The 121,896-nt window shown below is 32.9% G+C and overlaps 8 protein-coding genes across 10 annotated transcripts; 3 read left to right on the top strand and 5 right to left on the bottom strand.

Moving 5' to 3' along the window:
* Nucleotides 1–734: 734 nt before the first annotated feature.
* LOC123701790 lies at nucleotides 735–6,158 on the bottom strand. Its single transcript, XM_045649349.1, has 4 exons — nucleotides 5,957–6,158; nucleotides 3,821–3,975; nucleotides 1,496–1,644; nucleotides 735–866 (listed from the first exon to the last, which is right to left on the bottom strand). The coding sequence occupies exons 1-4, from the start codon at nucleotides 6,046–6,048 to the stop codon at nucleotides 789–791; spliced, it is 474 nt and encodes a 157-aa protein (XP_045505305.1). The 5' UTR covers nucleotides 6,049–6,158; the 3' UTR covers nucleotides 735–788.
* Nucleotides 6,159–16,929: 10,771 nt separating this feature from the next.
* LOC123701741 (isoleucine--tRNA ligase, mitochondrial) lies at nucleotides 16,930–29,411 on the bottom strand. 2 transcript variants are annotated; one of them, XR_006752775.1, is made up of 13 exons: nucleotides 29,163–29,411; nucleotides 28,955–29,077; nucleotides 28,408–28,775; nucleotides 27,567–27,680; nucleotides 26,827–27,026; nucleotides 24,985–25,151; nucleotides 24,058–24,291; nucleotides 22,958–23,124; nucleotides 22,518–22,656; nucleotides 20,407–20,561; nucleotides 19,501–19,635; nucleotides 17,643–18,562; nucleotides 16,930–17,469 (listed from the first exon to the last, which is right to left on the bottom strand). XR_006752775.1 is itself a non-coding variant. In XM_045649252.1 (12 exons), the coding sequence occupies exons 1-12, from the start codon at nucleotides 29,355–29,357 to the stop codon at nucleotides 17,701–17,703; spliced, it is 2,859 nt and encodes a 952-aa protein (XP_045505208.1). In that variant the 5' UTR covers nucleotides 29,358–29,411; the 3' UTR covers nucleotides 17,604–17,700. The 2 variants fall into 2 exon arrangements, 1 of the variants encoding a protein (XP_045505208.1); XM_045649252.1 differs by lacking the exon at nucleotides 16,930–17,469 and having other exon boundaries at nucleotides 17,604–18,562.
* Nucleotides 29,412–30,721: 1,310 nt separating this feature from the next.
* On the top strand, nucleotides 30,722–40,961 carry LOC123702021 (protein LTV1 homolog). Its single transcript, XM_045649667.1, has 11 exons — nucleotides 30,722–30,797; nucleotides 30,879–31,034; nucleotides 31,109–31,228; nucleotides 31,495–31,651; nucleotides 32,697–32,810; nucleotides 33,064–33,176; nucleotides 33,630–33,761; nucleotides 39,206–39,363; nucleotides 39,785–39,932; nucleotides 40,230–40,417; nucleotides 40,783–40,961. Exons 1-11 carry the CDS (start codon nucleotides 30,795–30,797, stop codon nucleotides 40,958–40,960), a joined length of 1,467 nt encoding a protein of 488 aa, XP_045505623.1. The 5' UTR covers nucleotides 30,722–30,794; the 3' UTR covers nucleotide 40,961.
* Nucleotides 40,962–44,595: 3,634 nt separating this feature from the next.
* LOC123701963 (vacuolar protein sorting-associated protein 35) lies at nucleotides 44,596–57,440 on the bottom strand. Its single transcript, XM_045649598.1, has 19 exons — nucleotides 57,425–57,440; nucleotides 57,055–57,167; nucleotides 56,837–56,917; nucleotides 56,571–56,691; nucleotides 55,575–55,768; nucleotides 54,690–54,818; nucleotides 54,295–54,380; nucleotides 53,490–53,682; nucleotides 52,339–52,467; nucleotides 51,917–52,021; nucleotides 51,344–51,492; nucleotides 50,795–51,014; nucleotides 49,898–50,004; nucleotides 49,326–49,494; nucleotides 48,352–48,449; nucleotides 47,739–47,917; nucleotides 47,307–47,440; nucleotides 45,772–45,945; nucleotides 44,596–44,961 (listed from the first exon to the last, which is right to left on the bottom strand). The coding sequence occupies exons 1-19, from the start codon at nucleotides 57,438–57,440 to the stop codon at nucleotides 44,803–44,805; spliced, it is 2,556 nt and encodes an 851-aa protein (XP_045505554.1). The 3' UTR covers nucleotides 44,596–44,802.
* Nucleotides 57,441–57,612: 172 nt separating this feature from the next.
* LOC123701916 (trafficking protein particle complex subunit 12) lies at nucleotides 57,613–74,256 on the top strand. Of its 2 annotated transcripts, none has more exons than XM_045649533.1 (11): nucleotides 57,613–57,804; nucleotides 57,893–58,137; nucleotides 58,702–58,782; nucleotides 59,048–59,128; nucleotides 59,502–59,682; nucleotides 69,944–70,101; nucleotides 71,049–71,192; nucleotides 71,483–71,626; nucleotides 72,127–72,293; nucleotides 73,222–73,345; nucleotides 73,879–74,256. In XM_045649533.1, exons 1-11 carry the CDS (start codon nucleotides 57,675–57,677, stop codon nucleotides 74,125–74,127), a joined length of 1,704 nt encoding a protein of 567 aa, XP_045505489.1. In that variant the 5' UTR covers nucleotides 57,613–57,674; the 3' UTR covers nucleotides 74,128–74,256. The 2 variants fall into 2 exon arrangements, with proteins under 2 accessions (XP_045505489.1, XP_045505488.1); XM_045649532.1 differs by having other exon boundaries at nucleotides 57,884–58,137.
* A 679-nt stretch (nucleotides 74,257–74,935) lies between these two features.
* LOC123701915 (histone-arginine methyltransferase CARMER) lies at nucleotides 74,936–78,122 on the bottom strand. Its single transcript, XM_045649531.1, has one exon. It carries the CDS (start codon nucleotides 77,974–77,976, stop codon nucleotides 76,378–76,380), a length of 1,599 nt encoding a protein of 532 aa, XP_045505487.1. The 5' UTR covers nucleotides 77,977–78,122; the 3' UTR covers nucleotides 74,936–76,377.
* A 1,089-nt stretch (nucleotides 78,123–79,211) lies between these two features.
* LOC123701914 (DEAD-box ATP-dependent RNA helicase 13) lies at nucleotides 79,212–91,903 on the top strand. The gene is made up of 14 exons (XM_045649530.1): nucleotides 79,212–79,464; nucleotides 83,565–83,994; nucleotides 84,436–85,074; nucleotides 85,393–85,545; nucleotides 86,215–86,368; nucleotides 87,089–87,266; nucleotides 87,664–87,793; nucleotides 88,451–88,583; nucleotides 88,933–89,022; nucleotides 89,260–89,371; nucleotides 89,894–90,011; nucleotides 90,665–90,842; nucleotides 91,244–91,412; nucleotides 91,786–91,903. Exons 1-14 carry the CDS (start codon nucleotides 79,318–79,320, stop codon nucleotides 91,885–91,887), a joined length of 2,733 nt encoding a protein of 910 aa, XP_045505486.1. The 5' UTR covers nucleotides 79,212–79,317; the 3' UTR covers nucleotides 91,888–91,903.
* Nucleotides 91,904–93,368: 1,465 nt separating this feature from the next.
* Nucleotides 93,369–114,256, bottom strand: LOC123701962 (myrosinase 1-like). Its single transcript, XM_045649597.1, has 11 exons — nucleotides 114,228–114,256; nucleotides 103,822–103,925; nucleotides 102,612–102,759; nucleotides 101,882–102,048; nucleotides 97,438–97,698; nucleotides 96,697–96,788; nucleotides 96,282–96,429; nucleotides 95,381–95,541; nucleotides 94,812–94,961; nucleotides 94,186–94,277; nucleotides 93,369–93,624 (listed from the first exon to the last, which is right to left on the bottom strand). Exons 1-11 carry the CDS (start codon nucleotides 114,254–114,256, stop codon nucleotides 93,393–93,395), a joined length of 1,584 nt encoding a protein of 527 aa, XP_045505553.1. The 3' UTR covers nucleotides 93,369–93,392.
* Between the last annotated feature and the right edge of the window lie 7,640 nt (nucleotides 114,257–121,896).

Raw genomic sequence — 121,896 nt, 5'->3', positions numbered from 1 at the left:
TAAATATTTACAAGTCTAGAATGAGATATAAGCTACCGGGGTGAAATATCTCGTTACTACGGGAAATTTTTTATTTTTTTCATTTAATGATATTATGTAGGCAGAGGTAGGCAGTATGAAATTATGTTACTGTCACTTCAAACGAAATTACTTTACATACAATAATATATTTACAAATATAATTTTCAAGGTTCAATGACCTTTGACCTGATACACGTGAGATATCATTTATATTACATATCACTAAGTTATGATCTCTAAAAGTTAATACCTACTAAAATATGCAGAAATATTATTCACGTATAAATAATTTCAACAATGATTTATTTATTATATTTTGACTACAGCACAGAATTCCTTATAAGTTACATTGTAATGTAACTTATCGTTGTAGTAGTTATGTAAATGTCGTAAGCATTAGAAATAATTAAAATTAGTTTCTAGTACTATTTCAGTATTCCCAAACACATTTCAGCATTGCACAATGCCTTATTAGAGCTAGCGCGCAAGAGCAACTTTTGTCTCCGCAACTATTTTGTCTCTCCCATCAACTCTATGGGGCGTTGCGTCGCTACGTGCGTGTACTTTCTTACTAGCCCATAGAGGTGATGTGAGAGACAAAATAGTTGCGGAGACAAGAGTTGCTCTTGCGCGCTAGCCCTTACTCAAATTTGACACAAAGATTACAATCTTATCCTTATAATAAAAATCTTGCTCAAAATAAAACACTCAAGTATCTGTATTCAATCTTTAATGGAAACAACAAAGCTGACAATGAAACAGTAATTTCAATAAGATTGCTTTCTCAGTAGGCGCTTCGTCTTCTTTCTTTTTGTACTACTCGTCGACTGTTGAGGTTGTAAGCTCTGAAACGTAAATATAATTCGATAAATGTGTTTGTTTTGGATGTTGACGTCGCTAAGGACTGGGCAATGTTGAGAGAATTAAAAAAAAAGTTATTTGACTAAACAGGTAAATACGTAGTATCTGTAATCACCGTGAATGTACCTAACAATAATGTCAAAAATATCTTAATATAAGGATTGAAAAATCAGCCCTAATAATATCGATTATTCTGCTAAATAAAATACATAGGTAGTATAAAATACTATTGTAGTTTTAATTCAATATACCTATTCAGTCGCCTTCACGTATCCATACCTACTTATCGTTACTTTAATGATAATACACATTTGCCGAACCCACCTAATCCTACTATCCTATCCTACTAATATTATAAATGCGAAAGTTTGTGAGGATGTGTGTGTGTTTGTTACTCTTTCACGCAAATACTACTGAACCGATTACAATGAAATTTAGCACACATATAGAGGGTAACTTGGATTATATAGGATAGGTTTTATCGCGGAAATCCCACGCGAACGGGAACTATGCGGGCTTTTCTTTGAAAACGTGGGCGAAACCGCGAGTGGAAAGCTAGTTACTAATATGTTCAAAGGCATATAACATTTATTACAGTAATTCCTATACTTACACTAACATTCTTCCTAACAACGATAGCCACTCCTCCGCCCCTGCCAGGCTTCGAGCCCGCGGGTCGAGGCACACGCCCGACGAAGCAGCGGTCCTTGGAATGAAGGATTCGGCTTGATTCACTCTCTTCATCATCATCTGATGCTGTTGCTGAAATAGAAAACCTCTATTATAGCTTTTTGACATTAAAAAAAGCATCTGAAACCCCAAAGTGTCTGGTACAAGTGTTTATTATTTTTGTTGGAAGTAAACAGAATTTCTTGTCGAGTTTCCGTAGTCGTAGATCCGATCTTTAATAAGATATTTCAAAAGCGCTTCTAAAAGACGGGATAGCGGTCTTGAAATGTCTGCCTATTAAATATACAAAAACAAACAAAGTTAAATAAATAAATTGAAAAAGGCGAGCTCAATTCGTTGAAATCATACTTTTTTTATATAAAACATAAAGAAGGCAATCCTATGTTATTTTTATAACAAGCAAAGTGCGGCAACTTCAAAAGACCTTGAGAGCTTGAATAATTTTGTCTGAGGTAATGGTAAGATTTATTCTAGTAACATCTCCGTTCTGTTTAATGTATAGGAACTTTTATTTCTGCTGAGTTAAATCATGGCTACCAACTCAGCTCAATGAAATTGTAGGCTAATCTTGAAGTAAAAAGACAAGCCCTTTGATTGATACAAATCTAATAAAATTAGTTTACCAAAAGCTTCCTATCAAACGTTTTTGTGTATACTGTACATACTCAGAGCTTATCTTTTTTTTTTTTTTTTTTAACAAGAAATATCACAACTACGAAAAATGTGTGCGTGTACTAATGTACACACGTAAGAAGTGAAACTTCTTTATGACCTTATTTAAAAAAAATTACTACTATGCAACTTTACAGAAATACGTGTAATCACGCGTGGTAGGGATAAGAAAAAGATGGCGCGTAACGAAAAAATGTTACACAAAATTTTTTTCCAATTCCGATGAAGTAGTTTCACTTCAATAATGTAATTTCTCGACAACGTTACTTCCGTTCGTTATCAATGCCTGAAAGAAACTCACTTAGACAAACATATTTAATGCAAAACTTAGCTCTACTTTTGTTTGTTTGTAACAACGCTATTACCTAAAGCCCTTTATTGTAAAAACAGGAATGAATTATTACACAAAGCGTGACAAAAGAAAATAAATAAAATTAACGTCCCTTCTCGAGTGCTACAGCCTACAAGTACCACTTTCTTTGAAGATCAGCCGTAAGGCATTAGCATTTTAAATTCATTTCGCTTGTATTTTTTACAATTTTGTATGTTTCCGCCCTACCTTTCAATCACAATTTTCAACAACCCACCTACGAGGTCGAGCCACTTGGAAGGTCAAAAGTCGTCCATGACTTTATCAAGATATCTTAAAACTGAGCAATTATAATAATATGATTTTAAAGAATAGAAAAAAATCGATCACGAGGCTGGATTCAAACTCGCGGCTTTCGCTAAAATTAAAAAAAAAAAGAATTATAAAGCATTTGAATGACATAAAACCAAAATATCTAATTGGAATAATTGGATTTTATATGACACGATCTTCCCGAACTTTTCGATCTGAAATCGGATACGCTTTCACTGGGCAGCCATCCTTATCCTAATAATGATTGATTGACGTTTACATGCGGGTAGTTGTTTCACATACCTACATGTCGCTCGGGTCAGACAGCTGGATCCCAGTTAAGACATAATATGTAATATGTATGTCACTTTTACGATTGTTTTTTATACTTTGATGGTACTAATTATATGATGACGAAGTTACAAAACACATTCAAAAGTTCTTGGGTTTGCTATGCTTTAGAGAAAAATATTGTAAGAACCCCACTTTTAGTAGTTACACTTACCTCTCGCGTATATAAGATTAAACCAAAAAAAAAAACAAATTATAGAAGAAACCTTGAAAACTTCCGCATGCAAACTTGCAGCTCTCTAATCTCTATCTTTAGAAACAAATAGTTATTGAATTTACCTGCTAGCTTATGCTCTAATTGATAATGCAGAATCACACATTCCCACGCTCCAACATACAAAACAATACATACACTCATGTTCCCTATGCTTTAATAAAAAAGCCCCCCCCCCCACACATACACACTCATGTCCCCCTCTCCAAAAAACAAAACACTACATACACACGTGTCTCGTATGCTTTAACGTATATAGCGGACCACACACACACACTCATGTCCCACGCTCCAAAAATAACAAAACTCTACATACACATGTGTTTCGTATGCTTAAACGTTTATAGCGGTATACGCAGACACACCCACACTCATGATTCAATACATACACTCATGTTCCGTATGCTTCAAGATCCCGCGCAGCTTCTGCCCAATGCGCTGGCTGCTGCGGCTGCGGCTGCGCAGCTCGCTGTCGTCGGGATCCGACTTGCTGTGGACCTTGCATTTCTTCTTGCGCAGGTTGCCGCCCGTGTATTTGAGGATGCTGAGAATTATCAATTGTGATTTAATTCTACAAATTATTATGTATCATGTGCCTGTATATGATAATAATATTATGTTAAGTAAATAATGAGTTATAATAATATATCGTGTGATATTAGAGTTTTGAATATTAAATTTTACTTTACATTAAATTAATTCATAATGAACTGCTAGTAAATATATAGATGTGATAGATAATCAATTAGAGATGTTTTAAATCAAATAAATCCAAAGTATTGGTTAATCAGACGAACATAGAGCTAGATCATTCTTTCGTGATCTTTTAGTGTAAACGAAAACTCGTATTCAGTGTTTTTCAGTGCTAGAACATTGCATGTTTGATCTAAATGCACCGTTAACCCTCTAATTCAGATTTTGTATACGCCTAGGTTAGTTATTATGTTTGCATTGCTATCAGCTCTCAATATAAATATAACGAGCTATTCTAAGCACCAAATCACTAAGGAATACTGAAAACAGTTTCAGAAAAAGGGGCAGGGACCTTCATAAATTCCAAGTTAGTTGAAACGGAATAATAAAGATTTGTTTATCGTGCATATAGTTACGGATACCTTTAGTTCACTTCTAATAGCCCTTAAAAAGGTTTGTGGAGTTGGGATAACAAGATAAGAGGCAGATTAGGCTGATGAAAGGGTTTTACGGGTTTCATAACATTACCAATATATACAACTATCAAAGTTTGTAGGCAAGAATACGAATTCGTATTCAATATTAAGCGAATTTACAATAATTTATTTCATTCAATTGACTTGATATTCAAACCATTGTTTCAAGTTTCAACCATAATAAGTATTATGTTATTAAGTTGAAAGTTCCAACTCATCATTTTTATTGTCCTGTTTGTCGTTGAATCAAATCCATACTAATATACTAGTATATATGTAAATGCGACAGTAACTCTGTCTGTCTGTCTGTCTGATACTCAATCACGCCTAAACTACTGAACCAATTTTCATGAAATTTGGTATAGAGATATTTTGATACCTCAGAAAGGACATAGGCTTTTTATCCCGGGAAAATGACGCAATCCTGGAAATCCCACGGGAACAGGAACTATGCGGGAAACCTAGTTAACAATAAAAACATCTCGAAAATGATAAAAGTTAAGAAATTTTAGGAGTCAGTGCCGGCCACATTGTTTTATGTTTCAAAACTTTAAACTCAATATAGAATGAAAGTATCAATAACTTGAGATTGTGAGACAACAGATTCTGCTTAGTTAGAGCTAGCGCGCAAGAGCAACCTTTGTCTCCGCAACTATTTTGTCTCTCCCATCAACTCTATAGGAAGTTGCGTCGCTACGTGCGCGCACTTTCTTACTAGCCCATAGAGTTGATGGGAGAGACAAAATAGTTGCGGAGACAAAAGTTTATCTTGCTCGCTAGCTCTTAGAAGATAGATAGATAGCATAGTATAAAGAAGATGGTATAGAGAGGTCACGGATGCAACATTGTACATATTATAAGTACCAAATAGATTTTATGAATAACAAAGGTTTTAAAGTTCAGACTTATATAAATCTGCGTCGAAAAGTTGAAATAATAAAACCTTCAATATTTTTGTTGGTTGTTGTATTAAAATATTTATGAAGTGCATTTACTTTCTATGGATTTATAAGAATTATATAGACATTCTTTACGACGACGAGAAAAAGCTGCTTTCTTAAAATGGGTACGAAATTTATCATACTTTCTAGTATTATCTAACTAGGTACAGAATACAGCTATACTTAACGGCCTTACTAATAAAAAGAACAATGGATAAATTTCTACCATTTTCTACCATAGGTGTGTCCTGCTCTTGCTCAAACGTCAATCATAAAAACAAGACAGGTGTGAAGACAGGTTATTGTAATAAAATCCATTGCATAGCGAATGGGTTTCATTAATAGGTAAGACCGTAAAAAATAACCTTATATTATGTACTATAAATTATTAAATTGTCTAGGAAATAGCACTTACGATAATTTTTTCTTCTTCTTTATATTTTCAACTGAACTTGATGTGTCCTCTGTTTCTTCTGATTCAGTGTAGAGATATGGCAACTTTCCCATTTTTTGGAATCGAAACAATTTTAAGCTTTTAGTGAATTATTACTATGTATGTGTGATCATTGTTGATCTGATTTTTATTTTTATATTTTATTGATACAAAGATAATTCATTATCTACTCCATGTTGTATAAGTTTATCTGTCAGTGTAATTTTTTAATGTTGAAGGCGGCCTAAAAGGTTTTACGACAAAACCTCTTTCATAAAAAAAAATAAGTAAAATTATAAAGCAGACTCTGCAAGATTAAAAAATACATATATTATATTAAAAAATTATGATATCTACTTTTACTCTGAAGAACCTGAATATATTATGTTACATGTTTTCTGTTAGCTGTAGAACTATGTTCACGAAAAGAAGAAATTATAGATCAGACTTGAAAAGGCAGGAATTTGGATATAAATATATTTTTAAAGAAGGTATACCTACACAGTAGATACTTATATCTTTTATCTACAATTTGTAGATAGGCCACAAATCACTTCCTATAGACTTAAACATAACAATATTTATAAGCACCAAGCCAAGTAAAACATATGTTTATACGTGTTGCGGTAAGACCCTGTATCTAAAGAGACCTGAATAGAATCTCAGATGGCCGACCGACAACCGACCACGAGAGAAATACGATTTAATTCAATGTTACAGATTGTTTTACTATAGATGCCACCTATTGTTAGTATTATTAAATAATAAACATAAGTAAAAAAGGGGTGATTTTTGAATAGGTAGTTATGTCGGGGCAACCCGCAGTACATGCATGTGATATCGTATTTGTTAACGCAGCATAACTACGGCCACCCTGCATCGCCTTAATGCATTTTGTATTTCTTAGAACATAGATTGCAGCGTTGCATTTTTGTTTAACGATAAGTTTATAGTTTAAGTTTTCATTCTGGATGTAGAGAGCACATATTAAAGACGTTTAAATTAAATCTTGTCTTTTTAAAAAACGTCCTTCGGTCCGTCGAAATTTGAGTGGCGCAGCCGGTAGGATACTCGATAATATCCTGCTGCCGAGCTAACACTATAGCCGAAAGGATCTGTGATAGTGCGGTGCTTGTACGAGTATCCTCGAACCAAATAAATAACTCTCCCGCGACGCGTACGCGTAAAACTCAATCGCTGAAGTGAAACGCGTACTGTGACCTCAAGGACGAGCATCCAGGATCATAAGTGAAGGACATGGGAGCGAGCAGTCTGTGAGTAAACCTCTTCACTCCTGTTTTTCACATTCCCTGTTTTCACGAAATCCCCGACCCAAAATAGTCGGCCTAATCATTACGATTATTTGATTTTGTTCGTTACAATTATCGTGATAAGTCGTAATTTTTAGTGTTTAATTTTAAGTGTTAGTTATTAGTAAAAAATAGTGTTATCTTTATTATATTTAGAGTTTTAATCGCTAAAACTAACTAAAAGAACCAAAATGGAAGAGATTAAACTCATACCAAGAGAAATACTATGTATCATCCCCAAATTTGATGGAGATGAAAAACTGTTAAACCTATTTATCAATAAAAGCGAATACATTATAAGATCATTCCAAGATGCGAACAATAACGCACAAAACTTATATGTATATCATGCCATAACGAGTAGGCTTATCGGTAAGGCAGCTTCACTGCTTAGTGATTACCAAAATATAACTTCATGGACTGAATTAAAGGAAATACTTACCCAACATTTCGGAGACCCGCGATCGGAAGAATGTATCGCACTAGAATTAGAAGGGTTAAAAATAAAACAAGGTGAAAGTTACATACAGTTTTGCCACAGAATACAAAATGTTAAAAGCTCCCTATTTTCAAAAGTAAACCGCCTCACGGATGAAGGAGTTAAAGCCGCGAAGATGATCATATACAATAATACTGCGTTAAATGTTTTTCTGTACAACCTCCCGGAGGACATGATCCGGATTGTTAGATTAAGGGGTTGTACAAACTTAGAAAATGCACTTAGCGTAGTTACAGAAGAAGTAAATTTTATACAACAATATAACGCAAAGATTAGTAAGCCAAAACCTATAACTCAAAACACTTTCCAAAATCCATTAAAACCTAATTTTAGTACGATGCCTTTAAATCAAAACTTTAAATACGGCAGTCCTCAACAGCCAATTGGTTATAGACCGAATTTCGCTCAACAACCTCGACCAAATTTAATGCAACCACCTCGACCAAATTTTATTCAACAGTTAAGGCAAACACCACAAGCCCAAGGCTATAAATTTGGCACACAATCTAATAATAACCACCAATTGCGACCTTTTCAAAATTCCGGTTATAAATTTGGAATCCCAAATCAACAAACAGCCCAACCTCGTTTTAAATTTGGCATACAACATGCCCAGGCACCGAACCCCGGCTTAAATAGCGATGTATCAATGCGCACGGCACCTATAAGGCACAACGAAACTCATAATCTATATTACTGCGATGAACCAAATTATGAAAATTACGATAACTCAACCTTAAATTATAAAGAAGACGCCGCGAACGAGTTATACGATTATACCGATCCGGAAGTAACTGAAAGCAATTTTAATGACAATAACGAATTTTCTGTTACCGGCCTCCGACGAGACGGTGAAATAATTAATTTAAATTATTGTGACAGCATCTTAAAATTACCACATATTATAGTTCCCGAAATAAAAGCAAAGTTTCTCATAGATACAGGAAGCAGCCGTTCTTTTATAAGTCCAGCCAAAGCGGAAGAATATTTTAGAGATCATAAACAGTATGAACAATTCACAGTTGTTAGTACCCATGCGCAAAGCACTCATGATGAGGTTATAGTAATTCCGTTATTAAAAACTTTTAGAAGCTCACTTTCCCACAAATTTTATGTATACAATGTAGACAGTAAGTATGATGGATTAATCGGATCTGATTTACTTAAGAACCTAGATGCAAATATCGATATGAAACACCAAGTTTTAGAAACATTTAACGCCAAAATACCGATTATTTATAACCCTCCGTTAAAAATCACCTTAGAGCCTCGATCAGAAACTAGAGTATCAATTCCAACTAACTTTCAGAACGGTGACTCTACATTAGATTTTCAAACTTTTCGTGAAAGCGTTCGTATGCCAGCAGCAATAGTTGACGTGTCAATGAAGGTTAATGTAGATGAAAAGGAGCGAAATCTTCAAAAACACTTAACCGATGCAACAGACGAAATAGTAAAAGTTAGTAACGATCAGGCTGGAACATGTGACCCGCGACCCCTGACGCCGAATACAATTTCGTCTGATTCAGACCGAACAGTGCCTATCACTAAAAATAATCGCCCGAAGTCCCCATATTCGATTCCGTCACCTGATATTGGTACAATAACCGCGGAAAGCAGCACCTTGACCGCGTCTAGCAATAATAGCGAAAATACAGATACGGTTCACTCAGCTCGCGATCTTGATAGGGAAGGCATACTGATTCTAGATGAAGCTGTAGATTTTAATGAACAATTAACTCAACAATTTGTAAAAGATCACTACAAACGTACAAAATTTTTAAACAAATATCTTAAAGACAAAATTATTCATAAGAAACAGGTTATTAAGGATAAGTATGGCGGTGAAAATAATTTTAACATAGACATAGGAGATTCGGTTTACATTAAAGGAGTTAACACGAGACGTGCTAAAGATAAGCCTAGGTATCAGAAAGCGATAGTCACGGGACCGACCCATAGAAATATTGTGCCAGTAACGACGCATCATCGTGAGACTAAAGTTCCCATTAAAGACATTAAGCGTCCTCCACAGGTTACTAATTTTGGCGATCCACGTGATCCAAAACCAGGGCCTTCAACTGCACCAGATTAAACGGAACCCCGGAATACTACCTCTCCGTGAAGGCTATGCAGTCGTCAGCAATGACACATGGAGAGTTATTAAGGTTTTAGATTTAAAGTTAATATATGAAGATTTAGAATTTAATATAAATAGTTATCTATCATTTAGAAATCAGGTTCATAGTTGTATTGATGTAAAAGCGTTAGGTTCCGATTTTATTACAACAGAATTACAAACAGATTATCATATGAATTATACTATTGATAAATTTGAACAATTAATTCCGTCTTCTAGATCTAAACGTGGTTTATTAAATCCACTTGGTTCAGTTATAAAAATTATCACCGGTAACCTCGACAACGAAGATGCTATACAATTTGAAAACACTATTGAAAAATTAAAGACTAAACAAGACTCTATAATACATAAGATGACGATCGTTACTGAGATGGTGGGTTCGTTATTAAATGTAGCTGAAATATCTAATAACAATTTCATTGCAATCCAGAATAAGCTAAATGTAATTGATTCGCTTTTAAATGACACAAATTTACATCAAAGGACTAATGAAATTATACATACATATTCTGCATTCTTACATAATTTTATGTCTCTTTACGTTAGATTAAGTGAAATAGAAACTGCTGTAGCTTTTAGTAAAATTAAACTTTTACACCAATCCGTTGTAGATACTAAGGAATTATTACTTTTATTAAAAAACATTGAAACTAGCTCTAAGTTGCCATTTCCAGTAAATTTAGATAATGTTCTTAAAATTGAACAATCAATAGAAGTACAAACTTATGTAAAACAAAGTCAAATAAAATTCGTAATGACTATTCCATTAATTACTGACGACATTTATTCATATTTTAAAATAATACCTTTACCTATATTTAACGAAGAAAAAGGTCAGACTTCCCTTATCCTACCCAAATACCCATATGTCCTTGTGAAGGGGTTGAAAACCATGCCACTTTCACAACCATGCAAAGAAATAGATGAAGACCGGTTCCTATGCCCGGAAATACTGACATCAACATTATATAAAGACGATTGTTTAGCTGATCTTTTGCGGCTATCTACAAATGTTTCCAGTTGTCAGCCGATTCCCATTTCCATAGATGACGTGAAAATCGACAATGTTCTGCCAAATAGATGGATACTATACGTAAATGTGGAAACAGTACTTACCAAGGTCTGTGAAAACGAGGTAACCCAAGAATTCCTTCATGGTACCTATTTATTGACGTTAGACGAGACTGGCTGTTACGTGAAAATCGGAGATATAACACTAAAGAAATATGAAGTAAATGGAATTGATATTATATACCCAAGTTTACCAAAAATTATATTACCAAATTTGATGAACTTCCCGACCGACAGGAAGCCTGTTAACCTGAAGGGTGCAAATTTAACTGACATAAATATGCTTAGGCATTTAATTGAAAATAGTGAAAATAGTGAAAACCAGTTTAGTAGTACAGTGAATAGTGCCGTCGGAGTGATTAACATTATAACTTTTGTATTAATCGTAATTATAATTGTAATTGTGGTAGTAATTAAGTCTAAATTAAGAAAAATATGTATTCAAGAAAATCCTTCAGATTTTCTTGAAACTGAGGATGGAGGAGTTATGTCGGGGCAACCCGCAGTACATGCATGTGATATCGTATTTGTTAACGCAGCATAACTACGGCCACCCTGCATCGCCTTAATGCATTTTGTATTTCTTAGAACATAGATTGCAGCGTTGCATTTTTGTTTAACGATAAGTTTATAGTTTAAGTTTTCATTCTGGATGTAGAGAGCACATATTAAAGACGTTTAAATTAAATCTTGTCTTTTTAAAAAACGTCCTTCGGTCCGTCGAAATTTGAGTAGGTATCGTTTCATATGATATTAAATTTCAGTTTCAAAAACACAATAAATAATTCGAATTTATTTTAAACTTATTAAAGTAAGGTATCTTGTACATTTAACATTTTACACTTTCTCTTGGAGTTCAAAACAAAAATGTTATAGTGAAATACAATAAAAACTGCCCCAAAAATAATACATGTATACACCTATTCTATAAAATTCTCTGCTCGTTTTCCTATATGCACTCTGAAAGCATTTTCAAGCAATAAGCTTATGCTGCGCAAACCTCTACTGTTAGACTACTCTGTAAGTCTGTAAATGGACGATTAGATAGAAATCGTATGTGCACCCAGAGCAAGTTAGATTTCATGAGGTGTTACTAATGTAACCGTAATGTGTGCAGCATGTTGCAAAATACACGATCACAACCGCAATGTCCAATTTCCATAACAGTAATAAATACCTATGGGGATATTCTGCATATTATAATCTTTGTAATAGAGATAAAAGGATAGAATGGAGACCAATATAGTATAATTAATATACTATCTATTTACATATCTATTAGATAGCTGTGTAAATAAATGTATCACTAGTAAGCTATGTAATTATACTTCTGAATCGATTACAATTAAATTTAATAATAACACGGCTACTTCTTATCCAAAAAATCCCACGGGAACGGCAACTATGCGGCTTTTTCTTTGACTACGCGGGCGAAGCCGCTGGCAGAAAGCTACCTATATTCAACAGAAAGCTTACAAATCAACTAAGCTAGCTATTAATAAATTAAGAAGAAAACAAAAGTAGAGAAACTAATAAAATTTCCTTCAAAAATATAATACAAATATATCCATTATCCATATACGCTCTAGGAATTCTATTATTCTAGTACCTAACTGTGGGTCTACGCAACAAGTAGGTCCCACCTCCGAGTGATTTGCATCTAACGTCACGTAACGCCAGGTGTTATCGCTAAAATATGTCACCTGGATTTATTAGACTTCTTTGTTCCAGTAACTACTTAACATATCTACAGATTGCAGATGTTTTGATCAAAATATCTATCTATACCCAATGGTAGAACTTATAATATTATTATACGGATACCATATCGATAACAATGAAATTTGGTATGTAGATTGTAGGTAGCTGAAGACCCAGAATAAGAAGAAGAAGAAGAAAAGTTTATTCAACACCACACACATAATAAAAGAAAAAAAAAATAGTACTTATTCCTAATCAGTGTGTGCTAAAAAGGGTGCTAAAAAGGGTCGCTACTCGGCATGTGCTGCACTTGTTGTGAAGCGCTGATTTTCAGTAGCCCCTTGTTGGAGTGCCAGTCAATAGACTTGAATTATAAAATATACGTATTATAATTTCTCATGTATACTTAAATATAGGTAATATATAAATATATAATAATTAGTAGAATACACAACACAAGTACATATTAATAATAATAGTAATATAATATAAACAAAACATAATAACATAATTTTACATATAGGTAATATAGATATGAAATACAATATAACACAATAATATTATAACACAATAAGATATAGGCTACTTTTTATCCCGGAAATACTATAGGAACGGAAACTATACGAGTTTTTCTTTGAAAAGCTCGCGAAGCCGCGGGCTGATATCTATTATAGTAGTATCTTTTTACTGAAGTAATTTATTACTTACTAGCTTTCCGCCTGCGGCTTCGCCCGCGTTTTCAAAGAAAAACCCGCATAGATCCCGTTCCCGTGGGATTTCCTGGATAAAACCTAGCCTATGTTACTCGTGGATAATGTAGCTTTCGAATGGTGAAAGAATTTTTAAAATCGGTCCAGTAGTTTATGAGCCTATTCATTACAATCAAACAAACAAACAAACAAAGTTTTCCTCTTTATAATATTAGTGTAGATAGGAACTAAAAGGAATAAACAATTGAAGTTGATCTTTGAGTCAAGGTACGTTTACATGAAGTCGTGACAAACAGACACATCAACAACACACATCATTCATGTTTCCAAATCCGAGCTTCTCTCTCTCAGCAAAAAAATATTTTAAAGAAACAAAGCTAAGAAACAAAGGATCAAAACTCCACCAAATTCAAAGCTCAAAGACTCAAAATGCAATTACTCCCCACGAACTGTCAAATCGCGTCAATCAAAGGGAAATTCAGGGTTTTTAAATGCCTACATTTCACGTTCTTTGGGGTAACCGTTGTCTTATAGCAGTGTTACTTCCTGTGTAGGAAAGAGATAGCGCCAGACAACCTATATAACGCTGTCATTTATCCATACTGGAAATAATACTGCTGTAAGATCAAGGTACGGGGGCTTGTCTCTCAACTGAACTCATAAGCAATAAGTGTATGCTCTGTAACGAACAACTAAACTGACAACATGAAGTTTATTATTGTTTGGCATTTTGAAATCTTAATCTTTGCAGCTTGATCACACCCCGGACACTCCATACAAAATTATCGTTTTGACAGTCACACTGTAGAGAATGCAAATGTGTGTGTTAACGCTTTATGGTTGGCACATTTGTGACTAGCGTAAAAAAAAATTCGCGTTTTTCTGATGAAATACATCCGTAAACAGCACAATATCTAACCATTTTCTACGAAAAACGATAATCACAAATCCAAAATAATAAAATTGCTTTAAGTCAATTTGATTAATGTTGTCAATCTTCGTTGCGTTTCGTCTAAAGACGTCGTTGGTATCGTCCTTGCGGGGAAATGGGTACCATAACATGTCTGATCGTGCGGGGTGAGGTAAGTGTTTAATTTTGGCGGGAGGCGGAGAGTGTCCGTTCTGTAGCGTTTAGCTACTATTATGTATTCTGTGGCTTGATATAAATTGTATTTGATAGGAAGGGATGCTTGAAAATTTTCCGGAGTAAAATATGTGATGAGATAATGTTTAATCTTCATTTTAATGATTTATGTTGTAATTTTATTAAGTTTTGTTTGGAATTACAGAGACCAATGATTTGAAGAAAGTGATTCTTACCTGCTTGTACCTGTGAATGCGTTGAACTGATGAACAAACATCACATACCTAGTGAAAACTGCTCATAATTAAACATTAGATATTCCGCTTAATCATATTTGGATTTATATTTCAATAAGGAATTTCTGTTTTTTTTTTTTTAACTTGCCTCACGTTACTTTTATTTTACAATTTTGAAACAACTATTTACGTACCTATTCTTTATGGTATTGATTCATTGAATTTACAGCGAGGAATGGGTTAGGTACCCATAATGTAAGGTATGGTCAAAACTCTTATAAAACATGATCGGCTTGTTACGTAAAAAATGGAGGTGTGAACATAGAATCCCGGATCTAACCTTAAGGCACTTGACGGGATAAGCCGAAGCCATAAATTTCAACGGTGTCTAGGAAAAATTAATGGTAGGGTATCAGTTCAATCTTTTCTTAGCACTGCATAAAAAACTCTTTGGAATAATACGCACTGATATATCGAGAATTATATTTTTTATCACGATGGTTTTGGAAATATATTTCAATTACTTTCATTAGGTAGTTAATTTGGATTCCTGCATTTGGTGTATTTTTTTTTCAATGCAGCGCTAGATTTCCCTTCTTTTTATTCGACTAAGCAACAAACTATAAAAACAAATGTTATATCGTTTTGTTTAACTATTTCTATTTATTACACTGTTCTAAGTATCCGATCAAAGAAAAGGGATAAAATGAAAACGATTCGAAAGGATAAAGGTTCGAGACGAAACACAAACAAATAGTTTTTGTCGAAAAGTTTAACATTTGAATAGGCGAAAGTTACAAACCAGACTTTATTTTCTTTCCACAAAACTATAACCCGACCCTTACGAAAATGTGAATATTATACGTTCTAACTATTCAGTAATCTGTGATGCAAGATATTACGCCAATATATAACAGGTTATTTCAAAGCTGAACTATAAACAGTGTGGAATAAAGCAGGTGGCAGTGCCGTAGTTAGACAAGTTAGTCAGGCGGACTAGTCGGGACTTAGTAGTATAATTAATGCGTTTACCGTACCACGTAAACAAATATTGTTGGGAGAATTTAATTATGCGAGCTGTGTTTAGTTGGATCCGCTCAAGCGAATGGGATTCAATTGCACGCAGCAAGACTGCTTTTACGGGTTAAGTAACGCGGATTCGTAGAAGTAATGTTTCGTAGTCACAGGTTTCGTAGCATGATTATTTCTGGGTATTTCACGTAAGTAGGTAATGTTGTCTTAAACTAATGCAACTCTTTGACGTAGGTATATAAACATAATAACTTAAATTGCTTCTGGGCGGGTCACTGAGCTCCTTTTAAACGGCTGTACCGATTTTAATAAAAATATGTAGGTATCGAGAATTATTCACAATTCAAATGCAAACAAAGCCGCCAATAAAAACTAATCTATACCAATATTATAAAGCTGAAGAGTTTGTTTGTTTGAACGCGCTAATCTCAGGAACTACTGGTCCGATTTGAAAAATTATTTCAGTGTTAGATAGCCCATTTATCGAGGAAGGCTATATTATATAATCACGCTAAGACCAACAGGAGTGGAGCAATGCAGGTGAAACCGCGCGGCACAGCTAGTATTATATTGTTTCCAAATACATAATAAACACAACGTTTATCATTTAAAAATACACAGTTTACTAGCCGCTGCACTGTAAAAGGAAAAAATGCATTAGGTACTTATGTATATTGCTTAGGTTAGTTACGCTTTGCTATGTAAGATTTCAGAGCTTATCTTCACTATTCAGATACCTACAAGAGCCAAATACTTAAATAGCAACTTAAGAAGATTAGTTAAAATATACAGAGTATTTTAGTTACACCTTTCCTAGGAATAGCTCAAGTGATCAATGATGGAATGATCGAAATCCTCGCTTACTTCAATTATTAAAATAAGAACAAAAACAACTATCTCTGCACTGAATACCGTCCATAGTTTACAGGGATATTAAACAAATTGTTCACAAGGTATTTCATTTCGTTCCTGGAATCCTGGATGGCACAATATTATCGTACATTTGGAAATACGTGGATTTCCAGTTATGAGGTTTGTCGAATTATGTATTTTCATAGGGTTGTACTGTTTCTGTTTTAAGAAAGTGTTGTATATATGTACATAATTTTGTATATTAAAGGATTTAAGAAATTAAAGACTTATGTTCGTAAAATGAGCTTTATTGATTTTATCAATTATTGTATATTTCAAACATTTAGCAAGCGAGATTAGCAGACTGGGAAGTAAGACATGTAATATCACTAAGTACATAGTTTCGAACCAAGTCGCTTTCTCTGTCGATTTAAAACATCGCAACGGATTTTATTTAAATGCATTATCATCTTTATTATATATCGAAGATTATTTACATTTAAATAACTTACAGTTGTCGAAATAAGATCACATTACTTATCCTGAACTATGATTACGCATTTTGCTAAACATGCATCTTCACACAATGAAAATATCAATTTAATACATAAACTTTTCTACATAAACAGCGATAGAGAGGTTTGATTTAGTATTTATAACCAGCATAAATAACATCTATATCCTAATTTGATATTTAAGTTTTATAGTATTCAAATGCTTTATAAATATGATTTTTTAAAGAATAGAAAATCACATCGTGAATACACGATGCGGGATTCGAACCCGTGTCTTCTGCCTAATGTCGTCGAATCCCGCCTCGTGATGATTTTTTTTTTCTAATTAAAATTTATAACATACTAGCGGTCCGCCCCGGCTTCGCCCGTGGTACATGTTTACGTTTTCTCTACATAAGATCCATCCTCGTACTTCAAGGAATATAATAAAAAAAGAATTATCGAAATCGGTTCAGCCGTTCTCGAGTTATGCGCTTACCAACACATTTTGCGATTCATTTTTATATATAAGAAGATTATTAGTTATACTAATTATAATAATAAATTTCTAATACATATTTAATAAATTAAAATCTACAACGTCGCTAACACTTTCTCGCACCGCACACACTTATCACTATCACCAATCACATTAAACTTCCTACATCTCAAACATTGTCCTTTCTTACTAACAGTGGCCATGATATTCCAATTTTTCACATTTTTCTCCGTTTCATGCAACTCCACATTAGATACTTCTAATATTTCAAACAAAACACTATCATTTACACCATCCGACATATTTAAATTATTTAATTTCGCATACAAATCGGAATTCACTTGCACAATCAAATCAAACTTCTTCAAACTTTCGTTTTTCATACGAATGCAAACGTCCCTTTTCAAATTCAAGATGGCGTCCATTAATGAAACGTCAATCGGTTTTGGCGGCAAAAGTGACAGTTCCTTTGTGAAATAAAACGGTTGGTTGGACAATGGATGGTGTTGCCATGCTTCTTCAACCAAATGGGGTAAAATAGGACCCAGAGTTTTACACAGGGTTGCCATAATCGTATGAATTGCTAATTGCGCGGCAAGACGTTCTGCGGAATCTTTTTCTGAACAATACAATCTATCTTTTATACAATGGCAATACAAAGCAGACACTTTATTACTAACAAAATGAAGAATCGATTGCGCTCCACTATTATACCTAAAATTGTTATAATGTTCGTTTATTTGTTTCAAAAATGTGTGACATTCGTTAACTATGTACTGGTCGAAGAAATTTAAGGGTGGGTTTTTACTAAAGTCTTCGGTTTTTAGGTCATTTACGACGCCTAGAAGATATTTCATGATGTTTCGTATGCGAATGATTTCTGATTGACAGTCGTCTAGAAGTTTCTTACTGATTATGATTTGGGAATGTTGCGTCGCGTGACATGCTACCCACCATCTGTGAAATAAAATTAAGTACTTTTTATCTATACTAATATTATAAAGAGGAAAGGTTTGTATGTATGTATGTATGTATTTATGGTTTTCACGCATAAAGTACTGGACCGATTTTGATGAAATTTGGCACAGACAATTTTTAGACCCTGAGAAAGAACATAGGCTACCTTTTATTGCGAAATATGTACCACGGGCGAAGCCGGGGCGGACCGCTAGTAGAATATAACAGAATGAGCTATACATGCCATCACATGAGATGTCATACAATTCTACATAATATGTATAACATTTATTCTTAACTAGAGGTCCGCCCCGGCTTCGCCCGTGGTACATATTTCGCAATAAAAGGTAGCCTATGTCATTTTTCGGGTATTAAAATATCTCCATACCAAATTTCATGCAAATTGGTTCAGTAGTTTAGGTGTGATTGAGTAACAGACAGACAGACAGAGTTACTTTCGCATTTATAATATTAGTAGTTATGGATTAATAATATCGAAAAAATATATTCCTTTTTTTTGTTTAATAAAAAAAATGTGTACTTTAATCTGTTGAAATTGAATATAAACCCAGTCTGAATTGAGTGAATTATATTACAACTAGCTTCCCACCCGCGGCTCGCCCGCGCAATCAAAGAAAAACCCGCATAGTTCCCGAGGGATTTCCGGGATAAAACCTATCCTATGTCCTTTCTCGAGTATCAAAATATCTCTATACCAAATTTCATGCAAATTGGTTCAGTAGTTAAGGTGTGATTGAGTAACAGACAGACAGACAGAGTTACTTTCGAATTTATAATATTAGTATGGATTTAATAAAATTATGTTTATTGAAACAATCACTCTTCTTACGCAGTCACTTATAAATCAGAAATCATCATAAATAATATGTTATGTATATCCTCTAAATAAATTAATTTTATTTAGTTACGTAAATTACCTCAAAGTATCAATCCCATACGCCGGACAATTTTTATCCCCATGTATGATTGTAACAGGATCTATCACATTGCCTATTGATTTGGACATTTTGCGTTTCTTCTCGTCTACTACAAACCCGTGCACGAATATTGACCTATAAATAATAAACAATACATTAAAACTTAACAAATTATATACTAAAATCTGCCTTTATAACCACGCCTTTAATAGGTGGAAACAGAATGAAAATCGATACAGTAGTTTTTGAGTTCTTTGCTAACATAAAGACGGCCGTCTGGCCGTCTGTCTAGACTACTTATTTTTTAACCGACTTCAAAAAAAAGGAGGAGGTTATCAATTCGGCCGGTATATTTTTTTTTATGTATGTACACCAGTTACTCCGAGGTTTCTGAACTGATTTACGTGATTCTTTTTTGTTCGATGCGGGATGGTGTCGAATTGGTCCCATAAAAATTTTATTCGAATAGGCCCAGTAGTTTTTATTTTATGAGCATTTTTGTCTGTATTTGTAAATGTTGCAAGTGCAAGTTTGAAGTCGGTTTGTTTTTAACGCAGTTATCACTTGTTGTTATTTTTATGGAGTATATTTCACACTGGACTCTAAGGTTCCCATTTTTTTTCTGTTTCACAAAAAACAGAAAGTGTCATACACATTTTAAATATTCTTTATTACATACTAGCTTACCGCCCGCGGCTTCGTCCGCTTTGACTTAAACCTAATAAATTATATACTAAAACCTTCCTCTTGAATCACTATATCTATTAAAAAAACCGCAACAAAATCCGTTGCGAAGTTTGAAAGATTTAAGCATACAAAGGGACATAGGGACAGAGAAAGTGCCTTTGTTTTATACTATGTAAAGAAGTATATAAAAATACCTATTTTACTCTAAAAGAAACTTACTCATAAGGAGCTTCACAACTCAAAGCTATAGACGTCAATAAGGACGCTTGAAACCAACCAGTCAATTGGTCTATACCTTCCGAATATATTCTGGATTTCTTGCCATCTAGCGTTTGCCAGGAAAGACCTGAATCTATCCAGATATCCATTATATCCTAGAAAAAATGTGTGCTTGTAGTCAGTGGCGGTACGTTCATACAAGCCGAAAAGCCCGGCTTGCCTAAGGAATTCGCTACGAGACAGGAAAATACCCAAATTCACTTTTGAATATTCGCGCGCAACGAGCAATTCAAAATTTGCTCCGAAATTCAATGAAAACTCACCTATTTACAAACAATGTCGAAGTCGAGTCAAACTTTTTAATTTCATTCTTCTTGCTATCTAAATAAAGTCGTACTTTGTATAAACAGTGCGGTGTCCTTCTTGAGTGACATATAGTTCTCTCGCTTGCACTCGTGGGCTTTTACCGGGCTTTGCGCTTATCTCTTCTAACGTATGAAATTTCGTTGAAGTAGCTACATACCTATCTATAGAATTCTATAGCAATTTATATGGCCAACAAAGCCGGGCTTTAACAGTGTGAAGATAGTTACGATTGCGCGTCGCGCGAACGAACGTCGTGAATATTATTGTTAGTATGGTTTAGCGCGTGATTATAACGGTGTAATTTAGGTTAAGTTTTTCGAATTTTGTGATAAAATAAGTGTCGCGACATAGATTGTATTGTAAATTGTGATGGTTTGCTTTGTGCTCAGCGGGGAAGGTAAAATCATTAAACTTTACTGTAAAACAACGATTAATTTCTTCATCAAAACCAACTCCCGATTTGTGCAGTAAGTAACATAAACCAAATTTTAATTGTATTGTTTACGAATTAATCGATTTCATGAATGAGAATTGGTTAGAAGAAGCCTTCTGATGAAACTTGCACATATTTTGGTATTTACGATTCTTGCTAGTTGTTCTTCCACGGAGCGTGCTTTCTCAGCGTTAAATCGAATTCATAGGTAGGTAGGTACGTATTTAAGAAATACACAAGGCCAAGAACGCCTTTCTGAATTAACAATGACTGTCATTGAGAAAGAGCTGTTAATTGAATTAAAACAATCACCTAAGTAGGTACCTACTCCTATTCTGATGTTATAAAATATTTCCTTCAGAAAGATCGGCGTTTTGAATTAGAATATAAATGATCTGTACAATTTTATAATATAATGTCATATAGTTTTATATAATTTATAGATATAGATTTTAATATGATTGTAATGGTAAACGTTTGACTCAACTGTTTGCGGGCGCGCGTGAAGATTTAGAAGATTTGATTCGGTATGTTCACATTTTTTATAAGTTTTATAACGAACATAGGTACCTACTTAGTAACACAGTGTATACCTAATTCAAGAAAAGGGTACCCAGCAAACACTTCGAAAAATTTGGGCTTGCCCAGTCCTTACACCCTAGGCACGCCACTGCTTGTAGTAGTGTACACACGTAAGAAGTGAAACTTCTTTATGACCTTATTTTTCAAAAAATAATTTACTATATGCAACTTTACAGAAATACGTCGAATCACGTGTGGTAGGGATGAGAAAAAGATGGCGCGTAACGGAAAAATGTCACGCGTAACGAAAAAATGTTACACTAAATTTTTTTCCAACCAAATTTTTGTTTCACATCAAAAATATTTTTTAATTTTTAAGCATAATGTTGATTAAATTATCGACATTTTAAGAATAGTAATGAACACATTTTTTTCACCCTAGTAATTAGACTGGGAAATTTAGAATATTTAAGGCTTAAGCCTTAAACAATCAATTAAAAAGTATATTTATTACTAGTAATCCACCCGCGGCTTGGCCCGTGTTCTCAAAGAAAACCGCCCATAGTCCTTGTTCCTATTTGATTTCCGATAAAAAGTAACCTATGTCTTATTCTAGGTTTTCAGCTACCTTCTTACCAAATTTCATTGTAATCGGTTCAGTAGTATTCGCGTGAAAGAGTAACAAACATCTACCCCTCCATCGATTTTCACAAATTTTCCATTTATCTTAGAAGCTGATAAGGCGCATCCACACCAGGCCGAAAAATTACAAACATAGATGTTGAATTACCTTCCCCTTAACAACATCTTGTCCATCTGTATTATATTTATCTAAAACCTCATTCGGTACGACATCTTTAACATCACACGTCCACCATATATCTGCATCTTTCGATTCTATTAAAGTGCATAATTTTTCTATTACTTTCCTGAAAATAAATAAATAGTACAATCACGTATAATCCTTGTTTTGTACTTCAAAATGACTAAAAGTACTTTTTCCATCATTATAAATTTATAATATACTAGCTGCGCTCCGCGGTTTCACCCGTGTGACTCTGCTCCTGTTGGTATTAGCGTGATGATATATAGCCTTCCTCGATGAATGGGCTTTTTAACACTGAAAGAATTTTTCAAATCGGACCAACAGTTCCTGAGATAAGCGCGTTGTGCTTTATAAATAAAAAAATTTAAAAGAATATAAATAAAATCCTATATTATTATACTTACTCGTCAACTATAACATCGTTTCCCTTATACAATACAGGTATGGGCACACCCCAGGCTCTTTGGCGCGAAATGCACCAATATGGCCGCTTTTCCAATTGCGCTTTAAAACTCTGTCGTGATTGGTCCGCGGAGGATGGTGGTAGGAAATCCACTTTATCTAGAGCTGCCTAAAAAAAGAATTTACTTTATTTATTTGTAGATATACAAATTTAATTTTTTAGTTAAAAAGCTAAAATAATTATAAAAGACGAGAAGACCCTATAGAGTTTTATAATTTAATAATTTTAATTTTTTTATTAATTTTAAATATTAAAATTATAAAATTATTTTGTTGGGGTCATAAAAAAATTTATTAAACTTTTTTTAAAAAATTACATTAATTGTAGATTATAGATATTTGTAGATATTATAATTTTTGTTATTCCGAATCTTACCACGCAAATTCTAAGAATTGTTAGGACAATCTCTAAGTAGGATTTTTATATATTGTTTATTTTTCTCGTACAATAAAATAAATTGAAAGAATGCTTCACATTTTTCTAGGAGGTATGATACAAAAACTGACTTAAGAAGGAACATAAAAGCATTGTAACTTTGATAACAAGAGCGTGTATGCCTAGCACCCGTGTCAGAAGTGTAACTTCCTTGGCAAGATCCAAAGATACCAAAATCGTCGCCTTACTCCATGACGTGACGGTATTGCCATGATTTTTTTCTCCCAACGCGCCTAAAGAAGCATCACTGTTATACGTATAACATTAAATCTTTTAAGAAAAATAATATAAGCGTCGAAAATGGCAAGTTGATACAAGAACTACTCGTACAAGTGATTGCGTTAAAAACAACCGACTTCAAACTTGCACTTGCAACATTTACAAAAACAGACAAAAATGCTCACAAAATAAAAAATACTGGGCCTATCTGAATAAATTTTTTATGGGACCAATTCGACACCATCCCGCATCGAACAAAAAAAGAATCACGTAAATCGGTTCAGAAACCTCGGAGTAATCGGTGTACATACATAAAAAAAAAAACATACCGGCCGAATTGATAACCTCCTTTTTTGAAGTCGGTTAAAAATATTGAAACATACTAACCAAAGCGCGCTCCTTCAAAGCAGCAGTATCGATAAACCACTGATGGCTAGCTCTCAATATCACTGGTTTTTTCGTCCTCCAGTCCAATGGATACGAATGTATGTATGTCCCTTTATGTATGATGGCATTTGCAAGTTTGTCCATCACAACCTCCTGACCCTCTGTTAGTACGGGCAGACCGTCGAAATCTGGGCCTAGATTCGTGTAACAACCTGTTTCGTCGACGTTACATTCCTAGAAAAGAATAAAGGTGAAATTTTATAATATTAAGAAAAAAGTCACTATTTAGTCTCTCTTTTAATACTGTGTAAAGTAAAAATTGACTGATGATGCAATATGCATGGATTTATACATTTTCTCACTTGAAAAATTGGTAAAATTGATAAAATTACATTTTGTAATTGTGTATATTCTGTGTCCCGCAAAGTTAAAACATCATGCCTTATCAAAAAATATGCATTAAATATATAAAAGAAACAGTCAATTTCAATCAACAATGAGGCATAATGCAAACAATCTGTTGACAAAATAATCCATACTAATACATATTATAAATGCGAAAGTAACTCTGTCTGTCTGTCTGTTACTCAATCACGCCTTAACTACTGAACCAATTTGCATGAAATTTGGTATAGAGATATTTTGATACCCGAGAAAGGACATAGGCTACTTTTTACCCCGGGAAATAGGATAGGTTTTATCCCGGAAATCCCACGGGAAAGGGAACTATGCGTGTTTTTCTTTGACGGCGCGGGCGAAGCTGCGGGTGGAAAGCTAGTTCAAGATAAAGTCAGTCCTCACAAAAATGTTCATATACACTTCAGTCTCCTCATGACCATGGCATTGCGAAATATGCGAAACGTCGGGATAATGAATAAATCGCGTTTAAAATCCGTTAAATTCTTTATACCTATAAACCTTACTTACCACAGTCATATTATTCTTCAGCGCAACTAGAAAGTCCTCCGGGCCGTGCGCAGGCGCGGTGTGCACCAATCCCGTGCCTTTGCCCTTTGTCACGTGATCCGCGGAGTAGAATGGACGTACCTCATTGGATAAGGGACTATTGTAGGTACTGTTTTGGAGTTTTGTGCCTTTAAAAAGAAATAAATGTTTGAGAAATGTATTTGTGACTAGCTGACTTGACAGACTTCATCCTGTCTTCGCGCAAATTGTCAAAATCAATCAAGCCGTTTATGCGTGATGCCGTACCCAATGAATTGATTCTTTTCAATCGCACACACACTTTATAGCTAGTTTGGAAAAATTCTTTTAAATATTTCTATACATTAACAGTTTGAATTGCAAATAAATTTAATAAATCTAAATTAAAATTAAAAAAATCAATATCGATACGTAGGCGGTCCCAAAATTACCCGACCTGACTTACGTACTGGCAGTTTTATTCGATTAAATACTCTTTTTAAAAAGTCTGATCAATTCAGATTTTAAATTTGGAATTCGAACACGCTAGGTCATTTGTCATTTGTTTTGTAGTCCTTGAAAGTGAACGCTGTCAGAGAATTTTCAATATGAAAAAATTGGTCTACGATACGTCATTCAATACTTTCATTTGAAAGGCCTCAGCCCAACTAACATAAAAGAAGAGCTAGATTCTACATTGGGGGAGTCTTCTCCTTCGTTTACAACGGTAAAATATTGGGTGGCCGAGTTCAAACGTGGCCGAACGAACTGTCAAGATGAACCTCGCAGTGGCCGATCAAATGCGGTGACTTCGCCAGAAATAGTAAAAAAATCCACAAAATTGTATTGGATGATCGTCGACTAAAAGTTCGCGAGCTAGCAGATATGGTAGGCATTTCAAAAAGTGCAGTACATCGTATCTTAACTGAAAACTTGGACATGAGGAAGCTGTGCGCAAGGTGGGTGCCGCGATTACTCACACTAGAGCAAAAACAGCGTCGTGAGGATGTTTCAGTCGAGTGTTTGGCAAAATTTCGAAGCAATAGTGCAGAGTTTTTGCGTCGATTTATTACCATGGATGAAACGTGGGTTCATTATTTCACACCGGAGATGAAAGAACAGTCAAAGCAATGGACTGCAAGGGGAGAATCGGCCCCAAAGAAGGCAAAAACGGTTCCATCGGCAGGAAGAGTCATGGCATCGGTTTTCTGGGACGCTCGTGGGATAATCTTCATAGATTATCTACCAAAAAGAAAAACCATCAACAGCGAGTATTACGCAAACTTGTTGCAGCGTCTAAGTGAAGAAATAAAGATAAAACGGCCTCATCTATCAAAGAAAAAAGTTTTGTTTCATCGGGACAACGCGCCAGTACACACCTCCAGCATTCCGATGGCTAAAATCAAAGAATTAAAGTTTGAATTGCTACCTCATGCACCTTATTCATCAGATTTGGCCCCATCTGATTATTTTATGTCCCCAAACTTAAAAAAAATGTCTCGGTGGGAAAAGATTTGCAATCAATGAAGATGTTGAGTCTACGGTTAATGCCTATTTTGAAGAGCTCGACGATTCCTACTACAGACGCGGCATTGAAGATAAAGAGCACCGCTAGGAAAAGTGTAAAGGACTACAAGGAAGCTATGTAGAGAAATAAATATAATTTATTCCATATTTTTTGTTTTTTCTTGGTTAGGTCGGCTACTTTTGGGACTGCCCTCGTATAATAATACCTACACTGTATTGGGCAAAAAAGTCTGCAGTACATATTATATTATTTTATAGTAATTTTTAAAAATTTATTTTACAATGCTTTAACACATTATATAAACAAGAAACACATACCATCAAACTCAACCACCACAGTAACCTCAGTTTCTAGAACTTTCTCCAGTTCTTCTATTTGATCCTTAGCAATTAGGAACATGCCATTTCTATTACTGAGTGTGACCACACAGTATGTCATAGAGGGACTGTATGCTATCGCCTTATTGGCTAGAAGCGTCCATGGTGTGGTCGTCCATATTAATGCTGAGACTTGTTTACTGCGAAAATATTTTAAATGAATGAATATATATTTTATTTTTTTATGCTAACTAAAAATGCTGTTGTGCAACTTGAAAAAGATGTGAAATTGATATTGTACATGAAATTATATTACTCTTGCAGTATATGAAATTCAGATAATATCATAATATGTAATTTAAAGTACCGAATAATTATTTGATATAAAATTAAAGAAATATTAAAATTTTGATAAAAAAAAGGTTGGTATAAAGATCATAAGGGCCGGCGCAGATATGTCTGGCCGCAGCGCAGAGCATTTTCATAGTCAAACTATTATCAACATTGAAGCATCGAAGTGTCACATGCAAAGGTAGCGTGCTGCGCGTCAATAATAGTTTGACAGATAAACCCGCTCCGCCATGTCCGCGCCGGCACTTAATGAAACATTAAATTAATGCTTATCAACCTATAATAGGTAACTTATAGTTACACTAAACCAGGAACACCTAAACATTTCGATATTCCCAAAAATGCAATGCCCTTGTGTACAATTTTAAATACTTAAAATAACCACTTACCTACCAATAGACTCCTTCACTACATCAGGTAGATTTACCATCGGAAAAGCGACATATACCTCTTGACTTTTAAATTGAGGATCATATTCCAATTCAGCTTCGGCTAATGCTGTTCTGAAAGAAGAACATATATTTATAAGCACTTCTTAACAAGAAAACAACTATATTACCTACTAGGTTCCGCCCGCGACTCCGTCCGCGCGGAAAAATTTAGAAAAATTAAGATTAAATTTTTTTTCGGGATAAAAATTATCCTATTTTATGCCCAGGATAATAAGGTATAATTATACCAAGTTTCATCGAAATCGAACCATTAGTTTTCACGTGATGCCTTCACATACAGACAGACAGACAAAAATTTTTATAATCACATATTTGGGTTTGGTATCGATCCAGTAACACCCCCTGCTATTTATTTTTTCAATATTTTCAATGTACAGAATTGACCCTTCTACAGATTTATTATAATATGTATAGATATTATGAGCATCTATAGTTTTAACTGCTTATTATTAGAATACTTTAAATACTGCTTGTTATCTTTTATTTCTTACCATAAGAGAAAGTTTCAATATTTTTTTCCAAAGTAATGAGCTTCTAACAATACCATGCAGGAGGAGTCAGTTGAAATCAGTCACAAATAAATATTATTATTCATGTCTTACATATTATGAGATCACTAGCTTTTAAAGGTCGCTTCAAATGCTAAATGCAAATTAAATGAAGCAATGTGATTGGTTTTTACAAACATATTCCTGGCTATACATTCTCGTATATTATTGGTGGAAAAAGACCCAAAGGCTGTGAAGTTCAAAATATTACTTCCAAAAACTTCACTTACCTAGATGAAGGAGACCAATACACCGGTTTTAAGGCCCTATAAATCAGACCATCTCTATACATCTTATAGAACAGTTTCAACTGATTTTGCACATATTTCTTATCCAGTGTCAAATAACACTGTTCATCCCAATCTGCCATAACTCCCCAACTCCTGAATGCCTCCTTTTGCTTTTCAACTGTTTCCAACGCAAAGGATCTGGCAATTTGCCTTGTATGTACAGGGTCGGAAGGTTCATTGTTGTTTGAAGTTTTTGCCTTTTGTAACGCTTTGAACTCTATTGGTAAGCCGTGGCAGTCCCAGCCTGGAATGTAGTGCACCTTGTTGCCTTGGAGAACTTGACTTCTGTTGTTGATGTCTTTTATTATCTAAAATGGAAAAATTTGAGTTGTTTAACTTTAAATTAAATGTATTGAACAATTTATACTACACTGTAGATAAGCAGAGTATATAATGTAATATTCTTACCTAACATACATTAAAATATATTGAATCTCATCAAATTAATAGTAATAAAAATTATGATATTTAATATCCCAATAGGTACCTTATTTACAGCATGTCCCATATGTAGGTCACCGTTGGCGTATGGAGGCCCATCATGTAAAACATACTCCGGACCCGTAAGTTGTTCTCTTTGCCATTTATATAATTCCGAAAATTTTGCTATCTACAATAAATACAAATATTGAATTAACAAGTGAAATTATATTTTTTTAAAGGTATTTGAATTAAAATTCTAAATAAAATTTTACCTCTGGAATATTATTTTTATCCTTTTGACTAGATCTCGCCGGAAATTTGGTTTTGGGAAACAAAATAGTATGTGAATAAGTTTTTGTCTTAGGTTCCGCGGAGCTTTTTGTTCGACTATATCCTATGCTTGTCCACCTTGTGCTTAACTTTATGTACTTAGAATAAAAAACATTAATATTTCTTGTAATAATCATTTTATTTGTTTTTCCGGGAGAATTTATTTCATTTTGAGGTTATATTGTTTTTGTGTTTTTTTATTAACTTTATGTCATATGTGACACTTGCTGAAACGTTTTGAAATTCGGTTTTAAGCTGATGTAAAAATATCTCGTTGTATTTTAAATTGTAAATGTATTCCGTAATTATAATCAACTTATTGAATATGCATCCGTGCGATTCCTACTATTCGCTTGGTGATACGCGAACTCGGTAATGGCGTACACGGAGTTAATGTACTACTTACGAATTAACGAATATAACTCTGTGCGAATATGTTAACAGTAGTTCGCGATAATAATCATAGTTTAAAGTTTTCGTCATGTTTTCAACTCAGTTTTCAAAAATAATTTTTTTTTAGAAATCACTAAAATCCTAAGCTAAAATCGCAGAAAAAAAATCACTGACAAGCTTTGACACATCAACAACTCAGGTTTTAATGACAGTTAACTGGCAAGTGTTGCCATTAAATTTTCGAAATAAAAAGCCAGTTTCATCTTTCGAACCAGACGTGACTAGTATAGATTTATTTATTGATTTAATTTAATAAATGAAACGATACCAATTTAAATTTCGCACTGTTTATGTATGATGTGCGCATGCCTTAATGCTCTAAGGCGCATGCGCAGGTTTCAATTATTTTATAACTAGTGGTCCGCCCCGGCTTCGCCCGTGGTACGTATTTAGTATCCTATATCCTTCTCCTGGCTCTAAACTACCTCCCTGCCAATTTTCAGCTAAATCGGTTCAGCCGTTCTTGAGTTATAAGTGGAGTAACTAACACGACTTTCTTTTATATATATAGATTTTAATAACATAAATAATTTAATAATTTCAATGATGGGCCTCTACGGACCTAACGGTAAAGAATACGATTTTGATAAAATTCACCAATTTTGCTATGGATGGGGTGCTAAAGTGTAACTTTTTTATACCTAAAATTAAAAAAAAAATATTAAAAAAAAACTAAAGGGGACCTAACGAAAAAATTGTGGGACCTTATAGGACCTAACGGAGACCTATCGATTAAGGTCATTTTTGACCCAAAATTCTATGGATGGGGTGCTAAAGTGCACTTTTTTTATACCTAAAATTTAAAAAATTATTTAAAAAAAAACTAAAGGGGACCTAACGAAAAAATTGTGGGACCTTAAAGGACCTAACGGGGACCTAACGATCAAGGTCATTTTCGACCCAAAATTCCATAGATGGGGTGCTAAGTTTGCACTGGTTGACATGAATGTTTAAATACGGTAAAAGAATTGATAATCTTTTTGTTTCTGAACGCAGATCAGAACTTCATTATTTGACACCCGAAAACAATCCTTTTCATGTGTCAATTGCCAAAACAACACATGTTTTCACTTTGTATTCACGGGATAATTTATTAGAATTTCATCGCTTTTTAAGCCAAAATGGTGTGTTTACTTGTTTAGTGTTCAATGAATTAACAAATTTTATCTATGTACTTTAGACTATAATCTTCGTTTACATTGCAGCCGAAAACTAAAAAGTTCATAGATCGCAAGAAGGCCGTCACGTTCAATTTAGTACATAGATCTCAAAGAGATCCTTTAGCAGCTGACGAGACCGCCCCACAACGTGTCTTAGTGCCTGTAAATGCTAATATACCTACAAAAAAGGATAAAGAGCCTGTAAGTATTTGTAACCTAGTTTTTACGTTTTTTATGTCATTAAACTTTCACCACTATGATAACTATTGTCACAGAATCTCACTCCAGAACAACGGAAAGAGGAGCAGCATAAATATGGAATTTACTTTGACGATGACTACAACTACCTTCAACATCTTAAAGATACCAAGGAGGTCACATTGGTTCTGCAACCTGTAAGTTGTTTGTATATTATTACTAGAGAAATTTTACATTGCTGTGGGTGGTGGACTCACCTATCACGACTCACATGCTCCTTTGCATACTCCATCTCTAACTCTACCAACTTAAAAAATATAAAATAAAACAGAACAAGGTATTTTTTTAATTTTTGACTAATTAGTTTAATATTTATGTGTTTTAACATTAGTATGCTTATGTGGTATGATATGATTTTACCACTTGGCAGAAAAAGATAAACAATTAATTCTTACCTATTTAGAAAGCGACACATAAAAGAAAACAACCGTCGGCTAATAAGGAAGAAGGGGATGAAGAGGGTCTGATAGAGGTAACAGAAAAACTACAATTTCCTAGCTCTGTGTTCGCTTCTGAGGTGGAGGAAGATGTTGGCTTGCTGAATAAGGCAGCTTCACAAGGTAAATAGTAATTAATAATTGATTTAAAATATATATAGCTAGATAAAAAATAGGAAATATTAAAAATCAATAATTGAACAGATTTGTGATAGTGATAATTAAATGCTACTTGGAAGGAAACTATTTAAAACCACCATTTTATATAACATTTTGTACATTTAACTTATGTGAAGAAAATCTGAGAAGTGATTATAAATACAGTGGAATCCGTTTATAAAGACATTGAAGGGAAATATCAAATGTCATAATTAGACATCGGATTATATGCATTTGCATATTTGCATATGCAAATGCATAAAACTCTCTTAAGACGGCGTTAGTGCATATTTTAGCCATTTTCCCCAATCGTGCATATTTCGTGCATAAATCGTTAAGTAGCGGGAGTTTTGATTGGTCGACTAACCTTTATTAGCCAATCAGAACGCTCAGCGAGTAAACAAACCCTATTTTGGCATGGTAAAATGGCAAAAAATTACAAAATGGGCTCCATTTTAAGTAAATTTTGAGCCATTCAAAATAGGGCTAGATTACCCTTTTGGGGCTAAAAACGTAAAACACGGGTTGAATTCCAAAAAAGGGCTAGATTTAGCCCGGAAAGATCTAAGGTGGCAACACTGGGCTCGCGGGTGACAAACGTCACAAATTTGCGCTCGAAAATTTGGTAAAAATGCTTAATTGTATATTGGCACAAAAACTATAGGTACTCAATTTCAAGAAAATTTCAATGTTTTTGTACAATCTTTGATTTAAATATATAAAAATAATAAAAGTTTTTTTGATTTAAATGTGCATATTTTAGGCATATCAGTCGTTTTTAGTGCATATTTCGACCTTTTTTAGTGCATATTTGCATGCATATTTTGGCATTTTGTTAGTGCATATAATCCGATGTCTAGTCATAATAAACGGACGTCATACAAAGCATTTAGTAGAAAATAATACAGAGAAACTAAATAGAGATGCCTACAGATTGACACTTAAAACAAAATGTTTGTAATTATAAAGTAAAAGACAAGATTTTTATTAAAAATGGCCATATTACTAGGTTTATGTCTGGATTTGGATCCTGAGGTGGTTGCAGCATTGGACGAAGACTTTGATTTCGAAGATCCTGACAATCAGCTTGAAGATAACTTCATTGAACTTGCTATGGGAGAGGGTAAGACAATGTTATATTAAAACAATAGTTGCTGATAAATGATGCTATGTTCCAAATTAAATCCAACGCCCACCAAGGTCATATTATAGCACTCTAAACAGAATCTATACAAATTATAATAAGTTGTGCGTGATAATTCCAGATCTTGACATTATCGCGAGTATTAAATTTCGCTTGTAAAGAAAATCTAGTTGAATAAATAAATGTTTGAGTTGAGTTAATATATTATTTATTTATTGATAACTATTTACAGGTGATGATGAAGATATGGAAGGTGATGAAGCAGATGAAAGTATGGAGGATAACGCATCTAACCAATCATTTGACTCTGATTTCGATTCAGATGACGATAGTGTTGATTCACAGGTAGTGTTTATTTTATTTAGGGCTGATTTTTCAATCCTTGGTTAAAACTTATTCATCGAATAACGTTTTAAACAACCATTCAAAAATGTATTGTAATTGCCCGTATTTGACAGTTTACAGGTGACATTTTAATATGTTTGTGTAATACTTTATTGGACGGATAAATTTTAACAAAGGATTGAAAAATCGGCTCTTATTCAAATATGTTTGAAGTTTCTTTTTTATCTATCATATAAATAAATAGTTTTGAAGTGAAAGTGTAGAGTAAAATTTCAATGTCGCGTCTTGGCAATACCGCCACGTCATGGAGTAAGGCGACAATTTTGATATCTTCGAATCTTGCCATAGAAGTTTCACTTCTGACACGTGTGCTCAGCACACACGCTTTTTTTTAAATAAGTATAAGAAAGAACGATTTTTGGCTGTATTTTTTAAAATTAATCTCTTCTACAGGAAAGAAAACCGCAAATGGCAAAATGGGATTCGAAAGACGACACGAAATCGCGTTTCTCACAATATTCCATGTCTTCCAGTGTTATTCGTAGAAATCAAGGATTGTCATTATTGGATAACAGATTTGAAAGGGTGAGTATCATTTTTTCCTTAACTATAGTTCAAATACCATTTTTAGTTTGTTGCGGGTATTTTTAAATGTGCCTACTCTCAGCAACTGCTACTTAAAAATGTATGTAATTAAATCCATACTTAATATTATAAATGCGAAAGTAACTCTGTCTGTCTGTCTGTTACTCAATCACGCCTTAACTACTGAACCAATTTGCATGAAATTTGTTATATAGAGATATTTTGATACCCGAGAAAGGACATAGGCTACTTTTTATCCCGGAAAATAGGATAGGTTTTGTCCCGGAAATCCTACGGAAACGGGAACAATGCGGGTTTTTCTTTGACTGCGCGGGCGAAGCTGCGGGTGGAAAGCTAGTTGAACATAAAAATGAAGACATAAATTTTTATAAAAATGCGTAGAGATATGTGTAAATTGATCAGTACAACTATAAAATAAAATAAATTAACTATTGAAAAGAATATAATATATTTGATCTCTCTAGCGGGATCATGGGTAGCTGAGTTTGTTAGGCATCCGCCCCAGATTGGTGTGAAAGGATGCGGGCTCGAGTCCCGCCTTGTGATCGATTTTCTTCTATTCTTTATAAATTTATACAGTACAACTATATTAGAATCACTACATAGTATAAAACAAAGTCGCTTTCTCTGTCCCTATGTCCCTTTGTATGCTTAAATCTTTAAAACTACGCAACGAATTTTGATGCGGTTTTTTTTAATAGATAGAGTGATTCAAGAGGAAGGTTTTAGTATATAATTTGTTGGTGAAAAGAGTTTGTATAAACAAATGTGTATGTCAAATACCTATGTGTCATCTTATAATTTCTCTCTTCCGTCTTTACCCTTCGTACTACGCGCATCGTCTAATAAAGAATCTTAAGTTTATTTAACAATCTTTGCTTTTTCCTGCCCAAAACCCATCAGGTTATGGGCCCAGAACGTTATCTTTGCTCTGTATATAATTATTTTTGAGTTTTGGCAGAATAAAAGTAATTTTATAAATAAACTAAAACGCCCGTCCATACATGTAAAAATGGCGACATCGACATCGGTTTCGACTTTAACTCCTGTGGAGAAGTTGAGCGGCATAGAAAACTACAGTAATTGGAAGTTCCAACTGAAAATGCTACTCATTCACGAGGACTTATGGGACGTCGTTTCGGAAGATAAAACTGAAGATGTCAAAGATGCGGCTCATATGAAGAGATCTCAGAAAGCTCTTGCTAAGATCTGTTTGTCAGTAAAGCCCTCGGTTTTTACGCATGTAAGGAACGCAGAGACGGCGCGGGATGCATGGATTAATTTGCAAAAGGCGTACGAAGACAAGGGGTTGTCAAGGAGACTGAGTTTGCTTCGTCTTTTGTTTGCAACAAAATTATGCGAATGTGAAAGCATGGAAGCTTACGTTGCGAAGATTAGCGACCTAAGTCAACAGCTGAACGATATTGGTTCACCTCTGGAAGATGATTTCGTTGCAGTTCTCTTACTGAGTGGCTTGTCGCAAGACTTTGATCCACTCATAATGGCACTTGAAAATTCTAATATTAAGCTGTCGAGTGAAGTGGTCAAAGCGAAGCTCATGCAGGAGAAGCAACGACGTGATGAAAAAGGTGACACGAGTTCAACAACTTTGGTGGCGGCACGTAAGAAAATCAAATGCTTTAAGTGCAAGAAGCTTGGTCACTTCTCGAGGAACTGTAAATCTGTGAAACCAGTTAAGGCGGAGAGCTCAACAAACCAGTTACTATTGACAGCATTATCAGCTTGTGTGCAGAATGATATATGGTTAATAGACTCTGGTGCGAGTAGTCATATGTGTCATGACAAGAATATACTAAATAACTTTGTTCCTGGTCATGTGTCTGAAGTCAAGGTGGCTAACGGTGAAAAATTATTTACTGCTGGTCGTGGTGATGTAAAAGTAAATTTGAAATTAGGCATCAAAACAATCAGTGAAGTTTATCATGTACCGAATTTAGCTACAAACTTGTTGTCAGTCAGTGCGTTAACTAGGAAGGGTTTTAGAGTTATTTTTAAGGAAAAATGTTGTAATATATTCTATGGTAAAAAGCTAGCAGCTACAGCTGTACATAAAAATGGTGTTTATCAATTAGAAACTGCAGAATCTGTTAGAGAGCGTGATCTGTGTGTGGTAGGATGTGGTGGCTGTTCTATGTTTTCAGGGAATAGTGTAGAATCTGCAACTACCAAGGTAAATACAGAAGCTCAAGATTTAGTGCAGAAGAAAGCATCTGAGAGCTGTAAGAAAGAAACTGAGCTGAGTTTCCAGGCGGCTGCTAACTCTGTTACGCAGGAGACATGGCACAGGAGACTAGGACATCTCAATATGAGGAGTATGCATTTGTTAATGAAAGGTATGGCTAGTGGTATTACTTATGATAAATCACAGTTCAGTCAATGTGAAGCTTGTGTTAAGGGGAAGCTTAGCAAATTACCTTTTCCTAAGAAGGCACAAAGTAGGTCAAATGAACTGTTAGGTGTTGTACACAGTGATTTATGCGGGCCTATGCCAGTGAAATCTTTCGGTGGTGCTAGTTACTTCCTCACGTTTATTGATGATTGTAGTAGGAAAACATGGATTTATTTTCTGAAAAATAAGAGTGAAGTTTTCGATAACTTCAAACATTTCAAGGCAATGGTGGAGAACCAAACCAATAGAAAAATAAAATTGTTGAGGACGGATAATGGAGGCGAATATGTCAATTCTATATTCCAGGAATATTTGAAGGATAACGGCATCATTCACCAGACTACCATACCGCACTCGCCTCAGCAGAACGGTGTTGCTGAGCGGGCCAACAGGACAATCGTCGAGAAGGCTCGTAGCATGTTACGAGACGCAGGCTTAGATGGGCAGTTCTGGGCAGAAGCGGTCAATACCGCTGTTTATTTGAAGAACCGGTCCCCTACAAAAGCAGTCTACGGTAGCACGCCAGAGGAAAAATGGACTAATGAGAAGGTGAATCTTAGCCATTTACGTATATTTGGTTGTGTGGTTTATGCCTTGACACAGAATCGTAAGAAATTAGATTCAAAATGTAAACCTTACATTTTTGTAGGATATTGTGAAAATAGTAAGGGTTATAGATTGATTGATCCAGAGAATCTCAGCAAAATTATTAAATCAAGGGATGTTGCTTTCTTTGAAAACAAATTCTATACAAAAAACACTGAAAAATGTGAAAATGGTGATTTTTTCATGATGATAAATAATTTACAGACTGAGAATTTAAACTCAAATGATTCTCATGTTGAAGTGGCACAGTCTGAAAATTCACTATCACCAGAAAAAGGGGAAGAAAATGAGATTGTAACTAATCCCAGAAGACAGTGTATTTTTGAGTTAGATGACTCTGACAGCAGTAGTTCTGTTGATCCTTCCGATGTCACTTACATTCCAGGTGAATCGACACTTGAAGATGCGATGGATACATCGGAATATGACAGTGCGTGTACTGCAATGCTGACCTGCATTGGAGATGAACCAGAGACAGTTCAAGAAGCTCTAGGAGGGGCTGAAGCTGTTCACTGGAAGAAAGCAATGGCTGATGAGTATCAATCATTTATTAAAAATAAATGTTGGACATTAACTGATCCACCTAAAGATCAAAAACCGATTAAGTGCAAGTGGGTTTTTAAGAAAAAGAAAGATCTTGATGGAAATCTAAAGCAGTATAAAGCCAGATTGGTAGCTAAAGGTTTTACACAGCGCTATGGAATTGATTACGAGGAAACTTTTTCTCCAGTGGTTCGATATTCCACTATTCGCATATTATTGGCTTTAGCAGCTGAAAAGCAGATGGATATCGATCATTTGGATGTAAGAACTGCTTTTCTAAATGGAGATTTGCAAGAAAAAGTTTTCATGGAACAACCGGAAGGTTATAAAGTAAAAGGCTGTGAGCATAAAGTATATAAATTGCATAAAGCAATTTATGGCCTAAAGCAAGCTTCGAAGTCTTGGTATGAAAAGATAAACCATGTGTTGGTTACAAAACTTTGTTTCAGAAGACTGTCCTCAGAGCCCTGCGTGTATTTTAAATCAAATGGTGAAGAATTAGTCATCATTGGGTTGTATGTGGACGATATATTTTTATTTTCAACCAGAAATTCACAAATGAAAGTTGAAATAAAGAAGAAACTCATGCAAGAATTCGAAATGAAGGATTTAGGGCCAGCCAGCCATATACTTGGTATGCGCATCACAAGAAACCAAGATAATATCTATCTTGATCAGTCTAGTTACATAAAGAATGTTTTAGACCGTTTTCATATGACTGACTGTAAGCCAGCTCAAACTCCAATGGAATCGGGATTGAAACTTGTAAAGGCTGATAAAAAGGAGGAGAATTTGGAATATAGAAATTTAATTGGTTGTTTAAATTATATTTCAGTTAGCTCCAGGCCAGACATCGCGCACGCGGTAAGCATGCTGAGCCAGTATAATGATTGTTATGATCAGCGTCATTGGAAGGCCGCGAAACGCGTACTACGGTATTTAAAGGGTACTGTAAACTACAAACTTGTTTTTAGTAGAAGTGGTCTAGACATCAATGGGTATATTGATGCTGACTGGGCTTCGTGTGAGGTCGATCGTAGGTCGTACACTGGGTTTGTGTTTCAAATTGGGAACTGTTCTGTATCGTGGGAAAGTAGAAAACAGCGAACAGTCGCTCTTTCTAGCACAGAAGCAGAATATATGGCTCTATCAGATTCTTGTAAAGAAGCGTTATTCATAAGAACTCTGTTGTATGAATTGTTAGGTAGGCATTGTTCTGTTACGATTTTTAATGATAACCAATCAGCACAAAAATTGTGTAAGAATCCTATGTATCATGCTCGTACGAAACATATAGATGTGCGGCATCATTTTATAAGAGAAGTTGTAAAAGATAATATTGTTAATCTGAATTATTTGTGTACTTCTGAAATGACTGCCGATATTTTAACAAAACCACTTACTAAAGAAAAGCATTATAAGTTTGTAACGTGTTTAGGTTTACAATAAATTTGTTAAATTCTTAAATTGTAAAACTAAACTTGTTTAATGTTGTACAATAATTATGTATCTACACATTTGTTTAAGGGCCAGTGTTGGTGAAAAGAGTTTGTATAAACAAATGTGTATGTCAAATACCTATGTGTCATCTTATAATTTCTCTCTTCCGTCTTTACCCTTCGTACTACGCGCATCGTCTAATAAAGAATCTTAAGTTTATTTAACAATCTTTGCTTTTTCCTGCCCAAAACCCATCATAATTTACATATTAGGTTTTAGACAAAGCGGGCGAAGCCGCGGGCGGTAAGCTAGTACATAATAATAATTATTTCATCATGGACTTCATACTATTATTAAAGTTATCAAACTTTCAGCCTATTCTATTATGAATAACCAAACATAATAAAAACTACCTCATTTCTAGATGTTCGCAGAATACGACGACACAGAAGTGGGTGCGTTAGATCTAGACGAGATAGAAGGATATCTGCCAGAAACACATAATATGTTACTAGATGCAGCGAAAGAGTTTGAAGAGTCCCAGAAGAAATATCATCTCGATAAGGAAAAGGAGATTGCTAGGTAACTTTTGAATGGAATATAGTAATTTTAATATTGTAATCTTTATTAAAGTTATATTTATTGCTAATGTATTTGATTATTACTATGAATAGTCAAACAGGAATATAAGACGTCTAATTGTTGATTTTTTAATTTATTTGTTATTTAATGATTGCTTCTGATACATTATTTCGATAATAATATATACCATATCATAATATACATTATCTCGGTTTTTAAAGTTTGCATAATATGCCGTGTTTCAACAAATTGATTGCTAATTTACTTAAGGATTGTGGTGGTATATATTATAGAAATAATTATATGAGTAACAGAAATATTTTTTTCACAAATATATTATGTGGGTAATACAACGATTAATAGGATAGCTAGTTTATAATGTTGTTAGAGATTTTTTATTAAACATTTAATCTCTTCTCAGACTGAAGCGTCTGCAAGAGATCGAAGAAGAGTCGGAAGATGATCTAGTGACGGTTGAAGTGGAGCCGCAAGAGAAATGGGATTGCGAAACTATACTATCTACGTATTCCAATTTGTACAACCATCCGAAACTTATTGAAGAGCCTAGAGTAAGTGAATATCGTATTTAATATTAAAATATTTAATGTTATGTTGGTTTTCAATAAAATTTTAGTGTAAATTTAACAATTAATATGATATTTACAAAATCAGTTTAAAGCATAAATCCTGATTATATTGTCAAATGTCAATTTATTGTAATTTTGGAAATTTATTATTATATTGTGTTGATATAAATTATGTTTGTTATAGAAAAACCAGAATAACTTTCAAAAGTACCAAAACGTAACAGTATTTATTTTGATGTCGTAGTAATTAGAAAATTTAATATTAATTGATCTTTTTAGAAACAAAAAATAAAAATAAACCCCAAAACCGGTTTACCGGAAGACACACTGGGCAAAGACAACAAACTGACGATGAAGTCGTTGGCCAAATTCAACGCTATGAATCAAGAACATGCGTCAGATTCGGACGAAGACGGACGGACGAATGCAGAGACTGTACTATCTACGCTTAGTGTATTGTCAATCAGGTAAGTTAAAAAAATAACCTTTTCCCGAACACTTTTTATGTCTGATTTTGTACCTTATTCGCCGTATTAAATAACCATTTAAAATTGACGATATTATACATTTTTTTTTCTCTTTTTAAAAGCATGAATTTTTATCAGACAGTTTATTATTGTTTTTATAATAATAATTGTATGTATGAAATTTTACAGGTTAGTTACGTTTGTATTTTGAACTCAATTCCTCATATAATTTACTTTAAAAAATAATTATTATTAAAATAAATCACTTGAATGAAAAATTGTTATCAAATGATGTTCACAAAAGAAAAATCTATCGCCCCAAGTCCTTGAATGATATGCTTTAACCATAGACATTATGATTTTAGACCCAAAGACGAAACGCCAGAAGAGAAGAAGGAACGCAAACGTCTTCTCAAAGAGTACAGAAAAGAAAGAAGAATAGAGAAGAAGGCAAACAAAGAAGCGTTTAAAGAAGAGAAGAAGAGACAAGAGAAGATTATGTTGAATAATAGAAATAATGTACAAGGGAATAAAATATTTTGAATACTTTAGTTTCTTTTTATTACTTACCTACGATATCTATATATAAATCTCGTGTCACAATGTTTGTCCTCAATGTACTCCTAAACCACTTAACGGATAATAATAATTCGCACACCATGTGCAGTTCGATCCAACTTGAGAGATAGGATAGTTTAAATCTCAAATCGTTTTAGAGAATGCGGGCGAAGCCGCGGGCGGTAAGCTAGTTATGTATCCCACCAAAAACATAAATGTAAAATTTGGAGCCGAGTTCAATCGTTGACTTAATTTGCCAAAAAAAGAAATGAGATCTAAATGTGTGCCAAGTTCTGCAGACAGTCCAGAAATTTATTTACAAAGATGTATTAAGTTCTTAGGTTGACTGAAAACTCAATTGTTTTATTTTCCCTTAGAGAACAATGTTTATTCCAAAATATAACTTTTTTAATTTGAATAATATAATTATTTTCACAAAGCAAACAACTAATGACCTATTGAACCCCATAATTTGATGAGGCTAGTTTTTAGAACCTCACAAAATATAAACAGTATGTAAAACTAGCCTCATCAAATTATGGGGTTCAATAGGTCATTAGTTGTTTGCTTTGTGAAAATAATTATATTATTCAAATTAAAAAAGTGATATTTTGGAATAAACATTGTTCTCTACGGGAAAATAAAACAATTGAGTTTTCAGTCAACCTAAGAACTTAATACATCTTTGTAAATAAATTTCTGGACTGTCTGCAGAACTTGGCACACATTTAGATCTCATTTCTTTTTTTGGCAAATAATTAAGTCAACGATTGAACTCGGCTCCAAATTTTACATTTATGTTTTTGGTGGGATATCATTACTTTTTGTACAGAAAATTACTCTGCAAATTTGATTTACTTTATGAATATAATACTTTTTATATACGATTTTTTTATTTTTTCTTGCGGTTTTTCTGTATGGTTTGTTTAGTATTATCCTTACTAATATTATAAATGCGAAAGTAACTCTGTCTGTCTGTCTGTTACTCAATCACGCCTAAACTACTGACCCAATTTGCATGAAATTTGGTATGGAGATATTTTGATACCCGAGAAAGGACATAGGCTACTTTTTATTGCGAAATATGTACCACGGGCGTAGCCGGGGCGGACCGCTAGTTTTCTATATTTTCTTATATGTTATGAATGTCAGCGCACATTGCCCCGTCATTATCTGCAATTTTTTAAACTCGTTTTCTGTTTAAAAGATTACATGATTTTCCAAACATCCAGCGTGAATTTGTACACACACTATTACCAAGATGCAAAGATCGTTGTAGAAGAATCGTCGCCTTACTCCATGACGTTACGGTATTGCCATGACGCGATCTTAAAATTTTACTCTAAACGCGCCTAAAGATGTTTCACTCATACCTATTAATATTACGCAAATTAAATCATTTCGACCTTCGACGAAGCCTTCTTCCATTACACCATTTATGGTAATTATTTTTGCATGCTTGTACTGGCTGAACATGTTTGTGCTTTATTAATATAATTGTATCACCATTGAATACCATGTTTAAAGCAAAATAAAGATTTTATTTATTTATTTACACTGAAATTAAAACTAAACTAAACACTCATAAATAAAGAATAAATAAATGTGAATATAAAGGTTTAAAGACATTTATTCCCATTAAGACATTAAGTCACTTACATGAGAAACTTAAATTTAAAACATAGGTATTTATAAAAAATATCATTCGTTAGTTAATTAAAAATTTAGAGTAAGTTACATACTATAAACATAAGTTTAGGTGAGGTACTCATTCATTGCATTCAAAGTTTGAGCGTGTGGTCTTCCAGGATGTGTTTCGCTAATTGTTTTTTGAATACAATGAATGAGTTTACACTTTTTAATTTGCTTGGCAATCCGTTATAGAAACGTGCTCCCTCGTATGTTGCCGAATATGTAAAATTATATATTATTTTTAACTGTATGAACAATATTTTTATTACAATTTTCTTTTATTTTACGTTTAATAACAGTTTTGAATAAAGAAATCATGCAATCGAAGTAATCCACCCTAGCGATACTAGCGCGAGTGAGTGTGATGTCAGAGGCGCTTCGAATCTACAGATGTTTCGTCCTAAAACATGTAAACTTCAATAATCTATATCTCAGTCATTTATTGATGGATTTCAAAATTTTTTTCGGCCACTGATTAGTTTTGATCTATTTTTTAAGACTAGTAAGGTGAATATACTATTTTCTATTTTTTTAAACTTTTCCATTTTTCCATACAAACAAAATTAATGTCATTGAAAAAAAAATTTAATACAAATAAATTCAGTATTTTCTGATTTTTTCCTTTGTACACTCACTATTACCTAGCTGATTACAAAATTTGAACTTTCTAGGTCATCTGGAAGTGGGTTAGGTTTTGTATATGTCTATAAGTCAGTCAGTCTTAAAAATTGCGATTTTTGGATATTAATATCTACGCAACTGTTTAATCTGTATTTATGAAATTTAAGGTTCTTGTTTATCTTGAGGTCCTCTTGATATGTACTAAATTTAGTTTATTTAACTCAAATAGTTTTCGAGTTATAAGGGGGTGAAAAGTGGCTCGAAATGGTTCGTGTAAATATACACACGGCTGCTGCTCGCCAGTTCTCTTCGCTTGAACTCGGCTTGACACGCTGCCGCGTGTCTAGATGTATTGTTACTTTTTGGGTCATGAGAAATAAAATAAATCATTCATAATAAACATTTTATATATTTCATCTATAACTATAATGGAACTTAAAAAACTAAATATCATATGAATTTAAAATATTTGTGTGCACGCAAACACAATATAATTATAATTTTAACTCATTTTAATTTCATTTCATCAAATATTTTATAAAATAATTTTATTGAATAGAGAGTTTATACAACCTTCTAATAAAACAATTTCATGATATTTATTGTTAAATCTGAGATTTCAAATGTTCCACAAAAATGTAAACCAATTACATATTAGAGCTAGCGCGCAAGAGCAACTTTTGTCCCCGCAACTATTTTGTCTCTTCCATTAACTCTATAGGAAGTTGCGTCGCTACGTGCGCGCACTTTCTTACTATTTAACAATATTTGCATCAGAATCGTAAATGTTAATCCATAAGTGTAGGTTCGATGTGCAATGTGCGAATGAAATAACACGATTGACCGCCATTTTTGATTCATTTCTTGAATAAATATTGACCATAAAAACATTTCATTTTCCAATAAAATATCTAAAGAAATACAAAGTCAAATCTCATTATTTTAATAACATTTTAAACAAATTTCGCTGTCATTTATACAGTTTCCCGCCATTTTTGTTGATACAGATACAAAATAACAATCGTGAATGGATACAGTAATAACTTAAAACTCAATGAAGAAGACAGCGATTGTGCTTATCTAAATATTAATTTCTTCACATAAAAGAAAAAACTCTTGCTTTTCACAAAACTTGAATCTTTCTATAACATAAAAAATAATGCTCTTTTGAATATAGCCAGCCTGTAGTCAGACAAATGCTATATAGGTCTGTAATAATAGTTTAATTGTAACAAACATACATAATAATTTATGTAACTGAGAAAATAAGAAAAATCAAATTAATATTACAATATATTTACCTACACATATCCAGAAAAAAATCGCACAATCGCTTCTCTCCCTATGCTTTATAAAAAATACCATAGATAACATTTTTTTGAAGTGAAACTTCTTCATGGCAATGCCGTCAGGTCATGTAAGGCGACGATTTATGTATCTTTGAATCTTGCCATAAAAGTTTCACTTCTGACACGTGTGCTCGGCATACACGCTATTTTTTATTAATGTTTTTCTTACGACAACACTAGCCCCTCATACCCGAGCCCGTCCGGGTCTGGGCACTCCATTCTGTTCTTGAGATGCTGTAGTGTGTTGTGGAAGTGTTTTGTTATCTGTTCCACTTCCTCCGATTGGTCCAGGTTCGCTAGCTCTTCGCGGATTTTCTGTATTATCTGTGGAAATTTTATTGGCTGTTAGTTATTTAAAATTACAATTTACTTAGTTATTAATAGCGTAGGGTAGAAAATGGAACGTGTACATGGCATATAGCGAAGTTTATTTTTTTATAAATAAGCTAGAATTAATTACTTACTATATATGTTACTATGTAAACATTTAAAAAATTTTTTACTGTAAAAATTATACAAGTGATAAATAACGGTATATTATAAGCAATAAAAATGTTGTGGACTATTTAATATTTATGTATTCCAAGTATTAGTTCTCACGAAGACAGGTAATCAGTCTGAACAGATACATATATGAAAAAAAATGTGTGCTAGTGTACACACGTAAGAAGTGAAACTTCTTTATGACCTTATTTTTCAAAAAATAATTTTCTAAATACAACTTTACAGAAATACGTCGAATCAAGATGGCGCGTAACGGAAAAATGTCACGCGTAACGATAAAATGTTACACTAAAATTTTTTCCAACCCAGATAAAGAAGTTTCACTTCAAAAACAATGTTTTTTTTTTTCTTTATTTTTTAACTACTTACTGCCTCAATAAGATTAGTGGTAAGTGCCTCATTGCCCCTCTCCCGTAGTTCATATCTGCCCAGTAGTTCAGCCAATAGCTGCGCTTGCACTCCGTCGTCCATACATTGCTACTTAACCCTTACTACTTACTACTTAAACTTAATTTTTACACTTTTCAGTTCACACGAAAACCAGACATCGTCCAGATCATGTATTAAGTAAAAAATTGTTTTTTTTTTTTTCGATTTTTTGTGTTTTTTTCGTTATTTTTAACTACTTACTGCCTCAATAAGATTAGTGGTGAGTGCCTCATTGCCCCTCTCCCGTAGCAGGGCATATCTGCCCAGTAGTTCAGCCAATAGCTGCGCTTGCACACCGCCGTCCATACATTGCTGTGCAACTCTGGCCGCTTTCTTGAGGCAGTCTAACGCTCGGGTCGCTTCGTTTAGTGGCCACTGGAAATAAATAATATTTTTTATTCAAAAAGGACATTATCTTTATTTTTTATAGTTATAAATGCTATTTGAATATATTTTGAAGTGAAATAAAATCGGCATTTTTTTTATCACATAGTAAATCAGAACATAAAGTACCCGTCACGAGAAGCTATAAATTATGTAAACAAACATCTTTTACTAAGTAAACATTTTATACTGCGAGATAATAATAAATTGACCATATTCAATCGACATGAAATATAGACGGGTTATATGAAAGTAACAACCTATTTAATTTAGTCGGATCATATTTTAACGACGCAAAGCGCTATCGTTTGTGTTTCTTGGTACCGGAACGCGTCCGTCGCAGGGATTGTGAACTATCGGGACGCCATTTTGAAATAAACGCATCATTCGAGTTTCGAATGCGTACGAGTTTGTTTCATTGCTTTGCATATATCGCGGATCTGGTTGTTATTGTTAATTTTGTTATTGTTTCGTTATCACTTTTTTATTGTTGTTACTTTAATTGTTGCGTTAATTTTATTTGTTATTACGTATAATGGAGCCAGTAGCCAGTACATCTAAAATCGATGAGATGATTGATAAAACTGTAGACAGCTTCGTGATACATGTCACTGATTCTGACACAGAAATGGAAACATCTGAATCTGACGAATAATTATTCTTAAATAATATTTATGTTAATTAATATTTGTTACTTAATAATTTATTAAATCTTAAACAAATTCATTTTTTTTGTTGGTCCAAATGTTGTGAACTCCTGAACACTTGTTTACAAAATTTATAGCTTCTCATGACGGTTACTTTAGTATAAAACAAAATCACTATTTCTGTCCCTATGTCCCTTTGTATGCTTAAATCTTTAAAACTACGCAACGGATTTTGATGCGGTTTTTTTTAAATAGATAGAGTGATTCAAGAGGAAGGTTTAAGTATATAATTTATTAGGTTATAGACAAAGCGGGCGAAGCCGCGGCCGGTAAGCTAGTCAAGTATAATTTGAGCCAAAATGCCCATCTAGACTCGTGGCCTGTATCGTGGGCATCTATTAAAAATAAGAAGAAACAAACAAAGGAAGCGTATTCGAATCCCGCCAATTGATCGATTATTTTCCACTAACTGAAAACTTTTAACGGATTTTTAATACGATTATTAATTATTCATGTAGAAATTTTAATGATGTAAATTGGTCAAAACATAATATAATAAGTCCTTACCTAATTAAGATTAATAAAAAATAATACAAAAAAAAACCTTTTAACGCATGTGTAGATAAATAAACAAGACTCGTAAAACAAACATAAGAATAATCTCAAACTCATCTCTTTTTCTCTCTTCTTATCTCTCTTTCTTACCTGTTTCCCATCCTTAGCTCCCTTCCAGAAGAGATGTGCACACAACGCCACGGCTCTACTCTGATCCGGTTTCTTGAGCAACTTGCTTGCCGCGAGAGCGCAACCCGTGCGCATTGGTTCAGCATTTTCGGCGCCTGGAGGACAAATTTAAATTTGAATTAAATAAATCATATTGTCAAAATATTATTCTTAATGATAATAATTCAGATTAAATGGACCTAGTGTGCTGCATCTGCCAATTTTTTGAGTAACTTTTTTTTGGTAATTCCCGAGTAAAATAGAAACAATTTCGAAAAAAATATTGAAAACTCATTTGCAACCCAAAATTTTTATTATATACAACTTATATACAAATATTATATACAACTGCAAATCATTAACAAATTCTCACTACTACCCTCCTTTACTTATTTTCCCTTAAAAATAACTCACCAAAACAGTTAATCTGCTCAAACGTGGCTATAATCAGAGTGATGGCTGCCAATTGCGCTTTACTATCCGATATCTCATCCTCATACAGTGAGAAGGCTTGCGAGAGATATTCGTAAGCTATCGTTTCGTGATTCGCGAAACCAATCTCGCTTATTGCTAGCGCGCCTTGCAGGTATAATCTGGAAAAAAATATTGATTTTTATTAAGTTATATAAATCTGTCTTCTGTATAATTCAATTTTTTATAAATATTTGAAGATTTTATAAAGAAATAGAAATTGTTCGATATTGCGGCGTCCGCGTCGGCGAGGTGAGGTAAAAAACGCAGGATGAGTACCGCGTCATAATCACAATCATTTTCTATTCTTTTAAATTGTGTAGATTATTTTTTAAATCACCCCAAAACTTGAGATGAATCCAAACTTTTTTATATATAAATAGTGAATACTGAATACCAACATTTGTTAAATATAGTTTCAAAATAAAAAGGCTTCAATCTATTGATGCTAAGATGCATATATTCATCACCAATAATTTCCTCAAATCAAGAACTAAAACAATAAGTAAAAAGCGAACTACATATAAAAATAAAGTATATCATTCAAATTAATCACCTAAGAGGTAATTCAGCGAGTTCAGCTTTCACCAGCATACTGATGGTCTGATGGCAGAACTGGAATATTTTCTGACATTTCTTTTCCCACATTTCATCCTGAAAAGAAGCAAATTCTATGTAATACTAGCTTCCCACCCGCAGCTTCGCCCGCGCAGTCAAAGAATAACCCGAATACTTCCCGTTCCCGTGGGATTTCCGGGATAAAACCTATCCTCTTTCCCGGGGTAATAAGTAGCCTATGTCCTTTCTCGAGTATCAAAATATCTCTATACGAAATTTCATGCAAATTGTTTCAGTAGTTAAGGCGTTATTGAGTAACAGACAGACAGACAAAGATACTTTCGCATTTATAATATTAGTGTGGATGGAACCTTTTTAACTGTCCCTTAAAATCCTTGTAGACAAAAGCCGCATTGGGTTCAAATCTACATGATAATAACAATTAAAAATCTATTCGAATTTGATCCTTATTACTTATTATTTAAGGTTCAAAATAATTAATCAGCCGGAACCTGATGATCACTACAATATAAAAATAAATAAACTTACAATTCCAACCGTCCAAGACGAAAGCGAACCGGAACTCTTTACACATAAAACGGTAATGAACTAGTATATCGGACATTAGAAAATTGAACCTTATTACTTGACCCTTAAGGGTCTTATTCACAAAAATGAATCGATACTTACAGAACACTTAAAGAAATCGAAATTGAACCATATTACCTGATCCTTAAGGTCCATATACACAAATACAATATTGATCGTAATTATTCAAGTTTAGCTATTCAAAATTGAACCATATTACCTGATCCTTAAGGTCCTTATACACAAATACAATATTGATCGTCATTATTCAAGTTTTGCTATTTAAAATTGAACCTTATTACCTAGCTCTTAAGGTCCTTATACACAAATATAATATTGATCGTAATTATTCAAGTTTAGCTATTCAAAATTGAACCTAATTACCTGATCCTTAAGGTCCTTATACACGAAAGCGAGTCGATACGCGTGAAACACAATCGGTGGGAACGTGTGTTGTATGCGTTTCGCTCCACCGCCTTGTAATGCTTTTCTTGCCGCACTTAGTATTTGGTACTGTTGGTCCGCTGAATCTGACTTGAAGTGATGTATTAATCTGAAGGAGCAAAATAATAATATTATCAAATTATTGTCACAAAGTCAACTGTCGAGTCAATATTTAAAAAAAATCTAATTTTACCACGTGCATTAAATTCAAAATGGCGGCTCGCGCTATTTTTCCTCAAAGTTGAGAACTAGGATTTGTGTTATGTCCCCATAACTAAACAACATAAGTCAAAACCGCTTTATCTCCACCTTTTGCAGAGCAAAAATAGCTACACATTAAATTATACAAGGCGTACATTATTACGTACTATGCCTTCACAATAACTTCACTTGAAAAAGTTCAATATCTGACTTAGTATTATAATTACAATAAAATTGTTACATGTTACATGTAGCGGTCGAATATTTTTCTATTGATAATATTATTAATTTATATCGAAATAATGAATTACCTGGCTAATAGCCCTTGTTCCTCCATGAAATCTTCAGCGTCGCACTCTTCCGGTTGATCAGGTTGGTCTTTCACCAACACATCCACCATAGTTAATACTGCATCCACCTATGTAGATAAGAAAATTTCATTTTAATAAATACCTCTATAGTTTTTTAGAATGACTAGCTGCTCCGCGCGGTTTCACCCCCGTGGCTCCACCCCTGTTGTTCGTAGCGTGATGATATATAGCTTATAACCTTCCTCGATAAATGGGCTATCCAACACCGAAAGAATTTTTCAAATCGGACCAGTAGTTCCCGAGATTAGCGCTTTCAAACAAACAAACAAACAAACTCTTCAGCTTTATAATATTAGTATAGATTACACTAAATAATATACACTTTATCCAAAATTACTGCTGTGACTCATATTATGTTTTCTAAAATTTCATTTACAAAATCAAGCATCACCCCGTTAGGGCACTTTTCCACCAATAATGTGTGAGGATGTGTAGCGATGTATGTGTTTGTAAATACCAATAGTATCGCTTCACTTAATTTGAAGTTTGAAGCGATACTATTGGTTATTTACAAACACATACATCGCACATTATTGGTGGAACGTCCGAATCCTGCCTCGTGATCGAATTATTTCATACTAGCGGTCCGCCCCGGCTTCGCCCGTGGTACATATTTCGCAATAAAAAGTAGCCTATGTTCTTTCTCAGGGTCTGAAGATCATCATGTCTGTGCCAAATTTCATCAAAATCGGTCCAGTAGTTACATTTACATTACAATTACCCTAGCCTATTGCAATTTGCCTATTCATTACAATCAAACAAAGTTTTCTTTATAATATTAGTGTAGAAAAAAATTACATCACTTATTAAGAACTATTATTTTACAAATCGACTCACATCCTCCGGACTAGACACAGTTGTATCACTCTCCAATACATCAGACACTAAATGCACGGCAATCATCAGCCTGCCCGGTTGGTTCAATCTATTTATCAACGGACCGTAGTTCTGCAACTTGATGAGGGTAAGAATATTCTTATAGTGGTCCGCTGGGAGCTTGAGGATCTTCATCAGCTCTTTGAATACTGGTGTGTTGTGTTCTATGTGGGTTTTTCCGCTGAAAATTTGTGATAAAATTAGTATTTTTAGGTGAGACGGTAAGGTGAGAAATAAATTTGTATACAGTTAATGATATTATTATTGTCCGTTTGGTATATATTACACGTATTAAATAGTATTATGTACTTGGTTAAAAAAAATTGAAATCCATAAGACAAAAAAATGTACACGTCTTAAAAGAACAGGCTTCAGGAATTCAATATGCCTCGTTGCCTACAGATTATTGAAAAATACTTGTATTAGAGAGAAAGACCATTTTTATTTTGTTGAAGATTAAAGTTAACTATTAGCTCAATTAAAATTTGACTTCTTTTTTTCTACACTTACCTACTCTGCTGAATATCAGCACAAATCCGGTCAGTATGAGCCAGCACTCGGTCCACATAGCTCAGTTTGTCCGGATGACAGCGCTGAGCCAATTTCAGCAAGGCTAATTGCAATGACAGCATGTCTTCTGGCGGCATGTCTGTGCGACTCTGGGAATTAAAAAAAAAGTTAAAGGTTTTACGAGAATTTTGGATTGTCTTTGTCCAACTACGTAAGTAAGGCAAGGTAAAATAAATCTAACAAAATTGAACATTAAAAAGTACCCTAAATGAATTACAGGATAATAAGTAGAGTAAGGTATTATGCAAACGTTCACACCAAATTTCACCACTATAGTTACACATTTTTTGAATAAAATTGAGTTTATTTTACACAACTTTACTTTACAGTATAATATAAATGAATATATTTTGTATTCTTATTAAAAAATTAATGTGAGAATGGTCCTTTGACACATACACAAACTTTCACCGTTATATTAATAGGGTGATTTTTTTTGTAAAGAATAGAAAATAATATATATATTTAGAGAATGTCATAAAACCAAAATATCAAATTCAGTATGACTTTTACCTGTGTAATGGCGGCCACTTGGTCAGAGAATACTTCAAACAATTGCACCTCTTGTTCTTTTCCATCTTCTAAAACCACGCTTAGATTTATGTTACCTTCATTTCTCTGTAAAAAAAAAAATTAATAAAAATACATTGTAACTCTGCTTTATAGAGTAAACTTTACCAATTAATATTATAAATGAGAATGTAAATCTTCTTCACGCCTCAACCTCTGAACCGATTTGGACAAAATTTCGTACAGAGATAGCTTGTGACCTGAGAAAGGATATAGATAGGTTTTGTCTCGAAATTAATCGGGAACGGGAATTATGCGTGTTTTGTTTGTTTGACTAAAAGCTAGTAGGTACATAATGTTTTTTTTTTAATTATTAACTTCACGTTTAATATTAAAAGGAGATAGGTAAATAACTATTTTCTCACCTGACTATAAGCAGCTAAGCGTTCAATAAGAGCAATGATGATGTTCTTTATATTCACTCCTGGTTGTAATTCAGCACATGACTTGAGGAACGGTTGGAGATTCGCCAAGTGGAACTCGTCGGGGAATACCTGTTAAATTATAATGACTATTAATTTAATTTTTATTATATCTTGCGAAATATGTGATTATTATATTGGATAGATGATTATTAGATAGACAGGTAATAAGTTTAAATTGTCGAGTCAATATTTTATTTAGTGGCCCTCATATTTTATAGATAAACTTGATGTACTTACATGTTATGGCTTAAGTTAAAATAATTAAGTAAATTTTGTAAATTGTATTGAAAAAAAATTCACAACATTTTGTTTTTATTTCAAGTAAATAAAAGCTTATGAAATTTAAGATCTTGCAAATTAAGTATACTTACTTAAGTTTTGAAAGTAAAAAGAAGTATGGAAATTACACTGGAGTATAATACACGCATTTACCTGTATAATACACACATTTACATGTATAATAACAAGCATTTACCTGCATAATACACGCATTTACCTGTATAATACACGCATTTACCTGTATAATAACACGCATTTACCTGTATAATACACGCATTTACCTGTATAATACACGCATTTACCTGTATAATACACGCATTTACCTGTATAATACACGCATTTACCTGTATAATAACACGCATTTACCTGTATAATACACACATTTACATGTATAATAACACGCATTTACCTGTATAATACACGCATTTACCTGTATAATACACGCATTTACCTGTATAATAACACGCATTTACCTGTATAATACACGCATTTACCTGTATAATACACACATTTACCTGTATAATACACGCATTTACCTGTATAATACACGCATTTAACTGTATAATACACAGATTTACATGTATAATACACACATTTACATGTATAATAACACGCATTTACCTGTATAATACACTCCATAAGATACACATGCTATCGCGTCTCTACAGCTGACTACTTGCTCCAGTATCCCCGGTAGCACTAATTGTCTATAATATTATCTTCATATATCTACCCAGTGAACTCTAATTGAGATAGTCTCACTATATTTGTAACAATGGAATGTTCTAGAAGGAATAAACCTTCTTTCTTACCTGTATAATACACTCCATGAGATACTCCTGTGCTATCGCGTCTCTACAGCTGACTACTTGCTCCAGTATCCCCGGTAGCACTAGTCGCCTATAGTCTTCAACCCCAACGGACTCTAGTTGAGACAATCTCACTAGATTGGTGCCAACGAGGATACGTAGTTCGGAACGTTCGCGTTCGCGGCGTTCTTTATCCCTGTGAAAATGTAAAATAGTAGCTATGGATATGAATCCTACTAATATCCTACTAATATTATAAATACGAAAGTTTGTGAGGATGTGTGTGTGTTTGTTACTCTTTCACGCAAATACTACTGAACCGATTACAATGAAATTTGGCATACATATAGACTTCTTTGGATTCTTCTTTCAACTTGGATTAACACATAAGATAGTTTTTATCCTGGAATTCTCAAGGGAACGGAAACTATGCGGGTTTTTCTTTGAAAATGCGGGCTGAGCCGCGGGCGGAAAGCTAGTTTACATTTAACAAAAGTTATAAGAATTTTATAGAAATGGTGAGCACAAAACACTAAAATATAGTCAAAAATTACCGGGCAACGTTGTATAAAACATTCATTGCTATTACTATTTGATTTCGTGGTAGTAATGTTCAAAGTCGGTTGTAGCAATCATTTAGAAAACTGCCTAAAATTCATGTAGGCAGAGTTTTGTTTCAGATAGTATTTGAATGTGATTGTGAGTCTAGTTTATTTTACATCAATGGAATAATGTTTGTTAATAAATGTTTTTTCATTATCTTTATTCTGCAATAATAATTAAGCGTATATAAGGAATAAAAAAATACCTTGAATGGCCTTGATGCTGCATTCGCACCCACAGCTTGTTCATTTCAGCGAAGTTCATTAGCACAAAATCTATTGCGTCGCGAACCTACAATATATGAATAAGAATATTGTTTTATGAGTAAATAAATTACATATTTATTAATTTCTAACTATATTTTAAGGATACAAGTTAGACAAGACTGAAAAACTGTCATAAGATTTACAATTATTATTAGTTCAGAAGTGACCCCTATTTTGTTTAAAATCGACACTCGTTTTTTTGTTACAATTGACAAACATTCTTTAAATTTGTGAAGTTACAACTATGTTTCATGGTTGTTATTAACAAAATTAAAAATAGGTGTTGTACAAAAATTACTAATATTTTACATAATAATCAACAAATATCACTCACAGTGCCTTCATTTTCATTAGCTGCCTCAATGGTGTCAGGTAATATATTCCTGGTGCACTGTAGCAAGTAGTTCCTTAGGAAAAGGCCACGCAGCGGATGTTGGACTCCACGGCACATCTCTACAAGATCCTGTAGAAAATAGTTTTTGAAATAAAGTGAACAAATTTCCTTGAAATATTGAATAAGTGCATGTAAAACAAATGCACGGTTTACCCTGTTCATATAACAGCCGTAAGCATAGTCGTATCGTGCTACGCGCAGAGAAAGAATGCGATATGTGCATTAATTTGACAAATATACACGAAGCTTTACGACATATACGTATTTTCATGAAAATATGCTTATCCCATTGAGCCCCAAGCGGCCAGATCGTTCCACCACACAATACATTTTCTATTGTGTCTGTGATTCCGGGGCCTGAGTTATTACGAGATGACTATAATAAATCCCTATCTGTGAAAAGGGTTTCTGCAGCTGTCTAGAATAAGAATTTTGTGTTGCGAAATGTAGCATTTGATTCAATTTAATTTGTGTTTAATTTACTTTGCAATAACATCCATTTAAAATGTTTATTTGTAACTTCAATAAATCTCTCCTCGAGTTGATTTTATCACAAACATATAGAAAGTAGCTGATTTTGTAAATATTAAAAAATATAATATACAAGCGGTCCGCCCCGGCTTCGCCCGTGGTACAAAAGTAGGTGGTAATAAAAGGTAGCCTATGTTCTTTCTCAGGGTCTAAAGATTGTCTGTGCCAAATTTCATCAAAATTGGTCCAGTAGTTTATGCGTGAAAACCATACATACATACATACTTAATTACAAACCTTTCCTCTTTACAATATTAGTAAAGATGTGAAAAGGAATAAAAAAATTATATTTACCTTCAACAGATCTCTCCTCAAATTAGTGCTAGTCTTTATATACACCAGGCCTACAGTGATCAACAGATATAGTCGGGGTACAATATTGCCAGCATATTGAACAAGTTCATACAGATCGGCGACTTTACGTCCCTTCTGGAACTCTTCAAGCAAGTATAGTTCGAGGTGACGCAGCTCGTCGGTTATAGCCATGTCTGTTTTTTGGCTAAGGATATTTCAATTCAACTACTTGGTAATTAATATATTAGTAATTAATTTTGAGGCAATAAAGCTCATCTACTGTTATCCATACTAATATTATAAAGCTGAAGAGTTTGTTTGTTTGAACGCGCTAATCTAAGGAACTACTGGTCCGAATTGAAAAATTCTTTCGGTGTTAGATAGCCCATTTATCGAGGAAGGCTATAGGCTATATATCATTACGCTAAGACCAATAGGAGCGGAACAATGCGGGTGAAACCGAGGAGCGCAGCTAGTGTTATTATTAACATTTAAATTTTATTTAATTTACTTTTTGTAGTTTGTAATAGGTAAACTGAAATAGTTCTAAACCAATTTAGGAACATTTTTACAACATAAGCGACTATGCTTATTACAGTTGAATGGGAAAAATTCTTCTGATCTATTCTTATATAAGTAATAATCATACTTTTAACAAGATATATGTATATAGATATACTAGCTGTGCTGCGCGGTTTCACCCGCGTGGCTGCGCTCCTGTTGGTCTTAGCGTGATAATATATAGCCTATATTACTCATGGATAATGTAGCTTTCGAATGGTGAAAGAATTTTTAAAATCGGTCCAGTAGTTTATGAGTCTATTCATTACAATCAAACAAACAAAGTTTTCCTCTTTATAATATTAGTGTAGAATGTAGATATACTTTTAACAAGGTAAATAATTATAAAGCATTCAACCATTATAAATTATCATAGGATAACAATGTCCACTACAGTAAAAAGACATTAAAATTCGTTGTAAATAAAAAGGATACACAGTTCATAGTAGCTTTTAGGTGACAGCAGAGAAGTCCGTAACTCTCCTAACATTGTAGAAGCATGCTTCAATGCATCCATCAGCTTTGATTTGTCCAAGCATCTTTTCATTTGAAATGCCTGAAATTTGTTTAAAAATCAGACATATTTTCCATGAATTAAATGCATTATGTATATTTATTTACGCACTAAACCCGTCAATTTTTCTTCAGAAATTTAACCATCAAAATCGATATAAGGAAAACAAAACATGAACTGTAAATACCTGTACTTTAACAACATTCAAAGCTTCTTCAAGAAGCTTCTCCTGCTCCTCAACTGGCGAAGTTTGGTTCGTCATCTCCGCCTGAACATAATTCTAATTATTAATGAGAATTCAACAAAAACAGGATATCTGTTATGCGATGCGATTATGTGACAAAATAAATATTAATAAGGTGTTTAATCATTTGTATTTCGTGATATATTATTCGATGTACTAACCTGGTTTCGATAAATGTTGTAAATATCGAAAATTTTCGGTCGATTTGTAGATATTTTCAAAATAAATTTGTAAATTGATCGAGTTCGGTGGGTGTAATTTACTTGTTTGACGACTAATTGACATTGACAATTAGAAGTCTCTAAAAGTTGTCCATTCACAGCTCGATTTCAAGATTTTAGACGGCATCCCAGAAAACAAAACCTCGTTCTTGTAGGCACGTGTATTACAACTTACAAGTTGTGATTACAAACAAACTGTCTATCAATAGAGAATTTCAATTGAGAAAAGCAGGATTGAAACAAGAAAAAAGAACAATTTAAACAATAAATAGCGGCTGCTCTATTATTTGAAAATATTTTCAATTTTTACTTCGAAAATGTGTCATGTCAAACCAAAAATAAAAAATTAACGAATCTATAAAATCATAAAGTCGGTGGGTGGCTCTTGTTTTACACCTTTACACGGCGTAAAACAAGAGCCACCGGCATTCGCATTATGAATGGTCACATTATTACTATTGCGTATCTCCAAAATGTCAATTTGACGTTGACAATTAAATATCAATACAAAATACAAATGTTTTTGTCCTTGATATATAAATTGATAAAATAAATGAAAAATGGACAACAAACCTAATCTAAGTCAATATTTCGGTGCTTCAGAAGTGCCGCCAGCTTCACAATTTTTCGATGAAATCGGGACGTCACCATCTGAAATGATACAGAGTGTTTATTTGGGTGATAACGAAGGTAAATAATAAGACGGAAATGTTATATTATTCCCTTTATGTACCTATGTAATGTGTTACTGTTATAATTGATATGTTAGGTATTCCAGCATCGACTGGCATTCTCGGGCAAAATATGAGTGCTTCGTTTAGCCAACATAAGCTCATGCAGGAGGTTCCTTCCACGAACCTCTTGCCAACTGTGAGCGGTTCTACAGCTATTCCCGTGACGAGTCTACCTGATCCTTCTACATTCTTTGATACTATTGGACCTGAGCCGCAAATTGGGCCTGTAAAAAGTAATCCTGTATCAACTGCTATAATAACTGAAGCTTTGGATGGATTGAGTATTAAGGTACATGCATTATGATTACTGTGTTACTCTCTTAAAAATCCTAAAATTACAGTATAGCACTGTTTGGTTCTTATATATATTATCTCTTAATTTTATGTACTGAAGCCTGACTGTAGCAAAAGCAATAATGAAAACTGCTTGACTTTATTTTACGCTGTCATATTTCACAATTATATATTACTAGCTTTCCGCCTGCGGCTTCGCCCACGTTTTCAAAGAAAAACCCGCATAGTTCCCGTTCCCGTGGGATTTCGGGATAAAACCTAGCCTATGTTACTCGTGGATAATGTAGCTTTCGAATGGTGGAAGAATTTTTAAAATTGGTCCAGTAGTTTATGAGCCTATTCATTACAATCAAACAAACAAACAAAGTTTTCCTCTTTATAATATTAGTGTAGATTATAATATTAGTGTAGATAAGAGAAGTTTTGGCACAAACTTTATTCATTTCATTAAAATATAACAATATTCAGGTATATTTAATTATGTGTAAATATATTTCTTTTTTTTTTCAAAATGAATTATTTAATGTTCTATTGCTATAATATATTGTTTGATTATCAGAATCAACCAGTGGACAAGGAAGCTGATAGAAGAAGAGATGCGTGGATACCAAATGAAGAAGCTAAGAAAACTTTATTAAAGGTTTACATTTCATTTATGAGTTACTATAATGGTCTATTACTGACCACATAAAATTAAGTTTTAAATGATACTTTATTATCTTACTACACTTGAATTGTATTTTAATGAACTTAAATGTAAAATATTTTTTGTTGCAAATAATTTTCTCATTTTTCAAAACACAATTTGTAACAAAAACATTTATTAACAAAGATATTTTTTTCACATTGTATCTATGATTTGAGTAAGTATAGTTAGGTAAAAACACAATAAATATGTTATTCAGGCACAATCATCACCAAAAGGATCTTTCTTCCCTGAAAGAGAAGTTCTTACTATGCCTGGAATAGTCTTAGAGGAGGAATTGGTAAGTTAAACTTCATTTTACTATTACTATTATAATTTGTAATTATTTTATTTAACTGTTTCAAAATTTAAGTTTATGTGGATATTAGAATTTCTTGGCAAATAAAATCTTCCCCAATACAGTACTATATTAATGTGTGTGTGTAAATATTGAGTTTAAGAAATAGTAAATATTTTATCTATTGAAATACTTTTCTAAGGCTTGGTCTATACCGATCTTCATTATGAATCTGGCACAGCTTATATCAAATTGTATAGAAAACTAAAGTAGCATTTTTTATATGAAATGTCATTTTTAATTACCCCATTAAAAAATCACTACTTCTTAATTCAACTTACTCATTAACAATTAAATTATCCCTACAATCCTATAGGCAGACGCACTCCAAGAAGTAGCAGTAAAATACCTGGGTGTAAGTTCAGCAGGTAGCCGGGGGGTGGTGCGAGCTGACCACGTAAGTCGGGATGAAGCAGGTCTCCGGGAACTGCTAAGAACTGGATATTTGAGGGCCGCTGTGAATCTCACTGCTACTCTCATTACTGCAGCTGGTCAAGGTATGTATACTTAAACTAGCTGTTCCCCGCGGTTTCACCCGCATTGCTCCGCTCCTTTTGGTCTTAGCGTGATGATATATAGCCTATAGCCTTCCTCGATAAATGGGCTATCTTACACCAAAAGAATTTTTCTAATCAGACCAGTAGTTCCCGAGATTAGCGCGTTCAAACAAAGAAACAAACAAACTCTTCAGCTTTATAATATTAGTATAGATTAAGCTGAGTTTGACATGTAGAGTATTATTATAAGGAGAGTTTAATCGCTCTGTAATTTTATATAATATGTATATTGTATATATTGTATAAGTTGAAAATTATTTTTGTATTGGATAGTCTATTCCTAATTTACAAAAGAACAGTATAATACATTTCAATGCTATAAAACTAAATTAATAATTGAAGAGTTTTTTTGTATGTTTGAATGCGCTAATCTCAAGAACTACTACTTCAAACGAACAACTTATATTTGTGTTGGATAAACCATTTATTGAAAATTGACATTAAAATAATTATGGACAAACATAACAACCATTAGAAGCAATGAAAACATGTTGCAAAAATAATCGTTTTTGGAGCAGACAAAGTTTCGTAGGTCAGCTTTTTACATAAGTTTCAAATATCTCGTATACATTTAGGTTTAAAATAATCTTTAAAAAATATAGTTACAACCAATTATCCCATACCACACTAAACCAACAGCTCCTTTTTGTTTTCAAATGTGTGTTTAGATAATTTCATATTTCACTATTTTTATAAATTACAATGAATTTTTATTATCCAGAAATTTACGAAATAATATACGCGTAAGTTGATTTTCAGTCATTTAGTACTAAGCACAGTTTTCTCGAACTGTACAATTTTACGTACCAGCTACGTTCTGCAGGCTACAATTTATCGACTAATTGTAGCCCTTACAAGAAAAAGAAAACAACAGTGTATCGTAATTAGTGAATAACAATATAATCATTTTATACAAAATGGAAAAAATATCGATAGCGCGATGCAGACTCGAAACAATTTCAATCTACCCACATCCTGCGTTCTTCGAATAAATGTGGGTAGATTGAAATTAAACAAATGACAATACATATTTCATTTTGTCATTGATTGCATAAACAATGTTTTTCTTCTGATACTACTTACGTTTATTTATGTAATCATTAAATTTGGTATTCAAGAAAATGTTTTAAATAATTGATATAAACACGTTGATATTGAATTTTTTTTCGAGCAAGTCATGTGATTAATAGGTATTGAAGTATCGAATGTTTACTATAATTTTTTAAATATTAATTAAGCACAAGAAAATGCGGTGAATGAACTTTAACGAGCTTATCCAGAACGACGAAAGATCTTAAGTCGTAGTGTATAATTCATTTTGGGAACTATATTTTCTATCACCAAAATTTGTCATCAAGTTGTATCACCTAATAAATAGATCTATCACCACGAAATATTTTCGTTCTCAAATAAACAAAAATTGTTCCCAGGTATGAATTATCAAATTAATGTTAATATGTGTGTAAAATAAGAGATCGATAACCAATAAAATTATATTACATTACATGAATATAAACTTCGTTCTTATATTAACAGTTTTGTTACTTAAATAATAGCTCTGTGCTCAGAATGGTAGATCTGTCACCAAATAAATCGATTATCGATCCCTGACTGCGACTCCTTTTTATTTCATATTTTGTCACCAATACAGTAGTAACATTTTATTTCGTTCAGATATTATATTAATAGTATTCGTTACCAATTTAATACATCAATTTATAATTTTAATGAAAAAATGATCAAATGGGCGGAGACAAATTGGCGCGCTTTAAAAATTGACATATTTTGCAAACATATTATCGGATTAGCCATGTACGCTTAAAGCTGGCCAACCCCCCACCAGAAGCAAAAAATGTGCTTATCGGCCAGAAAAGAAAAAGGGGGCGCCCTTCGAAATCCAAACCAGCTCTGATTATTCAGTGATTATTGTTTTTTGACAATAAATATTGATTATTTTTACTTTAATTAAGCGTTTTATCTACAATTATGCTAGCCATAAGCCAGCTATTAAACCGGAGCTGATTATTCAGTGGTTATTATTTTTAAGAATAAATATTGATTATTTTAACTTTAATTGTTTTCTATGAACATAACATGATTTATTGGTGATCTCTTTAAATTAGTTTAGTTAAATACATATTAGGACACACCTATTATAATACATACAAAAACATTTATTTGGTACTAGACCTTATATCTCAGGATTTTAGGTGATTTATTGTGGAACTGAATTTGCATTGTTTGGTGACTACATTTTGGTGACAGATCTACTATTCTATTTTGAGGACAAACCCTATTATTTAAGAAACACAAAACTAATTAAATTGGTGATAGCTTAAATGATACCCATTCATTTTATTTGAGAAAAAACATTAACGTAATTATAATTTACAGACTTCTTTTGTAACTTTCCGAGTGATACAATATCTAATAGGTTACCATTTAGCTGTGACTGTCTCTGTTTCCTTTATTGAATAATTAATTGTCTTTAGCTATAAATATTTTTTAAAGGTTAGTCTATACATATAATAAAATCGTAGGAAAGTCAAAACTGTACATTGAATATTTTTTTAAAAGAATACATAATCCATGATCTATAATCGATATAGAAGCCAAAAATATAGTTTTTAGAATTTTTGTCTGTTTGTCTGTTTGTCTGTATGTTTGACCGGGCTAATCTCGAAAAGTACTGCATAGATTGACTTGAAATTTTGCATGAATATTACTAACAGGTCAAGTCAGGCTATAGGCTACATATTATCAAGCTATCACTTACGGGGGAGGAGCTGTGAACCTTTATTTTTCTTACGTATTCTCTATACTACGACAACGTACAAACTAAAGACTCATGTTGTTTTTGAGTAAGCCATGCTATTATCTATCTTTACACTATAAAAACTACGTCATTTATGTAATTTTGGCAGAGAAACAGTTAAATGAATATTAGCAGTATAAAGACAAATTTGAAACAGCGCCATCTATGAAGTGTTACAAAAATCAAACACACGTTAACTATTGGAAATTAATAATCAAATGACGCATATATAAAATGTTGTTTGACAATATCTAGATTGACACTATAAAAATCACTAAAAATTATGCCATTTAAGTAACTTGGGAAGAGAAACATAGTTTATTGAATGTAAGTTGTATAATGTTAATTTTGTAACAGCGCCATCTATGAGATTTCGTAAAAATCAAATCAATTTACATGTTAACACTACTGAATACACTGTTGAAAATTAATAATTTAAATATAATCAAGTTATTTATTTAACTCTTTAAGGACGCTACAACGTATTTTTACAAAAACACGCTGTTTTTCGGTACCATTTTAACTTAAAGCAATTACACGTGAGAACATAGTAATATCTTAATTTAAAGATAATATATTCAGCTCTACGTTCATCTTATAAAAATTGTACGACGTCATACAAAATTGTCGCTGAAATACGTTTTTTCCATCACAATAAACGCATAAAATGCAAAAAAATGGGGTCTAAACCGGTACCATTTTAAGAAAATTAAGAGCCTAATCTATCTTCTTAACTATATCTTATTGAGGGATATATAGTCCTTTATATATAGTGTAATTTTTATGAATCTAAATCAAAATTTTATTTCAATAATGAGCTAAATTAAAAATACTTGTCGATTTCTTCATACATTTTGTTCTCGCGGTTCGTCAGACCGCGCTCAGAAGCGCTCTTGGAAGGACGGGTGTATCGCTACTAATAAAAACGAAATAAAAAAGATTATTGTGCGTGCACTGTCTTTTTCGTGATTTGAAATATTTGATACTTTTTATGAGTAAACTGTATAAGTTTCATATTCCAATTATTTGTAATTTAAAATTATGTTTTTAAAATTACCTTGCCTGAGATCCTCTTTTTTATGGGTTGTTGAATAGATTGGTGGGGTAAAACAATTCAAGATGGCGTCGATGAAAATTTGGCTTTTTTTCGTGATGGGTGTCATTTTCATAGTTTTTGGGGTAGCTATTACCGAATATGAGGTCAAAACTGAAATCCAAGATGGCGCCGACGAAAATTTTACATCTTTTCGTCAAGGGTGTCATTTTCATGGTTTTTGGGGTAGCTATTAACGACTATGAGGTCAAAACTATAATCCAAGATGGCGCCGACAAAAATTTTACAACTTTTCGTCATGGGTGTCATTTTCATGGTTTTTGGGGTAGCTATTAACCAATATGAGGTCAAAACTGAAATCCAAGATGGCGCCGACGAAAATTTTACATCTTTTCGTCATGGGTGTCATTTTCATGGTTTTTGGGGTAGCTATTAACGAATATGAGGTCAAAACTATAATCCAAGATGGCGCCGACAAAAATTTTACATCTTTTCGTCATGGGTGTCATTTTCATGGTTTTTGGGGTAGCTATTAACCAATATGAGGTCAAAACTGAAATCCAAGATGGCGCCGACGAAAATTTTACATCTTTTCGTCATGGGTGTCATTTTCATGGTTTTTGGGGTAGCTATTATCGAATATGAGGTCAAAACTATAATCCAAGATGGCGCCGACGAAAAATTTGACATCTTTTCATCATGGGTGTCATTTTCATGGTTTTTGGGATAGCTATTAACGAATATGAGGTCAAAACTATAATCCAAGATGGCGCTGACGAAAATTTGACATTTTTCGTGATGGGTGTCATTTTCATGGTTTTTGGGGTAGCTATTAACGAATATGAGGTCAAAACTAAAATCCAAGATGGTCGTCGAATTTCAAGATCGCGTCATGATAATACTGTCGCGTTATGGAGCAAGGCGGCGATTTTGGTATCTATGAATCTCGCCAAAGAAGTTTCATTCCTGACACGTTTTCTCGGCACACACGTTCTTTTTTATTTTATTCTCTTCATTTAAATGTTTTAGATAAACTTTATTTTAAATAAAGTTTAGCGAATATATTTAAAGAATATATTTAAAGTTACTAATATCTGTCAGAATATTAACATGATTGCCACAGAGTTGCGTTTTATATTAAATTTCTAAATATGCATTTCAATGTTCTTTAAAATTGTTTTTTTTAAGACTTTCTACAAAACTGTGGTTGTTAACGTTTTTGTTATTTTATTTAAGTTTACTTTAAAGGAGTAAGAAAAATATACCTAATTATCGACGGTTACATTGGGGATTTGGTAATAGCTGTCTCAAAAACCTGGAAAATGACACCCATGCCGAAAAGATGTAAAGTTTCGTCGACACCATCTTGGATTTTAGTTTTGACCTCATATTGGTTAATAGATACCCCAAAAACCATGAAAATGACACCCATGACGAAAATATGTAAAATTTTCGTCGGCGCCATCTTGGATTTTAGTTTTGACCTCATATTCGTTAATAGCTACCCCAATAACCATGAAAATGACACCCGTGACGAAATGATGTAAAATTTTCGTCGGCGCCATCTTCGATTTTAGTTTTGACCTCATATTGGTTAATAGCTACCCCAAAAACCATGAAAATGACACCCATGTCGAAAAGATGTAAAATTTTCGTCGGCGCCATCTTGGATTTTAGTTTTGACCTCATATTCGTTAATAGCTACCCCAATAACCATGAAAATGACACCCATGAAGAAAATATATAAAATTTTTGTCGGTGCCATCTTGGATTTTAGTTTTGACCTCATATTGGTTAATAGCTACCCCAAAAACCATGAAAATGACACCCGTGACGAAATGATGTCAAATTGTCGTCGGCGCCATTTTGGATTTTAGATTTGACCTCATATTGATTAATACTTATTTAATAGCTACTCCAACTCCTTGAAAATGACACCCATGACGAAAAGATTTCAAATTTTCGTAGGTGCCATCTTGGATTTTAGTTTTGACCTCATATTGGTTAATAGCTACCCCAAAAACCACCCACATTTGCAAATGTGTTTGCTACTTAGGAAAAGTTATAGGTAATGTGAATGTGTGGTAACGAATTTAATTTATTTCATTCCGACTGTTTCTCGGAATAACGTACATTTACTAAGAATTGCTTACAATGCCGGGTTTAATATATTGCCGGTAACATATAATATTATGTATGATAATAATTCTTAAAAAAGTATTTTATACATTTCTTAAAAAGCTTCGATATTGTATACAATAATACAATTCATATTCAAATTGTTGTAAAATAGTCACACTTTTTTAAGTTGGTTGAATACACTAAAATACTTATAAGGATCGTACCTACTAATAATAGTAACAAAATGAATTTTTAAAGTTCCCAATAATCTTCTGGAATCAATTTCAATAAAAATATAAAAAAAAAAATAATATCAAGTATGAAGATGGTCTATAAAATGGAATGCGCTATGTTTACGTGAGCGCGATGTTCCCGCGAACCACGTGGCGACGTTAGATACCTAAATTTGAGTAACGCAGATTTGTGACAGCGTCCTTAACCCATATCTTCCCTTCCCTATAAGGTATATTTCGTGTAAATAATAAATATTACTACATTTTTTTAAAGAGAGGGTAGATGTTTATTATTTTAAGTAAAACTAGACACCATTATCTACAGTAAATCTAATATTGATTGTGTTCATTAGTTACAATTTTAAAAATCTTCATGTTTTATAAATTTACTAGCTTACCGCCCGCGGCTACGTCCGCTTTGTCTAAAACCTAATAAATTATAATTTATATACTAAAACCTTCCTCTTGAATCAGTCTATCTATTAAAAAAACCGCATCAAAATCCGTTGCGTAGTTTTAAAGATTTAAGCACACAAAGGGACATAGGGACATAGGGACAGAGAAAGCGACTTTTTTATACTATGTAGTGATATTTATAAAGCAATTCAATGCCATAAAACCAAAATTATCAAATGCAATCTTCGTGTTTTGTGAATTTTCACCATCATGCGTTCCCACAAAAGGTAAGTTGTTACTTATAAGTAGGTATTTATTTTTTATAATGATAGCAATTCATGTTTTTTGTTGGTATTATAATATTACACTTTTAGAATGAAATAATAAAATGATGAATTCTTTTATATATGACTTTTACAAGATTTTGAGGTGCATTGGAAACAGTAGTTTTTGATAAAATTTTATTTGTAAGTAGCTTTTTTTATAGATTTACAGTTAACTTTTGATTTTTTTATTTACAGATTCAATGCTCATTATATTATATCGCCTTTGGAAGACGATTTCTACTGACAATTTTACAACACCACTTGAAAATTGATGATTTGATGATAAAGATAGTGGTAGCGAGGATTAAGTGGAATTTAGTAGTCATCCGCTTCGTCAATTTTTGACTGAAGTTAATGTCCAACGTCCAATGGTTTAATCATCATGGAAGTATCTCGGGAAATTTTGGAGGATATTTTTCAGGAAGGAGAGGAGGGGCAGCCAACCACATATCAAACTACTACGTTTTAGTACCGAAAAAAATGTTATTGCCAAATGAAACGTAAATTTTGCACTCACAACTGTACAAGTAATGTTTTTATTTTGACTTTGCGGTTATCTCATTATAAAAAAGACGTGTGGCACTCGGGGACTGCCGCAGTAAAGCTATTGCATAGCATGCCTTCAAGCCGGCAGGTATGGCGACCATTTGGAATCGTCCGAAAAGTATGGCATGGCGATTTTCGTAAATGGCTGCACGACGATGGTTACCTGTGCAAAAGTTAACCTGGTACAAATGGTTGAATTGTTTTTTTTTAAATCAACGCATTCGCGTCGGTATGACGGGCTTTAAGACACACCGGAAAAGTATGGCATGACACTACCGCCTACATCTTTTTTATGGGCTATCGGTAAATTCTAAAATTTGTGTGTTAGGTACAAATCGTTTGACTTTCGCTATTTTTCCGAGGAGTTCGACTAACGCCCACGCGACTAAGCCGCCGGTACCAGCGTTCACACCATCATTTTTCTTTTTGTCATTGCGTACTAAGACCCCTGTAGAACCGCCATCCTGTTACAAATGACTCGAAATTTTGTGTCAATATCTCCCGGTCTATCATTTACATGTTGTTAGTAAAAATAAACTTTGACTAACAGTCAAAGTATATTTTAACTAATACTACTTAATACTAACTAAGTATTATACTTATGTTCAGTATTTATCTGTATTATTATTGCTTGGTAATTAATATATTTTCATGTCGTATACCTAATTATAAACATAAGTTTGATGTGTAATTAGCTGGATTTATTTTTACACACTCACAGACTTATATTTTATGTTAAAATAGTGTTATTAGTAATACACATTTTCACAATTAAAAATATTTCCTTTTTGCTGATGGTGTTGGCATTGAATTAAACCGCGCTGTCGTTTCGTTCACAAAAAGTGATGTTATGAGGATCATATTCGGTCTTCATATCATCAAAAATCTGTGCGAAAACAATAATCACGTGTGAGGCCCTCACGGCAGATCGGGGCGGTCTGACGCGAAGTGGGGACAGCGTTGTCACTGTATCGCTCTTGCCACGCTGTTCAACAGACTTATTCGATAGTTCAGTTTTGTGTTAAGACCGCTGTGACAACCAACCCGTGAGACAACCAAACCCAGTCTCCCCTACTATCCCGTGAGACCGAAACCTTCACTGAGAGGGTATGACGTCTCACAGCTGATCGCAAACGGCATATTGTACTATCCCGTGAGACCAAAACCCTCACTGAGAGGGAATTACGTCTCACTACTGATCAGGACAGTCATATTTTATCTCGAGAATCTGAAACTTTACTCAATATGAAGACCGTTTGACAAATGATAGGGTGCATCATAATATTATTCGATCTCTTGAAGATGAACATGAGCATAAGCAATGACTAGAGTAGGGACGCGAATATTACAATTATTTGAGACAAGAACGATTAATAAAATTGTTTAATGAAAGATTAAGAATTGAAACTATTCGGTCTCTGGAAACGGACGAATAGCGAGACGCCCGTCTTACTGCAGACAGATTTTGTCATAGTTTTAATGACTTAGAGGTAAACAATCTACGAATTCGGTGGTGTGGTCCGACAAAATAATATAAAAGTGGGTTTGCTTATAACCTCACAATTTATTACAGATCATCTTCTGTATAGGCGATATTAACGTAGTATGTTCTTTTTGTAATGCTTTAAAGTGGAGTAAGGAGTCGGCTTTCGTTTGAAGATACACCGGAACCTTTGAAATCACTACTTTTAGAGGAACATACTGTGCAATCTAAACTGTTATTAGAAAATATTCGCTCTTATAGTAGTGCGTTTCAAATGATCCTTTGGTGCTCAATAATTATCAGAAGGTCCTTTCATGCTTACTTTTAAGATACAAGGTCAAGTTTACCATTTGATAGGATCCCTTTTGCCTGAAGGCCAACCTAAGTTTGTTTAAATATATTTTGTATTCGACTACAACGGATAGTGGAATACAAGAAATCAATATCTCTCAAATTTAAAACTGAACTCATTTCACAATTTTAGAACAGGTTAATTCGTATGTATGCAGTTTTAAATCGACATTAGAAGCTTTTCCTCAAGATGGTGATATCGGCACTCAGGATCTCCCTGGACGTGTTATAACGCCCAGGCCACAGTATTACAATTTTTCCTACAGTAGAGCAACGAATGTATTTTCGCATAGCAACGGAGGGGAACTCGCGGGGGGTCAAGTGACACGGGCCACGTACCACAAACATGCTTAGTTTGTGGTACCAAGCGCGAAAGAAAGTCATCGTGTTTTTAGTAAAGTTACTATGTAAACTAACGTAATTTAATACTTAGGTACATATTCTATAATGGTGCGCTCAAACTATTAATCTACATTTAATTTATATTATTATTTGAAATACTAAGTAATGTAGAATTTAAATCACATTCATTCATGTTTTCTTCAGATTTTAAGATTTTCTTATCAGAGTGTTCAATTTTAATGTAGTTAAATTTTATAAGAGACAATAATTAAGAACATTCAAATATAAAGTGTCACGTATTTTTTTTAACGACGAATGACGAAAAACGACGTAATCGCGGACGAAGTCGCGGGCAACAGCTAGTTAATAATAAACCCTGTTTGTATATATTGTATATTGTATTATAAAACACGTTTACGTGCTATATGATAAACAGCTTAAAATTCACGATTTCAAAAAATCCAACGTTCACCAAACACTAGTTTCATTGCCTATTGCCAAATAATCTTTTAATTGTATTTTTATTTATCTCAGGGCCCGGTCGAATGCACAGGCCGACGAAACATACACCTCGAAGCCTTCAACTCTGGTTGACGAGATTCGCAGTAATGTTGAGGATTAGATTACACGAGCCGTTGTTGAAGGAAGCCGAACCGTTTGGCGATTTCAGCAAGCCTGATATGTTTTATCAGGTATGTTTGTTTTTAAGATTTAGCAGTGCTAAGTAAAGCTATGAAGATAGATAGATTTGGGACCGGAATGACATTGTTTTCGTCTTATTTATGGATTCTTATTTCATTTTTTGTAATTCTTTAAATGCCACAAATAATGGAATAAAGATGCCTTAAAATATTGCCAAAGATATTCCTTTCTTTGTAAGGTCTATATCTATACTAATACATATTATAAAGAGGAAAGGTTTGTAATTATGTATGTATGTATGTATGGTTTTCACGCATTAACTACTGGACCGATTTTGATGAAATTTGGCACAGACAATCTTTAGACCCTGAGAAAGAACATAGGCTACCTTTTATTGCGAAAAAAAGCCGAGGCGGACCGCTATGCTAGTATTATGTAATAACAGAAATATGATTTGTATATCATGTGTCTGGTTTTCGAAATAGGAAATTTGAGACATAATTTATTTTTGATGCCATTGCAGGACAATCCTAGTAATATCTATATCTCCTTGCTTAAAAAAGTTAAGATTTCGAGTGTTACCTGTTTGTAGCTGTTTACAATTTATTTTAGATGCCATTGCAGGACAATCCTAGTAATATCTATATCTCCTTGCTTAAAAAAGTTAAGATTTCGAGTGTTACCTGTTTGTAGCTGTTTACAATTTATTTTAGATGCCATTGCAGGACAATCCTAGTAATATCTTTATCTCCTTGCTTAACCCATTGAGCCCCGAGCGGCCCGATCTGACCACGACACAATAGATTTTCTATTGTGTCAGTGATTCCGGGGGCTGAGTGATTTCGAGTGTTACCTATTTGTAGGTATTTACGACCCTTGACTCTTCTTTAAAAACACGTTTTGGCTCATTTCAATCTGTATAGGAAAATTTTAATTTACATGCAAAACGACTCCATACTAATCTATGAAATTTCCCTCAATATTAATTTTTTTACAGTTCTACCCAGATCTATACGAGAACAGAAGCGGGTCTCTAGTGCCATTTTCCTTAAGGCTTCTAGTGGCTGAACTACCCGGCCATGTCGGCAAGTCGGAGGAAGCTATGGACAGATTGTACATCATGTTGGATGTTATACAGAAGGTATGTGATAAGTTATAGGTATCTATTTTATAATTGTTTTAAGACTTAAAGATTTTTTTATCTGAATTTACACGCGTTAAAAATTATAATTTGACAGATAGAATTAATGCAGATTTATACATGTGAAAAGATTGTGTAAAAACGCGTTTTAGCAACATTTTTTGTACATTTCTTTCGCAGTAAAAAGTGTTATAATATAATATTAGTGCCTACTACTATTCATAAAAAAACCTTCTTTATCTTTAGTACCTATAAAATTATAAACTAAATTTTATATATTATATTTTTAGATGCTAGCAAATCTGAATGACAATAAAACTGAAGATGGTTCAGAGACAATAACGGAGGAAGATAAAATAGAGTCGATTAGACTATGGTCCGGCAGGCGGGTACGGGTTATGCACTCTATTGTCAATTGTGCTATTGCGTTAAAGGTAAGTTTATATTATGTAGTAAAATTATTTGTATTGTTTATCGATGTTCACCCAGTAATTTATATAACACTAGCTGTTCCCCGCGGTTTCACCTCTGCTCTGCTCCTGTTAGTCTTAGGGTGATGATATATAGTCAATAGCATTTCTCTAAAAATGGGCTATCTAACACCGAAGGAATTTTTCAAATCGGACCAGTAGTTCCCGAGATTAGCGCGTTCAAACAAACAAACAAACAAACTCTTCAGCTTTCTAATATTAGTATAGATAAATCGATTAATTAATGTCTATTTATAGCACATTCCATATTCACACATTAAATTTATTTGCAATATATTGATTACTCTCGTCATTTAAAAAAAAATGTAATAAACTGCAATGACAAGCAACAGGCGTACAACAACAGAGAGCAATAACTACCGCGTTGTGTTTACACTTTCGACACTATTAACTTTACTTTCAAGATGAATGTATCCATAATACTAATTCCAAATATTTCCTAGGACTACAGGCTAGCAACGAACACTCTAGTTACACTGCAACGACAAGCAACGAGCGCGCAGCAACAGAGAGCAATAACTAGCGCGTTGTGCCGGTTGCACTTGTTGGCCGGTAACGTTGAAGCTGCTGTCACGCATTTGAATGAAGCGAGGGTCACTAGGCTGCATATGTGAGTTTATAGTAGAGCCATTTTAATAGGCAACATTTGACAGTTCAACAAAATTCAACAACGTAACCTAGTAACGACGACATAGAATAACATGATAATTCGTTTTGTTAGAACTGCACATTTGCTTAACTTTTTTCAATTACGATTACATATTTATAATAATAATGACCGATACAAGTAATTTTAAGATTTCATTTTACTGATAAACCATCCTAAACATAATAAACAATTTCTGAATTGAAAAACTGACGTCGCTACAATTTTGTGTCAATAAACCTTTTTTATTTTTAAATACTAGAGACGTTACTCTAAAAATCGAAATCTGACATCTAGAATCGAATGCATTGATTACTTGTGAATAAAAATAATCATAAATTAATAAATTCGATTGACAAATGTTTCAAATCCGTATCGATTAATACATTTTAATCGATGTTTTTAAGCAGGTTACCTTTCTTCGAAGATAAAATTGATAGACGTCAAATGTTGCCTATTAAATTGACTCGACTATAAAAGTTCAACTTCCATTGTATTTTTGAAGTGAAACGTCTTTAGACAGGTTAAAATAAAAATTTCAACTTCGTAAGTATCATGGCAATATCACGTCACGCCATGGGGTTAGGCGATTTTGGTATTTTTTAATCTTGCCAAAGAAGTTTCACTTCTGTCACGTGTGCTGCGCACACATGCCCTTTTTTAGATAGATTATTTTTTTTGCATATGCTTATAAAGTTATAAGACTTATTAAAAATTAACCAAATTTGTGGGTATTCAACATTTACAATTAACAAAATCATTCAATTGTTTATTTATTGAAGAATGGCATCTATTCCGAAAAATTATCAATAAGTTTAACGACTTCATGTTTATCTCTATATTTTAGTGAATGGACTGCATTTTAATCCTTAAATTTATTTTTATTTTGTAGATGCCCAACTCCTGATGTAAGAGAATATGTTGATATGGGATTGATAGATATTGCACAGGGAAAATATCAAGAAGCATATAATAACTTCGCTAGAGCTGCTGATCAGGAACCTACTAATATTATGGTGAGTCTTAAAAAATACATTAGTGAATTTTATTCCAGATTTTTTGAGAATAGCGACAGTTTAGGATAAAATATCCTTATCTATGTTGTATACTTTTTTAAAGTGAACATAATCCTACTAATATTATAAATTCGAAAGTTTGTATGGATGTTTGTTACTCTTTCACGTAAAAACTACTGAACCGATTACAATGAAATTTAGCACACATATAGATGGTAACTTGGATTAACACATAGGATAGTTTTTATCCCGGAAATCCCACGGGAACGGGAACTATGCGGGTTTTCCTTTGCAAACGCGGGCGAAGCCGCGGGCGGAAATCTAGTACGTATATAATTATTGTCGGCAACTTCACAAGTTGTTGGTGTAGTGGGGGAAGGTTGCGCATGAAGTTTTAGTACATTTTTACTTTCGTAATCATGCCCCCATTACGCTAAAACGAAGTCAATGTTACGTGCCGGTGACTATTATTCTCAAGATAGAAAATTCTATAAATAAAAGATGTATAAATATAACAATTAAATAATTTCCAGGTCGCTAACAACATAGCAGTATGTCTTCTCTACATGGGCAAACTGAAGGAAGCGATCACAGTCCTGCAGAAAGCGATACAGTCAGATCCTGAACGCGCACTCAGCGAGAGTTTACTAGTTAATCTGTGCACATTACACGAGTTGCAATCAGCAAATACGGGAGATAAAAAACTAGCTCTGTTACGTTTATTGTGCCAGCATAAAAGTGACACGATACCAAATGTCGTGGAGGCGCTAAAATTGGCTTAGTCATCTGACATTGACGTTAGTTTTGGCGGGAATCGTTTAAAATTATGTGATAATTTATTTCGTAGCGATAATATAATAAGTTGAAATTGTTTTGTTGTAAGGCTAATAAATATTATTGAAGTATATAAATTGTTCTTTTATTATGGTAGTGCAGTTATAAATAAATCTGTACTAAAACGTCCATAATATTATTTAAAAGTCGTATTCAACTCCAAGTGAAGGAACATTTCGTGGTTGTTTTTTAAAAATTAAACTTGCTCTACGATACCACTGAAACCACACTCAATAATATAAAAAAAAAATACCTCAGAGAATATAATATTGCGTCAGATTTCACGACATTCAATACTGGTATTCAAGCCTATTTAAGAAAGGTAGGCTTTCTTGTATGAAGGTTATATATGGGCTTTTGTTTATTGCAAAATATACCTGCGTGGTGTTAGTTCAGTGCATTCTCACAATTATAGAAGCCAATAATTCATTCTCGTATTGTTACACTCATAGGTATTTCTCTTTCCATTATAGTTTATACACAATTATATAGATACTTAAAAATTTTTTTTTTTTTTTTTAATAATGATATTGAAATTATTTCAATATGAGTAGGTAGGTTCATTTATTTATTTATTTTTATGTAAACGAATTTGCTAAATTGTATTGGCACCAGCAAACTGATGAATAGATATCAAATGAAGCAGTCAGGCTCTTGTAAATGCTATAGTCACAGCTATAGTGTATTTTTAATTAATTACTTACTTAAAAATAATAAGCTCAAAGGAACCTATCATGGGGTTAATGAAAAGATAAATGTTTGTGACAATTTTAATTGATAAGTCAAACGAAATACAAATTTTTTTCGAATATTTTCGAGCGATCCCCAATGAGAAAATTGCCAAATGTTTGAGATCAATAAACTAACAATTGGCAACTCTACGCGAGTTGTTGTATTAAAATGATTTTTGATACATTATTTCGATTTTTATCCGTCTGCCAAATCATGAGGTAGCTGTATGGAATATTACAATCACCAATTTTAATGATGATAATTTATGATACAACAGTAATAATTTTTATTAGAACTTATTTCGCCGAAAATATACATGGGCTTAATGATGTGGGTCTGCATAACATAACCGATAATGATCATAATTGTAAATCAATAAAACAAATCATCCCACTTTTTATGTCCAATTATGAAGCCCATGCATCCTGAACTTGAATTTTAATCTACAATATTCTTAAATACAAGATTGCTTTCTAGTCCTTTTGATCAAGATTTACGAATACATCGAAATATTACATTGCAATGTTAAATATTATGTCATACGTCTATAAAATTTACAATACTATATTTTAAATATGCATACAAGTGCATGATTTATTAAGATCAATAATGAAAAATAGGTAGGTTGATTGCAAAAAAAATGGGTTAATTCACTTCTCATTACATTCAAAAATATAAAGGCAGTATTTAAATAAATGATATTTCTAGTTGTAATTAGTAATTATTCATGGTTGATTTAACGATATGGAACACAAAAGAATACTGATAATTCACAATAGCATTGATTACATTCTGTCAAAATGTGCTTAAATTATCCTATTCTAACTATTTACACAAGTTTTTAGCATTAATGACTCAATCCTCAATCATATTTTGTTTGGCAGACAGAAGTTCCCCATACAAAACACCATCATTTTATGGACTTCAAAATGTATATGCATTTATCTACCTGATGTCGATGATTTAATACATGAGTATTTAACTTTAAGCATTATCAGCACTTATTGCTTAATCTAAGATGTACTTGAAACTAAGTATCTTATTCTAACCGAGCTGCCCTAGCTCAGGTAAACGCTTTTTGGCCAGTTTTGTCTCTACTGTCAAGTCAGGTGAGGATTTATTTACAAACAAATTTCCGTAAGTAATCATTAATCATAACTGTTCAATTTAATACTAATAAGCGTCATGTATACTGTAAACAAAACATACACCAAAAGGCGATATAACACACAGTACAGTGAATATTATTGCGTGTAATCAATACAGAACTATCGCTACAGATAGGTTTGCGAGACGAGGCACCTCAACTAATTCAATACACGATTTAACAGTTGCAGTAGTTCACTGTGATGTTTCGTAAATAAATAAGTCCGCTTAAACACTATAAAGTTTGAACGGAAGATTGTTCACAACCGATTGCGACGGTTCCTTATGGCCCTGAGCCGCGCGCGGCGCGTCTTTGCGGATTATATATCCCCATTCTGACTTATCCCGATCCTCTTGATGAACTCCTCTTGAAGCATGACTGTTTTGATCATGTTAGGATGAGCTCCATAGGCAAGAGTTTGATCTGGGGTTGAGCAATATTGTTGAGTGCCATCTGTTAAAATCACTCCTTGGCCATTGCTTATTGAGCCAGCTGATTCAATGGAGTTCCAGTAAGTTTCACTAGGTGATGTGGTATTCACACCAGGGGGAGGAGCGGCAGGTGCTCCTGTGTACCTGAAGTAGGGGTTCTTCAAGTCCAATGTATTGGAAGATGAAATGGTTGTTCCTTCTAGACTGATCTCCATAGTAACATCATAACTTTGTCTTTTGTTCGCAAGCAATAGCACTCTGCCAGTCAAAGCTTGACCTTGTTTAGCAAAAATGGGTGTTTCTAACAAACATCTGACTTGATACCAATGTGTCAAGGGCTCCGTTGGTGCTGTGGACAGCCAGATGTGCTGTGTGCTTCCTGCAAATAGCACATCAAACCAAAATGCTAGGCCATGGCAAGTTCCAGACTGTGTGAGCTCAAATCGGAAAGGAACTTCAATTCTATGCAAGTCTGTTTCATTAGCATTGAGGAAGTCCACCACATGTCTGACTGATCTTGCCATACATATGCGTACATCAAATGTATCAACTATTGGTTGTCTAAAATATTCCTTCATAGCAGCTGTGCGCAAAGCGCTAAGATCGACTCCATGAAAACATGATTGGTACCAAAAGTTTGCCTTGTTGTATTGCTCCATAAAGAGGGCATCATCAGTAAATGGAGCTATATGCAGGTCACCTCTTGTAGGATACATATTTCCATTTGGTTTAAGCCACTTCTTGGCATGTAAATAAGTTTCTAACATCCTTTCGTTGTACAACATATAGCCCATAGGTTCTGAAATTATAACATCTACACTTTCAGGGAGTTCTATTTCTTCTATTTTTCCCGCCACTACTGTAATTCTATCATGTAAACCATTGGCGCGAACTAGAGCTTGAGCGTGATGCGCCATGTTACTCGCTTCGACAGCATACACCTTCCGCGCTCCAGCTTGCGCCGCGAAAAAGGACAAAATACCCGAACCTGCCCCAACATCCAAAACAACCTTATTTTTAAAATCATTAATATTCGATAATATGGCCCGTTGATAAGTACTTGTTCTCACGTAATCCTGCATCATGTTTTGCTGCTGACTCAAGTAACCATAGAATTGAAAATATTGCATCGCCGATGAATCCTCGGTTCGTACGGTAAACACTGAGGATGTTCGGCCAGCTTTAATCTTGCTAACCAGTAAATGGAAATTTTGACAGTCAGCCTCTGAGGCGAACTTGAAAAACAACGTTTCATTATCTATTGTGAAAATATACGACTGGCCGGCGACTCGCGAGCACTCGCTCTGACTGTGGACGGGAAATTCCATCACTTCCTGAGCTAGCACGGGATCCGCACGTATCACTTTTACACTCAGCCCTTGTGGATCATAATCCACGTTTACGTTTGTAGGGAAATTGAAGCGGGGAGCCAAAGCACCGTCATTGTTGACGGCAGATACCGTCACTCCGCGAAACGTGTTCGCCATTTTAGACACACGCGGTGGCCTTGTTACTAATGTTTTGATTAAAATACACGCGTTTGGCCAAACAAAGAGAAATGTCGTTGAGAAGTTTTGCGAAGACCGGTGTAAAATCGATCACTCACAAACTTCCTCCCTCCGTTTGTCTATGGTTACGGCGGCAGCGTGCTGCTAATTTTTTTTCCTTAAAAAGGGTGCGTTCAGGACTCAGGTTAATTTAATTGTCTATGCGTAATTTGAAAATTTAAAGTTGGGTTTACAAAGGTTGCATATTTTATAATAATTATTAAATAATAATATGATGGAAACAAGATGGAAATGTGGACAGAATTTATAGTATTTCTCATTACTCATTACAAATTGTACATGTATCATACTTCGCGTTTTTGTCATAATATGTTTAGAATACTATAGTTATGACATGAAGGCACTGTGGAAGGCACAAATATAAAAAGACGTGTGGCACTCGGGGACTGCCACGGTCACAGCCGCGGTAAATGTGGCGGTAAAGCTATTGCATAGCATGCCTTCAAGCCACACCTCCGAGCCCGTCGGAGTGGGGAGCGTGAGGTTTTTTCGTTACGGAATTTCTCGATTCGGTCCCCGCGCTCAAGGCCCGCGATAGAAGCTATGAAATATGTAGCTTAAAAACATTACCTATATTATGGTTTTTGATTATGACTCTCTCTCTCATGATGACTTATTTCAATAAATATCAGCGTTAAAAAAAATAAAGGAAATATAATTAATAGTATTATAGGTTTCCGTCTGCGGCTTCACCCTTGTGAAGAAAATTCTAACGGAAATTATTTTTCAGGTCCTGGTCTAACTTATTAATTAAAATATTATAATATAATGATATAAGAATAATATAATCGTCTGTTGTGACGTGATAATGGATTTACAGATTTACACTGTTACAAAATGCGAATAGCTATGCAAACATACGCCACCCAAATTCTCCGGTAGTTATTAGGAGACTTGTGCCTAGCGGACTGCGGTATAAGATACGAGACTCAAAAGTCGAAACTGTAATCAAATACATCAAAATACTCTGAAACTGTAATCAATCGCTGCGGTTACTATTAACCTGTGTTATTAGCACAGGTTATAATTAACCTATTAATAAAGGCATATTATCCTTTCTAAAATAATTATTTATTGTTCTCATTCATTAATAGCCCTTAATATATTTTTAAACTACATTTTTTATCTGTGTTTAATGTTATGACTTTTTTAAGGCTGTCAAAATCACGTTTGAACTTTGAATTTTATAGGTTAAATTTGCAAAAATAATAAAATAATTATTAATGTGAACGTAATTTATTTAAACAAACTTATAACAATATGTCAAAGAAAATAAAGACTATGAAATGGCAATCGGTTGCGCTTGAAGGCCTTCCTATTGCTAATTCCGATAAGTTCGAGGGATTTGTAGGCTTAGAAGAATGCACCGATTATGGTATGGATAAGGGAAATAAAACACCTAAAAAGGTAAATATTTTATGTGTAAAAAGGTTTGCTAAGGGTCGCACAAGATTCCCTCTTTCACATTTCATTTAAACCTTTGGTAAACCATTAAACCTACAAGCAAAGGTTCACTTTTTGTATCCTCAATAATCACGTGTAAACTCAAACTCAAACTCAAACATTTATTTATTCAATTAGACTTCTTCGAGAAGCACTTTTGAAACGTCAATACATATTTTTATCATTTACCACCGATTCGGAAAGCAGTATCTATGGAGAAGAATCGGCAAGAAACTCCATAGTTGCTCTTTTAAATCATTTCAGTATTACAATTTAATTTTACAAAATATGTAAGTAACCGTACGTATATATTATCATAATATGCCAAAGAACTGTCCTGCGGTTCTCACGCGACAACCCTCCATGGGTTTTTATCTTCCATATATTCCTTAATGCTGTAATAGGCTCTCTGAACTAAGACGTTTTTTACATAATTCTTAAATTTAGCACTACTAAACTCTTTAATACTATGAGGAATTTTGTTGTAAAAAAAGTATACCTTGACCCATAAATGAATTTTTAACTTTAGCTAACCGGTAAAATGGCATTTCAATTTTATTTCTGTTCCTTGTGCCATAACAGTGTCTATCTCCTACTCTTGTGTGTAAGTCTGCGTTTTTGTGTACATATAAAATATTATTAAATATATACTGTGATGGTACAGTGAGGATACCAGTATTCTTAAAGAGATCTCTTAGTGAGTCCCTAGCACGTAAATTATATATAGAGCGTATGGCTCTTTTCTGTAATATAAATATAGTTTCAATATCTGCAGCCCTGCCCCATAGAAGAATTCCATAGGACATAATGCTATGAAAGTAGCTAAAATAAACCAATCTAGCCGTGTCTACATCGGTGAGATGCCTTATTCTTCGAACTGCATATGCAGCTGAACTAAGCTTAGCAGCGGTGGCGGCAACATGGGCCCCCCATTGTAACTTCTAGGGTATAATACCTCCCCGTTTAAAATAATATCCCTTTTTACCTTTTTTACATTTGGAAGGATAAATTCTACACAATTTGTTTTTTTTGCATTTAATAATAAATTATTAGCAGTGAACCAATTGGATATGCGTAAAAGAGCAGAGTTTACTTCGTCAACGTTTGAGTCATGTCTATCCACATTAAATATTAATGAGGTATCATCTGCAAACAGTACTATTTCACACATATCCTGCAAATAATAAGGTAGGTCATTAATATATACTAAGAACAAAAACGGTCCTAAGATAGATCCCTGCGGAACACCTATGTTAATCGGCGCACCGCGAGATTTCTCTCCATTAACAACAACGGTTTGTACCCTGTTCTGAAGATATGAAGCTATGAGGTCCTGAGATAAACCTTTAATACCATAAAAATTTAGTTTCCGTAATAGAGTGGTATGTTCTACACAGTCAAAAGCCTTAGAAAGGTCACAGAATATCCCTAAAGCATTCTTTGAATTTTCCCATGCTTTATATATATGTGACAAAAGAGCTATTCCAGCATCAGTAGTAGAGCGCCCCTTTGTGAAACCAAACTGTTTGGCGTGCAGTAAACCATTTGATACAAAATGACTACATAATTGGTTTAAAATTAATTTCTCGAAGACTTTGCTCAAAGTTGGTAAAATGGAAATTGGCCTATAGTTATTACAGTCTTCCTGGTCACCACTTTTAAATAAAGGAATTACTTTACTTAACTTTAATAAATCAGGGAATATACCACAGTCACAACATTGATTAAATATAAACGCTAAGTGGTTGGCAATGTTTTCTATAATATTATTTACTAAATTTACAGACATTCCCCAGAGATCACATGTTTTTTTTAAGTTTAATGTTTTAAAAGTTTTAACAATTTCCTCTGCAGTCACATGTCGCAATTCAAATAATACATTACACTCAGCAACATGGTCCCTCAAGTAGGACTCCGCAAGCGCTGATGACGAATTTAATTTTTCGGTAATACTAACAGGGACACTACTAAAAAAATCTTCAAAAGCAAGCGCAACATCAGCACTTTTGTCAATGACCCTACCAGCATTAACAAGTTTTATGGTACTATTTGATTGGCTTTTGCCCATTTCACCATTAATAATTGACCAAACCGTTTTAACTTTGTTATCAGAGTTGCGTATTTTATCTCTGACATACAAGCACTTGGCAGTGAAACAAACTTTTTTAAAAGTTTTTGAATAATTTCTAACATAACTAAGAAATGACATGTCTTTGTTATATTGCTTCATGCCATATAACTCATATAAAACATTCCTGCATCTGTGTATACTAGGTGTTGCCCATTGGCTAAATGGTAAATCCTTGGTAATACTTAAAGATTTAACTTTAAAGATTTTTTCAAACTCATTATGAATTAAATTAAAAAGATTTGTAAACATTTCACAAGGATTATTATGAAAGGATTGATCATTCAGGCCAGGCAATTTATTATTAATATTATCTCTAAATTTATGAATGCCTTTTTTAGTTATAGGCCTAACATTCATTCTTTTAAATGTAGGTATGCAATCCCATTCAAAAACTACTTTCTGGCCACAGTGATCCGAAGTCAGTGTATTGAGAATATTTTTTTCTAAAAAGTTACAATCACAGTAAACATTATCAATACAAGTTGCAGAACTAGGTGTAATTCGTGTGGGTTCATCAAAAAGTTTATGTAAATTAAATGATTGAAATAAATTAACTATTCGTGTTGCCGTTTGTGTGTGTGAAAGTAAATCAATATTAAAGTCTCCACATACTATAACCTTCTTTTCACTTCTGCTCAAACGCTTTAATATTTCTTCCATGACTGTCTCAAACATATTATAGTCACTGGAAGGAGGCCTATAAACGCAAACAATAATGTAACGCTCAAGTTCAACACAGGACAGTTCAATGGTGCGTTCTACAGATAGACTAACAATGTCAGTTCGTTCTTTGCATTTTACACTATTGTGTACAAAAATAAGAGAACCTCCATGAATAGCATGTTTCCTAAAGTATATACTTTTTAACTCATAATTATCAACATTTATTAACAACTGATATTGTTTAAGCCAATGTTCTGTTACACAAAAAACTTTAATACTATAATGATTTAAGAATAATTCTATTTCTAATAATTTGCTAGCCAAGCCTTGAATATTTTGATGTACAATGGAAAAAGGCTGCTTAGCTGTTGTCTTACATACTAGTTTAAATCTAGCTTAGGGCTAAATTTTCTGTCAACACTTAACCTAGGTTAGTGTATATAGTTACTACTACATAAAATTATAGTAGATCGATGGTCTGATACAGAACATGTACCAGACTGGTTAATAATTTTATATGCTATTAACATAGCAAGTTCTTTCTTATATCTAAATGGCAGATACACTGTATTCTTTGTCATACAAAAAGATTTTATACAGGAATTTAAGTCAAAATATATAAATGCATCACTATGATGATTTGTTAAATTATACAATTTCAAGTTAATATTATAGATAAACCTATATTGATTTTGTGTCAAACCAGGCAAATACGGTAATGTACACAACATAAATTTACATTTTGTCTCACCACTAATTTTTAACATTTTTTGAAATCCTATATCAATGTCATGTTTTTTTAAATTAAAACTATCTCCGTATAATATAATAACAATACTATTTTCATTAAAACTAAAATTATCTAATGAATTCATGATATATGTAAATGAACTATTAGGAGTGCAAAAATTAGTAACTTTATGCCCTAAGTTGTTAAGCAAAGCGCCAAAACCCTGACCTATATTATCTGACAACACAATAATTTCCTGCATGGAAAGATGTTTTGTTTTACTAGATGAAAGTGTTGTCGTTGGTTGAATACTATGTATGTTAGTGCAGTCAATGGTCTTATGGGGCGACGGTTGCTCATTGTCACTTATGGAACACTTACATACATAGTTATTGGTCAGTAGGAATCAAATATTAGGATCTCAATACAAACATCTAACTTAATCACATTTAAAGACTTGGCTACATGTGTATTTAACAATAATTTGTGAGATAGGTAATAACTTTTTAAAGTTAATATTAAATTACAATTATTTCACAGAAGAAACCCGCAAAGAAGAGAAAAGCTTCTGAAAATAAGAACATAGAAAAGGAGAATGCTGTTCCAAATAAGAAAATTAAGCTCAGCAATGGCTTCATGGTAGAATCTTGTGAAGCTGTTACCCCGTCTTTAACCAATGACGCTGAGAAGCCCAAGAAAAAGAACAAAAGACGGAAAAATAAGAAGAATAAGAAAAAAACAGATGATGAAGCCAAACAAAAACCAGATATAAAACCTAAAGACAATAATAAGAAGCAAAAAGTTAAATTGGGTGAAACTCAGAATGAAAGTAAAAACACATTAACTGCAGAAGATATGTTGTCATGGGCCGAGTTTAAATTACCGGAAGAAATAATAAAAGCGTTAATGGAGTTAGGTTTTAAACAACCAACAAAAATACAACAATTATCACTACCAGCTGCTATTCATGGTATGTATAAATTGATATAATGAAATAATAGTTTTATTTGTTTATTCCTGGTATTTTGGCACATAATGTGTGGTAATGATGACTTCTAAAAAAGAGTGTTCTGGGTAATACTTCTCTATCATTAATATTTTACATAATTAATTTCCCCATACAAATCAAAAATGTATTTTAACTAGTACTAGCTATGCCCTGCGGTTTTACCCGCAGTGCTCCACTCTTGTTGGTCTTAGCGTGATGATATATAACCTATAGCCTTCCTCGATAAATGGGCTATCTTACTCGAAAGAAATTTTCAAATCCGACCAGTAGTTCCTGATATTAGCACTTTCAAACAAACAAACAAACTCTTTAGCTTTATAATATTAGTATAGATTAATCTTGTAAAAAACTATCTTACTATCCCTGGTTCAATCAAATAGTCAAAAAATCTTAATTTTATAGGTAGAAGAGATATCTTAGGTGCAGCTGAAACTGGTAGCGGAAAGACATTAGCATTTGGTCTTCCAATATTAACAGGCATACTAAAACTAAAAGAAAAAGCAGCGTTGAAAAATCTAGATGTATATGATATACCATTTAGAAAGCCCTCAGTGAAAAAACAGGCTAAACCTGAAGAGAGTAAAGTTAAGAAGAATAAAAGAAGTAAGAAGAAGAATTTACAGGAAAAGGAAAATAAAGAATCATCCGAAGATGGTTATGGCAGTGGCCCTGATAGCAATGAAGATAGTGCAGAAAATGATCCTCCAAATGAAAGTAATGATGTTACTAATGATGATAATGACAGTGATGATGCAATTAATGACGCTACAGATGATGAGAATGACAGTGGTGATGAAAATGATGACAGTGAGGCAGATAATGATTCAAATGATGATTTCCTGGAAGAAATAGATGTACCATTGCGGAAACGAGAGGAATCTGCAGATGAGGGCAATGATAGTGACAGTGAATATGTACATTTGTCGGAAATGCTAGATTCTGATGATACAGCATCTAGTGATGGTGATGATGATGATGAAGATGAACGTTTGAGTATTGATGAACAAGATGGTGTTGATGAAGTGGACGCTGAAAGAACAGGTAATGTTTTACGATAATTCGAGTTATGTCAATAATTTGATTCATATTTTATTTTCGTCCAAAAATAAATAAGTTAATACAAATAAAAACTGTTAATATTTATTTCTTAATTAAATTTAGAACATACCATTTTTATACTACTTTTTTAAATTTATTTTGCTATTGATTAAATTTACTGTTAAATTTAAATTTATCACTTATCCCTTTGATTTTTAACCCATTGAGCCCCAAGCGCCCGATCGGTCCCAGACACAATATATTTTCTATTGTGTCTGTGGTTCCGGGGCCAGAGTTATTAATATTACATTCAATTTTCAGGAATTGGTTGTGTGAAAGTACTAGATGACATAAACATATCAAGTCAGACAATTGTGAAAACGGGCAAGCCATTGTACGCATTGATTTTGACGCCCACCCGAGAACTCGCTATTCAGATCAGCAGGCATTTGATTGCAGTGGCTAAGTATACTGGTATGATTGTTTTGCGTATTTTTAATCTGTACGTTATGTGTTTAAACGAATAGTAAATGAGGAGCTATTTGATGACTGTATGTGGAAAAATTTAATGTTTAGATTGAGGTAAAAAATCGCGGTACCTAATCTGTCTTCCTCGAAGAACTGCATTATTGCCTTAATGTGCTGCAAAACTCATAAGTATAATGTATAAATCATAAACTGTGCATGCAGGGAGAGACACAATGATGTTACCGCGATCTTCTTACTCTTTGTAACTAAAAAAAGCGAATAGATTATTTTTTTATATTCAATACTAGCTGTGCCGCGCGATTTCACCCGCGTGGCTCCGCTCCTGTTAGTCTTAGCGTGATAATATATAGCCTATATTACTCGTGTATAATGTAGCTTTCGAATGGTGAAAGAATTTTTAAAATCGGTCTAGTAGTTTATGAGCCTATTCATTACAATCAAACAAACAAACAAACAAACAAAGTTTTCCGCTTTATAATATTAGTGTAGATTTAATTGAGTGAGATCTAGCAAATGTACAAATATTTTATAAAAAACATTGATGTCAAGTCGCCTAGTTTCATTTCTTTTTGTTTCAGTTTAAATTGATAAAGAAATAAAAACGCATTATTACGAAATATTTAAATTCATCAAACAATTTCCACACATTCACAGGTATAAAAGTAGCCACCATAGTAGGTGGTATGGCAGCGGTGAAACAAGAGAGAGTCCTCCGTTCCGGTCCGGAGATAGTTGTAGCGACCCCTGGCAGGTTATGGGAGCTAGTGAATCAGGGTGAACCGCACTTGCAACAACTGGCGTCTGTTAAGTGAGTTGTTTTTTTTTATAGTTTTATATTTTTCACAAAATTTTGCCTAAATTGTAGGAATGGCATTTTTTTTTAATTAAGTGATTTTTTTTTGTTTGTACATTTGTTCACACTAATTTGATGTATTCAAGTATATAATACATATTATTATGTTAAATTTTTAAGCTATTGCATAGCTTCTATCGCGGGCCTTGAGCGCGGGGACCGAATCGAGAAATTTACGAAAAAATTTCCGTTACGAAAAAACCTCACGCTCCGCACTCCGACGGGCGGAGGTGTGGCTTGAAGGCATAGCATGCAATAGCTTTACCGCGGCAGTCCCCGAGTGCCACACGTCGTTTTTAATTGTTTCAATATAAAATTGTGATAACTATGTAATAATAAACTTCTCTTATAGATCAAATGAACGAAAAATGCGTTTTCCTTCAATTAATAACATTTTTTTAGTATAATTACAGGTTAAGATATGATTAATTACATTTAACAAGCTATTTTAAGCGACAAATTTCTTAAGTGTTGGCTCGAACCTGAGCAAAAGTCAAAGATAAGGTTTCTGTGTATGACGGACGCGACAGTAACCATGCACAGTAATCTCCTACATATTTTACTACTACAACTGTAGTATGTTACCTAATGTAACTACGTGCCGCTTATAGTACTGTGCTAAAAAGTAAAATCTAACAAGAGAAAAGAAAATTTAATTAATTCTATCAATTCCAGATTCCTAGCCATAGACGAAACGGATCGTATGATAGAGCGGGGTCACTTTGAAGAATTAGAACCACTATTGGAACGTCTAAATATAGACGAGACACATAAAAACTCGAGACAGAACTTTGTGTTCTCCGCTACGCTCACTTTGATACACGATTTGCCGTCACATATGAAAGGCAAGAAGGTTGGTTTTGCTTTGTTTTGCTATTTTTGCTTATAAAAAACTTCTGTATAATCATCATCATCATCATCATCAGCCCATATACATTCCCACTGCTGGGACACGGGCCTCCTATGAGGGTACAGGCCATAATCCACCGCGCTGGCCAAGTGCGTGTTGGCGCATGACACATGTCGTCGAACTTTTTAATTCTTCGACATGTCGGTTTCCTCACATACATAATACGTATAAATATTTAAATATTGGAAAAAAAAGTTGATAGTAAACTTTTTTCTATCCTCTTAAGACGAAAGCCATATCACTCAAACTTTCGATTACTATAAATTCGCAAAATTTACATAATTTCAAATATAATCTTTCCTATATTGCAAATAATAATTAATTATCTTTAATATACTAGGTAACAAAACGAGGTAAGATAATAAACCGTAAGGTAGAGAAGATGACGTCACAGCAGAAGATCAAGCGACTGGTCACTATGGTGGGAATGTCTGATCCTAAAGTTGTTGATATCACTACACAGAATTTTGGTAAGTTATTCTACGAATTTCATCTAATATCTTCTAATATATATTATAAAGGCGAAAGTTTGTATGGATGTTTGTTACTCTTTCACGTAAAAACTACTGAACCGATTACAATGCAATTTAGCACACATATAGAGGGTAACTTGGATTAACACATAGGATAGTTTTTATCCCGGAAATCCCACGGGAACGGGAACTTTGCGGGTTTTCCTTTGCAAACGCGGGCGAAGCCGCGGGCGGAAATCTAGTGAAATATAAATATTTTACTGTACGATTATAATAGCTTTGAAAGTTTTTAAGTATTTCAATATTCTTTTCCTTCTCTCACTCACTCCCTCTCTCTTTTTCTATATCGAATTCTTTATTTAAAATTTGTGATACATACAGAATACAGATTATAGTTTGGAATGACATAAGTACTACAGATATACTAAATTTTCCATAGTAAAAAGTCTTCTTGTTTATAAATTAAAATTTGTTATGATAATATCAAAATTCATACAAATCAGGCCGAATGTGTAATAATAAACACACACACACACACAAACTACGCACAACTAAATACGAAAACATATTCATTTTTAATGTTACCTTTTTTCTAATTTTCATTCATTATATGCCCATTTTAAACTTGTATTTAAATACATTTTTTCACTACAGGCACAGCGGAAACGTTAACAGAATGTAGAATAGCATGTTCGCTGGATCAAAAAGACGCATACGTGTACTATATACTGAAGAGACATCCCGGTAGAACTATCGTGTTTTGTAACTCCATTAATAGTGTTAAGAGGTGAGTCTATTTATTTAATATGTTTTAACATAGATGTAGATCGATAAAATACGTATATAGATGTAGTACATTTTCGATTTTCGATACTGTATTCATAATTTTTAGGTTCAGTTTTTGCTTATATATAATGATGTTGTTTCCCAGTGTTTGTAACTGTACGTACTCTTACGTCTTCACCGATTTTTATGAAAATTTTGTGTATGTCAAATGTCGTTCGTTCGTTTCGTGTGTCTGAAAATAAGACGTAAGCTATTTTTTATATCCCTGAAAGTGACAAGGTTGTTCCGTCAGAACAATGATTACCCAGAGAACTAGTGTGTTTATAAAATATGAACGTATTATTTTTTAGATTAGCTCAAATTCTTTCTCTGCTGAAATGCCGTCCGTTGCCACTACACGCGAGTATGCAGCAAAGGCAGAGGTTGAAAAATCTTGAAAGGTAAGTCATAGAACTTTAATTATATTGGCCAGGGCCTTTTTTTCGTAAGTATTGTAATATATACCTGTCATTGAGAAAAAGATTAAAGAACTAAAAAAAACATAACAGTTTATTTTAAAAATTTCTGAAAAGTTGCATGTAGGCAAGTTGCCTTTATTTTTTGTTGAGTAGAATATTTAATTATTACATAAATGAAAAACATAAAATGAAATAATATTTACATTTTAATTAACAAAGGTTCCGTGACGACTCTCAAGGAGTTCTAATAGCAACAGATGTCGCTGCAAGAGGTTTGGACATACCCAATGTGGACCATGTTATACACTATCAAGTGCCTAAAACTGCTGAGGTGAGTTTTAATATAGTTTAATACTAAAACATATAAAAAAAACCACCAGCAAGTCGCTTTTTAAGGTAATAAGCAAACTAGATTAATAACAGTGAGATTACCAAAATTCATATTTTAATTTAATTTTTAATTTCAGTGGATATGTCGTGGCCATATTTATTATTTATTTGCTTGAAATGATTGATCATTTCATGTAATGGTTGAATGTTTATTGGTCACATCATGATGTGGTTTGAGCAGATAAGAAATCGTTTCTTGATATGGGCAACTAAACGCGCTGATTTTTCATGAAACGGTCAAAATTTAATGAAATGAGCAAATCTACGATGTGGCCACGACAGATATATATATACCAATTTGATGAGATTTTGTTTTTTGACACACCCATGTGTGGTATCGATTTTTAATTTTTTTCAAAAATCTTCACGTTTTCGTGTTTGATTATTTGGCACCATAAAAATTGCAATATTAAATCTATAATTTTGTATAATGAAATAATTAAAAAAAAACTATTTTTCATAGAATTACGTGCATCGCAGCGGACGCACAGCTCGCGCTAACAAGGAAGGCTTGACAATTCTAATGATGGAACCGGCAGAGGCGTATAATTATGCCAAATTATGTCGCACATTGAATAAAAGTGAGTTTTTTTTTGTGTTATTTTTTCAAGTTTTTCATAATTTTTTGTAGTTTTAAGTGAAGGAGAATTTAAAAATGCTGTTAATTAATGTTTTAAGTTAAAATTTTTGGTATTGAGCGAAAAACCTTCCAACATCATAGCTAGCGAGAAATCTAAATTGGTTAAGTAATTGAAAGTTATGAATTACAATAAAATTGACCATAAATATTTTAAGGTTTGGATACATTTTAAATTTAAAAATTATTATACTGTTTGCTGATTGGCAGATTTTTGTGAATTTTTTAATACTATTAATTCGTTTCTATAAGAGCTGATTTTTCAATCGTTGGTTAAAACTTATTCTTCGGATAATATATTAAACTAACATTTAAAAAATGCATTTTTATTGTCCGGGTTTGATAGTTTAATGGTGACATTTTAATATTATCGTGTAATACTTTATTGGACGGATAAGTTTTAACCAAGGATTGAAAAATCGGGCCTTATTGTAGGTATCTATTCCCCTGGCAGCGACACTGATTACATTCTATTATTACAATTTTTTTCATCATTATATTTGTCGTAACTTTAAAAGACTTAAATGCAATTTTTGCACATGTTTAAGAACTGTTTTTTTTAAGTCACCTTTTTTATCTCAAAATATTGATTTCCAGCATCCGAGATACCCTCATTCCCAGTACCATCCGATCACATATCAGTACTAAAGGACATGATCAATCTGGCCCGTGAGATAGAAACATTAGAGTTGCGCAGACGCAGGATAAGCGCAGCGGTCGGGTGGAGGGAGAAAGTGGCCAATGAAATGGACATGATTGTTGATGATGATGATGTGTATCCTTTTTTTGTGTGAAAATGTCAAAAACATATAAATTATTAGCATAATAGAATTTTTTAAAAATTAATTATACTTTAAGGTTTATTTACAAAACGTAGGTACTAAAATTAACTGCCTTAACTAGTTGGTCATATGAACCAAAATAAATTCAACCTTATTCCTATGAGTTAAAGTTGGATTTACAATGCATTTTGCAATCGACTTTGGTGATGAAATTTGTTTTTCCTACTTCATTACTTATACTGTAACTATAGTATAAGTAATGATCGAAAATAGATGGATATAAACATTTTGTAATTTTTTTTACAACTGGTTAGCTTATTTAAAAGTTTTAAGAATGAAATGTATTTTCTTTTTTGTAAAGATTTTGAAACAGTAAAAACTTAACACAACACAGTCCGCAAACCAAAATGGATCCCGGCTTAGATAAAGCGCTAAATGCTAAAAAGAAACAGCTAGACGCACTAATGTCTAGGCCGATATTCCCGAAAGGATTCTCCTTCAAATATCCCACTTTGAACGACCCTAATGCTTTGGAACCAGTTAGTGAAGAAAATGCGTTACAGGTAAATATTTATTTGTAAATAAAAAATATTTTTTTTCTGTATTTTTGGATTTGACTAACAAAATCTAACATTTTAACTCAATCATTTGTTAATTCAATTAGATTATAGAATAAATAGAATTTTTGAATCGTCATAACAATTTTTTCTTTTGAATGTAAATAATTTTGTACAAATTTTTAATTTACATCTGTGTTATAAAATGATTTAGAAAACACAAATTTTTAATTTAAATGTGTTATAAAATGATTTAGAAAACACAAATAGAAAGATCTTTTTTTTCAAATACAAATCTTGAGTACAAACAAATCTCAGCTATTCGGCAGATTTTATATATTTTTTTAAACTATAAGATAAATAATGATTAAATTTACAGGTTATGAAGAAAGCATTACAAACGGGAGTATTGAAGAAGAATAAGAGGAAAGGAAAGAATCAGTCGCTGTTGCAGTTAGAAAAGGAATTTAAAAATAAATGATGATTTTTATATTTTATTCCGGTGTTTTAATTAAAAATATTTGTTTTCCAAATAATTTTTAAATGTATAGTTCCAAAGTTTACATTTACTGAATTTCGGCCTACAATAGGATATAAAAAGTATCAATTTTTCAGTTGATGCTAAAGAAGCTATATAAATATAGAAGTAGCTACAAAATCATGACACTATAAACATACAATCGCTTATGAAAATAAAGTAATGATCAGAGTCTTTAGAATATACCCTAAAAGATGCCTGCTCATTCTTGTTTTTTTGTAAAAATTTGATCATATTTTAGGCCACATTAGGCAGATTATTTTTCCATCCAAAAAGTTTTCATGCTATAAATTAATATTCTGGTAAAAGGCAAATTGAATCGAAGCTAGAATAGGATTTAGGAAATGTAGATAATATAAATAATAAACCAAACGGTAGATTTTATAATTTTATTGTTCAATATAATTTATTTGGCTTACAACTTACAATGAAACATATACATGATAATAATTTACTATTCTTACTCTTGCACTTTTAAATAATATAGATACAAATAATATGTTACGGGCTGGTTTCACCAAATGCCGATAATGTCTCTGATAGCCTGTTTGAAACTTTGGAACTTATTTGATGAAAAAACATATTTTTAGGCGATAATTCGCTATCAGTCATTTCAACCGTCAGATACTATGTTAATGTACATGAGTTGTGATACATTTATTTTGTAAAAAATTGTCTTAAATCAAGAGACAACAAGGAGACAACATAACAGCTGTTATAATATTATAGAACGTAAACTTAATAAAAAATGTTTGAACTATCTTCTCTCAACACTCCAAATAATATTATTAATTATTTATTGAAACACTATTGTCTATACATATTATATAAAAATTGTTAAATATTAAATAATCTTATAAAACATCTAAATACTGAATTCATAATCACTTGATTAAATTATTCAAAGCATTAATAAAATACTGTACAATAATTATATTAAGTATATTATTAACTAGGTAAGTAAATTCAATATAATTTGCGGTTTTATAAAATACAGAATACTTACAGAATGGTTTAGACTTTAGATATACCTAGGTGCTACTTGGCAGGGCAATTTATATGGTCTGTAGTTTTCATCAGTTTGTATGGATACTACACTTATTACAATAATGTTTTAAGAAACTCAACGCATAATAAAAAACACATTACTGGAACCAGTGCACTGAAATTTAATTACTACTAAGTATTTTTTGGAAATTATAGACTGTAACTACAGATGTAAATCTTTTCTGTTAATTCTAAAATTTTCCCTTTGCACAACTTACAAGCATGTCCACTTTTCATAAAATAGAGCATGTGTGCCGAGCACACGTGTCAGAAGTGAAACTTCTTTGGCAAGATTCAAAGATACACTTTCAAGTTTCACTTCAATAAATCAACACAACCTATAAATACTGGAATAAATCGTATTACAAAACTATTGTATAATTGTTTATACTAATAATGAATTATACAAAAAATAAAGCTACCATAATCACTGAAACTAAAACCGAAAAGCTATTTCGTACATTCCCATTAGTAGGTGTTCTAGAAAACGCAGTACTGGGACTATTAGTACATTCAAGGGACACGTTATAAGAATTACTATCGATAACACAAGCGTAGTATTTAGCTGACAATCTTGGTGTCCTAGTGCGTTTAGGATCGTTGAAATCTACGTCGTAGATTCCGAATCTTATTCTGTGGAAAAAATAATTAAATTAAATTTCAAATACAGAAAGCAGATCAAGAATTCATGTTTTTGTAGGTATACAGGATGTCGCATTATTGGCAGATATCTCACGCAGACGCATATATCGTCAAAATTACTTAAGTAAACTAAGAGCTAGCGCGCACGAGCAACTTTTGTCTCTGCAACTATTTTGTCTCTCCCATCAACTCTATGGGGAGTTGCGTCGCTACGTGCGCGCACTTTCATACTAGCCCATGGGTGGGAGAGACAAAATAATTGCGGAGACAAAGTTGCTCGTGCGCGCTAGCTCTAAGATGTAGGTAATAAAACATAATTTATTATTTTCTTAAAATGTCTGTTTACATCAGTTGTAAGCCCGCACAAAATGCTTATGCACCGTTAATGCAATAATTAGTGTCCATGAAAATATAAACTGAAATTTGTAAGTTAGGACTGTAGGTACCTATAGAGCTGAAATTATCAAATAGAAGAAAAGTTTCGCAGGAAATGCTTTGATTATTTTTATGTAAATATATTCATAGGAAAAATACTAGGTTTTTAATACTAACCCGTAACCGCCGACCCACTCGAAGTTGTCCAAAAGTGACCAATACGTGTATCCGCTTACAGTGACGTTGTCTTCTTCAATCGCTATAAGCAACTGTAAAAAGAAATTAATTTCATATCTTTTTGGAAGTAAGTATACATTTGTATTAAGTATTAATATATTTTTAGAAATTAAAATACCAAAAGGGATAAATATTAGTTTGAATGTAAGTACATATTAGGTATACATAGTCAAGTCAAACACAAATATATACTACTAGCTTTCCGCCGTTCCCGTTCCCGTGAGATTTACGGGATAAAACCTATCCTATATCCCGGGGTAAAAAGTAGCCTATGTCCTTTCTCAGGTATCAAAATATCTCTATACCAAATTGGTTCAGTAGTTAAGGCGTGATTGAGTAACAGACAGACAGACAGAGTTACTTTCGCATTTATAATATTAGTATGGATGTATTGACAAACAGATGCTATAGTTCTTTCGTCTAGAGCCGTATTATGACCTCTTATTTCCAGACAGTTTACGCCATGAATTAAACTGCTTGCAAAATTAAATTATGATTACAATAGCCATGGTTATATTATAAAAGGTCATGATACGTCCCCAGACCATCAATATAGCATAATTTACCTGCTCCAAATGGTCTCTAATAAAGTCGATTCTGACGTGATCTTCCATATCCTTCCATCCTGGGTATCCATTTTCTGTGATCAAGTATTCGTGGTCACCATACGTTTTCTTCAAATACTGAAGCATTTCACGTAAGCCTCTTGGAAGTATCTGTTGATTTTATAAATTAATTAGTTTTTTAATCACAAGCACTACACAATTCAATTGGACGCTTCTAGAAGTTTTGGAACCGCTACGGATGCAGACAGGAAACTATCCCATCTTCAAATTCAAATACTTAAAATGATTTGATAAACAATAAATGCGCATTACCAAAAATACTTGTTTGCAGGTAATAAAGTAGTTTGGAGGCAAAAAATGTCTCTTACATAATACAAAAGGTTGAGTATGACTTAAATGTTAAAAGGAGGATAGGTGAAATTTCTAAATCGAAAAAGGGAGGATCCACGACCAGTCTACTCGACTGGCCGTTAAGGTCCCGATGAATGATGTTGGAAAGTTGCATAGTTATATGCTCTGTAGCGAAAATGCTCTTGCGCGATTCAGAGCAAGATGTCGCTACAACTCACAGCAATAAGATCTGTAGCCCCAAATGTAGCTCCCGGCGGCACTTCCAACATGGCGTCAAGTTCCGGCGACCCGTCTATAAACCACGTGCCATTTTCACCCGCCTTCGCTGGTCGGATCTGCCGCGCCGTGTAGTAGTTGAAGCCGAAGAAATCTGCTGTTCCTGGAAGTGTATTGAATTACATAAATAAATTATTATAATAAGCCATAATTATTTCTCTGCACTCTCTAAAAAAAGTACTTCTCAGTTAAAGTCTACAATTTTTATCCATACTAATATTATAAATGCGAAAGTAACTCTGTCTGTCTGTCTGTTACTCAATCACGCCTTAACTACTGAACCAATTTGCATGAAATTTGGTATAGAGATATTTTGATACCCGAGAAAGGACATAGGCTATTTTTTACCCCGGGACATAGGATAGGTTTTATCCCGGAAATCCCACGGGAACGGGAACTATGCGGGTTTTTCTTTGACTGCGCAGGCGAAGCCGGGGATGGAAAGCTAGTAGTTTTATAACCTTCAAAGCTCTAGACTTTGAAGAGATTTGCGTTACAATTTTATTATTTTTACAAGACCTTACAATAATTAATAAGATGCATCTAATGAAAGCTCCTTCAAACCCAGAGCTTATTTCGCTACAGTACGTCCTTAAAAGAGATAGGAATAGTTACAAGTATCATGAACCAAAAAACTATTTTTTGGTCCATGCTAGTATAGTACTATAATATTATATTATAGGTACGTATTTGGATAAAAAAAATCACTATAAATTCAAAGTCAGTTATGAGCACTATGAGCGTACGATGTTTTACATACCTAATATAATAAATAATTAAATTCAGACGATATTAAAAATAAATATAGTACAGAATAATAATTAAATTCTCATATCCACTAACCTTGTACAAACTTCTTCTCTTCTTCAGTAAATGGGGGTAGTCTGGAACTATTATAGCCTTGTTTCAAGCTTAGTTCCAACATGTGTTTCTCAATCTTTTCAGGCCACCCACCCTCTTTAGAAAATACTGGATGAGCGTAACGACCGATCTGAAAATAATTGATATGTATTTTTAAGAACATCGAGTTGAATAAATGAATAAAAAATTAAATATTATGTTGACAAAGAGCTCGTGATTAATCGCCCATTAATTAACAATTAAATTAATCCCTAGTGTTTTTCAAACATGATAATTATGGTAGAAATAAATGACATAAATTGATAAAAAATATGCAACATATTAAGAATGTCTCACCGTTTTCTGCAATTTTAATTATTGTAACCAAAATAAGATATGTACTATTTTTTATAATTACCATATGTTCCATCCCGAGTTCTGCCAGCTCTATGTCTCTGGGTACTTTAAATGGCTCTATCCAGAGAGCATTGTTTGCTAACGAAATTCGACCTGTAGAAATTTATAGATCGATTAATAATTGTTGGAAGAATCCTCACCATAGTTTCATGTAATTTTAATATTTATCTTTATAAAGAATCTATCCGGTTAAATTATAAATTAATAATTTAATAGATACTCAAACTTACAAATCATGATTTAGACTCAATAATATAACCAAGTCAAATGATTAGGTGCATTTGATAAAAAAAACGAAATTAGTTTTATTCCAGTCTGTAAAGATGAATCAAGAGTCAAGACTGGTTGAATATCGGTTTCAGAAATACCTAGCAAATCATGTTGTTATTGCTTTCTAACCGACTTCAAAAAAAAAGGAGGAGGTTATCAATTCGGCCGGTATGTTTTTTTTTATGTATGTACACCGATTACTCCGCGGTTTCTGAACCGATTTACGTGATTCTTTTTTTGTTCGATGCGGGATGGTGTCGAATTGGTCTCATAAAAATTTTATTCGGATAGGCCCAGTAGTTTTTATTTTATGAGCATTTTTGTCTGTATTTGTAAATGTTGCAAGTGCAAGTTTGAAGTCGGTTGTTTTTAACGCAGTTGTCACTTGTGTTAAATTCGGTAATTACACTTAACCAAAGCAATGGTATCATAATTTTTTCTGAATTTATAAAATACAATTAAAACAACTCACCGTCATACTTATGTTTGTATTCCCTCTCATACAGTCTATACGCCTTCGCATGAGCGATCATCAAATGCTTATTACATAAATATGGTGCTATTACTGGTTCCTTTATCCCTGGGGCATAGTTCCCACCATTATAATTAAAGTCACAAACTACTATAGGCTCGTTAATTGTGATCCAAGTTTTTACTCTATCAGCGTATAAAGAGTATAGAACTGCTGCGTAGGATTCGAACCAGTCGGATATTAGGGGGTTCGTCCAGCCACCTGTTTAATAAGTTCATACATTAATCATAGAACAATATTTAATTATGAAACTAGTTAGCTAGCAAAAGTAGCTCTTCACACCCGTCATAATATATCGGGATTAGAAGTAGCCCATTTGAGTAGCTAATCACTACATAGTATAAAAAAGCTTCTCTGTCCCAATATGCCTAGATGTATGTTTAAATCTTTAAAACTACGCAACGGATTTTGTTGCGTGCGCGGTTTTTAATAGATAGAGTGATTCTCGAGGAAGGTTTACCGTTTATGTACATATAACATTTACTGGGTTACAAAGCGGGAAGGTCTAGTTTAGAATATAATCTATATCTGTACGAAATTGGTGATTTCAATTTATGATTTTATTAGTGGCACTACGCGTGTAATATCTACAGAATTACTTCCATGATTTTTACAGTAGGTACAGATAATGTAAAAATTATTAAATTACAAAAAGCAACGTTTGAAGTTTCCGCGTCTTTGGCATGTAGAATTGTAGAGCTTGTTGCCCTACTCAAGAGCTGACCCTGACTTTTTCAATATTTAACAGGCCTTGATCTTAAAGGTGACGAAGATATTGTGATTATTAAGGTAAAAGAAACGTTTAAAGCAATTAACAAGATATAATTAGCATAATGCATGTGGTTTAGTTTTATTTAATCAACCGTAACAAGTGTTATATGGAACGGATGATTAAAATATCTTATCACGTGTTTATTTATTTATTTATAGCCATAGGCGTAGCCATGGGCTCAAGGTGGGCCAACAATAAAAAATAATATGTAACTAGCAACTGTATGTACCCAAAGTCATATCCAGGTCTTGGAACCTCAAATGCGGTGGCCTTTGCGATGGCATTTGCATGGAATTAGGCGTAGAAAAGTCTTACGCCGATATTTTGGAAACTATCCACTTTAGGGCAAAAGTTACTGCGATGTTTTTAGAATGTAAAATTTCGCATCTTCTTTACCTTGAAAATTTTTTTTTTACACTTATGTACTTTATTCTGTCTAATATTTTTTGAAACTTTTTTTCTAGTGTGGGCACTAGAAAAAAAAGTGTAAAGTAAAAAGTATCAGTGAGTTGTAGAACGTGTTACACAACAAAAGTGAAATTGGATAAGATAGTGTGGTAACTAATTACTGTACTACACTCATTTTTCTTACAGTTCATGTAACATAGAAGCCTCAGCTATTTTCTTTTTTCGTGTGTAATTCGTTATTCGAATTATTTTTATTCAAAACACCTTATTTTTCACCTACCACACCACGAAATAGATCCAAAAATGTGTTCCTATCTTCAGCCATTTGGTCGCTGGGCGTACCTATGACAATTTGTTAGTCAGTCAATTTAGAGGTAAATAATACTAATTAAGAAGGTCCCATAAAGGTTGCATTTTCTGTGTCGACTGTCGACTTTCGAGAATCGAGTGTGAATTTTCTTACGGATATTAAGCATAGTAGTTACTAGTTAGTACCTACCTAGATAATTCAATTTTTAGATTTGGTTAGGTACCTTCCAGGTCAAAGCCAGGATGGGGCAAGCGGCCCACCCTGCCCCAATGTGGCTACGTCCATGTTTATAGCACTTAAATTATTTATAAATGAGTAATTTTTAAGGAATCGCTTAAGGGTAAAATCGCACATAAAACAGCAAGAGAAGAAATTGATTGTTGAAGGGGATTGACGTGGCTGAGAGGCTAGGAGTTGCCCCGGTATGGCAAAAAGACGCGTTTTCGTATTTTTCTATTCTAAAAAAAAAAACTAAATTATCTTATCAAGTGTTTATTTGGGAATTAATTTAACTAATTCTAGATATTATGTTGCAGTTGAAAAGATTTTGATAACGCTATGATCTCATACAAATTACAATGCAGTGCTAAATGCTGTTTATTGTTTGATAATAAATGCTCTTAATCGTTTTAAATGATTGTGTTATCTTTATTTCATTTAAAAGAATTAGGTGTGTCAATAAAACCTTACTTTTTCAGGCTTTGTTTTATAATCTCAGTATAAATATTTTATGGATTAGTTTTTATAATGCAAGATTGTTACACGGAAGATTCACTTCACATTCTGGTATAATATGTTTTATTTTTACTGTGTTTTCAGAAATTATTGCTAAAATGATGAATTACCGAACTGATTAACTTATATAAGGCTTTTAGGGTAAGCAGGGGGACTAGCGTCTAGCGCTCAGTGGGCAATGGCGCTCACGCTTTTCGCCAGGAAAAACCGCATAGTTTCCGTTCCCGTGGAATTTTCGAGATAAAAATCCTATGTGTTCATTCTAGTTAGGGTAAACGCAGCTATCAACGACCCACCGAAAATCTGAAGGTATTACCGACCTATAAAAGTAATTCGAAATTTAAACGTTTCCAGAACTATTCTAGCTATAGGTAGGCAAAGTTATACACGAATGTATTACTTGAGCATCGTATACTTTAACGTTAGAGTCAGTAACTGAGCAAAAAAGAGTTAAAATGCGTAAGTTGCTGCGGGGTAGCGTGGAAGCAGGACGTGTCGTACTGTTCCGTTGTTCCTTCGGGTAAGTACTGTGAGTATCTTTTTAAGACATTTACAAACAAATGACATCTATACTTTAATTTATATTAATAAATGTCAATGCATTTAAGTGTCAACTTTTCATTTCTTACAACATTTTATTAATAAAAAGTAATTTGAAACGATAAAACTTAAAATTAAAATGGGACGGTGTTAGCTTCACCAGTTTAAGCCGCGGCAGGTATCAACGACCCGTAAGTCGGCAATGGCAGCAACGTAACTTTTTGTTTTATTTTCTTTTATGTTATTATATCACACTAACACAAGTGGTTTTATGGACCAGTTTAAATCTAAGCTATGAGTCTTCATAAAAATCTATTAGCGACTAAACTTTTTTGTCTAGTGTTGTGTCTTTTAGCGTTGTCAATTTATACAAAGTTATGATATTTTCGAGGATCCCTATCGAATAGTTACAGAAGTAAATCATTGTTTTTTTTTGTTTAAACAATATGCATTTGTTCATATTTTGTATGACATTAATCAATTATAATCTATTTTATAGTCTGATGATCAAATGAATTAAAATAACCATTTTTTTATGGGTCGGTAATACAATAATTAGGTTTATACTTACATACTTTAATACCGACCCATGTGGGTCGGCAATAGCAACTATAGGAAGCTATTACCGATCGAATATAGATTGTTTAGTTTCTCATCTACAAATTCAAATTCAAATTGCTTTATTTGCAGAATGTAGAATAAAGATGTTTGTATATACAGATAATATTGATCCTTAAACATTCTGCTCGTAATTGAGCGTGCAAATATATTTTTATTACTTTTATGACATAATTATAGGTGCCTATTAAAAATTATATTTTTAGGTTAAATTTAAAAAATTAAAAAAAATTATATTTTTAGATTTTTAGGTTAAATTAACATAAAACATATAATTAGGTATATTTTTTCCAGAAATATGGAGCCACGAAAGCGGCGAAAAGTATTCAGTAAAACACAACTCGCCGAAGCAATCAATCAAATAGCATAACGAAATATCCTAGAGTTTGAAATCCTTAATTTAATATATATTGTACATACATTAATAGTATTATGTTGATTAATTTAAAAGTTTATAATTATTTAGTTTATTACTAAAAAGTACTCATTTGTTTTATTAAAAATAACTACAATTAAAAAATACGAATATATTTGCATTTTTATTTCATTTTATTAAGATCGGTAATCATCATCATCACTAGCTTCTATACATTCCATTGCTGGAAAAAGGCTTCCTCTCACATACGATCGGGAATAGCTGCATAAAAATCGTTAATAGCTTCACAGCCGTTTTTATGGGTCGGTAATAGCAACAATCGACTAAGTCACATTGTAAATTATTTTTTACAAGATAATCCTTTATTAGAATGTATTTGCTTCAATAAATACATTTTTTATACATAACACTAGCATATAAAATGAAATTATAAATCTTTAGAAGAACCAGTATACTTAAAAAATATGGTTGATTTTGAAATTGCCTTAGAGGGGTCGTTAATACCTGCGTTTACCTTACCCTTGTGTATGCCAAATTTAATGAAAATCAGTTCGGCAATTTTTGCGTGAAGGAGTAACAAAGAAACAAACATACAAACTTTCATATAAATTAGTCGGATAATTACCCAAATCCTGTAGTTTCATGGGCAAGTCCCAGTGGTACATGGTGACCACAGGTTTTATGCCGTGTAAGAGTAATTCATCAATCAAGTTATTGTAATACGCCACGCCGGCTGCACTTATGTTGTTTGCTAGACCACTGGGAAGTATACGAGGCCAGGATATTGAGAATCTGTAAAAAATATTTTATAGTAGAGTATTAAAGGTGATATTTTAAGAAAAAAATTGGTTGTCTGTTAAGTCGGTTTACTGACGGTAGTTGAACGTGACAACATCTTAAGGCCGATTGTGCTTCTTTGTCGCTCGTTCCGCGCTCTCGCTTGCACATCAAACGGAACGCCTCAGAGCGAGGTAACGCCGCCTGAGTCATGTTTTTTCGTGCGTGCAGCCGGCTCTATCGAATTATAAGACGTTGTCACGTCAAAAGTCTAGCTGTAAAGTAGAGCTGCTTAACATGGATCATTTCTTAGGCTTTTTATCCCGGAAATCCCACAGGAACGGGAATTAAGCGGGACTTTCTTTGAAAATGCGAGCGAAGCCGCGGGCGGAAATCTATTTGAAAAATAGTTTAGTCGAATAGCATTAATTATATGTAGATAATTGTGTAGTTGAAGAGCCGCTGTAAAATTTTTTGGGGGTCTAATTAGTATTTGCTAGACGTATGGTCTATGTATTAATATCTAGGCATTATAGCGATTCAAAAGCACTTCAAAAGAAGTCCACATTTATAAATACCTATAAAAATCAAGCCCCAACTGCGCCGCCATTTGCACATCTTCCCGCCACAAATGATAGGAATCGGCAGCAATATCTCCCGTAGCACCACCCGCTATGGCATCTTTATTTGTGTGGACTAATCTATCCCAAATGCTTTCTCCTTTACCTGAATGGGATTTATAAATGCAATTGAAACTATAAATATATAAAGAATAGAAACAATTCGATCACGAGGCGGGACTAGAACCCGCATTCTCATCAATCGGGCAGACGCTTGACCAACTCAGCCACCCGTGACCCGTCAGAGCGATCAAATTTATTCTATTATTTCAGTTTTAAGGGACACACCACGCAATTGAAACTGTAGTTTTAAGATTTGTGAAGGAAATACATACATGGCTATGGAGATAAGTCGGAGTGATTGGCTGGTCACTAACTACCACTAAGATTTAACTAAAAAAACGTTTGTAAAAATTGTGACATTAGAAAGATTTCTATTGTTTTACTGATGATGCCATTTTAATTCCTGTTCAAACTGTGGGAAGCCGAGGCAAGCGGTTAGTAGACTTTGGTCAATCACCGTTAAAATAAGACGCGTTACCATAGAAATCTAAATACCTAACAAGACACACGCGTTACCTACTTACGCGTCATGAATAATTATTATTATAGTATAAATTTGCATTCCACAAGCCTTAATTATAAGTTACAATAATTATAATGAACACAAAATGCTTATCTTAATTACCTGAGTGAAACAGCGTTTAATATAAATTAAATTCTTAATATTTTGCATAAAATTATCTACATATTTTACTTATAAAGAATCTTTATTATGTGAATTAGGTATGTGATAATGAAATTGATTAAGAGTACACAAAAAAATTGCCTATAAAACTTAAATGGCGTTAAAAGTTTTTTCTTGGAGTGTTCATATATTTTACAATTTACATAGAAAGTTAATTTAAATATCTGTCGGGATTCCATTTTAAAAGGGAAATATTTATTTAAAAATTTAGTATTTAGAATGATGGGCCCTCTTCACAATGGGCGAGTATAGGCAATCACGATAGTGTAGAGGGCCTAAATGTCTATGATCGGCCGTCATTGTAAATGTTTATGGGTAATCGCCGTACTGGCGGCAATTGGCAAACATCGACTGTCAATTGTTGTACCAACGCTCTTAAATTGTGAAGAGGGCCTATGAGAAATTTTTAGAGACTCTTACCATCAGCATCCCACCCCCCCTCCACCTGGTAAGCCGCGGAGGCTGCACCGAATTGAAAATTGGCGGGAAACTGCTGGGCGTGACATCTCGCGGCCAAAAGGGCGCTGTTAAAAAAAATGTTTTCTTTTTTAATGATACCAAAGGTTCCTTAAATATTTATATATAAAACAAGATTACAAGTTACAGAAACTCCGACTTCAAGAAGTAAAACTTGTGTAGGTGTGTTTGCATCGTAATTTTGTTATAATTTATTATAATATTTTTTTTTACAATTAAACAAAAATATTTTTTTTTAATTCAAGGATTTTTTAGTTTATCTGAACCATATAAAAAAGAGATTCCACGTGTTACTCAGAGGTCAGAGAGATACAAAAAATGAGGAAAACAAAATCACTTTTAAGATCACTTAATTGACGTAATATGCCTACTTAGCCTTAAAAGAAACTGTGTTAATTATTTACGCATGTTTTAACACCCTTGAAAAAGCATTTGTAGCGTAATTAAATATGTACGTATAATTATTTATATGAATAAGATTTAATTATTAATTTATTTGTGATAAATTAATGATAAGATATTATCATAAAATTTTCACACGGATTTTTTTGCTTGCGTGTTCTTTGTAGCGTAAAAGGGCTTAATTAGATTTAGATGTAATGTAGCTTAAGTCATTAGAATTATAATAAACTAGCTTTCCGCCCGAGGCTTCGCTCACGTTTTCGCTCGAGTTGTCTGAAAAACCCGCATAGTTGCCTTTCCCGTGGGATATTTCGGAATAAAACCTATCCTATGTGTTAACCCAAGTATATAGCCTCTATATGTGTGCTAAATTTCATTGTAATCAGTTCAGTAGTATTTGCGTAGGTAACAAACAAATACCTGCACATACACACACATGCCATCCTCATAAACTTTCGCATTTATAATATAAGTAGGATAGTAGGATAGGATAGGATTTATAGGTATAGTGTTACATCATATAATTATGTTTATTTTTAATCCATTCAAATACAAAAAGAAATATTAAAAAAAAATGTTGTGTGGTTTTATGAAACCACGGTAAAAGTGAAACTTTTTTTCACACTATAGACATTTAACTAAAAATTATCGTATTTGTACGATAATTATCGTACGTATCGTGCGTCACGCGACATGCGCTACACAGACCAAAAAGTTTGAGACGATGTAATAAAAGTTTCACTTTAACATGATGGGAAATAATAAAATTTTGAAATATATTGCTCATACAACCCAAACCGACTTGTTTTATTTAGATTTAATGCAATCTCATCGTATTATTATATTTGAAGACCCGTTTGGCAATAATAATAAAACTTGTGTAGGTGTGTTTGCAATGGTTAGTGACCTTGGCTTTTTGCCTGGGTATGACTTCCATAATGGATAATGCCAAAATATTGGAAAATGGAATTCATCTTCTTATATGGAATATATTATAAAGCTGAAGAGTTTGTTTGTTTGAACGCGCTAATCTCGGGAACCCATTTGAAAAGTTCTTTCGGTGTTAGTTAGCCCATTTATCGAGGAAGGCTATAGGCTATATTATATTATCATGCTAAGACCAACAGGTGTGAAGCACTGCGGGTAAAACCGCAGGGCAAGGTAGTAATAATCAAACAGTATTAAGAATAAACGACGACATGTGTCATCCGCCAACACGCACTTGGCCAGCGCGGTGGATTATGGCCTGTACCCTCATAGGAGGCCCGTGTCCCAGCAGTGGGAACGTATATGGGCTGATGATGATGATTAAGAATAAAAGAGAATATTAATATGTAGGTATATCTTATACAATAGCGCATTCAAAAAACTTAATGTAATTTTTTAAAGAGGAACATTTTAAAAAATCTTAGTAAAGATATTTGAACCAATTTTAGTCACTTCATTAAAAGTATAATTAAAATAAAACATTAATTTTAACAATATATTATTTTCTCACTTTCGCTCTTACATAAAAAACGATAGGACAAAAGAAACGACCCGCCATTTTAGGTAAATCCCGTCTCATAAAAATGCAAATATATAAATGCCTCAATTACTGATGTAAAATCTATACATATAATAAATCTGTAGAAGGGTCAATTCTGTACATTGAAAATATTGTGTATTGTAGTGTTACTGGATCGATACCAAACCCAAATATGTGATTAAAAAAATTTTTGTCTGTCTGTCTGTATGTGAAGGCATCACGTGAAAACTAACGGTTCGATACTTTTTATCCTGGAAAAATACGTAGAAAAAATTAATCTTAATTTTTCAGTTTTATCCATAGACGTTTTTCTGTAGAACCGCGAACACACGTTGCGTATTATTATAGGCCTAGCCGTATTTGGGTCCAATAGGTATTTATAAGATGTCATTGTCAGAGTTACTCAAAATGGAGAAATAAACCATCCACGCGAAGACCGACATCCGCGCGGACGGAGTCGCGGGCGGAAGCTAGTTGATATAAAGGTAAACTAGATAACATAATCCGTAAATAATTGTCCAAAGGAATCTATTTAAAATGCGTCCATAATTATTCGTCATACAGCTCTTTATAATTGTTGTAATTAATATGACGGTAATCGTTTAATGCCAACAGCTTCAGGTAATAAAATCTTATGAATTGATTAGATTAGATTGTAAGGATGCATTGCTATTTGCATCTTACGACCGTGGATTGGATTTGGTTATCTTCACTTCACCACACAAGAAATTAGAAAGTACTTTGTATTTACCTATAATTCAACGAATAAGTAGGGTTCATAACTGACTCAACCTTCAAAATGTCGGAATTGAACAAAACCGGAAGGCACTAGCTTTCAAATAAAAAAAGAATCGTCAAAATTGATTCACCCGGTCGAAAGTTATGATGTAACTTGGATGTAACAAACACATAGGTTGAAAAAAAAAACATTTTTGACACTAAATCGAATGTCATGAATGCAGAATGATTAATGAAAATGTACTTTATCACTGAAGACTACATTTAATAAATATGTACTCATATGAAGTTAGGTTTACTCATGGTTTACTTATTACTTATTCAAAAGCAAAGTCGTTTCCATAGTAACTGCATGATCTCAGAGTATGATTTATTACTGTTTAGTTTGAATATATTGTATTATTATCGATCTAAATACAATACACTTGAATACTGTTTTGTAGTCAATAAAAAGTATATGTCATTTTTTAAAGGTTATATTACTAGGTGAGTGAAAATCGTTACTATTATTAAGTATGCCTTATTCCGATACATACGTTAAAAATAAATTTTTCGTGAAACTGTATGTAGAGTCCGCTTAATCTATAGTGTTCTAAAGAAAACATCTTTTAAAATTATTTGCATACAATAATTGTAAAATGATTTAACTACTAAGAATATTTATAACTTGTTTATCGTAAACAATCATAAAATTATAAACTTATTTATTATCTGTTAGTATTAATAATCTAGCCTTTTACTTATCATTAGAAATCATGGTGGAGTGTTTATGGGATTAACTTAATAGCTGTTAAATTCGCATTTATTATGACACTAGATTTCCGCCCGAGGTTTCGCCCGCGTTTTCAAAGGTAAACCCGCATAGTTCCCGTTCCCGTGGGATTTCCGGGATAAAACCTATCCTATGTGTTAATCCAAGTTACCCTCTATATGTGTGCTAAATTTCATTGTAATCGGTTCAGTAGTATTTACATGAAATTGTAACAAACACACACACACACACATCCTCACAAACTTTCGCATTTATAATATTAGTAGGATGATTTTCAAAGAACAGCTTAAGAGTTTCTTGCCGGTTCTCCTCCATAGATACTGCTTTCCGAATAGGTGAAATGTTAAAAATCGACGATTCAAAAGTGCTTCTAGAGGAAGTCTAATTAAATAAGTGAGATTATTGTATCTTAACTTAATCGTAAATTTAATGGTAACAGTTCTAAGTAAGTATAATTTATTTTTTTGTTGAAAGTTTTACATTAGGTAGGTATTATACGGTTTACGAATACACCATTTGTGTTTTCATCGCATGTAAATTATCCATTAATTATTTTTATTTATAAATCCGTAAAGTAATCTATACTATATTATAAAGAGGAAAGGTTTGTAATTATGTATGTATGGTTTTCACGCATAAACTACTGAACTGATTTCAAAAATTCTTTCACCTTGAGAAAGCTTCATCTTCACTGAGCAACATAGGCTAGGTTTTATCCAGGAAATCCCACGGGAACGGGAAATATGCGGGTTTTTCTTCGAAAACGCGGGCGAAGCCACAGGCGGAAAGCTAGTTTATAATATTTTTCTAATTACAAGTTAAAAGCTTAAAAAGGAAAGCTCCTAAGTCTAGAGGTAAATACATTTATGTTAACAATATTGTGGCCTATGAGATATTGAGCATGTAACGTCACTAAAATTGAGGTTAGGTTTGCTCGAGTTCAATGAATAGCTTTGTTTCTTTCTAAGTAGAGGTAAGTTTATATTCTATAATATACATTATTTTAATAAAGAGTGTAACAGAAGAACAGTTAGGTAATAGAGATATTGGATAGAACTTTTATTCTTTTACAGTACCAACCAAAACATCGTAGGTACTTATATATAAAATAAAACATTGAACCGAATTCAATTTTTTATATTCCTTTGACCTTTATAAACGTGTACTTTTGTAAGAAAAAGTGATTCACACATGGAAATGCCAAACGTAATAAGGTCGATCGTAAAACCCAATTACTATAATTTATGTATTATTTATCTGGATTAAGTTTGAAAAAAATTATAAGCCTATTGATTAAAAAACATAATGACACGGGAAGTTTGATTCATTAGAAAAACGGAACGTAAAATAGACGAGAGTAACAAAAAAAGATAATCAAATAAAATATCAGGGTTAAGGTAGTTACAAGCCGTTTTGGCACGTGTTACGTAATATTTTTTACCTCTGATACAGAGCCTATATTTTTTTTAATCTGTGTTTAACCCCGTTCATTGAGCCCCGAGCGGCCCGATCCGACCACGACACTAGATTTTCTATTGTGTCTGTGATTCCGGGGGCTGAGTTACGTCATTTGAAGAATACCAAAGAAAAATAACTTTAATAAGTGTATGTGGGAGAAAATTGAGGTATCTAATTAACGTTGTACAAAAATATTATTTTACAATAATGTTTTCAATAGTGAAATATCATGACATTAAAATAGTTAAAGACATTGACTACTTTTTCTATAAATTAATTTTTTAAAGCTAAAATATTTAATTATACTTGAAAATTCTTGGTTTTGTCGACGGGTAAAACCACTGGGATAGCTTATCTACACTTAATATTAGAAAGCTGAAGAGTTTGTTTGTTTCAATGCGCTAATATCGGGAACTACTGGTCCGATGTGAAAAATTCTTTCAGTGATAGCTCATTTATCGATCCATGCCGGTGAAACCTCGAAGGGCAGCTAGTGTATAATAAACGCAATTGACATCATCGACCATACTTTCATACCATTCTAAAGATTAATAAATCTGTCTCATAGGTTTAATAGCTCACGTCGGCCTAAACCTAAATATTATGGATATAAGATGAAGACTTTTCTAACAAGTACAAGGTCCATAATGATATTTATAAAATAATTATTACGGCATTCCTACATAATTTCATGTCCTCATGTTCTATAGAAAAAAGAGTTGTCTTAGAGTTATGTATTTTGTTCCTATGGGTCAATCATTTTACTCAATTAATTAATTAAACTTAATTAATTAAATATTAAAGTTTAGCCGCGACAAAATTACTTACGTAGTCTTAAAGATTTAAGCATACATAGGGACGGACATACAGCGACATCGATTTTCTTTTTATACTATGTACCTATACAATGTAATAAGTGATAAATATAACGCTATGAACCTATATAAATTAACCTATACATAAATTGTGCTAATAAGTTTGAAGACAGACAGATCATAACCTCTGTCTACCCGTTTTTTGTCAGCGTGAATCTGTGAATGAATGGGCTATCTAACAACAAAAGAATTTTCAAATCGGACCATTAGTTCCTGATATTAGTGCGTTCAAACAAACAAACTCTTCAGCTTTATAATATTAGTATAGATGAGTATAGATATGGGCTGATGATGATAATGACTGATAATTAACATAAAATATTTTTATTTTATAACCTTTTCTTCATAAGTCATAACTCACAAATTTGCTTTCATAAAATAAAGGTTAGAACCGTTATACAGACCTCGAAAGCTCAAAATTTTTATAATGCTAATAAATTGTAATAATGATTGCTAATAAACATTTATTACATCTGGGTACATTAGCGGAGTTAATTATGACAAAGTTTTGATTAATGGTTTGCAATATTTGGTAGTTATTAAAAAGATTTTGAGGTAATTACTACTAATAATTTAAATTATATCTTATAAGCTTACTATGCATGAGGTAAGTATTAACCTATATTTTTTTCGTATTTTAACAAAAATTAAACTCGTGCTAATCGTATTAAGAAATTCAATTTATGAGTGTATCGTTCAAGTTTCATTTTCACCGTTAATAGCTATATACCCAGATTTATTTTATTAATTAATCGATTAATTTTATTTAGTTTTTAAGTAGAAAATGATTAATAATAATTATTTTATCTACATGTAGTACCGAAACACTACTTAATTATTTCTATAATATACAAATGAATAACAAAATTGGTAAGCACATAACTCGAGAACGGCTGAACCGATTTCGTTAATTCTTTTTTTTATAATATTCCTTGAAGTACGAGGAAGATTCTTAATGTGGAGAGAAAACGTAAACATGTATTACGGGCGAAGCCGGGGCGGACCGCTAGTATATAAAAATACAAGAAATTTACTTCATTAAAACGTAAATTAAAACGTGGTGGTAAGGCAGTCAGTCAATTATTATGCAGAAATAATCCTTTTCAAATTTACAAAGTAAATACAGTTATTTTGCATGAATTTTATGTAAAAGCAAGTATTTGTTATTCATTGAAATCCAACACTAAATGAATGAGAACATTTATTACATACCGGAACCTTCTCGTAATCGAAAATATATAGTAGATAATATTATAAAGCTGAAGAGTTTGTTTGTTTGAACGCGTTATTCTCAAGAACTACTGGTCCGATTTGAAAAATTATTTCGGGGATAAATAGGTAGCCCATTTAACGAGGAAAGCTTTAGGCTATATATCATCTCGTCACCGACAGGAGTGGAGCACTGCGGATAAAACCACGGGGCGCAGCTAATCTTCTAATAACCAATGCTTTTCTATTTCTTTTTGAGTCGTTATGGACTTGCCAAATAAGTCATTTTCTAAATAATAGGTAATTGATGTCATTTTACTTAAGTATAAGTTGAAGATATAGAGTGGGCAGCTACTTAATATAGAGCGCATACATAATAGCTCTACGTCTTTTCTTAAATAACATATAAGGTATATAAGTACGTTATGTTGAGAACAGAGTAATATTCAGATATTGACAAATTTTCAGTAAAAGTGTGATTCCTAATATTTATTAATTTCATAGTAAAATCGTTGTTTCAAATCCATCGTTTGATGTTTTATGATGTGTCAATAATAAATATTTACCGCAACACAAAGTGTTACTGATAAAAAATTGCATTTATGTCCTTTTTAATGTTTACTACTTTTATATTAGTATTTTATAGAGCGTTAAATCGTCGACATGACTTTCCTCGAGGAAAATAATTATTATAAACATAAATTAAAACCACGATTACCATGACCCAAATAATAAAGATGGAATCGGAATATTATTTCAGCGTAAAGGACATCTCAATATATGTCCTTTACTTAGTAATGTTATCCTTTTTCTAAGAACCCGTTTTATGTGAAGCGATATTATGTCAAGGCACTCTATATTAAAACCACTACTAAGTAGACTACATTATCAATGGGCTAAGGGTGCTTTCCCACCAATAATGTGTGAGAATGTGTAGCGAGGAATGTGTTTGTAAATAACCAATAGCATCGCTTCAAACGCTAAACACTTCAAACTTCAAACTAAATGAAGCGATGTGATTGGTTCTTTCAAAATACATCTCGCTACACATCCTCGCACATTTTTGGTGGAAATGCTCCCTTAAGCAGGAAAATGACGTCATTTTCCTCGGCATACATACACATACATCCATCCACACAAACTAGGGATTTCTTCCGGTGAAAGTCTTTTCGATTTTTGAGTAGATTTTCTTTGTCCTAAAATGGAACGGGAAATAATGTTTTTTTTTTAACTAGGCGAAACTAAGTATATCTTTTGTTTATTTCTGATATATAAGCTACTGCCATCAAAAACCGTTCAGTCTTTTTCGAGTGATAAGTAATAATCATGCACAATACAATTGTATATAGGATTGATCGGATTCAAGTTAATATTTATCTGTTTAAGTAATCATTTGTGCTTGTTACACGCAGTAAACATAGGCTCTAGGTAGAGAAGAAATTCTTTAAATATACTATGCCAATACAGTAATAAAAAAAGTAAGTTGTGTGTCTATTTATTTCAGTTTAAATAATGTATGGTATTTTCCAAAGTTATTAAGAGAATTTTGCATTTAAAAGCACGTCTGAAAAATTTACAGAAAATCGTTCTAATAACAAGAGTACATACATACATCACTACATAGCATAAAATATATACAAAGTCGCTGACATATTTATCCGTCCCTATTTATGCTTTATATTTTTAACTACCCAACGGATTTAATTAGATATAGGTAGGTAGTGATTTAAGAGGAAGCTGAAAATTTAGTACCTACATAATTTGTGAAGGTTGTACACGCGGGTGAATCCACAGGCGGAAAGCTTACACAATTTAAATTTTCGATTAAATTATTAATAAAAATAAACTAGGCTTAAAGAAAATCGTTTTAAGGAATGCATAAGCAATGCATAAGATTAAGCGCCGATTTTTCAATCCTTGGTTAAAATTTATTCAATAAAGTACTACACGAACTTATAAAAATGTCACCTGTAAACTGTCAAATACGGACAATTAGAATATATTTTTCAAATGGTAGTCTAATACGTTATTCGATGAATAAGTTTTAACCAAGGATTGAAAAATCAGTCCTAAAAGTAATAAGTGAAGACGTCTTATGCCTCATGATCAAAATAATTACTGTTTTCTTGATTTGTAGGTCAATTCGGATTAAACAAATATTTCTACTAATTAGTGTATAATGGAATCGTTTTGTCAATAAAACTGCTTTGTCTTATTAGAAAAACAAAATATTATCTAATTTAAATAACATTCACAAATTAAATATTTTTTTGACAATAATTATTTTTTTTGTTAATAATGAATTACCAATGGATGTAGTTAACGTTATAAAAGTAATTTTGTTTGTCTGTTTGACACTTAGTAACCAATTTGTGTGCAATTTTAAAGAAGTGCTTTTTATATCAGTTGATAAAAACTGTCTATGTTTTAATAATTATGTATTGTTAACAACTCTTTTTATCGCTTTTAAATAAATCATATTATCAATGAAACATAACTGAGCTGTGACAATTATTAAGTACTAGCTTTCCACCCGCGGCTTCACCTGCACTTTTGAAAGAAAAACCCGCATAGTTCCCGTCCCGTTAATTACACGCCATTCATTTTTTATCATAAGTAAAATTATTATTTTATATTTATATTATTTAGAAGGTATTTTTTAACTAATTCAGAAATTTATTATATATTTATTTAAATTATAACATATCTAATTTTTGAAAAAAATGCATTTTTTTTTCAACGTGCATGTTGTAGCTGTTTCTATTTTTCTCTTAATAATTGTTAACTTTTTTTAATAAACCACAAGCTTCCGGATAATCTTATAATATAAAAATGAATCCCAAAATGTGTTCGTAAGCGCATAACTTGAGAACGGCTTAACCGATTTCGTTAATTCTTTTTTTATAATATTCCTTGAAGTTCGAGGATGGTTCTTATGTAAAAAAAACTTGAATATGTACCACGGGCGAAGCCGGGCGGACCGCTAGTCTATAATATAAAAATGAACCCCAAAATGTGTTGGTAAGCGCATAACTTTAGAACAGCTGAACCGATTTCTTTAATTCTTTTTTTATTATATTCCTTGAAGTACGAAGATGGTTCTTATGTAGAGAAAACGTGAATATGTACCACGGGCGAAGCCGGGGCGGACCGCTAGTTTTGAACAAACATTTTAAAATGCATTGAATACAATAAATATTGACTTGGATTTTTTTTATGTAAATTTAATTATTTTCTTTATTCTATCAATAAAAACTGCAATCGCAAAACACTAAAATAATAAAATTTAATACACTTACCGTAGGTACATCCACACAAAATAATAAACACACAAACACATAAAAATATTAATTATAGATTACGTTACCTTAACACAAGTGTATATGTCCACGCCATCTTTACAACTAAAAACATAAGCCGGTGATAGAGAGATAAGTAAATATAAGTAAACTAGCTCACCACCCGCGCCTTCGCCCGCTTTGTCTTAAACCTAATAAATTACATACGAAAACCTTAGTCAAGAATCATTCTATCCATTAAAAAAAAACGCATCAAAATCCGCTGCGTAGTTTTAAAGATTTAAGCATACAAAGGGACAGAGAAAGCGACTTTGTTTTATACTATGTGATGTATACTTTGCGGATCAAATTTAAATTATTGATGCGTTTATTTATTTTCACCGTATTTACACTTTCTTAGAGTGAAAGTTGAGTTAACTTTTACGTCAAAAAGTTATAAGTAAAACATATTTTGGTGCTGAATCCTTGTTTATATAATACAGTATTAGTATAAGTAGTATGGTAAAAGTATAGTAGTATCGAGATTTTGATTGTTAGTTTTGAAAATATGTGTTGTAAATAATGTATAAGACATAGTACAATTTAAAAATCATCGCATAGATATGTATTACATTTTTTTTTGTAAAAAAAAATAAATGAATGGGAATAATTATTGCATTCTTAAATGTTCTAAGAGTTATTCTATATTAGTAGTATTTCATTACAGATCTAAATGTGCAGAGTTCAAGCCTCAAGGCAAATGTTAATAAAAAACGAATTTTACTATTTAAATAACGATAAAAATTGAAATACACAAAAGATACTATCTAATATCTATATCGTGAGGAAACCGACCTGTCGAAGAATCAAAAAGATCGACGACATGTGACATCTGCCAACCCGCACTTGGCCACCGTGGTGGATTATGGCCAGTTTCCTTACGGGAGGTCCATGTCCCAGCAGTGGGAACGTGGGCTGATGATGACTATATAATATCTATGTGCTTCAGGCTTCTATAGATATTAATTAATCAATGGAAATTCGGTCACTATAACGCTAACTTTAAAGTAACGTTATAATACCTAAGTATTAACATAAGATTGCAGTTTTATCAAGCCTCTTCAGAAAAATGTAAAAGTCTATCGCATCAAGATGATCTTTACTACAATTTGCACATACTGCAACATTGTAATAATCTCTTAAGTCTTAAGATATCTTTATGACATATAAATCCATTATAAGATCTTTTAGAAAACATCAAAAGAAAGGTAGGTCTATATATCTATACAAGGTATACATCATATACATGCTTATTAATATTGCTATAAAGCTGAAGAGTTTGTGTGAATGCGTTAATCTTAGGAACTACTGGTCCGATTTGAAAAATTATTTCGTTGTTAGATAGCCCATTTATCGAGGAAGGCTGTATATCGTCACTCTAAGACTAACATGACGGGAGCAATGCGGGTAAAACTGCGGGGCACCGCTAGTTTTCGACATTTCTATAGCGGACATTTTTTAACGTAGGAAGGTATCCATAACGCCGCGCAGGACCAAAAAAATATTTTACTTTTTGATCCATACTTATCAAAATTATTGCTATAATAAATATTATAATATACTAGTGGTCCGCCCCGGCTTCGCCCGTGGTACCTATATGTTTAAACTATCCTATCTCTCAAGTTGGATCGAACTGCACATGGTGTGCGAATTTTATTATAATCGGTTAAGTGGTTTAGGAGTCCATTGAGGACAAACATTGTGACCCGAGATTTATATATATTAAGATTAACTGTAATCTTTTTGTATTACTTCACATCAAAATCAAAGAAACAAAAAGTGCAACGTTCTTTTTCGATTTTAATTTTTCATTTAACTTTAGTTACGATTAATTCTTTCTCGATGATCATAGATGTGATTTTTAATGCATGGGGACCCGTAAGCGTAACACAAGTATTTTATGCTTATCGCGGGCACCAGTCTCTCGCAAGTGTTAGTGTTAATGTTACCTTTTAATAATAAATCATATTTAACACCTACATTGTGATGAGAAAAATAAATAACAACACTTTTAACGAAATTATAGGTAATTAACAAAGAAAGGTTCCGAGAATAATATAAAAGCTCTGCGTACCGGTTAATTCCGGCTTACATCAGTACAGGGAAAAATATTCATTCATTTATGATGTTGTTTAATGCATCCAATGGATTTTGTGAATGTGAATATTGAGGAAAATACAGTCGGGAATTTATTAGCTATTTTTATCTGACTAACTGTGCTTGCGGTCATTCAATTAAATGTAGTCAATGAACACGCTAGTTACTCAATTGAATAGCAGATTCAGCCAGATGACTGCGATATATATGTAAAGTGCGTGTAAAGTAGGTATCATATAATGAGTAAATAATTTATGTAACTATTTCATTTCATTTATTTCTTCCTTTTACAATATACATAATTATATACAGGCAACATATACAAGGTGTGGAAAGCTGGTGCCTGTGGTAGGTGTAAACCTGTAATACAGGTCACCAGGTCTCCACCACTCGGATGAACAGAACATTATAATTAAGACAAAGAAAGAAACTATGTATGTAGCTTAAAAATTAAATTACTTTAGTTACATTAGCAAAAAATATTATAAAATAAAACGATACAAAATACTAACATTAAACATTCAAAAGTCTACCCGGATGAAGTGTGAGTGATTGTGACGAGTGAGTGAGTGTGTAGTGTATTTGTACGACAAACTGAAATGGCTGGCGGATCATAATACAGCCTACCAGACTCGTCACGCAACTTCTTTATTAGAAATACCTCTTCACAGAACATCCGCATTTAGGGGGAGTTTTAGATATCAAGCTTCAAAATGCTGGAACGACCTACCGCCGCCTATTCGTTCCCAACAAAGCGTATTCTCTTTTAAAAACAAACTGAAGTCTTATCTTCTTGACATTCAAAAGCGCAATCAGAAATTTTAACCCCATCAAACTGTCCTTTATTGATTAATTTTCTTTTTGTCAAAATACACTCACTTTTACAAATTTCATATATTATTTATTTATTTATTTATTTATTTATTCACACATATCAAATACCATTACAGGATTTCCTAATTCGGTACTGACTTAAAACTATAGATGTTATACATATATATTAAACTAATACATACTACTAATACTTATATAAATATAAATGTGTATGTATCAATATCTGAATATATTATATTGCTGACTTTTATTTATGTATATTGAATTTTATGTGCACAAATTTAATTTAATATTACACAATATATATATATTATTCATTTACTTATTATATTATGTATTTATAAAGTATATATATCGATTCAATTATATTTTTACTTGCATATTGTTGGATACCTTAGTCTGAACCTTGGATCATTAAGTAAGTAAGTTACTTAATGATCTTAGGTCTGAACGGAAATACATCTACTGTCAACAAGACATCCTAAGGCGGCCACTGAAAATCAGTGATAACACACTGAGTGGTTGGCCTAATTATGGCATACGTACTTATATCTTTTATGTTCCTTTTTTCTTAACTAAATTGTATCTTTTTTTATGTGTCCATAATAAACTTATTTCATTTCATTTCATTTCATTCATTTCATTTCATTAGTGTGAGTAAGTGTGAGTGAGTTTGAGTGCGTGTGGTAAACATCTGAAATCTTAATTTGAACGAATTAGATAAATGAGTCTAAAAAGGTCTCAGTCACTATTCAAATGGGGAAATTATCAGACTAATAGCAAGTGTAAATAATGTGATTTCGATAATTCCAAATGCGTTGTTTATTGTAGGTACTTTTAAAATCGTGTCGAAGCTTTTGACAGCCTTTTTTTTACGTTGAGCGTATTTGCTATGAAGAAACCATAATAATTTTGGAGCGCCTATATTTTATTCCTACTTGCCATAGGATTAAACTGACTTGATCAGTTAAGTCAAACCAAAATCAAACCTATTTGTGAAATTATTTAAACACCGCATACACATAGCATTACATTATAAAGATTACATTTAGCTCTATATCATCATAAAACTAGAACTAGTACAGTATATTTTCGAGGGATGAATTTGATATTCTTGAAGACATTATCTATTAGTGGTGTCACAAACCTGCTTATACATTAATTAATCATTAATTCTTAAGTCATAATAGCCGCTAAGAAATTAGGTAAAATTAATTGCGGTCGTAACACAGTGGTACTTTAGATCGGGACAAGTTATACAGTTTGAATACTACTATCTATCATCTTGGGACCTCTTGAAAAAACTTATAATTACTGATAACTCTCCAAAACTAATAAGCGAAACCCCTATCAGTACAAGTTTATTCTAAGGCTAAGATATGTTATAAATTGCCTGGCATTGTTCAATCAGATATAACATAGATCATGAAGATTGATTATCTAATTGGTCAATTCTAAAAAAAAAAAACGTGTGGCAGTCGGGGACTGCCGCGGTAAAGCTATTGCTTGCTATGCCTTCAAGCCACACTTCCACCCGTCGGAGTGGGGAGCGTGAGGTTTTTTCGTTACGGAATTTCTCGATTCGGTCCCCGCGCTCAAGGCCCGCGATAGAAGCTATGCAATAGCTTAAAAACTAATGTATGTATCATGAGTAATATCATTTCTTTCTTTAGTGTATACATTTTAATGGCATTCAAATAATATATAACCTATTATTTTAATAAAATAAACTGAGTAACTAATAAGTTACAAATTTACATATTGAATCGAACTTTCAAAAACATAATATACTTATTTGTTTTAACAAAAGTAATGCTTCAATTCTAATGGAGTATATACCTACTTGTACATACATACACAATACAATATACATAATACATAATATCTATTATCTTATTATGCCAATTTATTTAAAAGTCCGCATTTATAAGTATTGGTTTATCTTATAGACATACTAGGAAAAACAATACTAATTAGTAATTACTTAATATGGTAATTATTTTAAAAAATTATCTTAAAACCTTTCTAGCGTGTTTGGAATGAACGAATTTAAAAAAATAATAATAAAAGAACAAATCAAGGTCAATGAAGGTATATATAATTTCTAAATCTATCCCAAGTATTAAAAAAAAACCGAATTACTTATTCTAGAAGTAAAAGTCTGTTATTATAGAGTAAAAGAAGAAGTGTCCCGTGTATTGATCCCTGCGGAACACCTGATTAAATAGTTTATCACGAACTGAATTCAACAAATGCTTCTTAGATCATTTCTTTGCCTAAAGGGTTGTATAAACTTGCACTAGGATAAATAAAGCACATGATATACAAATATCGTTTACGTTGAAAGCTTTCTAGTAATCCAATTCGGTGAGACTCTATCGAAAGCTCTCAATAATTCAATGGAAAAGGAATCAGGTACCACAGAACATATATATTATTTATGTTCTGTGTCAGGTACGATACCTTTATATGAATCTAACATGTATATTTAGTTTATGTACTTACATAATATTATGTATTTTTATAAGTAACTAGCTTCCGCCCGCGGCTTCGCCCGCGCAGTCGTTCAGTCGCCCGTTCCCGTGGGTTTTCCGGGATAAAACCTATCCTATGTCCCGGGGTAAAGAGTAGCCTATGTCCTTTCTCGGGTTTCAAAATATCTCTGTACCAAATTTCATGCAAATTGGTTCAGTAGATAAGGCGTGATTGAGTAACAGACAGACAGACAGAGTTACTTTCGCTTTTATAATATTAGTATGGATTTTGTTTTTTAATTTATTAATACATAATATGGTTCAAAACCAACCAGCCAACCAAATAAGATATAGTTTTCTTTGTAAAAATTTTTTGAGTATTTTTTTTTTGCATACATAATTTATATTTAACATGAATTACCTATGCCTTTTCCTTGTTTATATGTAATATTTGTATACGTAGTATATTATTATTAGTCTGTGGTAATATGTTAAAGTAGTTAGTCATTATAAATCTTAAAATATAGTTAAAAAAAACTTAAAATGTGTAAAATGCGTGTTTTATAAATTACATCAAAAATACTATACTTGTGATAAAATAATATTTAAACAGTCCATCTTATCCTTATTCCTGAATATTATTCTCTTATAATTTATATTTTAATTACACATTATATTTTATCATTTCAAATTTACCTCTGGTGAAGTTGGATGAAGCTATGATAAGAGATGATAAATTGAGTTGATAATATATACTGTAATGTTTTGAGTTTCTAACGAGTTTATATTGCTCAATGATATTACAAACTAGCTGTGATTCGCGGTTTTACATACATTGATCATCCTATTGTTTTAAGCATAATGATATAAAGCCTATACGTTGACCCGACCTATATATTCTTGCAAAATATGAAGTAAATCAATGCAGCACTTTTAGAGTTTAGCCCGGACATACGTCTGTATGTCCGGGCTAAACTCTAAAAGTAAAATAAATTCTAAAAACTATATTTTTGGCTCCAATATCGATTTTAGATCATGCCCTAAGTATTCGTTTAAAAAATATTTAGTGTACAGTTTTGACTTTCCTACGATTTTATTATATATATGGATTATGTATACACATATACATTTTCCTATTGTCCTTTTTAAATAGCTTCAAATGGAGTTGGTATAAAAGAAGTTTATGAGTGACCATTCAGTTTTAGTAGTTACAATGACGCCAACTCACGTACTCGTGTTAAGGTAGGAGTTTTAAACTTGATAGTAGAAAAATGTGCTTTGATTGGCTGATTTTTTGTGACAAATAAAATTATGAAAACCTTAATTGAAGTGAAATTAAATGCATTTTTTTTTGTGATGAATTCGTGAAATGTGGATCAAATTTTTTTATACATTTTGTAAAAAAATAACTCAATTTTAGTGTGCGTTAAATTAAATGCAAGCTTTTAAATTTGAAAAGTGGTAATATTGAGAAAAATATGCAAATTTTAAATACATTAATATAAATTTGTTCAAAAACACTATTATTAATTGTTGTGGTTGCCTTATGTGCTATGCATTTTTCCTTTTCTTTTAATATTATCTATTGAAATTTGTAATTGTACATAAAATTGTTAAATAAATAAATAATTATTTTGTAGTCCTTAAAACATTTTTAGTAAGCAATTAGCTCAATCGATGCTTAATTTGATAGGGTTTACTTATTTTTTATAAAATTAAGTTAAAATTATCGCATAAAATAACACTTTTTATGTGTACGTTTGTATGTGTATACGTTTTTTATAATAAAATTCCTAGTTATTATTTATATATTTATCAAAAAAGCATAGGTTCACCACAATATCTTGATGGTAGTGTTTTCATATTATTATGTTTATTGTGTGAATGTTATTTTTTTTTCACATGAGACGTGACATTCAAATGATAAGCAGTAATAAGCATAAAATATGTACAAACACATGGACAAATAAACTTTAAAAAATAATCATATCAACCGGTTGAGCCCACGGAGTTACGTCAGATTTTGTCAATGGTTGCAAAAGGGTCCAAAATCGACTATAAGAGATGCGTATATAATTTGTTTATTTTTACGATTTTTCATTTGATATCTACATTTTATAATAAGAAAGAATAAAACACCCATTTTGGGCCTTTTTTAGTAATATATATGTCATATTTATATAGTTTTATGTATGTATACATTATTGGCATGTTTTTATTATGTTAAAAAAACAATGTTTTATTTTAGAGCAGAGCATTGATATCGTTAATGAGAGTTTACTATTTATTTAAA

The sequence above is a fragment of the Colias croceus genome, chromosome 22 (genome assembly GCF_905220415.1).
Source record: "Colias croceus chromosome 22, ilColCroc2.1".
NCBI classification, from domain to species: Eukaryota; Metazoa; Arthropoda; class Insecta; order Lepidoptera; family Pieridae; genus Colias; species Colias croceus.
This window is presented reverse-complemented; position numbering and strand designations above follow the sequence as displayed.

Excerpts from the sequence above, each read along its gene's own strand:
- LOC123701790 (XM_045649349.1), bottom strand. The coding sequence starts at position 6,048 with ATGGGAAAGTTGCCATATCTCTACACTGAATCAGAAGAAACAGAGGAC. Across the intron at positions 1,645-3,820 it reads GAAGCATACGGAACATGAGT|CAACAGCATCAGATGATGAT; the intron begins GTATGTATTGAA and ends TTTCTATTTCAG. Across the intron at positions 867-1,495 it reads TTGTTAGGAAGAATGTTAGT|AGCTTACAACCTCAACAGTC; the intron begins GTAAGTATAGGA and ends TTTACGTTTCAG.
- LOC123701741 (XM_045649252.1), bottom strand. The coding sequence starts at position 29,357 with ATGATTATTACAAGAAATATTAATGTTTTTTATTCTAAGTACATAAAG. Across the intron at positions 27,681-28,407 it reads TATTGGTCTCCTTCATCTAG|AACAGCATTAGCCGAAGCTG; the intron begins GTAAGTGAAGTT and ends TTCTTCTTTCAG. Across the intron at positions 27,027-27,566 it reads GTGAAGGAGTCTATTGGTAG|TAAACAAGTCTCAGCATTAA; the intron begins GTAAGTGGTTAT and ends ATATTTTCGCAG.
- LOC123702021 (XM_045649667.1), top strand. Across the intron at positions 31,035-31,108 it reads CAAAAAAGGATAAAGAGCCT|AATCTCACTCCAGAACAACG; the intron begins GTAAGTATTTGT and ends CTATTGTCACAG. Across the intron at positions 33,177-33,629 it reads ACGATAGTGTTGATTCACAG|GAAAGAAAACCGCAAATGGC; the intron begins GTAGTGTTTATT and ends TCTCTTCTACAG.
- LOC123701963 (XM_045649598.1), bottom strand. Across the intron at positions 54,819-55,574 it reads TGAGGAGAGATCTGTTGAAG|GATCTTGTAGAGATGTGCCG; the intron begins GTAAATATAATT and ends TATTTTCTACAG. Across the intron at positions 48,450-49,325 it reads ATAAGGACCTTAAGGATCAG|GATGAAATGTGGGAAAAGAA; the intron begins GTAATTAGGTTC and ends GCTTCTTTTCAG.
- LOC123701916 (XM_045649532.1), top strand. The coding sequence starts at position 57,675 with ATGGACAACAAACCTAATCTAAGTCAATATTTCGGTGCTTCAGAAGTG. Across the intron at positions 70,102-71,048 it reads AGCCTGATATGTTTTATCAG|TTCTACCCAGATCTATACGA; the intron begins GTATGTTTGTTT and ends ATTTTTTTACAG. Across the intron at positions 72,294-73,221 it reads AGGGTCACTAGGCTGCATAT|ATGCCCAACTCCTGATGTAA; the intron begins GTGAGTTTATAG and ends TTTATTTTGTAG.
- LOC123701915 (XM_045649531.1), bottom strand. The coding sequence starts at position 77,976 with ATGGCGAACACGTTTCGCGGAGTGACGGTATCTGCCGTCAACAATGAC.
- LOC123701914 (XM_045649530.1), top strand. The coding sequence starts at position 79,318 with ATGTCAAAGAAAATAAAGACTATGAAATGGCAATCGGTTGCGCTTGAA. Across the intron at positions 85,546-86,214 it reads TGCAGTGGCTAAGTATACTG|GTATAAAAGTAGCCACCATA; the intron begins GTATGATTGTTT and ends ACACATTCACAG. Across the intron at positions 89,023-89,259 it reads AGGTTGAAAAATCTTGAAAG|GTTCCGTGACGACTCTCAAG; the intron begins GTAAGTCATAGA and ends TAATTAACAAAG.
- LOC123701962 (XM_045649597.1), bottom strand. The coding sequence starts at position 114,256 with ATGGCGTGGACATATACACTTGTGTTAAG. Across the intron at positions 103,926-114,227 it reads ACATATACACTTGTGTTAAG|CGCCCTTTTGGCCGCGAGAT; the intron begins GTAACGTAATCT and ends TTTTTTTAACAG. Across the intron at positions 102,760-103,821 it reads GGGGGGGTGGGATGCTGATG|GTAAAGGAGAAAGCATTTGG; the intron begins GTAAGAGTCTCT and ends AATCCCATTCAG.